Raw genomic sequence first — 116405 nt, forward strand, 5'->3', positions numbered from 1 at the left:
CGAAATGCAGTTCCACCTCAACCTCCTCCAGTACCACAAGTGCCCCCACAGCCAGCTTTATATGGGGACGACACAATAGCTTTGATCAGAGAGTTCAAGAAAATGAAGCCACCGAGATTCCAAGGGGGTACAGAGCCGATGAAAGCCGAAGCATGGGTTTTGGAAATGGAGAAGCTGTTCGAGATCTTTCCCAGCACCGACACCCAGAAGGTGACATTAGCAGCCTTTACACTAGATGACGACGCTCGCAGATGGTGGATGATGGTTCGAGAAGGCAATCCAGACTTGACCTGGACCCGATTTTTGGAGTTATTTTACACCAAGCACTTTCCCCTAAGTGTTCGAGATCGCAAGACTACCGAATTTCAGACTTTGACACAAGGCAATAGAACAGTAGCTGAATATGACCGTGCCTTTACCGAGTTGGCGAAGTATGCACCCTACATGGTCAATGATGAATATATGAAGGCTAGGAAGTTCGAAAGTGGGCTTCGTGGACCGATACAAGACCGGGTTAACATGCTCAACATGCCAACTTACGCCGGAGTATTGAAAAAAGCCATTCTGGCTGAAGCTAACTTGAACAGATACCAGAACTCAGGAGAAAGCCAGAGGAAGAGACAGAATTATGACAATCGCCGAGCACAATTTGGTACCAAAAAGAAAGCGAATGTTGGCAGTTCGAGCAACCTAAGGCAGGAAAGTGGTACTAAGCCAACATGTTCAAGTTGTGGGAAGCCACATTTCGGGGTCTGTCGTCGGGCGTTTGGAGCTTGCTATGAATGTGGAGAAATAGGTCATTTTGTGAGGGACTGTCCTAAAACAAGGGCTGACGATAGTAAGAAGGATGAGAATACCTCGGGTTCCGTACAGAAAAGTAACATTGGGAAAGGACAGATGAGACAAGGCAGAGTTTTTGCACTAGTACCAGGAGACACTCAGAATGCTGAGACAGTGGTGTCAGGTATACTCCCAATTTGCTCTCAAAATGCATATATATTGATTGATTCGGGTTCTACGCTTTCATTCATTTCTGCTAAGTTTCCCGAGAAGATTAATAGGAAACTAGAACCCCTTGATTATGTGTTATCTGTATCTACTCCATCTGGGAGATCTATGAATGTTGCATCCATCTATTGAGCATGTGTTGTTGTGATTGGGAATGTTGAATTGTTAGCTGATTTAATGCCATTGGACATAACTCATTTTGATGTTATATTGGAGATGGATTGGTTAGTGGCAAATCACGCATCCATAAATTGTGTTTCTAAAAGTGTCACGTTAAAACCCCCAAACCTAGCCGAGGTCACGTTTCAGGGTAAAGGAGTAGTATCCCCACTTTACTTAGGCGCTGTTTGGGAAGCCCAAAATGAGGCTATTATAGCCTATTTTGAGAAATTAGCCCAAAAGCAACACTGTTGGAACCTTTTTCAAAAAAAAAAAAATTATTCTGCACAGCCTACACTTTCAGCTACAACACTTGTTCCATCAATAAATAAATTACCATTTTACCCCTTGATATCAATTTAAAAAAAAATATTTTTAGGGATAAATTTGTCATTTTAAATTTAAACATCATTTCAACACACTTTCCAATACAACAACTCAACTAAAAATTCATCCCATCTTCCCAAACACAAAACTAAAATAGCATACTAAAATAGCCAAAAAGCCAAATAGCCTACTAAAATAGCCACTTCCCAAACGAGGCCTTAATTTCATCTATGAAAGCCTATAGGTTGATCCAAAAAGGGGTGTCAAGGTTATTTGTGTAGTGTACTAAGTAATTTGAATGGAAGTGTTGAGTTAGCCGACGTCCCAGTTGTTAATGAGTTCCTCGACGTCTTTCCAAATGATTTGCCGGGTCACTTAGTTGATAGAGAGGTAGAGTTTACTGTTGACATCATGTCGGGAACCCAGCCCATCTCTAAAACACCCTATAGGATGGCCCCCGCCGAGCTTAAGGAATTGAAACTCCAGCTACAAGAGTTGCTAGATAAGGGTTTTGTTAGGTTGAGCAGTTCACCTTGGGGAGCACCCGTCTTGTTTGTTAAGAAGAAGGATGGTACACTTCGTCTTTGTATTGATTACCGGGAACTAAATAAAGTAACCATTAAGAATAAGTACCCGTTACCGAGGATAGATGATTTGTTTGATCAGTTGCAAGGAGCACGAGTCTTTTCCAAAATTGACCTTAGGTCGGGCTACCATCAGCTTAAAGTCAAAGCCGAGGATGTTGAGAAGACCGCTTTTCAGACGAGGTATGGCCACTACGAGTTTTTAGTAATGCCTTTTGGAGTGACCAATGCCCCTGCAGCATTTATGGATTTGATGAACAGAGTCTTTAAGCCATATCTAGATGAGTTTGTGGTTGTCTTCATCGATGATATATTGATCTACTCTAAGAGTAAAGCTGAACACGAGGATCATTTGAGACTTACCTTACGGACTTTGAGGGATCGGAAATTGTATGCTAAGTTTAACAAGTGTGAGTTTTGGCTTTCCACTATTTCATTTTTGGGTCATGTAATTGATGAAGATGGTATTTCGGTCGATCCTAGTAAAATTGATGCCGTTGTGAATTGGCCGAGGCCGACTAATGTGTCCAAGGTTCGTAGTTTTCTGGGATTGGTAGGTTATTACAGAAAGTTCGTGAAGGATTTCTCAAGGATTGCAATTCCGTTGACACAACTGACTAAGAAGGGAGCGGCTTACGAATGGACTAAGGATAGGGAAGCAGCCTTCCAAGAGTTGAAGGCGAGGTTAGTCGCAGCACTAGTTCTTGTACTACCATCAGGTAATGAAGAGTTTCATGTTTATAGTGACGCTTCGCATAAGGGTCTGGGTTGTGTATTAATGCAAAAAGGTAAGGTCATAGCATATGCCTCTCGTCAATTGAAGCCACATGAAAAGAACTATCACACCCATGATTTAGAACTAGCAGTCGTGGTATTTGCTTTAAAGATTTGGCGTCACTACTTGTATGGAGCTTCTTGTCAGGTTTTTACAGACTATAAGAGTCTGAAGTACTTGTTCACTCAGAAAGAATTGAATATGAGACAGAGAAGATGGCTGGAGTTGTTGAAAGACTACGACATGCAAATTCAATATCACCCAGGTAAAACTAACACCCTAGCCGACGTTTTGAGCAGAAAGATGGTTGGAAATTTGGCAAGTCTAACCACGATCTCAGTGGAGCCGACTATTGTTGAGGAAGTAAGGACAAGACAGATGGAGGATGAATTCTTCAAGAAGGTAGCCGATGAGATTATCACAAAGCCGAGATCAGGGTACACCATAGAAAATCAAGTGCTCAAGTTTGAAGGAAGATTGTGTGTGGCCGACATCCCAGAGTTGAAAAGAAAAATTTTGCAGGAAGCTCATGGTTCCAAGTTTGCTGTTCACCCAGGGAACACCAAGATGTATCAGGATGTAAAGCAGACGTTTTGGTGGCCGAATATGAAAGGAGAAATAGCCGAGTTCGTGTCCCAGTGTCTGTATTGTCAACAAGTGAAAGCAGAACACCAAAGGCCAGTAGGACTTATTCAACCTTTACCGATTCCTGAGTGAAAATGGGAGCACATCTCCATGGACTTTGTGGTTGGTTTGCCGAAGACACAAAAGGGTATGGATTCGATTTGGGTTATCGTGGATAGACTAACTAAGTCAGCGCACTTCTTACCTGTTAAGACCACCTTCAACGCCGATAAACTTGCTTTCTTGTATGTGAATGAGATGTTAGACTTCATGGAGTGCTGATGTCAATTGTGTCGGACCGAGATCCGAAGTTGGTTTCCAGATTTTGGCAGAGCCTACAAAGAGCTTTCGGGGCCGAGTTGAGGTTTAGCACAGCTTTTCATCCCCAGACTGATGGGCAAACAGAGAGGACGATTCAGACACTTGAAGATATGCTTAGGCTATGTGTATTGGACCTCCAAGGAAGTTGGCGAGTACATTTGCCATTGGTGGAATTTACCTACAATAACAGTTATCAAGCTAGCATCGGCATGGCGCCGTATGAAGCGTTGTATGGAAAGAAGTGCAGGTCGCCGATATGTTGGACCGAGGTAGGAGACAAAGCTCTGCTTGGTCCCGAGTTAATTCAAGTAACAACCGAGAAGATTAAGCTCGTTCAGCAAAGAATCAAAACCGCACAAAGTCGACAGAAGAGTTATGCCGACCAGAGAAGAAGAGAGTTGGAATTTGAAGTCGGGGACCATGTGTTCCTAAAGATTTCGCCGATGAAAGGAGTTACAAGATTTGGGAAGAAGGGTAAGTTAGCACCCCGTTACATCGGGCCTTTTGAAGTTCTTGAGAAGGTTAACCTCGCTGCCTACAGACTTGCTTTGCCGCCAGGATTGAGCCAAGTCCATAATGTGTTTCACATTTCGATGTTGAGGAAGTATATTCGAGATCCACTACATGTGATCGACTATTGCGGAATTATAGTTAATGAAGATTTAGGCTACGAAGAGAAGCCGATACGGATTATTGATAGGCAAGTGAGACAATTGAGGAATAAGTCGATACCAATGGTGAAAGTTGAATGGAAAGAGCATTACGGTGAGGATGCTACATAGGAAATGGAAGAGGAAATGAAAGTCCGACATCCAAAATTGTTTTTGGAACAAGGTAACTCAAGTTTATGGACCAAACTTCTTTAAAGGGGGTAGGATGTAACAACCCTCACTTCAACTTAGTCATACTTTCATACATTTATGTATGATTTTGTTTTGTTATCTGCATCTGCAAATCCTGTATTGTTTTGCTTGGGTGTTGCTTGCATGTTTTGTTCTTGCCTGGTGTGTTGCCGGGGTCATCTTAAGCCTAGACACCTTGGAACCTTTCCACACTTAGAACTATCTTGGAACCACTTCGGTTGACCTCCACCTTCACCCTGGCATATTGGCCGAGATGTCATCATCTAGGCCGAGGTGTGCGTCACCTAGGCCGAGATGTGCATCATCTAGGCCGAGATGTTATTATCTAGGCGTTCTAGATCCTTGATCCTTGCACTTAGTGATTTTGTTCCTAGAATGGTATGACCTAGACCAAGGTGTGGCACATCTAGGCCAATGTGTGGCACAGCTTAGTCAAGTGTTGTCCTTCCGAGCTGATGTCGTCGCCACCCTGCTTACCGAAGCTTTGCCCTTAGCCGAGATCATCACTTGCCGGAGTGCTCTTTCCGTCTAGCTTGTTGAACACACTTTGTCATGGTCTTGTCTTGTCAGTCAGTCACCTTTTTTAGTAGAGCCAATCAGCCGATGCCACGTGTCCCAGCAGAGGGTTAAGTCAGTGACTGTCGAGAAAAACATATCATTTTGTATCAAGTCTTGTCTTTTAGAGAGAGAGGCTCTAGGAAGGAGAAGGAGAAGTTTTGAGTGAGAGAGTAGACTTCCAAGCTTGATCGTTGGAGTTTGAACCGTTAGATCCCAGTTTTGAGGTTAGAATCTTAATCTACTCTTGTTGTTCTTATTGATCATTTAGCTGCATTGCACGATCGAATCTGTTTTGCATGCCATGCATTGATTTAAAGTCGGTTTTAGTAAGAGAAAATAGTGTTCTTGTGTTCTTGAAGAAAAGTCTTGTTTTGATCTGAAAGTTTGCATCTAGAACCGTGTTTTTGTGTTTGTTCTCACAAGATCTTTGAATATGGGTGCCCAGGTCCATGTTTTCAAACTCATAGCACGAAATCTCAGACCTTGTAATAACAAGTTATGATTTTAGCATGCATGTTCTTCATCTTCTCCATCTTCATGTTCTTCATGTTTCTCTAAGGGAAAACCTATATTTTCCCGACTTCGCTTTTGTGTATGGCCGTCGAGACCGCACCTCAACGAGATGGTGTGACCTCGGCCAAGACTTGGTTGGTGCCCAGCACGTTCTCCCGAGATGAGAAACAGTGTTTTGTTTTGATTTAACTAGTTTTGATGAATGTCGAGATCATCCGTTTACATGTGAATCTTGTTTGAAAGTACGTTCAATAGACTTTGTCATGTGTTTGTAGGACTCGGACTTTTGCCTTGACTCCGACGTTGAAGAACTAAGTGAGTGGTATTTTTAATAAAGTTATGTTATCATGTTTTGATAAGCTCTACTTTACCTTGTTTTGAAAAGTATTTGATCAAGCATGAATGATTATCCCTATTTTGTATATCAAGTATTATCTTGTTTTGATGACATTCTCGGAAAGTCCGTACGTGCCAGGGGACTATAAGCACTTGTGGTACAAGTCGTTAGTGCCAGGGGACTATAATGCAACTGCACATCTTGTTTTGAAAGTCCGTACGCGCCAGGGGACTATAAGCACTTGTGGCACAAGTCCTTAGTGCCAGGGGACTATAATGCAACTGCACATCTTGTTTTGAAAGTCCATACGTGCCAGGGGACTATAAGCACTTGTGGCACAAGTCCTTAGTGCCAGGGGACTATAATGCAACTGCACATCTTGTTTGAGATATCTCCCTTGGTTTGTCTTATTTTGCCACTGACGGTTTACCGCGTGGGTTTGTTTATCCGGAATGTCATTGTTTGTAATATGTTGATGTTAGTAAGCATCCCTTGAAGCTTTAAAGATTTGCTAGATGGACGAGGTCCATCCCTTGTTATATAAAGTTTTGATATGTATCGTTTTGAAAAGACTTCGGCTATTGTTCATGCAAACCCTTTATTATTTATATCATTCACTGAGTATCCAAGTTCACCTATATATATGTAGGTGATGAGCAAGAAGGCGATGACGCATAGATGCGATTCGCGAGCTTGTTTTGGATTTTTGTTATGTCGGCTTGACTTGTATTTACGTTGGCAGTCTTGAAAATTATGCTTCTCGACTTGTAATACTTGTATTTTGCACATGTCAGCTTGAGAAGCCTCTTGATCAAGATGTAATAAATACTTTACTTCATTTGTACTAAGTTGTAACCCATGTGTAGATGTTTGCCATTTCATTTGACTTACGCACAGCTCTTATGGACTAATGTGATTTGTATGCATTGCTTCCGTACTTGTGAGCCCCATATATTTATACTCTGTTGTGTGTGGATTTTGAAAATTGGCCTTCGGTAATCTCGGATTACTGGCCATCACGGCACCATCCTACTAGGGGCAGTTTGGGGTCGTGACACAGAATATTTTTGGTACCTTCATTGTATTTAATTTTCTGTGTTTTCAAAGTAATATTCTGGTTGGAAAAACAAATAGTCATTTATGCTATTTGACAGATAGTAGTAATATACTCTCTCTTTTCTTTGACAACTAGTAGTAACATACTGGTATCATTAACAATTGCAGAATATTATTTGGTGTTACAGAAAATTATCCTGGAATTTTATTTTTCTAGTTTTAGTAACAAGGAAAATAAAATTACTTTGTTATTATCATTTATTTTCTGATTTTAGTAATTAGAATTTATTTTCTGGTTTTCGTAACCAGAAAATTGTTTTGTGTTTTTTCTGATTTTTGTAATCAGATATTATTTCGGTATTTTATTTTTCTAGTTTTAGTAACAAGAAAAATAAAATTATTTTATTTTCTAATTTTAGTAACAAGAAAAATAAAATTATTTTGTGTTATAATTTATTTTCTGGTTTTAGTAACTAGAAAATTAATTTGTGGTATTTTATTTTCTAGTTTTAGTAACATAGAAAATAAAATTATTTTGTATTACTCCCTCCGTCCCAAAATATTGGTCCTTTTTGGGGAATCCAACTTTTTTTGGTAGTACACTTATTGCATTTGAAAAAAGTTGATTTTCCAAAATTACCCTTTTGATAGTACATTTTTTGAGAATATCAATGTCATAATTGTACTTTTTAAATTGTTTATTAATTTAAAAGAAGGGCAAAATAGGAAATTTACATTATTTTTGTACTTGATTTATAAAGAGGGACTAATATTTTGGGACAATGAAAAATGGAATAAGGGACTAATATTTTGGGACGGAGGGAGTATAATTTATTTTTTGGTTTTAGTAACTAGAAAATTAATTTTGTTAATCAATCATGTAACTTTGTGTATCGGTCACAATTTGTAAATTTTGTACGTGACTTACGATTTCGTTTATAAGATCACTTAATTTTGAACCTTTTGTGAAAATGTGTTAATTCTTTTGACTTTATCATAGTTCATTATGAGTATACATGGTAGAATTTGTTTCTAGAATAAAATATTAGTTTTACAAATTAATTTCATTTTTATTACGAAGAAACCTTTGTGGCAAGATTATTTTCTTTATTTTTCTGAATCATTCTTTATTTTCTGTGTGTGGATCCGTAGTCGTGAATAGTTTCTGCACATGAGTCGGAAAATATATATATTCACAAGAACATTTGAATGCATATTTAATTAGTTTATTTATGTACAAATCAAACTGATTAAATGAAGGTATGTTTTGTAATTTTGGAGTTTAAAATTCAAAACGCATTGAATTTTATTTATGAGTCGAGAATCTTTTTATTTCATGATGCAAGTTTTGGGATCATGCATGCTTAATTTATTTTGTTAATTCATTTTTTTTAGTTGATGCGTTTGATATGCATGTATGACATCAACTCAAGTTATTTCTTAATAATAATTTCATGTGATTTGGAATGACAAACTAATATGTAGACCTTATACACAAGCGGATTAATTTGAGTTTTTCCAATAAATTTTTGATGGGTGTTTAAACACTAGAGAAATTTAAACATGAAGATGCATGTAGTTATATCATTCCATTTAATTAGGAAGTAAATTTAAGAAATCTTTTATGTTGATTTTTGTTTATTTTGAATTATGTGACATGAGATGTCATTAATAATTATTTTACTTGCGTAGTAGAATTTGTTAAACCATGAACCATTTTATTAATATGGGGGTGTATCTCTTGCATTAGTTGAGATAATTTAATTTTCTTCTGTCACAAATATTTTTATGACAGTGGCATTTATTTGTTATTAAGTTGCAAGAATATATACGAACAAATGGGTTTTTGAATTGTTTGATTCTTAGGCAAAATTTTTTATGAGGATATGATTTTGTCAAAACTTTAATTCTAATTTGAGTAGTCATAATTATTTTGGATTTTTCATTTGAAATTTATGAATCATGATTTGAAATTTCTGAATCCAGCACATCATAGACAATAAATGATGAATGCCATGTTACTAAATTAAAGCTTACCACAGAACTTGTGAGGGGAAGCAATATTGTCTGCTAATTTTGTTCTTCACAGAATACCCCATAAGGAAACCAACAGCACTCCTTATGAATTATGGAAAGGTTGACCGCCTTCCTACAAATACTTAAAAGTGTGGGGGTGTTTGGCAAAAGTTGAAGTTCCTGTTCCTAAAAAGACTAAGATTGGACCAAAAACGGTAGATTGTGTGTTTATTGGTTATGCTCAGAATAGTAGTGCATATCGGTTTCTGACTTATAAATCAGAAATACCTGATATAAATGTGAACACGATTATAGAGTCAAGGAATGCTGTGTTTTTTGAACATGTCTTTCCTTACAAGAAATGACAAGAATTAAGTTCACAGAAAAGAACTTATGATTGTACACAAAGTCAAGAGACTAATGACAATCAAACACAAGAGACTAGTAATGGTCTCGACCAACAGGATTTAACTGATGATGAACTAAGACGAAGTAAGAGAGCGAGAACATCAAAATCCTTTAGTCCAGATTTTCTGACATACTTGTTAGAAAATGAACCTCAAAGCTTTAAGGCAGCAATAATAAGTCCTGAAGCACCTTTGTGGAAAGAGGCTGTTAATAATGAAATTGAATCCATTATGCAAAATCATACTTGGGAATTGATAAATCTTCCACCAGGTTCTAAACCTCTTGGATATAAATGGATATTCAAGAGAAAAATGAAAACAGATGATTCAATTGACAAGTATAAAGCAAGACTTGTAGTTAAAGGTTACAGACAAAAGGAAGGTCTGGATTATTTTGACATATATTCCCCTGTGACAAGAATAACATCCATTCGCATGCTTATTTCTATAGCAGTGTTATTTAATTTAGAAATACATCAAATGGATGTTAAGATAGCTTTCTTAAACGGTGATCTAAATGAAGAGATCTATATGGAGCAACCCGAAGGGTTTGTAGTATCGGGGCAAGAAAAGAAAGTTTGTCGACTTATAAAATCCCTTTATGGATTAAAACAAGCACCTAAGCAATGGCATGAAAAATTTGATCATGCAATGCATACTAATGGGTTTAAGATAAACGAATGTGATAAATGCGTCTATGTTACAAACACAGACCAATGATATGTCATAGTTTGTCTTTATGTGGATGACATGCTTATCATTGGAAGCAGTCAAAACATGATCAAATCAACTAAACAGATGCTTAACAAAAGATTTGATATGAAAGATATGGGGGTCGCAGATGTTATATTAGGAATGAAAATTACTAAAACATCTGACGGATATGCATTATCTCAATCACATTATATTGAGAAAATTCTTGGTAAATTTATCAAGGATGATATGAATTTAGCTAGAACACCTGTAGACGTCAACCTTTATTTATCGAAAAATAAAGGTGATGCAGTGTCTCAGTTAAAATACTCCCAAATTATTGGAAGCCTAATGTACCTAATGAATTGTACTCGTCCTGATATAGCTTATGCTATCAGTAAATTGAGTAGTGTCACGACCCAAACCCGGCCCTATGGGTTTAGCACCGTAACCGGCCAGTAATCCGAGATTACCGAAGGCCTGCTTAACAATAGTACAGTAAAACAGAGTACAGGGCCTGGCGGAAGCCAATACAGTAATGAAACAATGCCCAATGAGCTGTGACAGTCTGTATGCACAAAGACTTTTCAAACATTTATACATAAACGGTACAGAATAGTATGCACAATATTTACAATCATTCAGACTAGGGACTTAATCCCTGCATAACAGTACGATAAACATTCAGTCTATACAGAACAGTAAGACAGTACAGAAGGGGAAAATCTAAAACACCCCATAAGCCTTAACAGATAGGCTCGGAACCTCGCAATGAGGCACGTAGGCTGGCTTGACAAAACTGGAGTAACCCTGACGCTCCTAGCCGCGGTCTGGTGCCTGTACACCTACATATATATATGAGCAGTGAGCTAAAGCCCAGTGAATAACATAGTGCGTAAAGAGGTTAAGAATGAATGTCCTTACAGTATGAAAACAGTTCATTTCAATCAGTCTTTCAGTTAATCAGTACAGTAAACAGTCCTATGTGGTACATCCGTTAGCAGAACAGTAAACAGTAGGTCTAGAAGACCGAACAGTAATGATGGCCATCAGTCAGTAAACAGTAGTGGTTCCAACAAGGGAACCAACAGATATTTCTGCCACAGTAACAATAAACAGTGGGTGCTAAGGATGCCACAATACAGTTCAGAATATAGGACATACATTCGTTCAGTTAGCAGTAATCAGTTCAGAAACAGTACAGTTCAATTGTTCAGAAGATAATCATTTTTGAACATATCTTTACACAGTCGTTATTCACAGAGTTTGGGCTACAGTATGCTAGAGCGTGCCTCTCCAGTCGCCAACCCTACACAGTTAACAGATTGAACACACACTAAGCTACACAACTGGGAAAGATAATAACTTAATCCCTAAGTTGCCTCGATGTGTTCTACATCTACATCCTCAATAAATTGTCTTAAACTACGCCTAAGAATGCCTAGAATGGGATGAGGATGCAAAGATGTACTCGAAAAGCAGTTTCAGAAAAACAGAGTCCCGCTCGAGCAGGTTTCCCCGCTCGAGCGGACATGCAACAAAGGTACATGCTCGAGCGTCAACTTTCCCGCTCGAGCGTACTGTAAAAGTACTGGATGGGTGAAATCTCCGCTCGACTCCCGCTCGACTCCCGCTCGAGCTTGAGACACAAGACTCCGCTCGAGCGCCCAGTCCTCCGCTCGAGCGGATTGTAAAACAGTGCAGAGATGCTGGATGCTCGAATTCCCCGCTCGAGCGCCACTTCCCCCCGCTCGAGCGGGAGTGCAAAATCTGGAAATCCCAGATTGCACCTCCAAGCTCAAACTCAAGTTTTAACAACTCAAAACTCGACCTCTTGGGCTGAATTTCCAGAAAACATTTGTAAACACATAGTTAAACATGATTCAAAGCTCAATTTGAGAAATCAAAGCCCAAGGGTGTTTAATTCAAACCCAATTTCAAACCATTTTCATGAACATGGAGAACATGCAAACATGCATGAATTCAAATCAATTCAAAGCTTCAATTTGATGCTCTAAGGAGCCAATTGTTTCCAAAACATGATGAAATCATGGACTACACTTCAGGACATGAACATGCATGTGACAATTTGCCATGAAAACAACTCAAACTTCTACATTACAAACATGCATGCATGAATTATGCTCTATATCAACATGTATAAGCTAAAACATGACTTAGTTCTACAATGAAACATGAATCATGCAAGAACTAGCTCAATGGCAACAATAAGAAGATGAGTTTCCTACCTTAGTCTTGTATTCAAGATTTAGAAGCTTAAATTAACAATCTACACTTCAACTAGCAAGCAATTCTCCAAGTTCCAAGCAATTCACAAGGTAGAGCTCAATTTCTCTCCCTCTCCCTCTCCCTCTCTTGGTCGGTTAAGCACAAGAATTGAGCTGATGAAATGTTTTGATTGGAGTGTATACAAGGCTCAACATGTGTGAAGTAGTGGCCACTAAGTGGTCTAATGGTAATTAAGTCCAAAACTTGCAATTAACTCATTTTAATCTAATTTAATCATACCTAATCAGTTTTCAGATAAATATACCATAAAATCGCATTAATTATGACGATCATAAAACATTAATCAATTCCGGATTCGGCCGCCGATAAGGCCTTCAATTAGCAGTTTAAACACTAAAATACGAACAGATCAAATAAACAATCAACAGATAGAATGCAACTCAAACGTACATACTCAGTCAATTCAGTTCTAGTTTTCAGTCAGTCAGTTCAGTATTTTTTATCAGGTCAATTATCAGTCATAATCAATTCAGTTTAACAGTAATCGATGGTTATCGGTAATCAATCAGTCATTAATCGATAAACAGTATGAGGGTTGTTACAGTCTCCCCTCCTTATAAAGAGTTTAGTCCTCTAAACTCGAGTTACCTTCATTCTGGAAGAAAACAGGGTTCAGTGGAAACAATTCAGGATATCTTTTAGCCATGTCATCTTCCTTTTCCCAAGTGGCATACACACCACCATGGTTCTGCCAGTCGACTTTCACCAATGGGATCTCTTTATTTCTCAACTTCTTGATCCGTCTGTTTACAATCTGTATGGGCCGTTCCTCGTAAGTGTAGTCATCACTCAGCACTACACGAGTAGGCTCTATTACATGGAAAGGATCCCGGAGATAATCTCTTAACATCGAAATGTGGAAAACATTATGCATGTGCTCCATTTCAGGAGGAAGCGCAACTTGATACGCCACCGGATTAATTTTCTCAATAATCTCATATGGTCCGACGTATCTTGGTGCTAACTTGCCTTTGACTCCAAAACGAGTCTGGCCTTTCATCGGTGTCACCTTCACAAAAACGTGATCACCCACTTCATACTCTCTGTCTCGTCTTCTGACATCTGCATAACTTTTCTGTCTGCTCTGTGCAGTTTTCAATCTCTGTTGTATCAATTTCACTTTCTCAGTTGTTTCATAAACAATCTCGGGCCCAAGCAAAGGCCCATCTCCAACTTCTGCCCAGCAGATCGGAGATCTACATTTTCTGCCATACAATGCCTCGAAAGACGCCATACCAATACTCGAATGGTAGTTGTTGTTGTAGGCGAATTCAGCCAAAGGTAAATGGCTTTCCCAGTTTCCCTGAAAATCAAGGACACACATTCTCAGTAAATCCTCCAGAGTTTGGATGGTCCTTTCTGACTGTCCATCTGTCTGAGGATGATAGGCACTACTCAGCCTCAATTCAGTACCCAATGCAGTCTGTAGGCTTTGCCAAAACCTCGATGTAAACTTCGAATCCCTGTCAGAAACAATAGACACAGGCACTCCATGCAGTCTCACAATTTCATCAATATAGAGTATAGCCAATTTGTCCGCATTATAGATTGTCTTAACAGGTAAGAAGTGAGCAGATTTAGTCAGTCTATCAACAATAACCCAAATCGAGTCCATACCTTTATTGGAGCGAGGCAATCCCACTATAAAATCCATGGTGATATGCTCCCACTTCCATTCCGGTATTAGTAAGGGCTGTAACAAGCCTGCGGGTCGTTGATGTTCGGCTTTAACTCGTTGGCAATGAAGACATTTTGATACAAAATCGGCAATTTCTTTCTTCATTCCCGGCCACCAGAAATTCTGTTTCAGATCTTGATACATTTTCGTATTCCCCGGGTGGATAGAAAATTTTGAGTTGTGGCCCTCTTGCAGAACTCTTCTTTTCAGTTCTGTGTCATTCGGTACACACAGTCTTTCATGAAATTTCAGTACATTGTTCTCAAATTTGAATCCCGGTCTCGGTTTAGATTCTCTTTCTTCGATGATCTTCTTCAAGAAATCATCCAGTTGCTGTTTCTCTTTAATCTCTTCAATTAGTGCCGGTTGAGCAGAAATAGCAGCTAAGGTTCCACCTTGTTCTCGCAAAACAACTTCAATTTCAGATTTTTCAAGGTCACAAAGCAGCTCTTTCTGTCCGGTAAGCAAACATGCTACGTTTCCAATCGATTTCCGGCTCAATGCATCGGCAACGGTATTGGCTTTTCCGGGATGGTACAATATCTGTAGGTCATAGTCTTTAATCAGTTCTAGCCACCTCCGCTGTCTCATGTTCAGTTCTTTCTGTGTGAAGAAATATTTCAAACTCTTGTGGTCGGTATATACTTCACATGTCACCCCATACAGATAGTGACGCCAAATTTTCAGTGCAAATACTACTGCAGCAAGTTCCAGATCATGGGTCGGGTAGTTCTTTTCATGTGGTCTCAACTGTCGGGAAGCATAAGCAATGACTCTCCCATTCTGCATTAAAACACATCCCAAACCCTTATGAGAAGCATCACTAAATACGGTATAACCATCCGTACCTGAAAGTAAGGTAAGAACTGGTGCAGTCACTAATCGAGTTTTCAACTCCTGGAAGGCAGATTCCCTTTGGTCAGTCCAGTCAAATGATGTCCCCTTCTGAGTCAATTGAGTCAATGGTAAAGCAATTTTGGAGAAATCTCTGACAAATCTTCTGTAATATCCAGCCAAACCCAAAAAGCTTCGGACTTCAGTCACACTTGTCGGTTTAGGCCAGTTCACTACAGCTTCAATTTTCTGCGGATCAACAGAAATTCCATCTTTGCTAACAACATGCCCCAAAAACATAACATGGTCAAGCCAAAATTCACATTTAGATATTTTAGCATACAGTTTCTGTTCTCTTAAGGTTTGTAGGGCAAGTCTCAGATGATGTTCATGTTCTTCTATACTCCTGGAGTAAATCAATATGTCATCAATAAATACTACAATGAAATTGTCAAGGTACGGTTTAAAGATTCTGTTCATAAGGTCCATAAATGCAGCTGGTGCGTTCATGACTCCAAAAGGCATAACTAAAAATTCATAATGGCCATACCTCGTTCTAAAAGCAGTTTTATCAATGTCTTCCGGTTTAACCTTCAGTTGATGATACCCCGATCTGAGGTCAATCTTGGAAAACACTTGTGCACCCTGTAACTGATCAAATAAATCATCAATACGCGGTAATGGGTATTTATTCTCTACAGTTACCTTATTCAATTCACGGTAATCAATGCACAGTCTCAGCGAGCCATCTTTCTTCTTTACAAACAAAACCGGTGCGCCCCACGGCGAAGTACTGGGTCTGATAAACTTCTTGTCTAACAATTCTTGCAATTGCACTTTCAACTCCTTCAGTTCAGTTGGGGCCATTCTGTACGGAGCTTTCGATATCGGCTGTGTACCCGGAATCACATCAACGGTAAATTCAATCTCCCTGTCAATCAAATCCCCTGGCAAATCATCTGGAAATATATCTGGGAATTCCCTGACTATAGGAATACAATTCACATCAGTTTTAACACTATCATCAGTAGACACAGTCAGCACAGAACACAGATATCCTTTACACCCCTTTCTAATTAATTTAACAGCTTTCACTGACGAAATCAGATACGGGGGAGGTACTACTCCAACCCCATTAAATACAAATTCAGGTAGACCAGGTGGATGGAAAACTACTTGTTTCGTTACACAGTCTATGGTGGCATGATATTTCGTTAACCAGTCCATCCCCAATATTACATCAAAATGGTCAATGTTCAATGGCAGTAAATCGATAAACAGATGTGCATCTCCAACAATGATTTCACAAGCAGGGTACATGTATGCACAGGTCATAGATCCCCCAACGGGTGATGATACAGCTAACAGATAATTCATAGGTTCTAAGGGTCTATTCAATTTACGCGAAAAAGCATGCGATACATAAGAATGTGTAGACCCCGAATCAATCAATACATATGCGTTTTGTGTACAAATAGAGAGGATACCTGACACAACGGTTTCAGTATTTTGCACGTCTCCCGGTACTAGGGCGAACACTCGGCCTTGCCTCATGGGCTCTTTCCCGGTAGCTTTGGGGTTAGGCTTTGGTGCTACAGTTGACGCTGCTGCGCTTGGTGCAGCTTTACTACTGGCTTGTGGAGCAGAAGGGCAGTCTTTAACCATGTGGCCCACTTTGCCACACCTATAACAGACTCCTGATATCTTGTAGCAGACCCCTTTGTGCTTCTTGCCACACTCAGAACAGGGTGGTATAAACCCACTCCCTTGGCTGGGGCTAGTTGTCGACCCCGTATTCTGTTTCTTGTTGGCCGGGTTGTGCTTGCCTTTCTTGAATTTAAAGCCCTGCCTTTTACCACGCCATTCAGACAATGGCGTTTCAGTTTTCAATGCTTCAATGTTTGATTCAGCCATCAAGGCTCTGTCAAGAACATTTACATAATTCTGTAGTTTCAGAACATTTATTCGGTCAAGAATTGCAACATTAAGGCCGCCTTCAAACTTCCTGGCCTTCTTATACTCAGTATCCACCATATGCGGTGCATATCTAGCAAGCTCGGTGAATTTCGTCTCTTATTCAGCCACAGACATTGCTCCTTGTCTCAGCTGTTCAAACTCAGTTACTTTTCTGTCCCTAACACACTGAGGGAAATACTTTTCAAAGAAGGCTCCTTTGAATTGAGCCCAAGTCAGAACGGTATTTTGATCACGGATGAGCATCCACCACCTTCTAGCTTCTTCTTGCAATGTAAAGGTGGCTAACAGTACTTTGTGTGCTTCAGAGCATGGGAAAACTTCAAACAATTTTTCAGTCTCCAGAACCCACGCTTCAGCTTTCAACGGTTCTAGGCCTCCCTGAAAGGACGGCGGTTTCATTTTGCTGAACTTATGGGTCAATACAATTATGTCCCCATCATTTACATTCACATTTTGTACATTCACATTCATATTTTGTTCCGGTACAGCCGGAGGAGGTAGGGGCTGTTGATTCAGTTGTTGGTCCAGTCTAGCAGTTATCAGTTCCATCATTCTTTCCATTCTTTCCATTCTTGCCTCGGTAGATGAGGATTCAGGTTCATTTGCAGTGTTTGCGTTATCCATTTCACTATAAGCAGTTATAACAGTTTTAAACATAAGCAGTCATTTGTTTAACAGTTTAACACGTTAGCATATATTCAGTCATGACATAACCACACACTTATCATGCTCATGAGATGCCCTAATTACTTTCTAGGACACCCTATAGCTCATTTGGACACGTGTGTGCGGTATAACTCGTGGTTAAGTATCGCTCTGATACCACTCTGTCACGACCCAAACCCGGCCCTATGGGTTTAGCACCGTAACCGGCCAGTAATCCGAGATTACCGAAGGCCTGCTTAACAATAGTACAGTAAAACAGAGTATAGGGCCTGGCGGAAGCCAATACAGTAATGAAGCAATGCCCAATGAGCTGTGACAGTCTGTATGCACAAAGACTTTTCAAACATTTATACATAAACGGTACAGAATAGTATGCACAATATTTACAATCATTCAGACTAGGGACTTAATCCCTGCATAACAGTACGATAAACATTCAGTCTATACAGAACAGTAAAACAGTACAGAAGGGGAAAATCTAAAACCCCCCATAAGCCTTAACAGATAGGCTCGGAACCTCGCAATGAGGCACGTAGGCTGGCTTGACAAAACTGGAGTAACCCTGACGCTCCTAGCCGCGGTCTGGTGCCTGTACACCTACATATATATATGAGCAGTGAGCTAAAGCCCAGTGAATAACATAGTGCGTAAAGAGGTTAAGAATGAATGTCCTTACAGTATGAAAACAGTTCATTTCAATCAGTCTTTCAGTTATTCAGTACAGTAAACAGTCCTATGTGGTACATCCGTTAGCAGAACAGTAAACAGTAGGTCTAGAAGACCGAACAGTAATGATGGCCATCAGTCAGTAAACAGTAGTGGTTCCAACAAGGGAACCGACAGATATTTCTGCCACAGTAACAGTAAACAGTGGGTGCTAAGGATGCCACAATACAGTTCAGAATATAGGACATACATTCGTTCAGTTAACAGTAATCAGTTCAGAAACAGTACAGTTCAATTGTTCAGAAGATAATCATTTTTGAACATATCTTTATACAGTCGTTACTCACAGAGTTTGGGCTACAGTATGCTAGAGCGTGCCTCTCCAGTCGCCAACCCTACACAGTTAACAGATTGAACACACACTAAGCTACACAACTGGGAAAGATAATAACTTAATCCCTAAGTTGCCTCGATGTGTTCTACATCTACATCCTCAATAAAATGTCTTAAACTAGGCCTAAGAATGCCTAGAATGGGATGAGGATGCAAAGATGTACTCGAAAAGCAGTTTCAGAAAAACAGAGTCCCGCTCGAGCGCAGGTTTCCCCGCTCGAGCGGACATGCAACAAAGGTACACGCTCGAGCGTCAACTTTCCCGCTCGAGCGTACTGTAAAAGTACTGGATGGGTGAAATCTCCGCTCGACTCCCGCTAATAGAGAGGAAAATGAAATCTTTGACTTTTTGGTATAAGTTGTTGATTTTTTGATTTTTTTAGTGACTTTTTGACTTTTTGACTAAAATCACCACTTGCCAAACGAGACCTTAGTCTATGTAGGGATGCATATTCAGTATGCGTAGGGTGTGCAAGTCAAATCTGTGTAGTAGTGCAAGTCTAGTCTGTGTTGGCGTTTATGTTGAATCTGTGTGGAGGTGAAAGTTTAGTTAGTGTGAAGTGCAAGTTTAATTTGTGAGGGGTGCAAGTTGAATTTGTGTAGGGATGCAAGTCTAATCTATGTAGGACACGAGTTTAATCTATGTAGAGTGTGGGGTGTAAGTCTAATATGCGTAGGGATACAAGTCTAGTCTATGTGAAGTGTAAGTTTAGTTTGTGTGGGTGTAAGTCTTACTTTGTGTGTGGGATCAAACATAGCCACTATTTTTTTTATTATATTATTATTTTGGTTTGAGTTATTATTTGCGTGGTTTGAATTAATATATTTTTATTTACAATTGTATTATTCTAAACGTTTTCTCCTACCAATATATATATATATATATATTAATTAGAAAAGTAATTTATTATTTATATTAACTTAAGTCATACAAATTATTTTAATTCTATAAATTTTTATATATTTTAGATTATTAATTTAAATTTTTATGAAATATGTGAAATATTAGTTGCATTTTAAAATTTTAAATATATTTTTAGAACAATATCAATTTTATAAAAATAGAATTTGTATATTAAATATTAGATATATTTTAATAAAATAAAATAAATTTAAAAATATAAAGATAATTTTTTTTTTTTATTAAAAGAATGAAGTGAGTGTATGAGTGCTGGGATAGAACTAGGAGAAGATTATGAGGGGTCATGACCCTTCTGTCTCTGTGAAAATTTTATTTTCCGTAGTACTTCTAAATATATATATATATATATATATGTATGTATTATTTTATAAATAAAATAGCATCTTAGTATAAAAGATATATACTTCATTCCTTTCTCATCTTTTATTCTCTGTTATTTTTCTAGAAAAAAATTTATTCATTCTATTAGAGATTGTTTATATGATATTTAAATTTTTTTATGTGTATACATATAATTTATATATCATATTACACATATATGTGTATTTGTCTATACGGTAAAAAAATATTATTTATCTTTTAACCCCTGTAGTAATAAAATCCTAATTTCATCTCTGTATGAGAGAGAGAGAGAGAGAGAGAGAGAGAGAGAGAGAGAGAGAGAGAGAGAGAGAGAGAGAGAGAGAGAGAGAGTACGTGCAAGGCATATTAGTGAGTGTAAGAGTTAAGGGTAAAATCCGTTTAGTTTAATTTTATAATTATGATTTAAATGTGAAATTGTGATTTTAAGTGTGGAGTTGTGAGTTCAGTTTTTAAAAAATAAAAATTTATTTGATTATGAGTTTTGAAAATATTTTTGAGTTTTTGAATTTTGAATTTTGAAAAGAATTTTGAGTTCTGAAAAGAGTTTTAAGTTGTATTTTTGAGTTTTAAATTTTTGAATTTTGAGTTGTATTTTGAAATTTTTCGAATTTATTTCTTTTAAATATTTAAAAACGTTTAAGAAAAATTTATTTTTCATTTTAAATATTTTATTTCATTTTTGTAAATTTTTTAAATTCAAAACACAACTCCACACTCAAATCATAAGCAAACACATAACTCCAAATTCAATTCAAAAACTATTTTTAAAACTCATAACCAAATATATAACTCAAAACTAAAAACTCAATTCAAAAACTTTTTAATCAAAATATATTTTTTTATTTTTTTATTTTATTGAAAAATATTTTTTGTTATTTTTTGGGCAAATTACAAACACCCCCCTCGAGGTTTGGTGAAAATACAGATTCTCCCTAAGGTTTGAGAAATTACAAATTGCTCCCTGAAGGTCAAATTTGCATATCAAATTAGGGAGAAATTTGTATGAAAATAAAAACCTCAGGGGGCAATTTGTTATGGAAATATAAACTTCAGGAGGCAGGATGTAATTTCTCAAACCTCAGGGAGAATCTGTATTTTCACCAAACCTCGAGAGGGCGTTTGTAATTTGCCCTTATTTTTTTAAGTATTGGCCAAATAATTTGTTATGGTTTAGATATATATGGCCATCCAATTTTTTTTTGAAATTAAAAAAAAATTAAATATTTTAAAAAATAAAATCATTATCTTAAAACATAAAATAAAAAAATATTTTTTAAAATTTTTCTTTAAATAAAATTTTAAAAAGAGTTTAGTTACGAGAGTTTTGAAAAGAACTTTAAATTAAATTTTAAGTTGTGTGTTTGGTTACACATTTAAAAAAGAATTTTGATTTTTGATTTTTTTTTTATTAGAATTACAATTTCAAAAGAATTTGGTTATGAGGGTTTTTATTAGAATTTTGAGGTGGGTGTTTGGTCCCCAACAACGGCTATATCTTTTTATGCTCCTCTCTCCTCATTTGCGATTAAGCTCACATGTGAAAAGTTTTGGTTAGGGTTTCTCTCTCTCTCTCTCTCTAGAATGGACAGTCGTCCTCCTCCTCCTCCACTTTCTTCACATTCCCAACCAATCCGCCTCCATCCCTCGCCTTCTTCGGCAACGGAACCCCCAATTCAACGTCCTCTCCGTTCTCTTCTCCCAACGATAGATCCAGCATCGTCCCCCGTCAAATTATGTGAATTCACCATGTCTCTCACTCCATAAACGTTGAAGATTCCCAAAACGGCTTCGAAGAAAGAGAGATTTGAAGAGAAACCTGCACAGAGAAGAGAGGTGAGAAGCCATGGGAGGGCAGGGAAACCCTAGATGTCGTCTGCGCTGATTCGACGGCTGGGGATTGGGAGGTCACGGGGGATTTCAAGAACACGTCCATTTTCGCCACAATTGACAGGGTTAGTAATTTTACAAACATAATATGTGCTATATATTTACATATATACATATTAATTGTGCCAAATTTAGTTGTTTGAATTCTCAACTTGTATCTGTAGAATTTGTGTGAAATTCTCGTAGAACATTCTGGTAATCTCGTAAATTCCCTACTCTGAAATTGATTGCACTGTGGTTTCCTTTTCATTGACTTTTTTTTTTTTTTTTTCTTTGTTTCTTTGTGTCTGAAATTGATTGCAGTTTGCAAGTATCTTTTTCACCTTTGTTTTGAATCCTGCAATCCCAAATCACATTGTTGTTAACCTAAGATAACATGGACATAATAAAAACGGAATAAAAACGATAGTTCATATATATACCGGAAATCTTGAATTACACTTGTTGTTGGTGCCATTGACTGCTCAAAGTTTGACAGGTTCAGCCCTTTGATCCCCACGCTGCTGTGTCTTTCTGAGAGTAGATTAACAAATTAATACACCATGGTTTTGTTTTTCCATATCAAATTCTGATAATATTCATCTTTTCAATGACAAAGCCCCAAAGGGTAATCTATCAACAATAGAAAATTTTCTGTGTTTTACATCCAATTTTTGTTTACATGATGGAAACAATCAAATCACACTAAGTTAGGTAAGCTACCAAATATCATACAAACCAAGCAGATAATAAAGATTTTAGTCTTTCAGTTTAATGGGTGCGTGGCTTGCACCCATTACACAAAGATTCAATTAGAAAACTGGCCCACCAATAAATATTATATCTATATTATGTTGTGGTTTGGCAAAAAAAATTTTAATTGGCTTTTTAGAGTTGAGATTTTTTTTAGTTGGGATTAAAAAGTTTGTTTGGGTTGATTATTTTAGTTTAATGGGCTTGGGGTATAGGCTTTTGAGAATCTAAAATGCTTTTGGTTTACTATGATTATCTCTTTTGTGACTTGAGGAAAAGTTGCAGACTTCAAGGATTGCATTAGGGGGACCAACCTTTCATAATTTGATTTTGGGGAATCCATTTCCTTGAAACCCTAATCTCAACCTTATGTACTTAGTACTAGTTTCCATAAATCCTAATCTCAACATTATGGCCTTTTGTTACATTATTTATTTATACAGCCGGATCTATTTAAAAATAAAAATTAAATCATGTTTCAAAAAAAAATGTATCAAAACTTGACATGGCACGATAATCAAACTTGCTCACCCTAATAATGGAAAATTTCGGTGGATACATATGTAAATATAAGTTGGTGTTAATTTTGCAATTTGATGTTGATGGCAGTAGTTTAATAGGCCCCCATCCTTATCAATAAATATGTGCTATATATTTACATATATACATATTAATTGACACAATTGACGGGGTTAGTAATTTTACATACATAATATGTGCTATATATTTACATATATACATATTAATTGTGCCAAATTTAGTTGTTTGAATTCTCAACTTGTATCTGTAGAATTTGTGTGAAATTCTCGTAGAACATTCTAGTAATCTCGTAAATTCCCGACTCTGAAATTGATTGCACTGTGGTTTCCTTTTCATCGAATTTTTTCTTTCTTTCTTTCTTTCTTTGTGTCTGAAGGCAGTTTGCAAGTATCTTTTATCTATGTCTTGGCTGTTTAATTATCAGTGTTAAGTATTTAAGAGCTTGTTTAGTACATGATGTACATCGAATTCTGTTCTTTTATTTTTTTAGCAAGAGAAAAAAAGCTCGAGATATATATATATATATATATTGCATGAGAAGAAGAACATGTTTTGTCCTCTTTTTGATAACCAAGTCTATTTATTTCATCCATGAAAGCCATTGACTTCCATTCTTAAATGAATGATCAAGTTATGTTGGCTTTTATTAGTGGGAGTTTTCAGAGGCCAACTGTTAATGGTGGACTGTGGAAGCGTATGTGCCTTTGTTACTGATCTGTCTGACGTAACTCATGCTGTATTTCCATTTGCATATGAAGTTGGCAACTAAGATGTAGTGATTTGTGACTCCTCCCTCATCCTTGTGTTGTTTCGTAAATAATCCCACATTTGGTACTGCAAAAGTTGCTCAGAATAGCTAATCCCACGTGACCCCTTTACCTACATATGAGGTATTATTTTGTCCTAGGGGTGGGACAGTTAAACCGGGGATAACTCTTTTGCATGTGAATGACTAAAATGCCTTTGCCTGGCTTACACATTCGGGGGTATCTTATCTGCCTAATCCAAACCGAAATCAAACATAGCCGGTGTAAAGTGGTGACTGTGCTCCTTTTTTTGGCACCTTTCTAATATATTTACTTGTCAAAAAAAAAAGGGAAGAAGAAAGAAATGGGCCGGAGTCTTTAGTGATTTGTTTTTGGTGATGCATCTAGGAGCACAACAGGAGAATCTTTAATGGAGGTGTAGTTTTTATTTTGGAGTCGAAACATTTGATATTGAGCCCTTTTTTGGATTACTATTGTGTTATGTCTTGATATTTTGGAAATTTCCTGTGTCGGCATGTTCGTATCATGCGTAGCTTATGGGCAATAACATGATCTTTACTGGTTTAGATAGTCTAGTTCCTTGAGTTGTTGGAGCTTCTGTATAATGGTGGCCCTAATTTTGTAGGCATCTCTTTTGAAAATGAGACTTTAAACAGTATGGTTTCAAAGCTTGGTCATATATGGCAATAGTGGACCAGAGTGATGGTCTCTATATTCATTTTAGCAGGGGAATTAGACAACGCATTTGACATCAAAGTTTCTTTGAATCTATTTTATCTGTACAGAAATGAAAATTCTCTTTGCATGGAATTAGCTGAATGTCTTTTCTTTCTAGTACAATAAAGCTTGGTTGCAAAACCAAAATGCTGATATTCATAAAAATAAACTTTTCATAAAAAACTGAAAACTGCTCGTAAAATGTTTGGGATGGTTATTATTATTATTATTTTGAATTTATTGTCGACAGCAATATAGTCTAAAAAGAACAAAAGGTTATTATTCTTTTAGCCTTATTGTTGAGTTTTTAGAACCCAAAAGCACATGCATAAAAAATTCTCGAATTTCTTTGAGAATAAGTAGATAAGGAGAAGAGGTGAACCAATATCAGAATAACTGGAAGATCTTTTGGAATATTAGTTTCTAATTGCTATGACCTTTATTTTGAATTGTTTTACTTGTGTTAAAATGTTGAGTTCATATGACAACGTTATATTTTGTCTATGATTATTTTATAGTACAAAAGAATATCAGCTTTGAAACTGTTCTAAGTGTGCTTTTGCTGTAATAGCGCTGTTGGAAATTATTTTGATATGCATTAATAAATCTTCTTCTGTGCTTCTAGTGTTCACCTGTCTTTCAAAGTTTTTTTTGCTATTTCCATTGCATTTGTGGCATGTTTACTAGATATTCCTTTTTCGGAGTCTTTTTAAATGTCATGCTGCAACAAAATTTTGATCCTTGTGCATGATATTGCATTAGAAAGCATTGCAATTTTAGGCTATTTACCTTTGTGGAGATGTTTTTCTTCTTATTTTTGTGTCAATTTTTAATTAAGAATTTGGATTATCTTCTTTATTTTTATTTTGTATATTCTTTTCAATGATGACCAAAATTCTTTCAAACCTGATAGTCTCTTGTACAAACTTTATGAGAAAACAGGATTTTATAACAATGGAAAAAGGAAATGACAATTGCAATTTCATTTTTAACATACGGTTCCCACCATACTTATAAAAGTAGCATGTGCAACCCTCTTCAAATTCTTTTGTCGACAGAATGTTCATTTTTTTGGATGTTGTACCAGTCTCAGTTACCATCCTTGTGCTATGTCTTGATAGTCTTTTTTTTTAATCTTCTTTCCAAGAGGATGAAATAATGAATAAGCTGCGCATCTTTTGATTTGTCCTTTGAACTTTTTTTTGATAAATAATTTATCCTTTGAACTTTTCATCCTTGAGATCCCACTTATCTGCTAACTGGGGGTTGAAAAGTTGCATGGCCCATGGTTAGCCAAATTCTCCCCATGATTATTCTTAGATGGATGACGGTGGCATGAATATGCAAGTGGTTATTGGATTAGGAGTAGTTTTTGGATTTTATTTTTTGTTTTGTGGAGATGCATTTTCTTTCTGTGTTTTCTTACTTGTAGAGGATGCCTCATCCTTGCCTCTTTTTTGATCTATTCAATAAATTCTGTTTTTGCTGATCAAAAAAAAAAAAAAAAAAAAAGTTTTGTCATTTGAATTCGGAGGTGGTTGATTGGTTTTGAATGGTATAATTTCTTCTTTTCCTGATGTTTATTGTTTTTTACTGTCCGAGGTGCATTCTTTACAGAAAGCTGTGTAGGGTACAAGCTTCAGTTCACAAGTCAAGCTCACTTATAAATGGTGTAGAATTCAATTTATTTGATGAGCTTGCTAAGGCTTGGTTTGGCTTAGTAAGCCATGATTGCTTTGATGGTTTTATTTATATATTTAAGTCTTTATGTGGAATTTTATTTGTACCATTTAAGTAGGAAAAGATTGATGCTACTTTTTGCAGTGAAGCATTGTTGGAGGATAATTTAAGAGCAACCCACCACTTGCCTTGATGAGTTTGGATCATTGAATATTAAGCAAGCTGAGTCAGTTTATTATGATAACTTGTGCTAGATGAAGGTGAAGGTTCCCACTTCATCTAGACTGTAAATGAGATGAAGCCGGCCAAGTACAAGGAGGTTGAGCTTGGTTCAGTAGCATAGGAGCTAGGCTCAATCTCAGCTTAGACTTGTTTTGACAAGTAAAATTCATACAAAGCCGGTTTTTGGAGATAAGCCACTACTAATTCGATATTTCCTGGAGACGTTTCTTTGATTGACTAGAGTGCAGTTTTTGATTCTCTCTTCTTCTTCTTCTTCTTCTTCTTCTTTTTTTTTTTTTTTCACTTTTTATTTATTTTCTTACAAGATGTAGTTAAGAAGTGTAGCTTTTCTCTGCTTCTCTTTCTTTGGCTTCTTGCTTTGCACTTCAACTTTTCAATGAGAATCTTGAGGGTCCATTTGATTAAGTAAAAAATATGATGGAAAACAAAAGTGATAGATAGTGAAGTGAAAGAAAAGGTGAAAGGAAAATTTATTTTCTCATTTGCATTTGGTTTAATTTTTTGTGAGAAAGTTACAATAGTTGACTACTTTAATGAGAGAAAAAAGTGACTGTATTTTTTTGTAAGAATCTAGAAGCAAAGTTGCCATTCTGGTGTGGGTTGTATAAGATATTTAACTTTGTTGTATTTTCCACCCTTCTCCTGCTAAACAAATACATGAAATTAAATAGTTGAATTTTTGTTCTCTTTCCCCATCTTCATCCTGTTCAAACTCAGTCTGAGTGATTGTTGTTTCTTCAGCAGTCACTTGCTTTGCTGACATCAACTGTTCGTTTGAAATTATTTTGCAGTTGTATCCTCCTAATGATTGGCTAGTGGGGTCATCCTTGCCCCCTAAATTCAGCCCAACCATTATTGAATCAACACTCAATGAGCTTACCCCAAACAATGTTAGGTGAGTTCATTGCTGCTCCGAGAAGCTCTAACTTACTATATTACGGATACATATGTTATGATTGACACTTCCTTCCCTTTATATATTTGTTTTGTCCAGGACGTACACTTAGTATCGATGATGCAAAATGTCCTTAATTTTGGCATTAGTAAACAGGCTAATGAAGTATCTGTTCAAAAACATGCTAATGAAGCATTTAGACTTCAGTTTACACAGAGCATACAAGATCACTCTGTGCATGCCTGCAATACTTGTTATACATTGCATGTTTGTTTTAGTTATTATTAGAGAGGTCCATTACATGCTATGAACAAATAACAGAGACGGGAGTTCGCAGCTCAGATAAATAAATGATTGCATGTTGTTCTTATATACCTACTTTATTGAAAAGACACATGGAAAATGCTTCATCTTCAGTTGGATCAGAAACTATCCAGAGAGTAACGTGACTAATAAAGTTTCTGATAGAATTGTTGTCTTTGCGAGTTAAATATCGTAAGTGTCAATATAGTCAATAATAAGACAATTTGCATGTCGCTGTGCATACAGGATCCAAATGCCATTGTTTCAAGTATACTCATAACATGTGGTTTGGCTGGCATAATATGAAAGCATGTTTAAGGTGAATGTTCATTTATTTCATCTAGAAATTTAGGATGCTAGGAACTATCCAGAAAGGATGGGAAAACTGAAATTTAGGCAATCAACAATGTCTTGCCTTGCTACTTGAAGGTTTGATTTCAGTAGAATATTCAAAAACTTGATTAACGTCTGCTAATTTGTCATTGGATTTTACAGTAATTATGGGTATTGTGAGTGCTCAATTCATCTTTCCCTCCTCTCCGTTTAGTACATAGCTAGTGTATTTACTGGTAAAACTTCATTAGTACACTTGCCCAAATGGAAGGTAATGATATTGAGGACATTTCTTTCACTTGGCAATTTTGATGTTGAATAGATGTTTAGACAATAATGAATACTTGTTGACTATGCTCCTATGTCCATTCTTGCCCAACAATTGTTGGGACACTTGCAAAAGTGTTCACCTTTATTGACTCAAGTACGTGCAGTAGTCCAAGGGCATTACTCCTCCTTGTCAAAGAATTTTTATATGGTTATTATTTTAGGTTAAGTATGCTATATAAGTGAATTCACTTTCATTATTGTACATCACATTCCATCCCACATTGTCTAGGTAGGAGAAGTTCCTGGGCTATATAAATGAGTTCATATTCCTTCCAAGTAACAACATGCTTTAAACCCTTGAGGGCCTAGCTCAAAGTGAACAATTGTTATGATTTGAGATGGGTGTTATAGTAGCAGAAGCTGTTAGAATATTTCCTTATTTAGATTAGATTGTGATTGTGATTGATTGATTGTGATTCCTTAATCAGTCAGTCAATCAATCAATATAAAAGGTGATTCCTTAATCATTGCCTTAGGGCTTCCTTTTGTAATAGTTGATTGATTAATATAAAAGGTGATGATTTCATAATCATCACTCAAGCTTTGTATTCTCTTAAATTATATGGTAGCCAAAACCCTAAAAACCGTCACTCACACAGCCGCTACCACCAACCAGCCATCACCTATCACCACCCATCCTGTATCGTTGGTCCCTGAGTCTCTGTCGGAACCAACCAAGGTCCCATATAGCTGTTTCGACTTCAGCCGAATGCCCCTCTGGCCTAGTTGACCCTCGTGAGGGTTGTCCTAGCCTCTCTTTATGTATTTTGGCTCCTGTAGATGAGTGTTTGTGGGTTGCCCATCTTTTGTTGCCTCTGAGTCTCTGTGGGAACCAGCCAAGGTCCCACAGAGCTGTTTCGACTTCAGCCGAAGGCTCCTCTGGCCTAGTCGACCCTTGTGAGGGTTGTCCTAGCCTCTCTTTATGTATTTCGGCTCCTGTGGATGAGTGTTTGTGGGTTGCCCATCTTCTGTTGCCTCAAGTTTCTTTCCCTCTACCTATGTTACACGGATTCTTTGGAATTTCGAAGGTACCTGTGTCGAGACAACACGGGTACGGGTGCGGGATACGGCTTCTTAGAAACGGATACGGCAGAAGAATCGAAAGAGAAGAGAGCAAGGGGAGAACCTGGCCTTCGACTTCAATCGGTTGCAGATCATCGATCGATCTGCGAAGCTTGATCTGCGAAGTCGATGTACTGTGATTCGTCGTCTTCCCCTTTGATCTCGATCTCGGACTCTCTTCGTCGTCTTCCCCTTCCGTCGTCTCTGCGAAGTCATTGCTCTACCAACCAATTTTCTAGGTCTTCCCCTTCCGTCGTCTCTGCGAAGCTAACACAATTTTTATTTCTATAGGTCTCTGACTTTTCTTTTTAATATAATTTGAATTATATATAATATAAATTATATTAATATAATATTATTCATATTATATAATATTATTTATTCAAAAAAATATTATATAATATAATATATCATAAATAACATAACTTCTATGTCTAAAATTAAAATAATTTATTTTATCATATATAATATAATTTATTTTATGTCTAAAATAATGTTTATAATTTTTATTCATTATTTATTTGTTATTTTTTTTAATAAAATTTGTTATTCCTTAAACTTTTTAAACTCATCTTCATATAATAAATATATTTAAAAATAACTATTTAACGTATCTCCGTATCCGTATCCGTATCCTAATTTGGATCCGTATCCACGTATTTTTAATTTTTAATTTTAAAGTGTCCGACCCTTAGATGCACACCCGTACCCGATATCCGCACTCGAGTCCGTATAACGTAGATTACTGTTAGGAATCTCTCTCTCTCTCTCTCTCTCTCTCTCTCTCTCTCTCTCTCTTTTGATAAATACTATTAGGAATCTCTTTCTTTTGTTTCTTGATTGATTTGCCGGAAGAATTTAGCTTATGGGTTGATGTATAGTTTGGCCTTTTTCCCTCTTATGTAATTTTTGCCCGGGATTTCTCCTTGTGTCTCGTTCTGGATTTTATCTACCGGGAAGAGGAAAATTCTCCTTCATTATTCCCCCTTGAGATACAACATGAACAAAATAAAGTTGGTTGTCTTAAGGCTGGTCATGTTGAATTCTCAGACTATTTAATCTTGGATTAGAAAACTTAGGCTGTCATTGATTTAGTAGTATTGGAGGGCCAACATCAATCATTATATTCTCCTATGTGTTGGAGGGCTAACAAGAATTTGAATCAAATGGAAATTGATTGGATGGGATTTTGGTGTGCTGAGAAGTTGATGTATAAATGCATAGGAGGACTAGCTCCAACCTTCAAAATCACAATTGAAGAAATAATACCTATTGGGAGCAAATATCAATCATTTTATTCCTCCTTTGTGTCTGCTTAGCAAAATCATAGAAGAAATAATAATACATATTGGGAGCAACTAGAATGGAAAGAACCCTCCTTGTGTGACTTGACTGCTTAGCAAAATCATAGAAGAAAAAATACATATGAAAGCAAGTCAAATCCAAACAAAAGTATAAAGAAAACAATATATCCAATTTTTTATAGGAAAACTTTTGACTTGAAGGATAGCTAAGGGACAAGCTTGAAAGAAAAAATCTTCCATTGTATGAAAATTGTGAGTTTTCAATCAACTTTGTTTCCATCTATTAAAAAACTGAGATCTCAAGTGGAAGCAGACACCCAATCTATTAAAAAACTGAGATCTCAAGTGGAAGCAGACACCCAATCTCTAGGGATTTTCATGGCTCGAGCAGTGGCCAACGATTTTGCAAAGTCTAAGGTGGTTTTAACTTGGATTTTGGATGGGATTGGTCTTCAAGTCATCTCATTTATAAATACTCGTTCCATCCCCAGCTGTTTGTCAATTTTCAGCATTCATGCCTTTTAGTAGGGTCAATAAATAATGTATTTTTTTCCCTACAAATTGAAAGAAAGAATAAATAAAAAAACATAGATGATTTTTTTGGGATGTTTGGAATAGTTAAAATGGACCAGCAATTTCGTATGGGAGGAGAATTAAACTAGTTGTAACCAAAATAAATTTGTCAAATAAGAGAAGCATCCATATTCGCTTGCACTATCAATAGATTAATATGCGTTTTACATCACTTTAATACATTTCAAGTTTGTTTTGGTGATTTCCTAGTCAATGGTGGATCGCGTTTAATTTGTGGTGAATTCACAGAGTATCATGGATGCTTGATACTCTACCAACCATTCAGGAACAAACATCACCGATTTCTAGTGGTATAAGAAACACGCTAACAAGTTTTAGGATTCAACACCTCGGGCATATGAACTGGGTTAGGGTTGGGTTGTTTCTTTTTTTTTTTTTTTTTCCCTTACTAATGGTGAATTGGTTGGCTACGGGGTCCTGTGGTTTTTGTCCATTTTGATTTTCAACAGGAAGAAGCAAAAAAGAAAAGAAAAAGGGAATCCTTTTGTGTGTCTAATTGATTATTATATTGATTGCAGAATTGATTGGCATAAAGCAAATTTGTACTGGTTTAATTGAATAAAATGAACAATTCATAATCTTTGTCATGTTATGTTATCAATCCTAAGCAAATTCTTTTTCATTTTGAGGGCTAAATCTCCTCTAGACCTTTTTCAAGTGCCAAACAACATTTTAAGTGTGAAGCATTAGCACTTTATCTGAATCACTAGATCTTTAGCATTGTCAAATTAATTTTTTATTTGAAATGTTACTGCAATAGTCGTTTGACCAAAAGATGTGAAATAAAACCCTGTTTATAGATGAGGGCTTATTAGGGTTATATTTTAAGCCTGGCTAAGAAAGATTTATACAAGTCAACTAAAATTTGGGATATACGTAGATCATGGGATATACGTAGATTTTGATCCCTAGGAATGGCACTGGATAGTTACCAAAAAGCATGACATTTTGCATTTCAACTGCAGTAAACTTTCACCAGAGTAAATGTTCCCATAGAGTGGCTGCGATGATTTTTTCCACGGCGAAGCATGGTTGGTATTAAGGGCGATACATGTTAGATTAGCACAATGTAAGAATGGAGTGTCCGTGTCGTGTCCGTGTCCGTGCTACATTTTGCCTCTGTCAGATGGCGTGTTTTATGCCAAAGTTTGTGTTAAGAGTTGTTGGACTCCAGTTGCTGGTCTAGAGTGAGCAAGTGAGGATGTAGTTTAAGAAGTGTGTCCTTAATGCCTCTTTTGTTGTCTATGGAAGGAGAGGTATAGGACTTCATTTCAAGGAGTGAGGTGTTTGTGACCATGGAAGCATTTTTTTCCCTTCTTTTAAGCAATTTATTTGTGTGGCCTATAGGGGTTTGCTGCAATCATTGGACTTTTTTGGTCAATTCTAAAGATATTTTTTGTGTGTCATTTTTGCTTCTCTGCATGTACTCCGGTTTGCACCCTGTTGAAGCTCTTTTGGATTTTTCTTATTTACAAAACTATGTATATTTTTTGTTGGCTCTTCATGAGACTCATTGCCTTTTACGATTTTCAATAAAAAATGATCTTCTTAAAGTTGTAGATTGCTGTTTATTCTTCCATCCTTGGTCCATGCAAGGTAATACGGGACATTGGGACGTATATCACCTAAGTATGCATCTCTAAAAGTTCCCAACATGGTTTATTCAACAGGGAATGATCTCACAAGGTTGGATCTTCCTGTTTAAATTAAACTACGTAAAAATGTTTTTACTTCTCTTGTCACCCTGTTCAAACTGCGTAAAAATGTTTTTACTACTCTTATCACTCCTTTCGTTTTTGAGAGACACAACTAGTTGTTTTCTGAAAGTCAACATTGTAGATCCATTATAATTTGAATTGAGATTTTTTGGCATGGCAGTAAATGCAGTAGTTTTGACTATTAAGTTTCATACATTGTCAGTCTTGTACTCTTGTTATGTTCTTTCGAGGCTGGCTATTATTTGGGATCAAATATTTATGCATCAAGTGGCATACCATGTCCATTGAAGGTATGCAAGGAACTAGTTATGTCCTAAGGCATAAACATTTTTTCATTAAAAGGAAGGCCATAAACATAAGATTAGTGCGAATGTTGCTGCTAACTATAACATGTGTTTTGATTCATTCCAATATAGGAAGTGAATGCTTGGTAATAATGTATAAACTTGTTTCTAGATGATAGAATTTCCTGATCATTATCTTTGTTAGTAATTGATGCATATCTACTTATTTTTCATTTTACGTTAGAATTGCAAGCTGGATTCATATGTTCGTTATTAATCTGTTATCCAATTATTTATTTTGCAGAAAGCAATCTGCAAGGACCCAACTGATTCAAAGGTTAGTATTGAACTACTCCTCTTCATGTATCATTCGTTAATGTGTTAATTTTTTTAGAACTTTTTTTTTTTGAGTCTATAATCTATATTTTCTTTCTGAAGGCACTAGGGGAAGAAAAGGAGATAAAATATTGAATTTTATTTAATATATATCTATATTTATTTATTTTCTAAAAAATGGAGAGTTGTTTCAACAATGACGTAATAGTCATATAAGCACTGTTGACTGGAAGTTGTTTTCTCAGACGTCAATAATATGAATCTTATGATTCCAACGTTTATTGTAATCCTTTTCCTACATCCTATGTTTGAGTTGTTAGTTGGATGATATGTGGTTGTGCTCATTAATTGGGAGGGTCATGTCCTGTTGGAGTTCATGTTGCTGTAGTTGTGCAGACTGAAAGGCTAGCATTGTGTTTCATTCTTCAGGGAAAACAAATTTTTTTGCAATATGGTGTTTGTATTGGACATGAATGCCATTTTTCTTCTTCGTCTTCTTCTTTTATCAAGGTGGTTGTGTTCAACACCATTTTGTAATGGATATTGACATGCCATTGTATCCTTGATATGTGTTTCACGTTGCAGTATTTATCGCATTCTAACATCTCACGTACGTAGATGCCTAAACCTGAGGCCTAGGTTTAATTATAGACCAATAGGCATAGTCAAAATTTCATATGTGGTGGTGTAGTATGTTTGTTCCTTAGGATTGATTGACATTTGTCATAGATTGGATATATTGATGATTCTAGTTTCCTACAATCTATAATACACTATGCTGAATGTTTTCTTTTCTTCTGCTTTTCTTATATATCTGATGTAGGAAGTTCCACCGCTCGATGTACCAGAACTTTTGGCATTGTTAGTTAGGCAATCTGGGCCATTCTTGGATCAATTTGGTGTTAGAAGAGGTAAGCAATTCTCTTGAGTTTTGATTTTGATTTTATAATGAAGTGATCAATAATATTTTGAACTTTATATTGATAAAATAAAGGTATATATATATATTTATATATAGAAATACACATAGTTTAGTTCCTATTAATGGGGGTTCTAGGCACAGAGCTGACCTTTAATCATTATGTACAAAGTAGCTGCCTTGTATTCACACTCACTACTTCAAGGTTATTAGGCCTGAATTTAAAACCACTAAACCAATCGTCCCCTTTAAAGTACACCCACTTCAGTCCCAATTAATGGAATATGTATATATGTTTGTCACGATAATTTGTATTGAGGATGATTGATGTAGTTTCATATATGTCATGTGACAAAATCTTTGCTTCACAACTTTAGATGGTCCTTTAGATAAGCTTTACTACACCAATTGAAACTAGTTTGCAATTCTTAGGCAGAAGTAAAATTCAGGACTGCAGCCTTATGTAATACAGATGCCTTACAATTGAAGTTATCAGAAATGTGCTACAAATTTAAACACCAGAACTACATTACAAAATGGTTTTTTTCTTTATCAATGTATGATTGTCTGCTTTTTGCTATATTCTAGAACTATCTGATGCTTTAAGAAAATTAACGATGTGGATTTGGTATATAGAAAGATTCAGGGGAATAACTGACCTGTTGGTTCCCCTTATTTAGATGGTTGGGTTATGTGAGTTCATAGGTATTAGATAAGCAGGCAACAAGTATCAAAACTTGAATTTTTTTATCTAGAATTGTCTTTGAGGGTCCGTTTGGGGTTTGCTAGACCTATTTGAAGGTGCTTATTTAGGTACACTGACAAAATCAGCTGGGAATGTGTTAGGCAAAGGTTGTTTAAAAAGTGCTACAATTGGGTCACATATAGAATTATAACTTTTGCCAGGGGCCAAGTTTTAAAGTTAATATACTACAATGCAAGTTTTTTTTTTAATTTTTTTTTGTTGATAAATTCTTTTTTTGTTGTTGATAAATTCAATGCAAGTATCAGTGGGCCCAAAACAACCAATAAGCTAAGAGGCATGATTGGATGTTTTTCTGAAAAAAGCTAACTTTTTGTTTAATTTGAAGTAGATCCACTTTAACCAAATGCCACAAATGGAGTTATCTTGGTTCTAGTGTGGTTTGACTTGGAAAATTTTAAATTGTTCCAATTTTAAATTGTTCCACATGCTATTTGTAATATTTGGTTTATTTTCAAGGAATAGTTCCATGGTTTATAGCATATAATCTCTATCACTTAATTATTGACAAAAATGTTAGGACAACTAACAAGCGTACCAACTAGACAAAATATTTGGTGAATCCCATACCAAGTGGTGGGACCTATGTACAAGCGCTCTGTTGGTATTTTTTTTTTTTAAAGTATTTCTAGCATTTTGGTATTATTGATAGTTCAGATGTTTCTTATACTCCAATGTACTGAACTCAGACTAATCATGGTTACTTGGCAACATGGTTCCTCTTGCGTATGGTTGTTCTTAGTGTACACACACACACACACATATATATATATATATATACATATATATTTTTTTCAATTTTAGAATAACTATGTCCTTTCTCATGGTCTCAATTCTCATTTTTTTTTTTTTTTTTTTTGTGGGTGTTTTTCTTCTGTCTTTGAGGCACCTATAACTTAGTTTCTGTTATTCCTTCTTGACAATATTTTTTGCCTTCGTTGCTACTCTTAAACCATCCTGTGCTCCTTCACCTCATATTGTCTATGCTTCATGCTACTTGTAGCTCTAGAGAAATGTAGCACCTCATATTGTCTATGCTTCGTGCTACTTGTAGCTTTAGAGAAATGTAGTCATTTCTTATTGTTGTGCCCCCCTCCTGTCTGTGTCTGTGTCTGTGTCTATATCCTCATTTTTACATTTGCCTTTTATTGTCATCCAACATTTTGTACGGTATACCATATGCCATGCAGCCGTCTTATGGAGATTTTCCAGGGAATACCTCAAACACCTTGCGAAGGACCAATAGAAGTTGTGAAAACTTACGGAACTAGCACGGGACTCCCGGTTTGAAAACTAAGACAAAAAAGACACCTTTTTCACACTAAAGCTTGAAAATAGTCCATTAGGGGCCAAAATCGTGTAACAGTTACGAGAAGGCCCAGGGAATATCTCAAACACCTTGGGAAGGACCAATGTAAGTTGTGGAAACTTATGGAACTGGCACGAGATTCCGGTTTGAAAACTTAGTCAAAAAATGCAATTTTTTCACACTTAAGGTTGAAAATAGGCCATCGGAGGCTAAAATCGTGTAACAGTCATGAGAAGGCCCGGGGAACACCTCAAAGGAACTAGCACGGGACTCCCGATTTGAAAAATAAGTCCAAAAAGGCAATTTTCTCAAACTTAATTGTGAAAATAGGCCATCGCGGGCCAAAATCGTGTAACAGTCACGACAAGGCCCAAGGAACACATCAAACAACTCGGGAGGCACCAATGTAAGTTGTGGAAACTTATGGAACTAGCACGAGACTTCCGGTTTGAAAACTAAGTCGAAAAAGACACTTTTGTCATACTTAAGCTTGAAAATAGGCCATCGGGTGCCAAAATCGTGTAACAGTCATGAGAAGGCCCATTGAACGCCTTGAACACCTTGGGAGGGACCAATGTAAGTTGTGAAAACTTACAGAACTAGCACGGGACTTCCGGTTTGAAAACAATGCAGCAATCACGAGAATGTCCAAGGAATACCTCAAACACCACAGGAGAGACCATTGTAAGTTGTGGAAACTTACGGAACTTCAACGGGACTCCCGACTTGAAAACGAAGCCAAAAAAAGCACTTTTTTTCACACTTAATCCTGAAAATAGGCCACCGAGGGCCAAAATTGTGTAAAAGTCACGAGAAGGCCCGGGGAACACCTCACACCTCGAGAGCGACCAATGTAAGTTGTGGGAACTCACCGAACTAGCATAGGGCTCCCGGTTTGAAAACTATGTCGGAAAAGTCACTTTTTTCACACTTAAGCTTAAAAATAGGACATGGAGAGCCAAAATCGTGTAACAGTCACGGGAAGGCCCAAGAAACGCATCAAACACCTCGGGAAGGACCAATAGAAGTTGTGGAAACTTACGGAACTAGCACGGGACTTCCGGTTTGAAATCTAAGTAAAAAAAATGCACTTTTTTTCACACTTAGGCTTGAAAATAGACCATCAGTGGCCAAATTCGTGTAACAGTCACGAGAAGGCCCAAGCAACACCTCAAACACCTCGGGGGGGACCAATGCAGGTTGTGAAAATTTACGGAACTTGCACGGGACTCCTCGTTTCAAAACTAAGTCAAAAATTATGATTTTTTCACACTTAATCTTGAAAATAGGCCATCAGGGGCCAAAATTGTGTAACAGTCACGAGAACCCTAGCGAAACCCCTCAAACACCTCAAGAGGGACGAATATAAGTGGTAGAAATTTACAGAACCAGCACGGGAGTCCCGGTTTGAAAACTAAGTGGAAAAATACACTTTTTTCATACTTAAGTTCGAAAATAGGCCATCAGGGGGCCAAAATCGCGTAACGGTCACGAGAAGGCGTGGGGAACACGTCAAACACCTCGGTAGGGACCAATGTAAGTTGTGCAAACTTACGGAACTAGTACAGGACTCCCGGTTTGAAAACTAAGTCAAAAAATGCATTTTTTTCACACTTAAGGTTAAAAATAAGCCATCGGGGGCCAAAATCGTGTAGCATTCAGTAGAACACGCGGGGAACACCTTGGGAGGGATCAATGTATGTTATTGAAACTTACAGAACTAGCACGGGACTGCCGGTTTGAAAACTAAGCCGAAAAGGGCACGTTTCTCACACTTAAGCTTGAAAATTGGCCATCAGGGGGCCAAAATCATGTAATAGTCACGAGAAGGCCCATGGAACACATCAAACAACTTGGGAGGGACCAATGTAAGTTGTGGAAACTTACGGAACTAGCACGGGACTTCCGGTTTGAAAACTAATTTGAAAAAGACATTTTTATCACACTTAAGCTACAAAATAGGCCATCGGTGACCAAAATCGTGTAACAGTCACGAGTAGGCCCGTGGAACTCCTCAAACACCTCGGGAGGAACCGATGTAAGTTGAGAAAACTTACGGAACTAGTACGAGACTCTTGGTTTGAAAACTATATCAAAAAATGCACTTTTTTCACATTTAAACTTGTAAATAGGCCATCGGGGGCCAAAAACGGGTAACTATCACGAGAAAGCCTGGGGAATACCGCAAACACCTCGAGGTGGACTAATGCAAGTTGTAAAAACTTACGGAACTTGCACGGGACTCCTGGTTTGAAAATTAAGTCAAAAAATGCACTGTTTCCCACTTAATCATGAAAATAGGCCATTAGGCGCCAAAGTTGTGTAACAATCACGAGAAAGCCCAGAGAATACCTTGAACACCTCCAGGGGGATCAATGTAAGTTGTGGAAACTTACAGAACTAGCATAGGACTACCGGTTTGAAAACTAAGCCGAAAAAGGCACTTTTTTCACACTTAAGCTTGAAAATAGGCATCGGGGGCCAAAATCGTGTAACAGTCACGAGATGGCCCAGGGAACACATCAAACACCTTAGGATGAACCAATGTAAGTTGTGGAAATTTACGAAGCTAGCACGACACTTCCAGTTTGAAAACTAAGTCGAAAAAGCCACTTTTTTCACACTTAAGCTTGAAAATAGGCCATCGGGGGCCAAAATCGTATAACAGGCGCGAAACTTTTCGGGGAACACCTCAAACACCTCTTGAGGGACCAATGTAAGTTGTGGAAAGTTACATAACAAGCATGGGACTCCCAGTTTGAAAACTAAGTCAAAAAATGCATGTTTTTCACTTAAAGCTTGAAAATAGGCCATCAGGGGCCAAATTTTTGCAACAGTCACGAGAAAGCCCGGGGAACACCTCAGACGTCTCGAAAGGGACTAATGTAAGTTTTGAAAACTTACAGAACAGGTGCAGGACTCCCGGTTTGAAAACTGAGTCGAAAAAGACACTTTTTTTCACACTTAACCTTAAAAATAGGCCCACGGGGAACGAAATCGATTAATAGTCAGGAGAAGTCCCGGGGAACACCTCAAACACCTCGGGAGGGACCAATGTAAGTTGTGGAAACTTATGAAACTGCCACGGGACTCCCCGATTTGAAAACTAAACGAAAACAAGCACTTTTTTCACACTTGAGGTTGAAAATAGGCCATCGATGGCCAAAATCGACTAACAGTCACGAGAAGGCTCGGGGAACAACTCAAACACCTCGGAGGGACCAATATAAGTTTTGGAAACTTACGGAATTACCCCGGAACTTCCGGTTTGAAAACTAAATCCATAAAGCCACTTTTCTCTCATTTAAGTTTGAAAATTGGCCATCAGGGGCCAACATCATGTAACAGTCATGAGAAGGCACAGGAAACACATCAAACACCTCGGAAGGGACAAATATAAGTTGTGGAAACTTACGAAACTAGCACGGGACTCCCGGTTTCAAAACTAAGTCAAAAGATGCATTTTTTTCACACTTAAGCTTGAGAATAGGCCATCGGGAGCCAAAATCATGTAACAGTCTCGAGTAGGTGTGGGGAACACCTCAAATACCTCAAGAGGGACCAATGTAAGTTGTGAAAACTTACAGAACTAGCACGGGACTCCCGGTTTGAAAACTAAGACAAAAAAGACACCTTTTTCACACTTAAGCTTGAAAATAGTCCATTAGGGGCCAAAATCGTGTGACAGTGACGAGAAGGCTCAGGGAATACCTGAAACACCTTGGGAAGGACCAATGTAAGTTGTGGAAACTTATGGAACTGGCACGAGATTCCGGTTTGAAAACTAAGTCAAAAAATGCAATTTTTTCACACTTAAGGTTGAAAATAGGCCATCGGAGGCTAAAATCGTGTAACAGTCATGAGAAGGCCCGGGGAACACCTCAAAGGAACTAGCACGGGACTCCCGATTTGAAAAATAAGTCCAAAAAGGCAATTTTCTGAAACTTAATTGTGAAAATAGGCCATCGCGGGCCAAAATCGTGTAACAGTCACGACAAGGCCCAAGGAACACATCAAACAACTCGGGAGGCACCAATGTAAGTTGTGGAAACTTATGGAACTAGCACGAGACTTCCGGTTTGAAAACTAAGTCGAGAAAGACACTTTTTTCGTACTTAAGTTTGAAAATAGGCCATCGGGTGCCAAAATCGTGTAACAGTCACAAGAAGACCCAATGAACGCCTTGAACACCTTGGGAGGGACCAATGTAAGTTGTGCAAACTTACAGAACTAGCCCGGGACTTCCGGTTTGAAAACAATGCAGCAATCACGAGAATGTCCGAGGAATACCTCAAACACCTCAGGAGAGACCATTGTAAGTTGTGGAAATTTACGCAACTTCAACGGGACTCCCGACTTGAAAACGAAGCCAAAAAATGAACTTTTTTTCACACTTAATCCTGAAAATAGGCTATCGAGGGCCAAAATTGTGTAACAGTCACGAGAAGGCCCGCGGAACACCTCACACCTCGAGAGCGACCAATGTAAGTTGTGGGAACTCACCGAACTAGCATGGGGCTCCCGGTTTGAAAACTATGTCGGAAAAGTCACTTTTTTCACACGTAAGCTTAAAAATAGGACATGGGGAGCCAAAATCGTGTAACAGTCACGGGAAGGCCTAGGAAACGCATCAAACACCTCGGGAAGGACCAATAGAAGTTGTGGAAACTTTCGGAACTAGCACGGGACTTCCGGTTTGAAATCTAAGTCAAAAAAATGCATTTTTTTTCACACTTAGGCTTGAAAATAGACCATCAATAGCCAAATTCGTGTAACAGTCACGAGAAGGCCCAAGCAACACCTCAAACACCTCGGGGGGGACCAATGCAGGTTGTGAAAATTTACGGAACTTGCACGGGACTCGCCGTTTCAAAACGAAGTCAAAAATTGCGCTTTTTTCACACTTAATCTTGAAAATAGGCCATCAGGATCCAAAATTGTGTAACAGTCACGAGAACCCTAGCGAAACCCCTCAAACACCTCAAGAGGGACGAATATAAGTGGTAGAAATTTACAGAACCAGCACGGGAGTCCCTGTTTGAAAACTAAGTGGAAAAAGCCACTTTTTTCAAACTTAAGTTCGAAAATAGGCCATCAGGGGGCCAAAATCGCGTAACGGTCACGAGAAGGTGTGTGGAACACGTCAAACACCTCGGTAGGGACCAATGTAAGTTGTGCAAACTTAAGGAACTGGCACAGGACTCCCGGTTTGAAAACTAGGTCAAAAAATGCACTTTTTTCACACTTAAGGTTAAAAATAAGCCATCGGGGGCCAAAATCGTGTAGCATTCAGTAGAACACGCGGGGAACACCTTGGGAGGGATCAATGTATGTTATTGAAACTTACAGAACTAGCACGGGACTGCCGGCTTGAAAATTAAGCCGAAAAAGGCACGTTTCTCACACTTAAGCTTGAAAATTGGCCATTAGGGGGCCAAAATCGTGTAATAGTCACGAGAAGGCCCATGGAACACGTCAAACAACTTGGGAGGGACCAATGTAAGTTGTGGAAACTTACGGAACTAGCACGGGACTTCCGGTTTGAAAACTAATTTGAAAAAGACATTTTTCTCACACTTAAGCTACAAAATAGGCCATTGGGGACCAAAATCGTGTAACAGTCACGAGTAGGCTCGTGGAACACCTCAAACACCTCGGGAGGGACCGATGTAAGTTGAGAAAACTTACGGAACTAGTACGGGACTCCTGGTTTGAAAACTATATCAAAAAATGCACTTTTTTTCACATTTAAGCTTGTAAATAGGCCATCGGGGGCCAAAATCGAGTAACTATCACGAGAAGGCCGGGGAACACCGCAAACACCTCGGGATGGACTAATGCAAGGTGTGAAAGCTTATGGAACTTGCACGGGACTCCTGGTTTGAAAATTAAGTCAAAAAATGCACTGTTTCCCACTTAATCATGAAAATAGGCCATTGGGCGCCAAAGTTGTGTAACAATCACGAGAAAGCCCAGAGAATACCTTGAACACCTCCAGGGGGACCAATGTACGTTGTGGAAACTTACAGAACTAGCACAGGACTACCGATTTGAAAACTAAGTCGAAAAAGGCACTTTTTTCACACTTAAGCTTGAAAATAGGCATCGGGGGCCAAAATCGTGTAACAGTCACGAGATGGCCCAGGGAACACATCAAACACCTTAGGACGAATCAATGTAAGTTGTGGAAATTTACGGAACTAGCACGACACTTCCGGTTTGAAAACTAAGTCGAAAAAGCCACTTTTTTCACACTTAAGCTTGAAAATAGGCCATCGGGGGCCAAAATCGTATAACAGGCGCGAGACTTTCCGGGGAACACCTTAAACACCTCTAGAGGGACCAATGTAAGTTGTGGAATGTTACAGAACAAACATGGGACTCCTAGTTTGAAAACTAAGTCAAAAAAAGCATGTTTTTCACTTAAAACTTGAAAATAGGCCATCGGGGGCCAAATTTTTGTAACAGTCACGAGAAGGCCCGGGGAACACCTCAGACGCCTCGAGAGGGACTAATGTAAGTTTTGGAAACTTACAGAACAGGCGCTGGACTCCCGGTTTGAAAACTGAGTCGAAAAAGACACTTTTTTTCACACTTAACCTTGAAAATAGGCCATCGGGGAACGAAATCGATTAACAGCCAGGAGAAGTCCCGGGGAACACCTCAAACACCTCGGGAGAGACCAATGTAAGTTATCGAAACTTATGAAACTGCCACGGGACTCCCCGATTTGAAAACTAAACGAAAACAAGCACTTTTTTCACACTTAAGGTTGAAAATAGGCCATCGATGGCCAAAATCGACTAACAGTCACGAGAAGGCGTAGGGAACACGTCAAAACCCTCGGTAGGGACCAATGTAAGTTGTGCAAACTTACGGTACTGGCACAGGACTCCCGGTTTGAAAACTAAGTCAAAAAATGCACTTTTTTCACACTTAAGGTTAAAAATAAGCCCAACACCTCAAACACCTCGGGAGGGACCAGTCTAAGTTTTGGGAACTTACAGAATTACCCCAGAACTTCCGGTTTGAAAACTAAGTCCAAAAAGTCACTTTTCTCGCATTTAAGCTTGAAAATTGGCCATCAGGGGCCAACATCATGTAACAGTCATGAGAAGGCACAGGAAACACATCAAACACCTCAGAAGGGACCAATGTAAGTTGTGGAAATTTACGAAACTAGCACGGGACTCCTGGTTTCAAAACTAAGTCAAAAGATGCATTTTTTTCACACTTAAGCTTGAGAATAGGCCATCGGGAGCCAAAATCGTGTAACAGTCTCGAGTAGGTGTGGGGAACACCTCAAATACCTCAAGAGGGACCAATGTAAGTTGTGGAAACTTACAGAACTAGCACGGGACTCCCGGTTTGAAAACTAAGACAAAAAAGACACATTTTTCACACTTAAGCTTGGAAATAGTCCATTAGGGGCCAAAATCGTGTAACAGTCACGAGAAGGCCCAGGGAATACCTCAAACACCTTGGGAAGGACCAATGTAAGTTGTGGAAACTTATGGAACTGGCACGAGATTCCGGTTTGAAAACTAAGTCAAAAAATGCAATTTTTTCACACTTAAGTTTGAAAATAGGCCATCGGAGGCTAAAATCGTGTAACAGTCATGAGAAGGCCCGGGGAACACCTCAAAGGAACTAGCGTGGGACTCCCGATTTGAAAAATAAGTCCAAAATGGCAATTTTCTCAACCTTAATTGTGAAAATAGGCCATCGCGGGCCAAAATCGTGTAACAGTCACGACAAGGCCCAGGGAACACATCAAACAACTCGGGAGGCACCGATGTAAGTTGTGGAAACTTATGGAACTAGCACGAGACTTCCGGTTTGAAAACTAAGTCGAGAAAGACACTTTTTTCATACTTGAGCTTGAAAATATGCCATCGGGTGCCAAAATCGTGTAACAGTCACGAGAAGGCCCAATGAACGCCTTGAACACCTTGGGAGGGACCAATGTAAGTTGTGAAAACTTACAAAACTAGCGCGGGACTTCCAGTTTGAAAACAATGTGGCAATCACGAGAATGTCCGAGGAATACCTCAAACACCTCAGGAGAGACCATTGTAAGTTGTGGAAACTTACGGAACTTCAACGGGACTCCCGACTTGAAAACGAAGCCAAAAAATGCACTTTTTTTCACACTTAATCCTGAAAGTAGGCTATCGAGGGCCAAAATTGTGTAACAGTCACGAGAAGGCCCGCGGAACACCTCACACCTCGAGAGCGACCAATGTAAGTTGTGGGAACTCACCGAACTAGCATGGGGCTCCCGGTTTGAAAACTATGTCGGAAAGTCACTTTTTTCACACTTAAGCTTAAAAATAGGACATCGGGAGCCAAAATCGTGTAACAGTCACGGGAAGGCCCAGGAAACGCATCAAACACCTCAGGAAGGACCAATAGAAGTTGTGGAAACTTACGGAACTAGCACGGGACTTCCGGTTTGAAATCTAAGTCAAAAAAATGCACTTTTTTTCACACTTAGGCTTGAAAATAGACCATCAGTGGCCAAATTCGTGTAACAGTCACGAGAAGGCCCAAGCAACACCTCAAACACCTCGGGGGGGACCAATGCAGGTTGTGAAAATTTACGGAACTTGCACGGGACTCCTCGTTTCAAAACTAAGTCAAAAATTGCACTTTTTTCACACTTAATCTTGAAAATAGGCCATCAGGGGCCAAAATTGTGTAACAGTCACGAGAACCCTAGCGAAACCCCTCAAACACCTCAAGAGGGACGAATATAAGTGGTAGAAATTTACAGAACTAGCACGGGAGTCCCGGTTTGAAAACTAAGTGGAAAAAGACACTTTTTTCAAACTTAAGTTCGAAAATAGGCCATCAGGGGGCCAAAATCGCGTAACGGTCACGAGAAGGCGTGGGGAACACGTCAAACACCTCGGTAGGGACCAATGTAAGTTGTGCAAACTTACGGAACTGGCAGAGGACTCTCGGTTTGAAAACTAAGTCAAAAAATGCACTTTTTTCACACTTAAGGTTAAAAATAAGCCATCGGGGGCCAAAATCGTGTAGCATTCAGTAGAACACCCGGGGAACACCTTGGGAGGGATTAATTTATGTTATTGAAACTTACAGAACTAGCACGGGACTGCCAGTTTGAAAACTAAGCCGAAAAAGGCACGTTTCTCACACTTAAGCTTGGAAATTGGCCATCAGGGGGCCAAAATCGTGTAATAGTCACGAGAAGGCCCATGGAACACATCAAACAACTTGGGAGGGACCAATGTAAGTTGTGGAAACTTACGGAACTAGCACGGGACTTCCGGTTTGAAAACTAATTTGAAAAAGACATTTTTCTCACACTTAAGCTACAAAATAGGCCATCGGGGACCAAAATCGTGTAACAGTCACGAGTAGGCCCGTGGAACACCTCAAACACCTCGGGAGGGAGCGATGTAAGTTGAGAAAACTTACGGAACTAGTACGGGACTCCTGGTTTGAAAACTATATCAAAAAATGCACTTTTTTCCACATTTAAGCTTGTAAATAGGCCATCGGGGGCCAAAATCGGGTAGCTATCACGAGAAGGCCCGGGGAACACCGCAAACACCTCGGGATGGACTAATGCAAGTTGTGAAAACTTACGGAACTTGCACAGGACTCCTGGTTTGAAAATTAAGTCAAAAAATGCACTGTTTCCCACTTAATCATGAAAATAGGCCATTGGGCGCCAAAGTTGTGTAACAATCACGAGAAAGCCCAGAGAATACCTTGAACACCTCCAGGGGGACCAATGTACGTTGTGGAAACTTACAGAACTAGCACAGGACTACCGGTTTGAAAACTAAGTCGAAAAAGGCACTTTTTTCACACTTAAGCTTGAAAATAGGCATCGGGGGCCAAAATCGTGTAACAGTCACGAGATGGCCCGGGGAACACATCAAACACCTTAGGACGGACCAATGTAAGTTGTGGAAATTTGCGGAACTAGAAAAACACTTCCGGTTTGAAAACTATGTCGAAAAAGCCACTTTTTTCACACTTAAGCTTGAAAATAGGCCATCGGGGGCCAAAATCGTATAACAGGCGCGAGACTTTCCGGGGAACACCTCAAACACCTCTAGAGGGACCAATGTAAGTTGTGGAAAGTTACAGAACAAGCATGGGACTCCCAGTTTGAAAACTAAGTCAACAAATGCATGTTTTTCACTTAAAGCTTGAAAATAGGCCATCGGGGGCCAAATTTTTGTAACAGTCACGAGAAGGCCCGGGGAACACCTCAGACGCCTCGAGAGGGACTAAAGTAAGTTTTGAAAACTTACAGAACAGGCGCAGGACTCCCTGTTTGAAAACTGAGTCGAAAAAGACACTTTTTTTCACACTTAACCTTGAAAATACGCCATCGGGGAACGAAATCGATTAATAGTCAGGAGAAGTCCCGGGGAACACCTCAAACACCTCGGGAGAGACCAATGTAAGTTGTGGAAACTTATGAAACTGCCACGGGACTCCCCGATTTGAAAACTAAACCAAAACAAGCACTTTTTTCACACTTAAGGTTGAAAATAGGCCATCGATGGCCAAAATCGATTAACAGTCACGAGAAGGCCCAGGGAATACCTCAAACACCTTGGGAAGGACCAATGTAAGTTGTGGAAACTTATGGAACTGGCACGAGATTCCGGTTTGAAAACTAAGTCAATAAATGCAATTTTTTCACACTTAAGTTTGAACATAGGCCATCGGAGGCTAAAATCGTGTAACAGTCATGAGAAGGCCCGGGGAACATCTCAAAGGAACTAGCACGGGACTCCCGATTTGAAAAATAAGTCCAAAAAGGCAATTTTCTCAACCTTAATTGTGAAAATAGGCCATCGCGGGCCAAAATCGTGTAACAGGCACGACAAGGCCCAAGGAACACATCAAACAACTCGGGAGGCACCAATGTAAGTTGTGGAAACTTATGGAACTAGCACGAGACTTCCGGTTCGAAAACTAAGTCGAGAAAGACACTTTTTTCATACTTAAACTTGAAAATAGGCCATCGGGTGCCATAATCGTGTAACAGTCACGAGAAAGCCCAATGAACGCCTTGAACACCTTGGGAGGGACCAATATAAGTTGTGAAAACTTACAGAACTAGCACGGGACTTCCAGTTTGAAAACAATGTAGCAATCACGAGAATGTCCGAGGAATACCTCAAACACCTCAGGAGAGACCATTGTAAGTTGTGGAAACTTACAGAACTTCAACGGGACTCCCGACTTGAAAACGAAGCCAAAAAATGCACTTTTTTCACACTTAATCCTGAAAATAGGCCATCGAGGGCCAAAATTGTGTAACAGTCACGAGAAGGTCCGGGGAACACCTCACACCTCGAGAGCGACCAATGCAAGTTGTGGGAACTTACCGAACTAGCATGGGGCTTCCGGTTTGAAAACTATGTCGGAAAAGTCACTTTTTTCACACTTAAGCTTAAAAATAGGACATCGGGAGCCAAAATCGTGTAACAGTCACGGGAAGGCCCAGGAAATGCATCAAACACCTCAGGAAGGACCAATAGAAGTTGTGGAAACTTACGGAACTAGTACGGGACTTCCGGTTTGAAATCTAAGTCAAAAAAATGCACTTTTTTTCACACTTAGGCTTGAAAATAGACCATCAGTGGCCAAATTCGTGTAACAGTCACGAGAAAGCCCAAGCAACATCTCAAACACCTCGGGGGGGACCAATGCAGGTTGTGAAAATTTACGGAACTTGCACGGGACTCCTCGTTTCAAAACCAAGTCAAAAATTGTACTTTTTTCACACTTAATCTTGAAAATAGGCCATCAGCGGCCAAAATTGTGTAACAGTCACGAGAATCCTAGCGAAACCCCTCAAACACCTCAAGAGGGGCGAATATAAGTGGTAGAAATTTACAGAACTAGCACGGGAGTCTCGGTTTGAAAACTAAGTGGAAAAAGACAGTTTTTTCAAATTTAAGTTTGAAAGTAGGCCATCAGGGGGCCAAAATCGCGTAACGGTCACGAGAAGGCGTGGGGAACACGTCAAACACCTCGGTAGGGACCAATGTAAGTTGTGCAAACTTACGGAACTGGCACAGGACTCCCGGTTTGAAAACTAAGTCAAAAAATGCACTTTTTTCACACTTAAGGTTAAAAATAAGCCATCGGGGGCCAAAATCGTGTAGCATTCAGTAGAACACCCGGGGAACACCTTGGGAGGGATTAATGTATGTTATTGAAACTTACAGAACTAGCACGGGACTGCCGGTTTGAAAACTAAGCCGAAAAAGGCACGTTTCTCACACTTAAGCTTGGAAATTGGCCATCAGGAGGCCAAAATCGTGTAATAGTCACGAGAAGGCCCATGAAACACATCAAACAACTTGGGAGGGACCAATGTAAGTTGTGGAAACTTACGGAACTAGCACGGGACTTCCGGTTTTAAAACTAATTTGAAAAAGACATTTTTCTCACACTTAAGCTACAAAATAGGCCATCGGGGACCAAAATCGTGTAACAGTCACGAGTAGGCCCGTGGAACACCTCAAACACCTCGGGAGGGAGCGATGTAAGTTGAGAAAACTTACGGAACTAGTACGGGACTCCTGGTTTGAAAACTATATCAAAAAATGTATTTCTTTTCACATTTAAGCTTGTAAATAGGCCATCGGGGGCCAAAATCGGGTAGCTATCACGAGAAGGCCCGGGGAACACCGCAAACACCTCGGGATGGACTAATTCAAGTTGTGAAAACTTACGGAACTTGCACAGGACTCCTGGTTTGAAAATTAAGTCAAAAAATGCACTGTTTCCCACTTAATCATGAAAATAAGCCATTGGGCGCCAAAGTTGTGTAACAATCACGAGAAAGCCCAGAGAATACCTTGAACACCTCTAGGGGGACCAATGTACGTTATGGAAACTTACAGAACTAGCACAGGACTAGCGGTTTGAAAACTAAGTCGGAAAATGCATTTTTTTCACACTTAAGCTTGAAAATAGACATCGTGGGCCAAAATCGTGTAACAGTCACGAGATGGCCCGAGGAACACATCAAACACCTTAGGACGGACCAATGTAAGTTGTGGAAATTTACGGAACTAGCACGACACTTCCGGTTTGAAAACTAAGTCAAAAAGCCACTTTTTTCACACTTAAGCTTGAAAATAGGCCATCGGGGGCCAAAATCGTATAACAGGCGCGAGACTTTCCGGGGAACACCTCAAACACCTCTAGAGGGACCAATGTAAGTTGTGGAAAGTTACAGAACAAGCATGGGACTCCCAGTTTGAAAACTAAGTCAAAAAATGCATGTTTTTCACTTAAAGCTTGAAAATAGGCCAACGGGGGCCAAATTTTTGTAACAGTCACGAGAAGGCCCGGGGAACACCTCAGACGCCTCGAGAGGGACTAAAGTAAGTTTTGAAAACTTACAGAATAGGCGCAGGACTCCCTGTTTGAAAACTGAGTCGAAAAAGACACTTTTTTCACACTTAACCTTGAAAATACGCCATCGGGGAACGAAATCGATTAATAGTCAGGAGAAGTCCCGGGGAACACATCAAACACCTCGGGAGAGACCAATGTAAGTTGTGGAAACTTATGAAACTGCCACGGGACTCCCCGATTTGAAAACTAAACCAAAACAAGCACTTTTTTCACACTTAAGGTTGAAAATAGGCCATCGATGGCCAAAATCGATTAACAGTCACGAGAAGGGTCGGGGAACACCTCAAACACCTTGGCAGGGACCAATATAAGTTTTGGGAACTTACGGAATTACCCCGGAACTTCGGTTTAAAAACTAAGTCCAAAAAGCCACTTTTCTCGCATTTAAGCTTGAAAATTGGCCATCAGGGGCCAACATCATGTAACAGTCATGAGAAGGCACAGGAAACACATCAAACACGTCGGAAGGGACCAATGTAAGTTGTGGAAATTTACGAAACTAGCACGGGACTCCCGGTTTCAAAACTAAGTCAAAAGATGCATTTTTTTCACACTTAAGCTTGAGAATAGGCCATCGGGAGCCAAAATCGTGTAACAGTCTCGAGTAGGTGTGGGGAACACCTCAAATACCTCAAGAGGGACCAATGTAAGTTGTGGAAACTTACAGAACTAGCACGGGACTCCCGGTTTGAAAACTAAGACAAAAAAGACACATTTTTCACACTTAAGCTTGGAAATAGTCCATTAGGGGCCAAAATCGTGTAACAGTCACGAGAAGGCCCAGGGAATACCTCAAACACCTTGGGAAGGACCAATGTAAGTTGTGGAAACTTATGGAACTGGCACGAGATTCCGGTTTGAAAACTAAGTCAAAAAATGCAATTTTTTCACACTTAAGTTTGAAAATAGGCCATCGGTGGCTAAAATCGTGTAACAGTCATGAGAAGGCCCGGGGAACACCTCAAAGGAACTAGCGTGGGACTCCCGATTTGAAAAATAAGTCCAAAATGGCAATTTTCTCAACCTTAATTGTGAAAATAGGCCATCGCGGGCCAAAATCGTGTAACAGTCACGACAAGGCCCAGGGAACACATCAAACAACTCGGGAGGCACCGATGTAAGTTGTGGAAACTTATGGAACTAGCACGAGACTTCCGGTTTGAAAACTAAATCGAGAAAGACACTTTTTTCATACTTGAGCTTGAAAATATGCCATCGGGTGCCAAAATCGTGTAACAGTCACGAGAAGGCCCAATGAACGCCTTGAACACCTTGGGAGGGACCAATGTAAGTTGTGAAAACTTACAAAACTAGCGCGGGACTTCCAGTTTGAAAACAATGTGGCAATCACGAGAATGTCCGAGGAATACCTCAAACACCTCAGGAGAGACCATTGTAAGTTGTGGAAACTTACGGAACTTCAACGGGACTCCCGACTTGAAAACGAAGCCAAAAAATGCACTTTTTTTCACACTTAATCCTGAAAGTAGGCTATCGAGGGCCAAAATTGTGTAACAGTCACGAGAAGGCCCGGAGAACACCTCACACCTCGAGAGCGACCAATGTAAGTTGTGGGAACTCACCGAACTAGCATGGGGCTCCCGGTTTGAAAACTATGTCAGAAAGTCACTTTTTTCACACTTAAGCTTAAAAATAGGACATTGGGAGCCAAAATCGTGTAACAGTCACGGGAAGGCCCAGGAAACGCATCAAACACCTCAGGAAGGACCAATAGAAGTTGTGGAAACTTACGGAACTAGCACGGGACTTCCGGTTTGAAATCTAAGTAAAAAAAATGCACTTTTTTTCACACTTAGGCTTGAAAATAGACCATCAGTGGCCAAATTCGTGTAACAGTCACGAGAAGGCCCAAGCAACACCTCAAACACCTCGGGGGGGACCAATGCAGGTTGTGAAAATTTACGGAACTTGCACGGGACTCCTCGTTTCAAAACTAAGTCAAAAATTGCACTTTTTTCACACTTAATCTTGAAAATAGGCCATCAGGGGCCAAAATTGTGTAACAGTCACGAGAACCCTAGCGAAACCCCTCAAACACCTCAAGAGGGACGAATATAAGTGGTAGAAATTTACAGAATTAGCACGGGAGTCCCGGTTTGAAAACTAAGTGGAAAAAGACACTTTTTTCAAACTTAAGTTCGAAAATAGGCCATCAGGGGGCCAAAATCGCGTAACGGTCATGAGAAGGCGTGGGGAACACGTCAAACACCTCAGTAGGGACCAATGTAAGTTGTGCAAACTTACGGAACTGGCACAGGACTCTCGGTTTGAAAACTAGGTCAAAAAATGCACTTTTTTCACACTTAAGGTTAAAAATAAGCCATCGGGGGCCAAAATCGTGTAGCATTCAGTAGAACACCCGGGGAACACCTTGGGAGGGATTAATTTATGTTATTGAAACTTACAGAACTAGCACGGGACTGCCGGTTTGAAAACTAAGCCGAAAAAGGCACGTTTCTCACACTTAAGCTTGGAAATTGGCCATCAGGGGGCCAAAATCGTGTAATAGTCACGAGAAGGCCCATGGAACACATCAAACAACTTGGGAGGGACCAATGTAAGTTGTGGAAACTTACGGAACTAGCACGGGACTTCCGGTTTGAAAACTAATTTGAAAAAGACATTTTTCTCACACTTAAGCTACAAAATAGGCCATCGGGGACCAAAATCGTGTAACAGTCACGAGTAGGCCCGTGGAACACCTCAAACACCTCGGGAGGGAGCGATGTAAGTTGAGAAAACTTACGGAACTAGTACGGGACTCCTGGTTTGAAAACTATATCAAAAAATGCACTTTTTTTCACATTTAAGCTTGTAAATAGGCCATCGGGGGCCAAAATCGGGTAGCTATCACGAGAAGGCCCGGGGAACACCGCAAACACCTCGGGATGGACTAATGCAAGTTGTGAAAACTTACGGAACTTGCACAGGACTCCTGGTTTGAAAATTAAGTCAAAAAATGCACTGTTTCCCACTTAATCATGAAAATAGGCCATTGGGCGCCAAAGTTGTGTAACAATCACGAGAAAGCCCAGAGAATACCTTGAACACCTCCAGGGGGACCAATGTACGTTGTGGAAACTTACAGAACTAGCACAGGACTACCGGTTTGAAAACTAAGTCGAAAAAGGCACTTTTTTCACACTTAAGCTTGAAAATAGGCATCGGGGGCCAAAATCGTGTAACAGTCACGAGATGGCCCGGGGAACACATCAAACACCTTAGGACGGACCAATGTAAGTTGTGGAAATTTACGGAACTAGAAAAACACTTCCGGTTTGAAAACTATGTCGAAAAAGCCACTTTTTTCACACTTAAGCTTGAAAATAGGCCATCGGGGGCCAAAATCGTATAACAGGCGCGAGACTTTCCGGGGAACACCTCAAACACCTCTAGAGGGACCAATGTAAGTTGTGGAAAGTTACAGAACAAGCATGGGACTCCCAGTTTGAAAACTAAGTCAAAAAATGCATGTTTTTCACTTAAAGCTTGAAAATAGGCCATCGGGGGCCAAATTTTTGTAACAGTCACGAGAAGGCCCGGGGAACACCTCAGACGCCTCGAGAGGGACTAAAGTAAGTTTTGAAAACTTACAGAACAGGCGCAGGACTCCCTGTTTGAAAACTGAGTCGAAAAAGACACTTTTTTTCACACTTAACCTTGAAAATAGGCCATCGGGGAACGAAATCGATTAATAGTCAGGAGAAGTCCCGGGGAACACCTCAAACACCTCGGGAGAGACCAATGTAAGTTGTGGAAACTTATGAAACTGCCACGGGACTCCCCGATTTGAAAACTAAACCAAAACAAGCACTTTTTTCACACTTAAGGTTGAAAATAGGCCATCGATGGCCAAAATCGATTAACAGTCACGAGAAGGCCCAAGGAATACCTCAAACACCTTGGGAAGGACCAATGTAAGTTGTGGAAACTTACGGAATTACCCCGGAACTTCCGGTTTGAAAACTAAGTCCAAAAAGCCACTTTTCTCGCATTTAAGCTTGAAAATTGGCCATCAGGGGCCAACATCATGTAACAGTCATGAGAAGGCACAGGAAACACATCAAACACGTCGGAAGGGACCAATGTAAGTTGTGGAAATTTACGAAACTAGCACGGGACTCCCGGTTTCAAAACTAAGTCAAAAGATGCATTTTTTTCACACTTAAGCTTGAGAATAGGCCATCGGGAGCCAAAATCGTGTAACAGTCTCGAGTTAGGTGTGGGGAACACCTCAAATACCTCAAGAGGGACCAATGTAAGTTGTGGAAACTTACAGAACTAGCACGGGACTCCCGGTTGAAAACTAAGACAAAAAAGACACATTTTTCACACTTAAGCTTGGAAATAGTCCATTAGGGGCCAAAATCGTGAGACAGTCACGAGAAGGCCCAGTGAATACCTCAAACACCTTGGGAAGGACCAATGTAAGTTGTGGAAACTTATGGAACTGGCACGAGATTCCGGTTTGAAAACTAAGTCAATAAATGCAATTTTTTCACACTTAAGTTTGAACATAGGCCATCGGAGGCTAAAAATCGTGTAACAGTCATGAGAAGGCCCGGGGAACACCTCAAAGGAACTAGCACGGGACTCCCGATTTGAAAATTAAGTCCAAAAAGGCAATTTTCTCAACCTTAATTGTGAAAATAGGCCATCGCGGGCCAGAATCGTGTAACAGTCACGACAAGGCCCAAGGAACACATCAAACAACTCGGGAGGCACCAATGTAAAGTTGTGGAAACTTATGGAACTAGCACGAGACTTCCGGTTTGAAAACTAATTCGAGAAAGACACTTTTTTCATACTTAAGCTTGAAAATAGGCCATCGGGTGCCAAAATCGTGTAACAGTCACGAGAAGGCCCAATGACGCCTTGAACACCTTGGGAGGGACCAATGTAAGCTGTGAAAACTTACAGAACTAGCACGGGACTTCCAGTTTGAAAACAATGTAGCAATCACGAGAATGTCCGAGGAATACCTCAAACACCTCAGGAGAGACCATTGTAAGTTGTGGAAACTTACGGAACTTCAACGGGACTCCCGACTTGAAACGAAGCCAAAAATGCACTTTTTTTCACACTTAATCCTGAAAATAGGCCATCGAGGGCCAAAATTGTGTAACAGTCACGAGAAGGCCCGGGGAACACCTCACACCTCGAGAGCGACCAATGTAAGTTGTGGGAACTCACCGAACTAGCATGGGGCTCCCGGTTTGAATACTATGTCGGAAAAGTCACTTTTTTCACACTTAAGCTTAGAAATAGGACATCGGGAGCCAAAATCGTGTAACAGTCACGGGAAGGCCCAGAAACGCATCAACCACCTCAGGAAGGACCAATAGAAGTTGTGGAAACTTACGGAACTAGCACGGGACTTCCGGTTTGGAAATCTAAGTCAAAAAAATGCACTTTTTTTCACACTTAGGCTTGAAAATAGACCATCAGTGGCCAAATTCGTGTAACAGTCACGAGAAGGCCCAAGCAACACCTCAAACACCTCGGGGGGGACCAATGCAGGTTGTGAAAATTTACGGAACTTGCACGGGACTCCTCGTTTCAAAACCAAGTCAAAAATTGCACTTTTTTCACACTTAATCTTGAAAATAGGCCATCAGGGGCCAAAATTGTGTAACAGTCACGAGAACCCTAGCGAAACCCCTCAAACACCTCAAGAGGGACGAATATAAGTGGAAGAAATTTACAGAACTAGCACGGGAGTCCCGGTTTGAAAACTAAGTGGAAAAAGACACTTTTTTCAAACTTAAGTTCGAAAATAGGCCATCAGGGGGCCAAATCGCGTAACGGTCACGAGAAGGCGTGGGGAACACATCAAACACCTCGGTAGGGACCAATGTAAGTTGTGCAAACTTACGGAACTGGCACAGGACTCCCGGTTTGAAAACTAGGTCAAAAAATGCACTTTTTTCACACTTAAGGTTAAAAATAAGCCATCGGGGGCCAAAATCGTGTAGCATTCAGTAGAACACCCGGGGAACACCTTGGGAGGGATCAATGTATGTTATTGAAACTTACAGAACTAGCACGGGACTGCCGGTTTGAAAACTAAGCCGAAAAAGGCACGTTTCTCACACTTAAGCTTGGAAATTGGCCATCATGGGGCCAAAATCGTGTAATAGTTACGAGAAGGCCCATGGAAGGGACCAATGTAAGTTGTGGAAACTTACGGAACTAGCACGGGACTTCCGGTTTGAAAACTAATTTGAAAAAGACATTTTTCTCACACTTAAGCTACAAAATAGGCCATCGGGGACCAAAATCGTGTAACAGTCGCGAGTAGGCCCGTGGAACACCTCAAACACCTCGGGAGGGACCGATGTAAGTTGAGAAAATTACGGAACTAGTACGGGACTCCTGGTTTGAAAACTATATCAAAAAATACACTTTTTTCACATTTAAGCTTGTAAATAGGCCATCGGGGGCCAAAATCGGGTAGCTATCACGAGAAGGCCCGGGGAACACGCAAACACCTCGGGATGGACTAATGCAAGTTGTGAAAACTTACGGAACTTGCACGGGACTCCTGGTTTGAAAATTAAGTCAAAAAATCCACTGTTTCCCACTTAATCATGAAAATAGGCCATTGGGCCCCAAAGTTGTGTAACAATCACGAGAAAGCCCAGAGAATACCTTGAACACCTCCAGGGGGACCAATGTACGTTGTGGAAACTTACAGAACTAGCACAGGACTACCGGTTTGAAAACTAAGTCGAAAAAGGCACTTTTTTCACACTTAAGCTTGAAAATAGGCATCGGGGGCCAAAATCGTGTAACAGTCACGAGATGGCCCGGGAAACACATCAAACACCTTAGGACGGACCAATGTAAGTTGTGGAAATTTACGGAACTAGCACGACACTTCCGGTTTGAAAACTAAGTCGAAAAAGCCACTTTTTTCACACTTAAGCTTGAAAATAGGCCATCGGGGGCCAAAATCGTATAACAGGCGCGAGACTTTCCGGGGAACACCTCAAACACCTCTAGAGGGCCCAATGTAAGTTGTGGAAAGTTACAGAACAAGCGTGGGACTCCCAGTTTGAAAACTAAGTCAAAAAATGCATGTTTTTCACTTAAAGCTTGAAAATAGGCCATCGGGGGCCAAATTTTTGTAACAGTCACGAGAAGGCCCGAGGAACACCTCAGACGCCTCGAGAGGGACTAAAGTAAGTTTTGAAAACTTACAGAACAGGCGCAGGACTCCCGGTTTGAAAACTGAGTCGAAAAAGACACTTTTTTTCACACTTAACCTTGAAAATAGGCCATCGGGGAGCGAAATCGATTAACAGTCAGGAGAAGTCCCGGGGAACACCTCAAACACCTCGGGAGAGACCAATGTAAGTTGTGAAAACTTATGAAACTGCCACGGGACTCTCCGATTTGAAAACTAAACCAAAACAAGCACTTTTTTCACACTTAAGGTTGAAAATAGGCCATCGATGGCCAAAATCGACTAACAGTCACGAGAAAGGTCGGGGAACACCTCAAACACCTCGGGAGGGACCAATATAAGTCTTGGAAACTTACGGAATTACCCCGGAACTTCCGGTTTGAAAACTAAGTCCAAAAAGCCACTTTTCTCGCATTTAAGCTTGAAAATTGGCCATCAGGGGCCAACATCATGTAACAGTCATGAGAAGGCACAGGAAACACATCAAACACGTCGGAAGGGACCAATGTAAGTTGTGGAAATTTACGAAACTAGCACGGGACTCCCGGTTTCAAAACTAAGTCAAAAGATGCATTTTTTTCACACTTAAGCTTGAGAATAGGCCATCGGGAGCCAAAATCGTGTAACAGTCTCGAGTAGGTGTGGGGAACACCTCAAATACCTCAAGAGGGACCAATGTAAGTTGTGGAAACTTACAGAACTAGCACGGGACTCCCGGTTTGAAAACTAAGACAAAAAAGACACATTTTTCACACTTAAGCTTGGAAATAGTCCATTAGGGGCCAAAATCGTGAGACAGTCACGAGAAGGCCCAGTGAATACCTCAAACACCTTGGGAAGGACCAATGTAAGTTGTGGAAACTTATGGAACTGGCACGAGATTCCGGTTTGAAAACTAAGTCAATAAATGCAATTTTTTCACACTTAAGTTTGAACATAGGCCATCGGAGGCTAAAATCGTGTAACAGTCATGAGAAGGCCCGGGGAACACCTCAAAGGAACTAGCACGGGACTCCCGATTTGAAAATTAAGTCCAAAAAGGCAATTTTCTCAACCTTAATTGTGAAAATAGGCCATCGCGGGCCAGAATCGTGTAACAGTCACGACAAGGCCCAAGGAACACATCAAACAACTCGGGAGGCACCAATGTAAGTTGTGGAAACTTATGGAACTAGCACGAGACTTCCGGTTTGAAAACTAATTCGAGAAAGACACTTTTTTCATACTTAAGCTTGAAAATAGGCCATCGGGTGCCAAAATCGTGTAACAGTCACGAGAAGGCCCAATGAACGCCTTGAACACCTTGGGAGGGACCAATGTAAGCTGTGAAAACTTACAGAACTAGCACGGGACTTCCAGTTTGAAAACAATGTAGCAATCACGAGAATGTCCGAGGAATACCTCAAACACCTCAGGAGAGACCATTGTAAGTTGTGGAAACTTACGGAACTTCAACGGGACTCCCGACTTGAAAACGAAGCCAAAAAATGCACTTTTTTTCACACTTAATCCTGAAAATAGGCCATCGAGGGCCAAAATTGTGTAACAGTCACGAGAAGGCCCGGGGAACACCTCACACCTCGAGAGCGACCAATGTAAGTTGTGGGAACTCACCGAACTAGCATGGGGCTCCCGGTTTGAATACTATGTCGGAAAAGTCACTTTTTTCACACTTAAGCTTAGAAATAGGACATCGGGAGCCAAAATCGTGTAACAGTCACGGGAAGGCCCAGGAAACGCATCAACCACCTCAGGAAGGACCAATAGAAGTTGTGGAAACTTACGGAACTAGCACGGGACTTCCGGTTTGAAATCTAAGTCAAAAAAATGCACTTTTTTTCACACTTAGGCTTGAAAATAGACCATCAGTGGCCAAATTCGTGTAACAGTCACGAGAAGGCCCAAGCAACACCTCAAACACCTCGGGGGGGACCAATGCAGGTTGTGAAAATTTACGGAACTTGCACGGGACTCCTCGTTTCAAAACCAAGTCAAAAATTGCACTTTTTTCACACTTAATCTTGAAAATAGGCCATCAGGGGCCAAAATTGTGTAACAGTCACGAGAACCCTAGCGAAACCCCTCAAACACCTCAAGAGGGACGAATATAAGTGGAAGAAATTTACAGAACTAGCACGGGAGTCCCGGTTTGAAAACTAAGTGGAAAAAGACACTTTTTTCAAACTTAAGTTCGAAAATAGGCCATCAGGGGGCCAAAATCGCGTAACGGTCACGAGAAGGCGTGGGGAACACATCAAACACCTCGGTAGGGACCAATGTAAGTTGTGCAAACTTACGGAACTGGCACAGGACTCCCGGTTTGAAAACTAGGTCAAAAAATGCACTTTTTTCACACTTAAGGTTAAAAATAAGCCATCGGGGGCCAAAATCGTGTAGCATTCAGTAGAACACCCGGGGAACACCTTGGGAGGGATCAATGTATGTTATTGAAACTTACAGAACTAGCACGGGACTGCCGGTTTGAAAACTAAGCCGAAAAAGGCACGTTTCTCACACTTAAGCTTGGAAATTGGCCATCATGGGGCCAAAATCGTGTAATAGTTACGAGAAGGCCCATGGAAGGGACCAATGTAAGTTGTGGAAACTTACGGAACTAGCACGGGACTTCCGGTTTGAAAACTAATTTGAAAAAGACATTTTTCTCACACTTAAGCTACAAAATAGGCCATCGGGGACCAAAATCGTGTAACAGTCGCGAGTAGGCCCGTGGAACACCTCAAACACCTCGGGAGGGACCGATGTAAGTTGAGAAAAATTACGGAACTAGTACGGGACTCCTGGTTTGAAAACTATATCAAAAAATACACTTTTTTTCACATTTAAGCTTGTAAATAGGCCATCGGGGGCCAAAATCGGGTAGCTATCACGAGAAGGCCCGGGGAACACCGCAAACACCTCGGGATGGACTAATGCAAGTTGTGAAAACTTACGGAACTTGCACGGGACTCCTGGTTTGAAAATTAAGTCAAAAAATCCACTGTTTCCCACTTAATCATGAAAATAGGCCATTGGGCCCCAAAGTTGTGTAACAATCACGAGAAAGCCCAGAGAATACCTTGAACACCTCCAGGGGGACCAATGTACGTTGTGGAAACTTACAGAACTAGCACAGGACTACCGGTTTGAAAACTAAGTCGAAAAAGGCACTTTTTTCACACTTAAGCTTGAAAATAGGCATCGGGGGCCAAAATCGTGTAACAGTCACGAGATGGCCCGGGAAACACATCAAACACCTTAGGACGGACCAATGTAAGTTGTGGAAATTTACGGAACTAGCACGACACTTCCGGTTTGAAAACTAAGTCGAAAAAGCCACTTTTTTCACACTTAAGCTTGAAAATAGGCCATCGGGGGCCAAAATCGTATAACAGGCGCGAGACTTTCCGGGGAACACCTCAAACACCTCTAGAGGGCCCAATGTAAGTTGTGGAAAGTTACAGAACAAGCGTGGGACTCCCAGTTTGAAAACTAAGTCAAAAAATGCATGTTTTTCACTTAAAGCTTGAAAATAGGCCATCGGGGGCCAAATTTTTGTAACAGTCACGAGAAGGCCCGAGGAACACCTCAGACGCCTCGAGAGGGACTAAAGTAAGTTTTGAAAACTTACAGAACAGGCGCAGGACTCCCGGTTTGAAAACTGAGTCGAAAAAGACACTTTTTTTCACACTTAACCTTGAAAATAGGCCATCGGGGAGCGAAATCGATTAACAGTCAGGAGAAGTCCCGGGGAACACCTCAAACACCTCGGGAGAGACCAATGTAAGTTGTGAAAACTTATGAAACTGCCACGGGACTCTCCGATTTGAAAACTAAACCAAAACAAGCACTTTTTTCACACTTAAGGTTGAAAATAGGCCATCGATGGCCAAAATCGACTAACAGTCACGAGAAAGGTCGGGGAACACCTCAAACACCTCGGGAGGGACCAATATAAGTCTTGGAAACTTACGGAATTACCCCGGAACTTCCGGTTTGAAAACTAAGTCCAAAAAGCCACTTTTCTCGCATTTAAGCTTGAAAATTGGCCATCAGGGGCCAACATCATGTAACAGTCATGAGAAGGCACAGGAAACACATCAAACACGTCGGAAGGGACCAATGTAAGTTGTGGAAATTTACGAAACTAGCACGGGACTCCCGGTTTCAAAACTAAGTCAAAAGATGCATTTTTTTCACACTTAAGCTTGAGAATAGGCCATCGGGAGCCAAAATCGTGTAACAGTCTCGAGTAGGTGTGGGGAACACCTCAAATACCTCAAGAGGGACCAATGTAAGTTGTGGAAACTTACAGAACTAGCACGGGACTCCCGGTTTGAAAACTAAGACAAAAAAGACACATTTTTCACACTTAAGCTTGGAAATAGTCCATTAGGGGCCAAAATCGTGAGACAGTCACGAGAAGGCCCAGTGAATACCTCAAACACCTTGGGAAGGACCAATGTAAGTTGTGGAAACTTATGGAACTGGCACGAGATTCCGGTTTGAAAACTAAGTCAATAAATGCAATTTTTTCACACTTAAGTTTGAACATAGGCCATCGGAGGCTAAAATCGTGTAACAGTCATGAGAAGGCCCGGGGAACACCTCAAAGGAACTAGCACGGGACTCCCGATTTGAAAATTAAGTCCAAAAAGGCAATTTTCTCAACCTTAATTGTGAAAATAGGCCATCGCGGGCCAGAATCGTGTAACAGTCACGACAAGGCCCAAGGAACACATCAAACAACTCGGGAGGCACCAATGTAAGTTGTGGAAACTTATGGAACTAGCACGAGACTTCCGGTTTGAAAACTAATTCGAGAAAGACACTTTTTTCATACTTAAGCTTGAAAATAGGCCATCGGGTGCCAAAATCGTGTAACAGTCACGAGAAGGCCCAATGAACGCCTTGAACACCTTGGGAGGGACCAATGTAAGCTGTGAAAACTTACAGAACTAGCACGGGACTTCCAGTTTGAAAACAATGTAGCAATCACGAGAATGTCCGAGGAATACCTCAAACACCTCAGGAGAGACCATTGTAAGTTGTGGAAACTTACGGAACTTCAACGGGACTCCCGACTTGAAAACGAAGCCAAAAAATGCACTTTTTTTCACACTTAATCCTGAAAATAGGCCATCGAGGGCCAAAATTGTGTAACAGTCACGAGAAGGCCCGGGGAACACCTCACACCTCGAGAGCGACCAATGTAAGTTGTGGGAACTCACCGAACTAGCATGGGGCTCCCGGTTTGAATACTATGTCGGAAAAGTCACTTTTTTCACACTTAAGCTTAGAAATAGGACATCGGGAGCCAAAATCGTGTAACAGTCACGGGAAGGCCCAGGAAACGCATCAACCACCTCAGGAAGGACCAATAGAAGTTGTGGAAACTTACGGAACTAGCACGGGACTTCCGGTTTGAAATCTAAGTCAAAAAAATGCACTTTTTTTCACACTTAGGCTTGAAAATAGACCATCAGTGGCCAAATTCGTGTAACAGTCACGAGAAGGCCCAAGCAACACCTCAAACACCTCGGGGGGGACCAATGCAGGTTGTGAAAATTTACGGAACTTGCACGGGACTCCTCGTTTCAAAACCAAGTCAAAAATTGCACTTTTTTCACACTTAATCTTGAAAATAGGCCATCAGGGGCCAAAATTGTGTAACAGTCACGAGAACCCTAGCGAAACCCCTCAAACACCTCAAGAGGGACGAATATAAGTGGAAGAAATTTACAGAACTAGCACGGGAGTCCCGGTTTGAAAACTAAGTGGAAAAAGACACTTTTTTCAAACTTAAGTTCGAAAATAGGCCATCAGGGGGCCAAAATCGCGTAACGGTCACGAGAAGGCGTGGGGAACACATCAAACACCTCGGTAGGGACCAATGTAAGTTGTGCAAACTTACGGAACTGGCACAGGACTCCCGGTTTGAAAACTAGGTCAAAAAATGCACTTTTTTCACACTTAAGGTTAAAAATAAGCCATCGGGGGCCAAAATCGTGTAGCATTCAGTAGAACACCCGGGGAACACCTTGGGAGGGATCAATGTATGTTATTGAAACTTACAGAACTAGCACGGGACTGCCGGTTTGAAAACTAAGCCGAAAAAGGCACGTTTCTCACACTTAAGCTTGGAAATTGGCCATCATGGGGCCAAAATCGTGTAATAGTTACGAGAAGGCCCATGGAAGGGACCAATGTAAGTTGTGGAAACTTACGGAACTAGCACGGGACTTCCGGTTTGAAAACTAATTTGAAAAAGACATTTTTCTCACACTTAAGCTACAAAATAGGCCATCGGGGACCAAAATCGTGTAACAGTCGCGAGTAGGCCCGTGGAACACCTCAAACACCTCGGGAGGGACCGATGTAAGTTGAGAAAAATTACGGAACTAGTACGGGACTCCTGGTTTGAAAACTATATCAAAAAATACACTTTTTTTCACATTTAAGCTTGTAAATAGGCCATCGGGGGCCAAAATCGGGTAGCTATCACGAGAAGGCCCGGGGAACACCGCAAACACCTCGGGATGGACTAATGCAAGTTGTGAAAACTTACGGAACTTGCACGGGACTCCTGGTTTGAAAATTAAGTCAAAAAATCCACTGTTTCCCACTTAATCATGAAAATAGGCCATTGGGCCCCAAAGTTGTGTAACAATCACGAGAAAGCCCAGAGAATACCTTGAACACCTCCAGGGGGACCAATGTACGTTGTGGAAACTTACAGAACTAGCACAGGACTACCGGTTTGAAAACTAAGTCGAAAAAGGCACTTTTTTCACACTTAAGCTTGAAAATAGGCATCGGGGGCCAAAATCGTGTAACAGTCACGAGATGGCCCGGGAAACACATCAAACACCTTAGGACGGACCAATGTAAGTTGTGGAAATTTACGGAACTAGCACGACACTTCCGGTTTGAAAACTAAGTCGAAAAAGCCACTTTTTTCACACTTAAGCTTGAAAATAGGCCATCGGGGGCCAAAATCGTATAACAGGCGCGAGACTTTCCGGGGAACACCTCAAACACCTCTAGAGGGCCCAATGTAAGTTGTGGAAAGTTACAGAACAAGCGTGGGACTCCCAGTTTGAAAACTAAGTCAAAAAATGCATGTTTTTCACTTAAAGCTTGAAAATAGGCCATCGGGGGCCAAATTTTTGTAACAGTCACGAGAAGGCCCGAGGAACACCTCAGACGCCTCGAGAGGGACTAAAGTAAGTTTTGAAAACTTACAGAACAGGCGCAGGACTCCCGGTTTGAAAACTGAGTCGAAAAAGACACTTTTTTTCACACTTAACCTTGAAAATAGGCCATCGGGGAGCGAAATCGATTAACAGTCAGGAGAAGTCCCGGGGAACACCTCAAACACCTCGGGAGAGACCAATGTAAGTTGTGAAAACTTATGAAACTGCCACGGGACTCTCCGATTTGAAAACTAAACCAAAACAAGCACTTTTTTCACACTTAAGGTTGAAAATAGGCCATCGATGGCCAAAATCGACTAACAGTCACGAGAAAGGTCGGGGAACACCTCAAACACCTCGGGAGGGACCAATATAAGTCTTGGAAACTTACGGAATTACCCCGGAACTTCCGGTTTGAAAACTAAGTCCAAAAAGCCACTTTTCTCGCATTTAAGCTTGAAAATTGGCCATCAGGGGCCAACATCATGTAACAGTCATGAGAAGGCACAGGAAACACATCAAACACGTCGGAAGGGACCAATGTAAGTTGTGGAAATTTACGAAACTAGCACGGGACTCCCGGTTTCAAAATTAAGTCAAAAGATGCATTTTTTTCACACTTAAGCTTGAGAATAGGCCATCGGGAGCCAAAATCGTGTAACAGTCTCGAGTAGGTGTGGGGAACACCTCAAATACCTCAAGAGGGACCAATGTAAGTTGTGGAAACTTACAGAACTAGCACGGGACTCCCGGTTTGAAAACTAAGACAAAAAAGACACATTTTTCACACTTAAGCTTGGAAATAGTCCATTAGGGGCCAAAATCGTGAGACAGTCACGAGAAGGCCCAGTGAATACCTCAAACACCTTGGGAAGGACCAATGTAAGTTGTGGAAACTTATGGAACTGGCACGAGATTCCGGTTTGAAAACTAAGTCAATAAATGCAATTTTTTCACACTTAAGTTTGAACATAGGCCATCGGAGGCTAAAATCGTGTAACAGTCATGAGAAGGCCCGGGGAACACCTCAAAGGAACTAGCACGGGACTCCCGATTTGAAAATTAAGTCCAAAAAGGCAATTTTCTCAACCTTAATTGTGAAAATAGGCCATCGCGGGCCAGAATCGTGTAACAGTCACGACAAGGCCCAAGGAACACATCAAACAACTCGGGAGGCACCAATGTAAGTTGTGGAAACTTATGGAACTAGCACGAGACTTCCGGTTTGAAAACTAATTCGAGAAAGACACTTTTTTCATACTTAAGCTTGAAAATAGGCCATCGGGTGCCAAAATCGTGTAACAGTCACGAGAAGGCCCAATGAACGCCTTGAACACCTTGGGAGGGACCAATGTAAGCTGTGAAAACTTACAGAACTAGCACGGGACTTCCAGTTTGAAAACAATGTAGCAATCACGAGAATGTCCGAGGAATACCTCAAACACCTCAGGAGAGACCATTGTAAGTTGTGGAAACTTACGGAACTTCAACGGGACTCCCGACTTGAAAACGAAGCCAAAAAATGCACTTTTTTTCACACTTAATCCTGAAAATAGGCCATCGAGGGCCAAAATTGTGTAACAGTCACGAGAAGGCCCGGGGAACACCTCACACCTCGAGAGCGACCAATGTAAGTTGTGGGAACTCACCGAACTAGCATGGGGCTCCCGGTTTGAATACTATGTCGGAAAAGTCACTTTTTTCACACTTAAGCTTAGAAATAGGACATCGGGAGCCAAAATCGTGTAACAGTCACGGGAAGGCCCAGGAAACGCATCAACCACCTCAGGAAGGACCAATAGAAGTTGTGGAAACTTACGGAACTAGCACGGGACTTCCGGTTTGAAATCTAAGTCAAAAAAATGCACTTTTTTTCACACTTAGGCTTGAAAATAGACCATCAGTGGCCAAATTCGTGTAACAGTCACGAGAAGGCCCAAGCAACACCTCAAACACCTCGGGGGAGACCAATGCAGGTTGTGAAAATTTACGGAACTTGCACGGGACTCCTCGTTTCAAAACCAAGTCAAAAATTGCACTTTTTTCACACTTAATCTTGAAAATAGGCCATCAGGGGCCAAAATTGTGTAACAGTCACGAGAACCCTAGCGAAACCCCTCAAACACCTCAAGAGGGACGAATATAAGTGGAAGAAATTTACAGAACTAGCACGGGAGTCCCGGTTTGAAAACTAAGTGGAAAAAGACACTTTTTTCAAACTTAAGTTCGAAAATAGGCCATCAGGGGGCCAAAATCGCGTAACGGTCACGAGAAGGCGTGGGGAACACATCAAACACCTCGGTAGGGACCAATGTAAGTTGTGCAAACTTACGGAACTGGCACAGGACTCCCGGTTTGAAAACTAGGTCAAAAAATGCACTTTTTTCACACTTAAGGTTAAAAATAAGCCATCGGGGGCCAAAATCGTGTAGCATTCAGTAGAACACCCGGGGAACACCTTGGGAGGGATCAATGTATGTTATTGAAACTTACAGAACTAGCACGGGACTGCCGGTTTGAAAACTAAGCCGAAAAAGGCACGTTTCTCACACTTAAGCTTGGAAATTGGCCATCATGGGGCCAAAATCGTGTAATAGTTACGAGAAGGCCCATGGAAGGGACCAATGTAAGTTGTGGAAACTTACGGAACTAGCACGGGACTTCCGGTTTGAAAACTAATTTGAAAAAGACATTTTTCTCACACTTAAGCTACAAAATAGGCCATCGGGGACCAAAATCGTGTAACAGTCGCGAGTAGGCCCGTGGAACACCTCAAACACCTCGGGAGGGACCGATGTAAGTTGAGAAAAATTACGGAACTAGTACGGGACTCCTGGTTTGAAAACTATATCAAAAAATACACTTTTTTTCACATTTAAGCTTGTAAATAGGCCATCGGGGGCCAAAATCGGGTAGCTATCACGAGAAGGCCCGGGGAACACCGCAAACACCTCGGGATGGACTAATGCAAGTTGTGAAAACTTACGGAACTTGCACGGGACTCCTGGTTTGAAAATTAAGTCAAAAAATCCACTGTTTCCCACTTAATCATGAAAATAGGCCATTGGGCCCCAAAGTTGTGTAACAATCACGAGAAAGCCCAGAGAATACCTTGAACACCTCCAGGGGGACCAATGTACGTTGTGGAAACTTACAGAACTAGCACAGGACTACCGGTTTGAAAACTAAGTCGAAAAAGGCACTTTTTTCACACTTAAGCTTGAAAATAGGCATCGGGGGCCAAAATCGTGTAACAGTCACGAGATGGCCCGGGAAACACATCAAACACCTTAGGACGGACCAATGTAAGTTGTGGAAATTTACGGAACTAGCACGACACTTCCGGTTTGAAAACTAAGTCGAAAAAGCCACTTTTTTCACACTTAAGCTTGAAAATAGGCCATCGGGGGCCAAAATCGTATAACAGGCGCGAGACTTTCCGGGGAACACCTCAAACACCTCTAGAGGGCCCAATGTAAGTTGTGGAAAGTTACAGAACAAGCGTGGGACTCCCAGTTTGAAAACTAAGTCAAAAAATGCATGTTTTTCACTTAAAGCTTGAAAATAGGCCATCGGGGGCCAAATTTTTGTAACAGTCACGAGAAGGCCCGAGGAACACCTCAGGCGCCTCGAGAGGGACTAAAGTAAGTTTTGAAAACTTACAGAACAGGCGCAGGACTCCCGGTTTGAAAACTGAGTCGAAAAAGACACTTTTTTTCACACTTAACCTTGAAAATAGGCCATCGGGGAGCGAAATCGATTAACAGTCAGGAGAAGTCCCGGGGAACACCTCAAACACCTCGGGAGAGACCAATGTAAGTTGTGAAAACTTATGAAACTGCCACGGGACTCTCCGATTTGAAAACTAAACCAAAACAAGCACTTTTTTCACACTTAAGGTTGAAAATAGGCCATCGATGGCCAAAATCGACTAACAGTCACGAGAAAGGTCGGGGAACACCTCAAACACCTCGGGAGGGACCAATATAAGTCTTGGAAACTTACGGAATTACCCCGGAACTTCCGGTTTGAAAACTAAGTCCAAAAAGCCACTTTTCTCGCATTTAAGCTTGAAAATTGGCCATCAGGGGCCAACATCATGTAACAGTCATGAGAAGGCACAGGAAACACATCAAACACGTCGGAAGGGACCAATGTAAGTTGTGGAAATTTACGAAACTAGCACGGGACTCCCGGTTTCAAAACTAAGTCAAAAGATGCATTTTTTTCACACTTAAGCTTGAGAATAGGCCATCGGGAGCCAAAATCGTGTAACAGTCTCGAGTAGGTGTGGGGAACACCTCAAATACCTCAAGAGGGACCAATGTAAGTTGTGGAAACTTACAGAACTAGCACGGGACTCCCGGTTTGAAAACTAAGACAAAAAAGACACATTTTTCACACTTAAGCTTGGAAATAGTCCATTAGGGGCCAAAATCGTGAGACAGTCACGAGAAGGCCCAGTGAATACCTCAAACACCTTGGGAAGGACCAATGTAAGTTGTGGAAACTTATGGAACTGGCACGAGATTCCGGTTTGAAAACTAAGTCAATAAATGCAATTTTTTCACACTTAAGTTTGAACATAGGCCATCGGAGGCTAAAATCGTGTAACAGTCATGAGAAGGCCCGGGGAACACCTCAAAGGAACTAGCACGGGACTCCCGATTTGAAAATTAAGTCCAAAAAGGCAATTTTCTCAACCTTAATTGTGAAAATAGGCCATCGCGGGCCAGAATCGTGTAACAGTCACGACAAGGCCCAAGGAACACATCAAACAACTCGGGAGGCACCAATGTAAGTTGTGGAAACTTATGGAACTAGCACGAGACTTCCGGTTTGAAAACTAATTCGAGAAAGACACTTTTTTCATACTTAAGCTTGAAAATAGGCCATCGGGTGCCAAAATCGTGTAACAGTCACGAGAAGGCCCAATGAACGCCTTGAACACCTTGGGAGGGACCAATGTAAGCTGTGAAAACTTACAGAACTAGCACGGGACTTCCAGTTTGAAAACAATGTAGCAATCACGAGAATGTTCGAGGAATACCTCAAACACCTCAGGAGAGACCATTGTAAGTTGTGGAAACTTACGGAACTTCAACGGGACTCCCGACTTGAAAACGAAGCCAAAAAATGCACTTTTTTTCACACTTAATCCTGAAAATAGGCCATCGAGGGCCAAAATTGTGTAACAGTCACGAGAAGGCCCGGGGAACACCTCACACCTCGAGAGCGACCAATGTAAGTTGTGGGAACTCACCGAACTAGCATGGGGCTCCCGGTTTGAATACTATGTCGGAAAAGTCACTTTTTTCACACTTAAGCTTAGAAATAGGACATCGGGAGCCAAAATCGTGTAACAGTCACGGGAAGGCCCAGGAAACGCATCAACCACCTCAGGAAGGACCAATAGAAGTTGTGGAAACTTACGGAACTAGCACGGGACTTCCGGTTTGAAATCTAAGTCAAAAAAATGCACTTTTTTTCACACTTAGGCTTGAAAATAGACCATCAGTGGCCAAATTCGTGTAACAGTCACGAGAAGGCCCAAGCAACACCTCAAACACCTCGGGGGGGACCAATGCAGGTTGTGAAAATTTACGGAACTTGCACGGGACTCCTCGTTTCAAAACCAAGTCAAAAATTGCACTTTTTTCACACTTAATCTTGAAAATAGGCCATCAGGGGCCAAAATTGTGTAACAGTCACGAGAACCCTAGCGAAACCCCTCAAACACCTCAAGAGGGACGAATATAAGTGGAAGAAATTTACAGAACTAGCACGGGAGTCCCGGTTTGAAAACTAAGTGGAAAAAGACACTTTTTTCAAACTTAAGTTCGAAAATAGGCCATCAGGGGGCCAAAATCGCGTAACGGTCACGAGAAGGCGTGGGGAACACATCAAACACCTCGGTAGGGACCAATGTAAGTTGTGCAAACTTACGGAACTGGCACAGGACTCCCGGTTTGAAAACTAGGTCAAAAAATGCACTTTTTTCACACTTAAGGTTAAAAATAAGCCATCGGGGGCCAAAATCGTGTAGCATTCAGTAGAACACCCGGGGAACACCTTGGGAGGGATCAATGTATGTTATTGAAACTTACAGAACTAGCACGGGACTGCCGGTTTGAAAACTAAGCCGAAAAAGGCACGTTTCTCACACTTAAGCTTGGAAATTGGCCATCATGGGGCCAAAATCGTGTAATAGTTACGAGAAGGCCCATGGAAGGGACCAATGTAAGTTGTGGAAACTTACGGAACTAGTACGGGACTTCCGGTTTGAAAACTAATTTGAAAAAGACATTTTTCTCACACTTAAGCTACAAAATAGGCCATCGGGGACCAAAATCGTGTAACAGTCGCGAGTAGGCCCGTGGAACACCTCAAACACCTCGGGAGGGACCGATGTAAGTTGAGAAAAATTACGGAACTAGTACGGGACTCCTGGTTTGAAAACTATATCAAAAAATACACTTTTTTTCACATTTAAGCTTGTAAATAGGCCATCGGGGGCCAAAATCGGGTAGCTATCACGAGAAGGCCCGAGGAACACCGCAAACACCTCGGGATGGACTAATGCAAGTTGTGAAAACTTACGGAACTTGCACGGGACTCCTGGTTTGAAAATTAAGTCAAAAAATCCACTGTTTCCCACTTAATCATGAAAATAGGCCATTGGGCCCCAAAGTTGTGTAACAATCACGAGAAAGCCCAGAGAATACCTTGAACACCTCCAGGGGGACCAATGTACGTTGTGGAAACTTACAGAACTAGCACAGGACTACCGGTTTGAAAACTAAGTCGAAAAAGGCACTTTTTTCACACTTAAGCTTGAAAATAGGCATCGGGGGCCAAAATCGTGTAACAGTCACGAGATGGCCCGGGAAACACATCAAACACCTTAGGACGGACCAATGTAAGTTGTGGAAATTTACGGAACTAGCACGACACTTCCGGTTTGAAAACTAAGTCGAAAAAGCCACTTTTTTCACACTTAAGCTTGAAAATAGGCCATCGGGGGCCAAAATCGTATAACAGGCGCGAGACTTTCCGGGGAACACCTCAAACACCTCTAGAGGGCCCAATGTAAGTTGTGGAAAGTTACAGAACAAGCGTGGGACTCCCAGTTTGAAAACTAAGTCAAAAAATGCATGTTTTTCACTTAAAGCTTGAAAATAGGCCATCGGGGGCCAAATTTTTGTAACAGTCACGAGAAGGCCCGAGGAACACCTCAGGCGCCTCGAGAGGGACTAAAGTAAGTTTTGAAAACTTACAGAACAGGCGCAGGACTCCCGGTTTGAAAACTGAGTCGAAAAAGACACTTTTTTTCACACTTAACCTTGAAAATAGGCCATCGGGGAGCGAAATCGATTAACAGTCAGGAGAAGTCCCGGGGAACACCTCAAACACCTCGGGAGAGACCAATGTAAGTTGTGAAAACTTATGAAACTGCCACGGGACTCTCCGATTTGAAAACTAAACCAAAACAAGCACTTTTTTCACACTTAAGGTTGAAAATAGGCCATCGATGGCCAAAATCGACTAACAGTCACGAGAAAGGTCGGGGAACACCTCAAACACCTCGGGAGGGACCAATATAAGTCTTGGAAACTTACGGAATTACCCCGGAACTTCCGGTTTGAAAACTAAGTCCAAAAAGCCACTTTTCTCGCATTTAAGCTTGAAAATTGGCCATCAGGGGCCAACATCATGTAACAGTCATGAGAAGGCACAGGAAACACATCAAACACGTCGGAAGGGACCAATGTAAGTTGTGGAAATTTACGAAACTAGCACGGGACTCCCGGTTTCAAAACTAAGTCAAAAGATGCATTTTTTTCACACTTAAGCTTGAGAATAGGCCATCGGGAGCCAAAATCGTGTAACAGTCTCGAGTAGGTGTGGGGAACACCTCAAATACCTCAAGAGGGACCAATGTAAGTTGTGGAAACTTACAGAACTAGCACGGGACTCCCGGTTTGAAAACTAAGACAAAAAAGACACATTTTTCACACTTAAGCTTGGAAATAGTCCATTAGGGGCCAAAATCGTGAGACAGTCACGAGAAGGCCCAGTGAATACCTCAAACACCTTGGGAAGGACCAATGTAAGTTGTGGAAACTTATGGAACTGGCACGAGATTCCGGTTTGAAAACTAAGTCAATAAATGCAATTTTTTCACACTTAAGTTTGAACATAGGCCATCGGAGGCTAAAATCGTGTAACAGTCATGAGAAGGCCCGGGGAACACCTCAAAGGAACTAGCACGGGACTCCCGATTTGAAAATTAAGTCCAAAAAGGCAATTTTCTCAACCTTAATTGTGAAAATAGGCCATCGCGGGCCAGAATCGTGTAACAGTCACGACAAGGCCCAAGGAACACATCAAACAACTCGGGAGGCACCAATGTAAGTTGTGAAAACTTATGGAACTAGCACGAGACTTCCGGTTTGAAAACTAATTCGAGAAAGACACTTTTTTCATACTTAAGCTTGAAAATAGGCCATCGGGTGCCAAAATCGTGTAACAGTCACGAGAAGGCCCAATGAACGCCTTGAACACCTTGGGAGGGACCAATGTAAGCTGTGAAAACTTACAGAACTAGCACGGGACTTCCAGTTTGAAAACAATGTAGCAATCACGAGAATGTCCGAGGAATACCTCAAACACCTCAGGAGAGACCATTGTAAGTTGTGGAAACTTACGGAACTTCAACGGGACTCCCGACTTGAAAACGAAGCCAAAAAATGCACTTTTTTTCACACTTAATCCTGAAAATAGGCCATCGAGGGCCAAAATTGTGTAACAGTCACGAGAAGGCCCGGGGAACACCTCACACCTCGAGAGCGACCAATGTAAGTTGTGGGAACTCACCGAACTAGCATGGGGCTCCCGGTTTGAATACTATGTCGGAAAAGTCACTTTTTTCACACTTAAGCTTAGAAATAGGACATCGGGAGCCAAAATCGTGTAACAGTCACGGGAAGGCCCAGGAAACGCATCAACCACCTCAGGAAGGACCAATAGAAGTTGTGGAAACTTACGGAACTAGCACGGGACTTCCGGTTTGAAATCTAAGTCAAAAAAATGCACTTTTTTTCACACTTAGGCTTGAAAATAGACCATCAGTGGCCAAATTCGTGTAACAGTCACGAGAAGGCCCAAGCAACACCTCAAACACCTCGGGGGGGACCAATGCAGGTTGTGAAAATTTACGGAACTTGCACGGGACTCCTCGTTTCAAAACCAAGTCAAAAATTGCACTTTTTTCACACTTAATCTTGAAAATAGGCCATCAGGGGCCAAAATTGTGTAACAGTCACGAGAACCCTAGCGAAACCCCTCAAACACCTCAAGAGGGACGAATATAAGTGGAAGAAATTTACAGAACTAGCACGGGAGTCCCGGTTTGAAAACTAAGTGGAAAAAGACACTTTTTTCAAACTTAAGTTCGAAAATAGGCCATCAGGGGGCCAAAATCGCGTAACGGTCACGAGAAGGCGTGGGGAACACATCAAACACCTCGGTAGGGACCAATGTAAGTTGTGCAAACTTACGGAACTGGCACAGGACTCCCGGTTTGAAAACTAGGTCAAAAAATGCACTTTTTTCACACTTAAGGTTAAAAATAAGCCATCGGGGGCCAAAATCGTGTAGCATTCAGTAGAACACCCGGGGAACACCTTGGGAGGGATCAATGTATGTTATTGAAACTTACAGAACTAGCACGGGACTGCCGGTTTGAAAACTAAGCCGAAAAAGGCACGTTTCTCACACTTAAGCTTGGAAATTGGCCATCATGGGGCCAAAATCGTGTAATAGTTACGAGAAGGCCCATGGAAGGGACCAATGTAAGTTGTGGAAACTTACGGAACTAGCACGGGACTTCCGGTTTGAAAACTAATTTGAAAAAGACATTTTTCTCACACTTAAGCTACAAAATAGGCCATCGGGGACCAAAATCGTGTAACAGTCGCGAGTAGGCCCGTGGAACACCTCAAACACCTCGGGAGGGACCGATGTAAGTTGAGAAAAATTACGGAACTAGTACGGGACTCCTGGTTTGAAAACTATATCAAAAAATACACTTTTTTTCACATTTAAGCTTGTAAATAGGCCATCGGGGGCCAAAATCGGGTAGCTATCACGAGAAGGCCCGGGGAACACCGCAAACACCTCGGGATGGACTAATGCAAGTTGTGAAAACTTACGGAACTTGCACGGGACTCCTGGTTTGAAAATTAAGTCAAAAAATCCACTGTTTCCCACTTAATCATGAAAATAGGCCATTGGGCCCCAAAGTTGTGTAACAATCACGAGAAAGCCCAGAGAATACCTTGAACACCTCCAGGGGGACCAATGTACGTTGTGGAAACTTACAGAACTAGCACAGGACTACCGGTTTGAAAACTAAGTCGAAAAAGGCACTTTTTTCACACTTAAGCTTGAAAATAGGCATCGGGGGCCAAAATCGTGTAACAGTCACGAGATGGCCCGGGAAACACATCAAACACCTTAGGACGGACCAATGTAAGTTGTGGAAATTTACGGAACTAGCACGACACTTCCGGTTTGAAAACTAAGTCGAAAAAGCCACTTTTTTCACACTTAAGCTTGAAAATAGGCCATCGGGGGCCAAAATCGTATAACAGGCGCGAGACTTTCCGGGGAACACCTCAAACACCTCTAGAGGGCCCAATGTAAGTTGTGGAAAGTTACAGAACAAGCGTGGGACTCCCAGTTTGAAAACTAAGTCAAAAAATGCATGTTTTTCACTTAAAGCTTGAAAATAGGCCATCGGGGGCCAAATTTTTGTAACAGTCACGAGAAGGCCCGAGGAACACCTCAGGCGCCTCGAGAGGGACTAAAGTAAGTTTTGAAAACTTACAGAACAGGCGCAGGACTCCCGGTTTGAAAACTGAGTCGAAAAAGACACTTTTTTTCACACTTAACCTTGAAAATAGGCCATCGGGGAGCGAAATCGATTAACAGTCAGGAGAAGTCCCGGGGAACACCTCAAACACCTCGGGAGAGACCAATGTAAGTTGTGAAAACTTATGAAACTGCCACGGGACTCTCCGATTTGAAAACTAAACCAAAACAAGCACTTTTTTCACACTTAAGGTTGAAAATAGGCCATCGATGGCCAAAATCGACTAACAGTCACGAGAAAGGTCGGGGAACACCTCAAACACCTCGGGAGGGACCAATATAAGTCTTGGAAACTTACGGAATTACCCCGGAACTTCCGGTTTGAAAACTAAGTCCAAAAAGCCACTTTTCTCGCATTTAAGCTTGAAAATTGGCCATCAGGGGCCAACATCATGTAACAGTCATGAGAAGGCACAGGAAACACATCAAACACGTCGGAAGGGACCAATGTAAGTTGTGGAAATTTACGAAACTAGCACGGGACTCCCGGTTTCAAAACTAAGTCAAAAGATGCATTTTTTTCACACTTAAGCTTGAGAATAGGCCATCGGGAGCCAAAATCGTGTAACAGTCTCGAGTAGGTGTGGGGAACACCTCAAATACCTCAAGAGGGACCAATGTAAGTTGTGGAAACTTACAGAACTAGCACGGGACTCCCGGTTTGAAAACTAAGACAAAAAAGACACATTTTTCACACTTAAGCTTGGAAATAGTCCATTAGGGGCCAAAATCGTGAGACAGTCACGAGAAGGCCCAGTGAATACCTCAAACACCTTGGGAAGGACCAATGTAAGTTGTGGAAACTTATGGAACTGGCACGAGATTCCGGTTTGAAAACTAAGTCAATAAATGCAATTTTTTCACACTTAAGTTTGAACATAGGCCATCGGAGGCTAAAATCGTGTAACAGTCATGAGAAGGCCCGGGGAACACCTCAAAGGAACTAGCACGGGACTCCCGATTTGAAAATTAAGTCCAAAAAGGCAATTTTCTCAACCTTAATTGTGAAAATAGGCCATCGCGGGCCAGAATCGTGTAACAGTCACGACAAGGCCCAAGGAACACATCAAACAACTCAGGAGGCACCAATGTAAGTTGTGGAAACTTATGGAACTAGCACGAGACTTCCGGTTTGAAAACTAATTCGAGAAAGACACTTTTTTCATACTTAAGCTTGAAAATAGGCCATCGGGTGCCAAAATCGTGTAACAGTCACGAGAAGGCCCAATGAACGCCTTGAACACCTTGGGAGGGACCAATGTAAGCTGTGAAAACTTACAGAACTAGCACGGGACTTCCAGTTTGAAAACAATGTAGCAATCACGAGAATGTCCGAGGAATACCTCAAACACCTCAGGAGAGACCATTGTAAGTTGTGGAAACTTACGGAACTTCAACGGGACTCCCGACTTGAAAACGAAGCCAAAAAATGCACTTTTTTTCACACTTAATCCTGAAAATAGGCCATCGAGGGCCAAAATTGTGTAACAGTCACGAGAAGGCCCGGGGAACACCTCACACCTCGAGAGCGACCAATGTAAGTTGTGGGAACTCACCGAACTAGCATGGGGCTCCCGGTTTGAATACTATGTCGGAAAAGTCACTTTTTTCACACTTAAGCTTAAAAATAGGACATCGGGAGCCAAAATCGTGTAACAGTCACGGGAAGGCCCAGGAAACGCATCAACCACCTCAGGAAGGACCAATAGAAGTTGTGGAAACTTACGGAACTAGCACGGGACTTCCGGTTTGAAATCTAAGTCAAAAAAATGCACTTTTTTTCACACTTAGGCTTGAAAATAGACCATCAGTGGCCAAATTCGTGTAACAGTCACGAGAAGGCCCAAGCAACACCTCAAACACCTCGGGGGGGACCAATGCAGGTTGTGAAAATTTACGGAACTTGCACGGGACTCCTCGTTTCAAAACCAAGTCAAAAATTGCACTTTTTTCACACTTAATCTTGAAAATAGGCCATCAGGGGCCAAAATTGTGTAACAGTCACGAGAACCCTAGCGAAACCCCTCAAACACCTCAAGAGGGACGAATATAAGTGGAAGAAATTTACAGAACTAGCACGGGAGTCCCGGTTTGAAAACTAAGTGGAAAAAGACACTTTTTTCAAACTTAAGTTCGAAAATAGGCCATCAGGGGGCCAAAATCGCGTAACGGTCACGAGAAGGCGTGGGGAACACATCAAACACCTCGGTAGGGACCAATGTAAGTTGTGCAAACTTACGGAACTGGCACAGGACTCCCGGTTTGAAAACTAGGTCAAAAAATGCACTTTTTTCACACTTAAGGTTAAAAATAAGCCATCGGGGGCCAAAATCGTGTAGCATTCAGTAGAACACCCGGGGAACACCTTGGGAGGGATCAATGTATGTTATTGAAACTTACAGAACTAGCACGGGACTGCCGGTTTGAAAACTAAGCCGAAAAAGGCACGTTTCTCACACTTAAGCTTGGAAATTGGCCATCATGGGGCCAAAATCGTGTAATAGTTACGAGAAGGCCCATGGAAGGGACCAATGTAAGTTGTGGAAACTTACGGAACTAGCACGGGACTTCCGGTTTGAAAACTAATTTGAAAAAGACATTTTTCTCACACTTAAGCTACAAAATAGGCCATCGGGGACCAAAATCGTGTAACAGTCGCGAGTAGGCCCGTGGAACACCTCAAACACCTCGGGAGGGACCGATGTAAGTTGAGAAAAATTACGGAACTAGTACGGGACTCCTGGTTTGAAAACTATATCAAAAAATACACTTTTTTTCACATTTAAGCTTGTAAATAGGCCATCGGGGGCCAAAATCGGGTAGCTATCACGAGAAGGCCCGGGGAACACCGCAAACACCTCGGGATGGACTAATGCAAGTTGTGAAAACTTACGGAACTTGCACGGGACTCCTGGTTTGAAAATTAAGTCAAAAAATCCACTGTTTCCCACTTAATCATGAAAATAGGCCATTGGGCCCCAAAGTTGTGTAACAATCACGAGAAAGCCCAGAGAATACCTTGAACACCTCCAGGGGGACCAATGTACGTTGTGGAAACTTACAGAACTAGCACAGGACTACCGGTTTGAAAACTAAGTCGAAAAAGGCACTTTTTTCACACTTAAGCTTGAAAATAGGCATCGGGGGCCAAAATCGTGTAACAGTCACGAGATGGCCCGGGAAACACATCAAACACCTTAGGACGGACCAATGTAAGTTGTGGAAATTTACGGAACTAGCACGACACTTCCGGTTTGAAAACTAAGTCGAAAAAGCCACTTTTTTCACACTTAAGCTTGAAAATAGGCCATCGGGGGCCAAAATCGTATAACAGGCGCGAGACTTTCCGGGGAACACCTCAAACACCTCTAGAGGGCCCAATGTAAGTTGTGGAAAGTCACAGAACAAGCGTGGGACTCCCAGTTTGAAAACTAAGTCAAAAAATGCATGTTTTTCACTTAAAGCTTGAAAATAGGCCATCGGGGGCCAAATTTTTGTAACAGTCACGAGAAGGCCCGAGGAACACCTCAGGCGCCTCGAGAGGGACTAAAGTAAGTTTTGAAAACTTACAGAACAGGCGCAGGACTCCCGGTTTGAAAACTAAGTCGAAAAAGACACTTTTTTTCACACTTAACCTTGAAAATAGGCCATCGGGGAGCGAAATCGATTAACAGTCAGGAGAAGTCCCGGGGAACACCTCAAACACCTCGGGAGAGACCAATGTAAGTTGTGAAAACTTATGAAACTGCCACGGGACTCTCCGATTTGAAAACTAAACCAAAACAAGCACTTTTTTCACACTTAAGGTTGAAAATAGGCCATCGATGGCCAAAATCGACTAACAGTCACGAGAAAGGTCGGGGAACACCTCAAACACCTCGGGAGGGACCAATATAAGTCTTGGAAACTTACGGAATTACCCCGGAACTTCCGGTTTGAAAACTAAGTCCAAAAAGCCACTTTTCTCGCATTTAAGCTTGAAAATTGGCCATCAGGGGCCAACATCATGTAACAGTCATGAGAAGGCACAGGAAACACATCAAACACGTCGGAAGGGACCAATGTAAGTTGTGGAAATTTACGAAACTAGCACGGGACTCCCGGTTTCAAAACTAAGTCAAAAGATGCATTTTTTTCACACTTAAGCTTGAGAATAGGCCATCGGGAGCCAAAATCGTGTAACAGTCTCGAGTAGGTGTGGGGAACACCTCAAATACCTCAAGAGGGACCAATGTAAGTTGTGGAAACTTACAGAACTAGCACGGGACTCCCGGTTTGAAAACTAAGACAAAAAAGACACATTTTTCACACTTAAGCTTGGAAATAGTCCATTAGGGGCCAAAATCGTGAGACAGTCACGAGAAGGCCCAGTGAATACCTCAAACACCTTGGGAAGGACCAATGTAAGTTGTGGAAACTTATGGAACTGGCACGAGATTCCGGTTTGAAAACTAAGTCAATAAATGCAATTTTTTCACACTTAAGTTTGAACATAGGCCATCGGAGGCTAAAATCGTGTAACAGTCATGAGAAGGCCCGGGGAACACCTCAAAGGAACTAGCACGGGACTCCCGATTTGAAAATTAAGTCCAAAAAGGCAATTTTCTCAACCTTAATTGTGAAAATAGGCCATCGCGGGCCAGAATCGTGTAACAGTCACGACAAGGCCCAAGGAACACATCAAACAACTCGGGAGGCACCAATGTAAGTTGTGGAAACTTATGGAACTAGCACGAGACTTCCGGTTTGAAAACTAATTCGAGAAAGACACTTTTTTCATACTTAAGCTTGAAAATAGGCCATCGGGTGCCAAAATCGTGTAACAGTCACGAGAAGGCCCAATGAACGCCTTGAACACCTTGGGAGGGACCAATGTAAGCTGTGAAAACTTACAGAACTAGCACGGGACTTCCAGTTTGAAAACAATGTAGCAATCACGAGAATGTCCGAGGAATACCTCAAACACCTCAGGAGAGACCATTGTAAGTTGTGGAAACTTACGGAACTTCAACGGGACTCCCGACTTGAAAACGAAGCCAAAAAATGCACTTTTTTTCACACTTAATCCTGAAAATAGGCCATCGAGGGCCAAAATTGTGTAACAGTCACGAGAAGGCCCGGGGAACACCTCACACCTCGAGAGCGACCAATGTAAGTTGTGGGAACTCACCGAACTAGCATGGGGCTCCCGGTTTGAATACTATGTCGGAAAAGTCACTTTTTTCACACTTAAGCTTAAAAATAGGACATCGGGAGCCAAAATCGTGTAACAGTCACGGGAAGGCCCAGGAAACGCATCAACCACCTCAGGAAGGACCAATAGAAGTTGTGGAAACTTACGGAACTAGCACGGGACTTCCGGTTTGAAATCTAAGTCAAAAAAATGCACTTTTTTTCACACTTAGGCTTGAAAATAGACCATCAGTGGCCAAATTCGTGTAACAGTCACGAGAAGGCCCAAGCAACACCTCAAACACCTCGGGGGGGACCAATGCAGGTTGTGAAAATTTACGGAACTTGCACGGGACTCCTCGTTTCAAAACCAAGTCAAAAATTGCACTTTTTTCACACTTAATCTTGAAAATAGGCCATCAGGGGCCAAAATTGTGTAACAGTCACGAGAACCCTAGCGAAACCCCTCAAACACCTCAAGAGGGACGAATATAAGTGGAAGAAATTTACAGAACTAGCACGGGAGTCCCGGTTTGAAAACTAAGTGGAAAAAGACACTTTTTTCAAACTTAAGTTCGAAAATAGGCCATCAGGGGGCCAAAATCGCGTAACGGTCACGAGAAGGCGTGGGGAACACATCAAACACCTCGGTAGGGACCAATGTAAGTTGTGCAAACTTACGGAACTGGCACAGGACTCCCGGTTTGAAAACTAGGTCAAAAAATGCACTTTTTTCACACTTAAGGTTAAAAATAAGCCATCGGGGGCCAAAATCGTGTAGCATTCAGTAGAACACCCGGGGAACACCTTGGGAGGGATCAATGTATGTTATTGAAACTTACAGAACTAGCACGGGACTGCCGGTTTGAAAACTAAGCCGAAAAAGGCACGTTTCTCACACTTAAGCTTGGAAATTGGCCATCATGGGGCCAAAATCGTGTAATAGTTACGAGAAGGCCCATGGAAGGGACCAATGTAAGTTGTGGAAACTTACGGAACTAGCACGGGACTTCCGGTTTGAAAACTAATTTGAAAAAGACATTTTTCTCACACTTAAGCTACAAAATAGGCCATCGGGGACCAAAATCGTGTAACAGTCGCGAGTAGGCCCGTGGAACACCTCAAACACCTCGGGAGGGACCGATGTAAGTTGAGAAAAATTACGGAACTAGTACGGGACTCCTGGTTTGAAAACTATATCAAAAAATACACTTTTTTTCACATTTAAGCTTGTAAATAGGCCATCGGGGGCCAAAATCGGGTAGCTATCACGAGAAGGCCCGGGGAACACCGCAAACACCTCGGGATGGACTAATGCAAGTTGTGAAAACTTACGGAACTTGCACGGGACTCCTGGTTTGAAAATTAAGTCAAAAAATCCACTGTTTCCCACTTAATCATGAAAATAGGCCATTGGGCCCCAAAGTTGTGTAACAATCACGAGAAAGCCCAGAGAATACCTTGAACACCTCCAGGGGGACCAATGTACGTTGTGGAAACTTACAGAACTAGCACAGGACTACCGGTTTGAAAACTAAGTCGAAAAAGGCACTTTTTTCACACTTAAGCTTGAAAATAGGCATCGGGGGCCAAAATCGTGTAACAGTCACGAGATGGCCCGGGAAACACATCAAACACCTTAGGACGGACCAATGTAAGTTGTGGAAATTTACGGAACTAGCACGACACTTCCGGTTTGAAAACTAAGTCGAAAAAGCCACTTTTTTCACACTTAAGCTTGAAAATAGGCCATCGGGGGCCAAAATCGTATAACAGGCGCGAGACTTTCCGGGGAACACCTCAAACACCTCTAGAGGGCCCAATGTAAGTTGTGGAAAGTTACAGAACAAGCGTGGGACTCCCAGTTTGAAAACTAAGTCAAAAAATGCATGTTTTTCACTTAAAGCTTGAAAATAGGCCATCGGGGGCCAAATTTTTGTAACAGTCACGAGAAGGCCCGAGGAACACCTCAGACGCCTCGAGAGGGACTAAAGTAAGTTTTGAAAACTTACAGAACAGGCGCAGGACTCCCGGTTTGAAAACTGAGTCGAAAAAGACACTTTTTTTCACACTTAACCTTGAAAATAGGCCATCGGGGAGCGAAATCGATTAACAGTCAGGAGAAGTCCCGGGGAACACCTCAAACACCTCGGGAGAGACCAATGTAAGTTGTGAAAACTTATGAAACTGCCACGGGACTCTCCGATTTGAAAACTAAACCAAAACAAGCACTTTTTTCACACTTAAGGTTGAAAATAGGCCATCGATGGCCAAAATCGACTAACAGTCACGAGAAAGGTCGGGGAACACCTCAAACACCTCGGGAGGGACCAATATAAGTCTTGGAAACTTACGGAATTACCCCGGAACTTCCGGTTTGAAAACTAAGTCCAAAAAGCCACTTTTCTCGCATTTAAGCTTGAAAATTGGCCATCAGGGGCCAACATCATGTAACAGTCATGAGAAGGCACAGGAAACACATCAAACACGTCGGAAGGGACCAATGTAAGTTGTGGAAATTTACGAAACTAGCACGGGACTCCCGGTTTCAAAACTAAGTCAAAAGATGCATTTTTTTCACACTTAAGCTTGAGAATAGGCCATCGGGAGCCAAAATCGTGTAACAGTCTCGAGTAGGTGTGGGGAACACCTCAAATACCTCAAGAGGGACCAATGTAAGTTGTGGAAACTTACAGAACTAGCACGGGACTCCCGGTTTGAAAACTAAGACAAAAAAGACACATTTTTCACACTTAAGCTTGGAAATAGTCCATTAGGGGCCAAAATCGTGAGACAGTCACGAGAAGGCCCAGTGAATACCTCAAACACCTTGGGAAGGACCAATGTAAGTTGTGGAAACTTATGGAACTGGCACGAGATTCCGGTTTGAAAACTAAGTCAATAAATGCAATTTTTTCACACTTAAGTTTGAACATAGGCCATCGGAGGCTAAAATCGTGTAACAGTCATGAGAAGGCCCGGGGAACACCTCAAAGGAACTAGCACGGGACTCCCGATTTGAAAATTAAGTCCAAAAAGGCAATTTTCTCAACCTTAATTGTGAAAATAGGCCATCGCGGGCCAGAATCGTGTAACAGTCACGACAAGGCCCAAGGAACACATCAAACAACTCGGGAGGCACCAATGTAAGTTGTGGAAACTTATGGAACTAGCACGAGACTTCCGGTTTGAAAACTAATTCGAGAAAGACACTTTTTTCATACTTAAGCTTGAAAATAGGCCATCGGGTGCCAAAATCGTGTAACAGTCACGAGAAGGCCCAATGAACGCCTTGAACACCTTGGGAGGGACCAATGTAAGCTGTGAAAACTTACAGAACTAGCACGGGACTTCCAGTTTGAAAACAATGTAGCAATCACGAGAATGTCCGAGGAATACCTCAAACACCTCAGGAGAGACCATTGTAAGTTGTGGAAACTTACGGAACTTCAACGGGACTCCCGACTTGAAAACGAAGCCAAAAAATGCACTTTTTTTCACACTTAATCCTGAAAATAGGCCATCGAGGGCCAAAATTGTGTAACAGTCACGAGAAGGCCCGGGGAACACCTCACACCTCGAGAGCGACCAATGTAAGTTGTGGGAACTCACCGAACTAGCATGGGGCTCCCGGTTTGAATACTATGTCGGAAAAGTCACTTTTTTCACACTTAAGCTTAGAAATAGGACATCGGGAGCCAAAATCGTGTAACAGTCACGGGAAGGCCCAGGAAACGCATCAACCACCTCAGGAAGGACCAATAGAAGTTGTGGAAACTTACGGAACTAGCACGGGACTTCCGGTTTGAAATCTAAGTCAAAAAAATGCACTTTTTTTCACACTTAGGCTTGAAAATAGACCATCAGTGGCCAAATTCGTGTAACAGTCACGAGAAGGCCCAAGCAACACCTCAAACACCTCGGGGGGGACCAATGCAGGTTGTGAAAATTTACGGAACTTGCACGGGACTCCTCGTTTCAAAACCAAGTCAAAAATTGCACTTTTTTCACACTTAATCTTGAAAATAGGCCATCAGGGGCCAAAATTGTGTAACAGTCACGAGAACCCTAGCGAAACCCCTCAAACACCTCAAGAGGGACGAATATAAGTGGAAGAAATTTACAGAACTAGCACGGGAGTCCCGGTTTGAAAACTAAGTGGAAAAAGACACTTTTTTCAAACTTAAGTTCGAAAATAGGCCATCAGGGGGCCAAAATCGCGTAACGGTCACGAGAAGGCGTGGGGAACACATCAAACACCTCGGTAGGGACCAATGTAAGTTGTGCAAACTTACGGAACTGGCACAGGACTCCCGGTTTGAAAACTAGGTCAAAAAATGCACTTTTTTCACACTTAAGGTTAAAAATAAGCCATCGGGGGCCAAAATCGTGTAGCATTCAGTAGAACACCCGGGGAACACCTTGGGAGGGATCAATGTATGTTATTGAAACTTACAGAACTAGCACGGGACTGCCGGTTTGAAAACTAAGCCGAAAAAGGCACGTTTCTCACACTTAAGCTTGGAAATTGGCCATCATGGGGCCAAAATCGTGTAATAGTTACGAGAAGGCCCATGGAAGGGACCAATGTAAGTTGTGGAAACTTACGGAACTAGCACGGGACTTCCGGTTTGAAAACTAATTTGAAAAAGACATTTTTCTCACACTTAAGCTACAAAATAGGCCATCGGGGACCAAAATCGTGTAACAGTCGCGAGTAGGCCCGTGGAACACCTCAAACACCTCGGGAGGGACCGATGTAAGTTGAGAAAAATTACGGAACTAGTACGGGACTCCTGGTTTGAAAACTATATCAAAAAATACACTTTTTTTCACATTTAAGCTTGTAAATAGGCCATCGGGGGCCAAAATCGGGTAGCTATCACGAGAAGGCCCGGGGAACACCGCAAACACCTCGGGATGGACTAATGCAAGTTGTGAAAACTTACGGAACTTGCACGGGACTCCTGGTTTGAAAATTAAGTCAAAAAATCCACTGTTTCCCACTTAATCATGAAAATAGGCCATTGGGCCCCAAAGTTGTGTAACAATCACGAGAAAGCCCAGAGAATACCTTGAACACCTCCAGGGGGACCAATGTACGTTGTGGAAACTTACAGAACTAGCACAGGACTACCGGTTTGAAAACTAAGTCGAAAAAGGCACTTTTTTCACACTTAAGCTTGAAAATAGGCATCGGGGGCCAAAATCGTGTAACAGTCACGAGATGGCCCGGGAAACACATCAAACACCTTAGGACGGACCAATGTAAGTTGTGGAAATTTACGGAACTAGCACGACACTTCCGGTTTGAAAACTAAGTCGAAAAAGCCACTTTTTTCACACTTAAGCTTGAAAATAGGCCATCGGGGGCCAAAATCGTATAACAGGCGCGAGACTTTCCGGGGAACACCTCAAACACCTCTAGAGGGCCCAATGTAAGTTGTGGAAAGTTACAGAACAAGCGTGGGACTCCCAGTTTGAAAACTAAGTCAAAAAATGCATGTTTTTCACTTAAAGCTTGAAAATAGGCCATCGGGGGCCAAATTTTTGTAACAGTCACGAGAAGGCCCGAGGAACACCTCAGGCGCCTCGAGAGGGACTAAAGTAAGTTTTGAAAACTTACAGAACAGGCGCAGGACTCCCGGTTTGAAAACTGAGTCGAAAAAGACACTTTTTTTCACACTTAACCTTGAAAATAGGCCATCGGGGAGCGAAATCGATTAACAGTCAGGAGAAGTCCCGGGGAACACCTCAAACACCTCGGGAGAGACCAATGTAAGTTGTGAAAACTTATGAAACTGCCACGGGACTCTCCGATTTGAAAACTAAACCAAAACAAGCACTTTTTTCACACTTAAGGTTGAAAATAGGCCATCGATGGCCAAAATCGACTAACAGTCACGAGAAAGGTCGGGGAACACCTCAAACACCTCGGGAGGGACCAATATAAGTCTTGGAAACTTACGGAATTACCCCGGAACTTCCGGTTTGAAAACTAAGTCCAAAAAGCCACTTTTCTCGCATTTAAGCTTGAAAATTGGCCATCAGGGGCCAACATCATGTAACAGTCATGAGAAGGCACAGGAAACACATCAAACACGTCGGAAGGGACCAATGTAAGTTGTGGAAATTTACGAAACTAGCACGGGACTCCCGGTTTCAAAACTAAGTCAAAAGATGCATTTTTTTCACACTTAAGCTTGAGAATAGGCCATCGGGAGCCAAAATCGTGTAACAGTCTCGAGTAGGTGTGGGGAACACCTCAAATACCTCAAGAGGGACCAATGTAAGTTGTGGAAACTTACAGAACTAGCACGGGACTCCCGGTTTGAAAACTAAGACAAAAAAGACACATTTTTCACACTTAAGCTTGGAAATAGTCCATTAGGGGCCAAAATCGTGAGACAGTCACGAGAAGGCCCAGTGAATACCTCAAACACCTTGGGAAGGACCAATGTAAGTTGTGGAAACTTATGGAACTGGCACGAGATTCCGGTTTGAAAACTAAGTCAATAAATGCAATTTTTTCACACTTAAGTTTGAACATAGGCCATCGGAGGCTAAAATCGTGTAACAGTCATGAGAAGGCCCGGGGAACACCTCAAAGGAACTAGCACGGGACTCCCGATTTGAAAATTAAGTCCGAAAAGGCAATTTTCTCAACCTTAATTGTGAAAATAGGCCATCGCGGGCCAGAATCGTGTAACAGTCACGACAAGGCCCAAGGAACACATCAAACAACTCGGGAGGCACCAATGTAAGTTGTGGAAACTTATGGAACTAGCACGAGACTTCCGGTTTGAAAACTAATTCGAGAAAGACACTTTTTTCATACTTAAGCTTGAAAATAGGCCATCGGGTGCCAAAATCGTGTAACAGTCACGAGAAGGCCCAATGAACGCCTTGAACACCTTGGGAGGGACCAATGTAAGCTGTGAAAACTTACAGAACTAGCACGGGACTTCCAGTTTGAAAACAATGTAGCAATCACGAGAATGTCCGAGGAATACCTCAAACACCTCAGGAGAGACCATTGTAAGTTGTGGAAACTTACGGAACTTCAACGGGACTCCCGACTTGAAAACGAAGCCAAAAAATGCACTTTTTTTCACACTTAATCCTGAAAATAGGCCATCGAGGGCCAAAATTGTGTAACAGTCACGAGAAGGCCCGGGGAACACCTCACACCTCGAGAGCGACCAATGTAAGTTGTGGGAACTCACCGAACTAGCATGGGGCTCCCGGTTTGAATACTATGTCGGAAAAGTCACTTTTTTCACACTTAAGCTTAGAAATAGGACATCGGGAGCCAAAATCGTGTAACAGTCACGGGAAGGCCCAGGAAACGCATCAACCACCTCAGGAAGGACCAATAGAAGTTGTGGAAACTTACGGAACTAGCACGGGACTTCCGGTTTGAAATCTAAGTCAAAAAAATGCACTTTTTTTCACACTTAGGCTTGAAAATAGACCATCAGTGGCCAAATTCGTGTAACAGTCACGAGAAGGCCCAAGCAACACCTCAAACACCTCGGGGGGGACCAATGCAGGTTGTGAAAATTTACGGAACTTGCACGGGACTCCTCGTTTCAAAACCAAGTCAAAAATTGCACTTTTTTCACACTTAATCTTGAAAATAGGCCATCAGGGGCCAAAATTGTGTAACAGTCACGAGAACCCTAGCGAAACCCCTCAAACACCTCAAGAGGGACGAATATAAGTGGAAGAAATTTACAGAACTAGCACGGGAGTCCCGGTTTGAAAACTAAGTGGAAAAAGACACTTTTTTCAAACTTAAGTTCGAAAATAGGCCATCAGGGGGCCAAAATCGCGTAACGGTCACGAGAAGGCGTGGGGAACACATCAAACACCTCGGTAGGGACCAATGTAAGTTGTGCAAACTTACGGAACTGGCACAGGACTCCCGGTTTGAAAACTAGGTCAAAAAATGCACTTTTTTCACACTTAAGGTTAAAAATAAGCCATCGGGGGCCAAAATCGTGTAGCATTCAGTAGAACACCCGGGGAACACCTTGGGAGGGATCAATGTATGTTATTGAAACTTACAGAACTAGCACGGGACTGCCGGTTTGAAAACTAAGCCGAAAAAGGCACGTTTCTCACACTTAAGCTTGGAAATTGGCCATCATGGGGCCAAAATCGTGTAATAGTTACGAGAAGGCCCATGGAAGGGACCAATGTAAGTTGTGGAAACTTACGGAACTAGCACGGGACTTCCGGTTTGAAAACTAATTTGAAAAAGACATTTTTCTCACACTTAAGCTACAAAATAGGCCATCGGGGACCAAAATCGTGTAACAGTCGCGAGTAGGCCCGTGGAACACCTCAAACACCTCGGGAGGGACCGATGTAAGTTGAGAAAAATTACGGAACTAGTACGGGACTCCTGGTTTGAAAACTATATCAAAAAATACACTTTTTTTCACATTTAAGCTTGTAAATAGGCCATCGGGGGCCAAAATCGGTAGCTATCACGAGAAGGCCCGGGGAACACCGCAAACACCTCGGGATGGACTAATGCAAGTTGTGAAAACTTACGGAACTTGCACGGGACTCCTGGTTTGAAAATTAAGTCAAAAAATCCACTGTTTCCCACTTAATCATGAAAATAGGCCATTGGGCCCCAAAGTTGTGTAACAATCACGAGAAAGCCCAGAGAATACCTTGAACACCTCCAGGGGGACCAATGTACATTGTGGAAACTTACAGAACTAGCACAGGACTACCGGTTTGAAAACTAAGTCGAAAAAGGCACTTTTTTCACACTTAAGCTTGAAAATAGGCATCGGGGGCCAAAATCGTGTAACAGTCACGAGATGGCCCGGGAAACACATCAAACACCTTAGGACGGACCAATGTAAGTTGTGGAAATTTACGGAACTAGCACGACACTTCTGGTTTGAAAACTAAGTCGAAAAAGCCACTTTTTTCACACTTAAGCTTGAAAATAGGCCATCGGGGGCCAAAATCGTATAACAGGCGCGAGACTTTCCGGGGAACACCTCAAACACCTCTAGAGGGCCCAATGTAAGTTGTGGAAAGTTACAGAACAAGCGTGGGACTCCCAGTTTGAAAACTAAGTCAAAAAATGCATGTTTTTCACTTAAAGCTTGAAAATAGGCCATCGGGGGCCAAATTTTTGTAACAGTCACGAGAAGGCCCGAGGAACACCTCAGACGCCTCGAGAGGGACTAAAGTAAGTTTTGAAAACTTACAGAACAGGCGCAGGACTCCCGGTTTGAAAACTGAGTCGAAAAAGACACTTTTTTTCACACTTAACCTTGAAAATAGGCCATCGGGGAGCGAAATCGATTAACAGTCAGGAGAAGTCCCGGGGAACACCTCAAACACCTCGGGAGAGACCAATGTAAGTTGTGGAAACTTATGAAACTGCCACGGGACTCCCCGATTTGAAAACTAAACCAAAACAAGCACTTTTTTCACACTTAAGGTTGAAAATAGGCCATCGATGGCCAAAATCGACTAACAGTCACGAGAAAGGTCGGGGAACACCTCAAACACCTCGGGAGGGACCAATATAAGTCTTGGAAACTTACGGAATTACCCCGGAACTTCCGGTTTGAAAACTAAGTCCAAAAAGCCACTTTTCTCGCATTTAAGCTTGAAAATTGGCCATCAGGGGCCAACATCATGTAACAGTCATGAGAAGGCACAGGAAACACATCAAACACCTCGGAAGGGACCAATGTAAGTTGTGGAAACTTACGAAACTAGCACGGGACTCCCGGTTTCAAAACTAAGTCAAAAGTTGCATTTTTTTCACACTTAAGCTTGAAAATAGGCCATCGGGAGCCAAAATCGTGTAACAGTCTCGAGTAGGTGTGGGGAACACCTCAAATACCTCAAGAGGGACCAATGTAAGTTGTGGAAACTTACAGAACTAGCACGGGACTCCCGGTTTGAAAATTAAGACAAAAAAGACACCTTTTTCACGCTTAAGCTTGGAAATAGTCCATTAGGGGCCAAAATCGTGAGACAGTCACGAGAAGGCCCAGTGAATACCTCAAACACCTTGGGAAGGACCAATGTAAGTTGTGGAAACTTATGGAACTGGCACGAGATTCCGGTTTGAAAACTAAGTCAAAAAATGTAATTTTTTCACACTTAAGGTTGAAAATAGGCCATCGGAGGCTAAAATCGTGTAACAGTCATGAGAAGGCCCGGGGAACACCTCAAAGGAACTAGCACGGGACTCCCGATTTGAAAAATAAGTCCAAAAGGCAATTTTCACAAACTTAATTGTGAAAATAGGCCATCGCGGGCCAAAATCGTGTAACAGTCACGACAAGGCCCAAGGAACACATCAAACAACTCGGGAGGCACCAATGTAAGTTGTGGAAACTTATGGAACTAGTACGAGACTTCCGGTTTGAAAACTAAGTCGAGAAAGACACTTTTTTCATACTTAAGCTTGAAAATAGGCCATCGAGTGCCAAAATCGTGTAACAGTCACGAGAAGGCCCATGAACGCCTTGAACACCTTGGGAGGGACCAATGTAAGTTGTGAAAACTTACAGAACTAGCACGGGACTTCCGATTTGAAAACAATGCAGCAATTACGAGAATGTCCGAGGAATACCTCAAACACCACAGGAGAGACCATTGTAAGTTGTGGAAACTTACGGAACTTCAACGGGACTCCCGACTTGAAAACGAAGCCAAAAAATGCACTTTTTTTCACACTTAATCCTGAAAATAGGCCATCGAGGGCCAAAATTGTGTAACAGTCACGAGAAGGTCCGGGGAACACCTCACACCTCGAGAGCGACCAATGCAAGTTGTGGGCACTCACCGAACTAGCATAGGGCTTCCGGTTTGAAAACTATGTCGGAAAAGTCACTTTTTTCACACTTAAGCTTAAAAATAGGACATCGGGAGCCAAAATCGTGTAACAGTCACGGGAAGGCCCAGGAAACACATCAAACACCTCAGGAAGGACCAATAGAAGTTGTGGAAACTTACGGAACTAGCACGGGACTTCCGGTTTGAAATCTAAGTCAAAAAAATGCACTTTTTTTCACACTTAGGCTTGAAAATAGACCATCAGTGGCCAAATTCGTGTAACAGTCACGAAAAGGCCCAAGCAACACCTCAAACACCTCGGGAGGGACCAATGCAGGTTGTGAAAATTTACGGAACTTGCACGGGACTCCTCGTTTCAAAACCAAGTCAAAAATTGCACTTTTTTCACACTTAATCTTGAAAATAGGCCATCAGGGGCCAAAATTGTGTAACAGTCACAAGAACCCTAGCGAAACCCCGGAAACACCTCAAGAGGGACGAATATAAGTGGTAGAAATTTACAGAACTAGCACGGGAGTCCCGGTTTGAAAACTAAGTGGAAAAAGACACTTTTTTCAAACTTAAGTTCGAAAATAGGCCATCAGGGGTCCAAAATCGCGTAACGGTCACGAGAAGGCGTGGGGAACACGTCAAACACCTAAGTAGGGACCAATGTAAGTTGTGCAAACTTACGGAACTGGCTTACGGAACTGGCACAAGACTCCCGGTTTGAAAACTAAGTCAAAAAATGCACTTTTTTCACACTTAAGGTTAAAAATAAGCCATCGAGGGTCAAAATCGTGTGGCATTCAGTAGAACACGCAGGGAACACCTTGGGAGGGATCAATGTATGTTATTAAAACTTACAGAACTAGCACGGGACTGCCGGCTTGAAAACTAAGCCGAAAAAGGCACGTTTCTCACACTTAAGCTTGAAAATTGGCCATCAGGGGGCCAAAATCGTGTAATAGTCACGAGAAGGCCCATGGAACACATCAAACAACTTGGAAGGGACCAATGTAAATTGTGGAAACTTACGGAACTAGCACGGGACTTCCGGTTTGAAAACTAATTTGAAAAAGACATTTTTCTCACACTTAAGCTACAAAATAGGCCATCGGGGACCAAAATCGTGTAACAGTTACGAGTAGGCCCATGGAACACCTCAAACACCTCGGGAGGGACCGATGTAAGTTGAGAAAACTTACGGAACTAGTACGGGACTCCTGGTTTGAAAACTATATCAAAAAGTTCAATTTTTTCACATTTAAGCTTGTAAATAGGCCATCGAGGGCCAAAATCGTGTAACTATCACGAGAAGGCCCGGGGAACACCGCAAACACCTCGGGATGGACTAATGCAAGTTGTGAAAGCTTACGGAACTTGCACGGGACTCCTAGTTTGAAAATTAAGTTAAAAAATGCACTGTTTCCCACTTAATCATGAAAATAGGCCATTGGGCGCCAAAGTTGTGTAACAATCACGAGAAAGCGCAGAGAACACCTTGAACACCTTCAGGGGGACCAATGTACGTTGTGGAAACTTACAGAACTAGCACAGGACTATCGGTTTGAAAACTAAGTCGAAAAAGGCACTTTTTTCACACTTAAGCTTGAAAATAGGCATCGGGGGCCAAAATCGTGTAACAGTCGCGAGATGGCCCGGGAAACACATCAAACACCTTAGGACGGACCAATGTAAGTTGTGGAAATTTACGGAACTAGCACGACACTTCCGGTTTGAAAACTAAGTCGAAAAAGCCAATTTTTTCACACTTAAGCTTGAAAATAGGCCATCGGGGGCCAAAATCGTATAACAGGTGCGAGACTTTCCGGGGAACACCTCAAACACCTCTAGAGGGATCAATGTAAATTGTGGAGAGTTACAGAACAAGCATGGGACTCCCAGTTTGAAAACTAAGTCAAAAAATGCATGTTTTTCACTTAAAGCTTGAAAATAGGCCATCAGGGGCCAAATTTTTGTAACAGTCACGAGAAGGCCCGGGGAACACCTAACACCTCTAGAGCGACCAATGTAAGTTGTGGGAACTCACCGAACTAGCATGGGGCTCCCGGTTTGAAAACTATGTTGGAAAAGTCACTTTTTTCACACTTAAGCTTAAAAATAGGACATCGGGAGTCAAAATCGTGTAACAGTCACGGGAAGGCCCAGGAAACGCATCAAACACCTCGGGAAGGACCAATAGAAGTTGTGGAAACTTACGGAACTAGCACGGGATTTCCGGTTTGAAATCTAAGTCAAAAAATGCACTTTTTTTCACACTTAGGCTTGAAAATAGACCATCAGTGGCCAAATTCGTGTAACAGTCACGAGAAGGCCCAAGCAACACCTCAAACACCTCGGGGGGACCAATGCAGGTTGTGAAAATTTACAGAACTTGCACGGGACTCGCCGTTTCAAAACGAAGTCAAAAATTGCACTTTTTTCACACTTAATCTTGAAAATAGGCCATCAGGGGCCAAAATTGTGTAACAGTCACGAGAACCCTATCGAAACCCCTCAAACACCTCGAGAGGGACCAATGTAAGTTGTGAAAACTTACGGAACTAGCACGGGACTCCCGGCTTGAAAACTAAGTCAAAAAATGCACTTTTCAAACACTTAGGCTTGAAAATAGGCTATCAGGAGCTAAAACCGTGTAACAGTCACGAGAACCCCCGCGGAACACCCCAAATATCTCGAGATGGACCAATGTAAGTTTTGGAAACTTACAGAACTAGCACGGGAGTCCCGTTTTGAAAACTAGGTCAAAAAAGGCACTTTTTCACACTTAAGCTAGAAAATAGGCCATCGGGGCCAATATCGTGTAACAGTCAGGTGAAGGCCTGGGGAACACGTCAAACACCTCGGGAGGGACCAATGTAAGTTGTTGAAACTTACGGAACTAGCACGGGACTCCCGGTTTGTAAACTAAGTCAAAAAATACACTTTTCTCACACCTATGGTTGAAAGTAGGCTATCGGGGGCAAAAAACGTGTAACAGTCACGAGAAGGCCCGTGGAACACCTCAAACAGCTCGGAAGGGACCAATGTAAGTTGTGAAAACTTACGAAAGTAGCACGGGGCTCCCGGTTTGAAATCTAAGTCCAAAAAGGCACATCTCTTTACTTAAGATTGGAAATAGGCCATCGGGGCCAAAATCGTGTTACCACGAGAATGACCAGGGAAATCATCAAACACCTCGAGAGGGATCAATGTAAGTTGTGGAAACTTATAAAACTAGCACGGGACTTCCGGTTTCAAGACTATGTCGAAAAAGACACTTTCTCCACACTTCAGCTTGAAAATAGGCCATCGGTGTCCAAAATCCTGTTGTAACAATCACGAGAAGGCTCCTGGAACAACTCAAACACCTCGGGAGGGACCAATGTAAGTTGTGGAAACTTACGGAACTTGCACGGGACTCCCAATTTGAAAACTATGTCAATAAATGTACTTTTTTCACACTTAAGCTTGAAAATAGGCCATTGAGGGCCAAAATCTTGTAACAGTCCCGAGAAGGCCCGGGGAACACCTCAAACACCTCAGGAGGGAACAATGCAAGTTGTGGAAACTTACAGAATTAGTACGGGACTCCCGGTTTGAAAACTAAGTTGAAAAAGGAACTTTTCGAGAGAGACCAATGTAAGTTTTGGGAACTTGTCGAACTGGCACGGGACTCCCGGTTTGAAAACTAAGTCAAAAAAGGCACTTTTATCACACTTAAGCTTCAAAATAAGCCATCAGAGCCAAAATCGTGTAACAGTGATGAGAAGGCCTGGAGAACACCTCCAACACCTCGGGAGGGACTATTGTAAGTTGTGAAAACTTACGGAACTGGCACGGGACTCCCGATTTCAAAACTAGGTCAAAACATGCACGTTTCTAATAGTTAAAAAATGCACGAGATTCCGGTTTGAAAACTAAGTCAAAAAATGCACTTTTTTCACACTTAAGGTTGAAAATAGGCCATCGGAGGCCAAAATCGTGTAACAGTCAAGAGAAGGCCTGGGGAACACCTCAAAAAATAAACATCAGGAGTGACCAATGTAAGTTGTGAAAACTTACGGAACTAGCACGAGACTTCCGATTTGAAAACTAAGTCCAAAAAGGCAATTTTCTCACACTTAAGCTTCAAAATAGGTCATCAGGGGCTAAAATCGTGTAACAGTCGCGAAAAGGCCCAGGGAACACAACAAACAACTCGGGAGGCACCAATGTAAGTTGTGAAAACTTACGGAACTAGCACGAGACTTCTGGTTTGAAAACTAAGTCGAGAAATGCACTTTTTTCACACTTAAGCTTGAAAATAGGTCATCGGGTGCCAAAATCGTGAAACAATCACGGGAAGGCCCAAAGAACACCTCGAACACCTCGGGAGGGACCAATGTAATTTGTGAAAACTTATACAACTAGCACGGGACTCCCGGTTTGAAAACAATGTCAAAAAATGCACTTTTTCACACTTAAGCCTGTAAATAGGTTATCGGTGGCCAAAATCGTGTAGCAGTAACCAGAATCTCCGGGGAACACCTCAAACACCTCAAGAGTGACCAATGTAAGTTGTGGAAACTTACAGAACTTCAACGGGACTCCCGGTTTGAAAATTAAGTCAAAAAATCAACTTTTTCCACACTTAATCGTGAAAATAGGCCATTGGGGGCCAAAGTATTGTAACAGTCGTGAGAAGGCCGGGGGAACAACTCAAACACCTCGAGAACGACCAATGTAAGTTGTGGCAACTTACCGAACTTGCACGAGACTCCCAGTTTGAAAACTATGTCGAAAAAGTCGCTTTTCTCACACTTAAGCTTAAAAATAGGATATTGGGGGCCAAAATCGTGTATTTTTCGACATAGTTTTTAAATCGGGAGTCCCGTGCCTTTTCGTTAAGTTTTCACAACTCAAATTGGTCCCTCCTAAGATGTTCGAGGTGTTCCCCGGGCCTTCTCGTGATTGTTACACGAGGAGGCTCCTTGTGTCCTGCATCGGCTGATAGTTGTATGGAGGGTTCATCAGTTGTCACCATGAAGAGGAACATTATGCAAGTTGGGCTGAAAGCATTCGATGTGGTTGTTGACGAGGTTGATCGCAAGAAGATGTGGGTCGCGAAAAAGGGTAGATCTCTGCAAAGATCCCTGATGTTGGGATTTGAAGTTCCTTTGTTGGCTCAAAAGAAGCTTCTTAATTCCTGAAGAGAGGTCTTTTGGGCAGTCTCAACCTCTCAGAGGGCGCATAGGCTTTTGGAGGTCTAGAGACTGGTGAATAGGAGTGGTTGCTCCTTGAGGTTAGCATTTTTGGGGCAAATCAGTGGCAGGTTGTCACACCCCACCCCAATTTCATATTAGAAATCTAAGGCATGATGGTTTAAGGCTAGTTAAGATTATTAAGTTAAAATAGTGAGATCTTCTATTGTAAGTTCATATTAGATTATTCACCCAAAAAAAAAAGTTCATATTAGATGTGGACTGATTCAAAAGAGTAGGGTGATTGATGTATGTTTTAAAGCCTAATTTAGTGTTCAAGGGTTCAACAACAAAAATGGAAACGAATAGCAAAGCAAATGATTTAGATTTCAATAACTAGACTTGCTTCATATTGTGTGTGTTTATAATCCTAGTGTATAAAAGTAGCACACACCGAACTCTCTTTCCTCCCTACTCAAATCCCATTACATTACACAAAAGAAATAGTACAGGTACAACTTTCAGGTATATACATTACACTTTACAATCAGCTCACAACAGTACAGTAAAAAAATAGGGTAAATTACATTAAACCCCCCTCAACTATGACCTATTTTTGAGTTGCCCCCTTAATGTTTTAAAGGCAACACTTACCCCCCTTGAAGTACATGAATTGCAAAAGTCATTAACACTGTTAACAGAAATTATTAAGTTACCCTTTTACCCTTCAATTGTATTGCTACAACCACTACCTAATTTCTTCCAAACCCTAATCAAATCAATTCAATCCCAAATCCTTAATTCCACAGTGTCTCCATAATTCCGATTAACAAACACAACAAATTCATTTGACAAAGGGAGTAAAGTCAGCCACTGTGAATCACCACAACAATCCCATATTTTTGTAGGACCTAATGATCAACAAAGGGAGTGAAGTTTGGGGGTGGCAATGGAGATGAGGGTGTTGTTTAAGGGCTTGGGGTTTTGAACTCATTGAAGAGAGAGAGAGAGAGATGAGGGGTTGCCTACAACAGCTTACGGCAATGGCAATGGCAATGGCAACAACAGTGGTTGAAGACAATGGCCCACCTCTCTTCATCTCACTTGCCACATGCAACCCCTCTTCCAGCCTACACCAACTCCTTTTTTTTTCTTTCTTTAACCAATGGCATCTCCTTCATTGTTCCTCCCTCCTCCCATCTCTGCACCACCACCTTATTTCCCCCACCACTCACCACCTCCCCTTTCGATTCCCACCAAGCCGAAACCCCTTCCCCACAGCCTCCCTCCCACTGATCAAACACCCCAATACACTAAAAGCCCTATATTAATTCAACATATGTCCACTAAAATCCCCCCACCTAATCAACGTATCACCATCAAAACCCTCAATTCTTTTGCTGTGGAACTTTTTTATCAAATCATAATGGCTTGGCTAATAAGGGTTCTCTAGTTGGTATTAGCCATGAGAGTTTCTGGTTATGGCTTGGCATTTCTGGCCATGTAGAGTTGCTGGTTGTGTGTATATATACGATGTATGTATATATAATAAGGCTTTTTTAGTCATAAATTTTTAATTACAATATGATACATTTATGCCAAATGACTACCGTTGTGATGACAGAAGAGGTGTGATGACAGAAGAGGTTTAGAGTTACAAAACAAAACTATAAGCGGGTTGAGTGTTGAATTTTTAAACATTGATTTTTAACTTGACAATGGGTCATAGTTGAGGGGGGTTTACTGTAATTTACCCTAAAAATATATATATTGTTAGAATAGGAAATTGATAGAATGGGAAATTGATCAGAATTATCAATATAAAAGGGAATGAAATCTAACTCATTCCCTAACTGTTTCTTTTCTCTAAACCTACATGTGTATATATATGTATGTATGTATATATATTAATATGATTTACCCTAAAACATTGATTTTAGTTCTCTGTGTGGTGTAGCTAAAATTAAATACAACAATAGGTTGAGTATAGGAAGATTCATAGTTCTCAACCAAACTTGCTAGCATGTCCACCAACAAAGCACACCTACAGTAGGCAAACATTTTTTCTTTAATTTGTTAAAGTTATATATTCCTTTATTTTTATTTTCCCTTCATGTCTTGGGAGGGCCTGAACCTTGCACCTTATCTTTTTGGGTATTAATAGCACTGAGCTAATAGCTGATATTTTATTTATTTTATTTTTTAAATTCTAAATAATGAATTAGAAACAAAAGGTTGGTTTCTATTTAATGAGGTTTCTGTAAACTAGATTTTAAAAATAAAGAAACAGGAACACATGGTCCCTGCCCGGCCCCACTCTTTGCCCGTGCTTCCAGTATTCAACATGATGTGAAAGCAATAATCAATAATTTGTGGTTGAATTTGAAGTTTATTAATCACATATTTTTTACTGGTTACGCGGTCTATTGGTGACGATGATATGAAGCCTGTTGTAATTGCAGAACCTGAGATAACTGAGACCATATTGTATGTAGAAGATGAATACTTGGTAAGGTCCTTTGATCTAATAATCTTCTGTTATCTGGGGTTTGTTATTTGTGTGCTACGACAAACTAATAAATGGATTTGTGGCTTCTAAATAGACTTTTATGTACAGTTTCTAGGGAAATCAGAAATTTTCAATAACTGCAGTTGCATCTGCTTTAATCACTTTAAAAGCATTTGTTCTATATGCCATTACCAAACACAATTTTCTGTAGTGCCTGGATGATCATAGCACAATTCATGTTCTTGCAATTTGAAATTTGTAGGCCCCCAATTTAGGAGGTCCCGTACGTGGAAATGTTATTAGCAAGACAATAGAATAATCGTGAGATATATTATTGAAGTTTGAAATCTGTAGCCTTACAGAACAAGATTTTCTCCAAGTGTTTCCCACAAACACTCCATTAATACCAATAGTTTACGAATGGTGTGGAAAAGAAGTAACACAAGGTTTTAGAACAATAAACTCTTAAGGAGTTGTATTTAAACAACAAAGCTCAAATGCAAAAGAATATGGAAGTTGAAGCTCAAAACTTGAAAGATCTTGATGGGTATTACATTTAATCCTTCATCCCATGTTTGTAGACATGTAAAAATCTTGTTTTTATTGCCCTTCATCTCATTTCGGTCCAGTGCAGTAAATGCGTCTCTAGCAATTGAAACGAAGTAGCTGTTGCATATTTTAGAATTTAAATTTTGCGAAGGAGTCAACTTATTTTGAATCTAGGTGAAATCTGAAGCTCTCAGAACTTTTCTTAAGGGATTCAATTTATTTTGTCAAGGAGTTGACTAATCCTTTTATCTGCACGACAATTGGAGTTCAGGGTCGACTCAAGACCTTCAATGTTTTTAAGATTTTCACGTGTTAAGCATCTCAAACTCATCCAAAACCCTTTCTAACTCCAAAATAATTTAGATAATGAACATTTAATCATAAAACAAATATCAAAGACTTATTTTGGAGCTTTTTAATCTCAATCATTACAGCAGGAAAAATGTAAAACTTTTAAAACACTTGTACTCCTTTTGTAATGAATTATTCATCAAATACTAATGACAAAATCATGTTACATTCTCATATTTCATTAAGCTATCCAATACTTACACCAAAGGATATTGACAATTCAAAGTACAAATTTATCATTTGCTAGCCACTCACTAATTTTGTATTGTGAAATATCAAACATATATCACTGTAAAACATAACCAACAAAAGCATCATAGACAATATCAAAACTAAACCATAGGTCTAATTTCTCTTTCATTTGAAGCATTTTGAGGCTTCTTGAATTCAACCTTTATTCTTTTGTTATGTTTACAGTTAAAAATAGAATACAAGTATCTTGGCAGACTAACCCCAAGGGGTTGGCCTAGTGGTCAAGACCTGAGCCTAGGGTGTGCTCCCTTCAAAATCTACTAAGTGCAAACAATTTCTCGAGACCAGTTCATATGGGACTTTGCCCGACCCCCCACTAGTGGATGGTGAGATTGGTCTTCCGGAGTAGTCGGTCTAATGGGCCACATGCTGAGTTATCCAAAAAAAAAAAAAAATTATCTTGGCAGACTTGTAATTATTCTAATTTGTATTATGCTTTTCGTTTGTTAGTGCATAACACAGGTAGGCACTCAGATCAAACTTATTCAAAAGAGATCGTATACCACAATTTGAACGATTATGGTTTATGCCTTTGTTTTTCGGTTCTAAAAATAAAAAAATTCTAGCGACCTTGCCCTATCTCTTCCCTCCCCATTCACACCTCATGGTTTCAAAGCATTGAAATAAGACAAAACAAGGAGGGTGTGGAGTAAGCCTAGAATGAGAGAGTGTTCTGACGATTGAACTTCCATAGAACTACATGTAAAGTGATACAGTCCATACCTAATATTAGGAAGATAACCTCTCTAGTATATTTGGGACTGGTTAAGTTTGAGATAATATTATAGTGTTAAAGATATCAGAATATATGAAGATCCATAATTGAAGGGATTTGATTGTATCTCCCACTATATATATGGTGTACCATGTAATCAAGAGGATTAACTAGTGTGAATAAAAGATGTAGCCCATAGGGCTTTGTATGTGTGGACGTAGGCCAAGATTGACTGAACCACATTAACTTTTTGTGTTCTTTCTTCACTCTTTTCTATTTTTATTATCTCTTCATATTCAACCTTCTTGTCATATTACCAATATCAACTGTTAACACCTCCCTTCACATGCTTCTCATATTTCTGAACTTGGAGTTATATTATTTAGTTTAGTGATCTCTAAAAAATGATCTTTTGAAAAAAATTACAGTGGCTGAAAAGGGGGGGGTGGGAAGTAAAACCCTAGATAATTTTGCGACCTTTATGCTTTTCCCAATAATTCTTATTTAATTCAAATGCTTATGATGTATGTTTCATTTGTAATCAGACCATTTTCAAAATTTTGCTTTATTTATGACGGATGGTTGTGACTTGTTAGCATATCACATTTTTATAGAGAGAGTAACAATATGTGTTCGACTGTCAGGTTATGGCTAGCGATGGCTCTGGGATGTTATGAGCAACGCAGAGATTGTTTGCATAATAAAGGACACAGTGAAAGAGTCTGGGATGTGCTCAAAGAGATTGGCAACCGAGGCTGCTGAACGTGGAAGCAAAGATAATATAACTGTTATTGTCGTTTTCCTGCATCCTGTATCTACTTCAGAGAGGATTTACTAGGTTTGATGGTATTCTTATACAAATTGTTTTGTATGTATGAAATTAAATTTAGTGAGACATGGAAATGAACCAGAGGTGGTAGGAAAAGGTTCACCTCCTCGTCTTGTGGAAATTGTATGCGTACATTTTTTAGTGGGAAACTACACAAAGCATATGCTTGTATTATTGGATTTCAATGTGCATATATGGAATAATAGCTAACAGATGTTTAATGTGTTCATAGTGCGCGCGCGCGCGCACACACACTCTCTCTCTCCCCAAAAAGGCATGAACACTTCATTAAAATTAAACTGCACTACATGATTAAGGCAGGAATTTTTGATATGATAATACGATTCAAATCTACATGAATATGTATATGGCACAACTCGTTAGCACGAATATTAAATAGGTTGGATTACTGTCAAATTTGTATAGAACAAAGCTGACACGAATAATTGCTATAATGAAAAATTAGTTACATATTTAATATTATTTCTATTAAAGGGTGTTATGACATTTTTTAATCTCTTATATAACTCCCATCTAACTAAGAAAAAAGCATGTAAAATAGGATTTTAAAGCTAATAAAGGTTTTGTTTTTGTTTTCAATTGAAAATTTATTTGTCTACTGTTTGAGTTAATTTAGTAAATATATATATATATATATAAGATTTTGTTTTTGTAAATTAAGAAAATCAAATTGAATTGAAATCAAATATTCTTATGAATAATTTCATTCAATATAGATTAGTTTCATAAAAATTAAATTGTGAAGATTTTTTTTTTTATATTTTTTGTACACTCGATATTTTTAGCTTATGGTAAAATATTTTTACATGACACATTAATACTATACAAATCGGATACAAATTAGAAATGACATGACACAATAACACGAAATAATACATGAGTTAGGTTATTATTAAGATAATTTTGACACATTCAAAATATCACGACACGAACACGACCCCGAAAGCATGCGAAGAAAGCAAGAAAACCTATATAACTATATTAGTAAAGCGTAAAGAGATTTTCTCTTCTTATTATCTTAGTATTGACCCTGAAACATGTGTACTAACCCAAATCCGGTTCATCCCTCTTTTGATTTATTAACTAGAGTTTCAGGCTTGTTGATATTATTATGGCCGTGAAAGGCCTCAAATGAGAGATTTTTCTTGCTTCACTCCCAGCATTGAAAATAGGCAGCCTTATGTCAATATGAGCTCGTCTGAAGATCGTGATTTAGCTGTTGCGAACTCCTCAGCTTTCCGCTAGACCCACCCTCTAGCTGTAAAAATTAATGTCCGCCATTTATTTGTTTCATAACCATCACTACTATATCATAATCTAGGATCACAAAATTTCTAAACCAAGACAACTACTATACACGATTCTAAAAACAAAAAAACAAAAAATAACAACCACCACTATTCGTGATAATCAAACACAACTATAAATCATTAACCAAACATTCCTAATATTATTTTGGTTAATAAATTTGGTTGGAGATTTAGCAAATGAAAGGGAAAAAGTATGTAAAATACGAATAAAATATAGTTACATTTTATCGACATTTCACACAACTTTTTCTTTTTCTTTTCAAATCCTTACTAAAATTTATCAACCGAATACAACCTAAATATTTGGGGGAAATCAAAACAGTACACTTTTGGGATATTCTAAATAAATGCACTTTTTGACTTTTTATAAAATACGAGTTGGGTATGGGTTGGGTTTGGAGTGATGTGATAGAGAGGTGATATGACTTAAATAAGATGATATGACTTAAATAAAATAGTAACTTTTTGACTTTTTAATTTTTTTAGAGGATGACAAACAAGGACGGCAAGATTTTTCTTTACTCTAACCAGGGGCACGGCTATAGATTTTCTTGTAATTTTATTGTGCATAGCTTTAAACTATAAACGAACGAAATGATATTTGCAATGCTTTGTGATCGGGGAGAAGTTTGGTATTAAAATAGTTAAAAAACTTATTCAAAAATCAAAAAGCTTAAAACTCATATAAAAAACAAAAACTCATTTTTTATTTTTTTGCATATTTTCCATAAAAAATAAAATAAAAATTAGAGTCATTTACAAACACTTTCATTTTTCACTTCATATTTTAATCAAAAATTTACTAAAAATAAATCACTTCCCAAAAGAAAATTAAAAGATGGGAAGACGAATAATGGTATTTGATTGTATTTGTACCAATGTAGTCACTATGTTAAACCACTTGCGTGGCTAGTCCTCTGGTCACTAAGTCTCTCTTAAGGAGAAATTTTGAGTTACACTCTTAGGAGTATAATTGGAGGCAAGACTTTAGTGTTTGTTAGGAGAAGGTGTGAGTTCAACTCCCTTAGATGTTAATCTAATAACTAATTACTAATTTTTGCTAATTAGAAAATAAAAAATAAAAGCAGAAAAACAATGAAAAAAGAAGGGTTGAAGATGGAAGAAAAAGTAAAAGGTGTGAGTTCAACTCCCTTAGATGTTAATCTAATAACTAATTACTAATTTTTGCTAATAAGAAAATAAAAAATAAAAGCAGAAAAACAATGAAAAAAGAAGGGTTGAAGATGGAAGAAAAAGTAAAATAAATGAGAAGAGAGGGGAAGGAAATAGCGAAAATATTGTACGTAAATATATTAAAATATACATTTTTATAATTATAAAAAAAAATTAAAAAAAGAATATCATTAAATATGCAATAATTTTCCCAATCAATATTAAAATAGATGTATATTTGCAAAACAAAAAATAGAAAAGAAAATAATATTATATAGATACTTTTTTCATATTATAGAACAAGTAGTGCTATATAAAAAATAAAAATAAAAAATTGTACGCAAATATTGCAATAAAAACAAAATAAGTAATGCTATATGGGTGTAATTTTTATCATTGTTACATCATTTTGAGAGTAAATTTTATATAAAAATTATGGCGACATATCATTTTTCTTGTAAAAACATTATGTTAATTTGGACCTAAACATCTAAAAATTCAAGAAATGACTAGTGTACACACCCTTTAAAAAAAAATAATCACACCATAAGAATCTCTAATTCGGACCCTTAAATATTTGAAAATTAATGTGTCCATTTATGTGTTTCACAACTATCACCACTATATCATAATCTAGCATCACTAAATTTAAAAACAAAGACGACCACTACACTCAAATAAAAAAATAAAATAAAAAAAAGGCAACCAATACACGTGATAATCAAACACCACTATAAATCATTAACAAAACATTCTTATGTATTTGGGGAAGAAAAAAAGATTGGGAACTCTAAATTAAGAGTTTTAATAGTTTTAATTGGTGTGTAGGTCTCATGTGATGTGATGTTTTGATTTTGCTTCTTTTTTTTTTTCTTTTTTTTTTTTTTTATTTCTCGCATTATTAGTGCTCTTTTAGAACTCCCAAATTAAAGGGATGTATCATTACTGATTTGGGAAAAACCAAATCTGTACATTTAATAATGTATAATTTTCTTTACTCTAGCAGGGCCCACAACTATAAATTTTCTTGTAATTTTATTGTGCATAGCTTTTAACTATAAATCAGCCAAATCATGTTTGCAATGCTTTTGTGATTGAAAAGAAATTGTTTTGTGTTAAAATAGTTAAAAACATATTTAAAAAAATAAAAAAGTTAAAAAATCATATAAAAAAATTTAAAATTCTTTTTCATTTCTTTTACACATTTATTCTAAAAAAAAAAAATTGAAGTGCTTTAATTTTCCAAATACTTTAATTTTTTCACATCATATTTTAACTTAAAATATCACTTGACAAAAGAAAATTGAAAGATGGGAAGATAAGATTAATGGTATTTGGTTGTATTTATACCAAGTCATTGGTTAAACCATTAATCTAATCAAGGAGAGGGTGTGAGTTCTCCATGGTGTTAATCTAACAATTAATCACTAACTTTTGCAAATAAATAAATAAAAGCAAAAAAAAACAATTAAAAATTAAAATTAAAGCAAAAGTAAAATAAATAAGGAGAGGGGGAAGGGAATGAGTGTAAAAATGGTCTGCCGGCCCGATATTCGACACAACCCGACCTCCCAGTCTAGGGCTTGGTCCATGCTTTTTTGGGCTTGACCTAGCCTGAACAGCCCAACCTGAGGCCCAAACTGTCTGACGCCCAACATCACTTGCAAGCCACCAGGTCCAAACCCTGGCCCGAGGTCTGATTAACCCTAGGATTGGACTTGGGCCTAGGCCTAAATTTTTTGGAACTGGACTGGCCCCGGTTTGACCCTAATTTTTGGCAAGAGCCCGAGCAGGACCAAGCTAGACGGGCCAAGCCAGGCCGATTTTACACCCCTAGCAAAGGGTCGTTATCTGTATATCTATTTCTAAGAAGCTTTTGATTACATCATATAAATATCTCTTTCAATTTATACATAAAAGTCATTCTTTATAAGGTACAACTATGTAATGTATAAAAAAAATTAACTATCATCGTCTTTTTTTTATTGAAATAACGCAATAGTGAAATATATATATATTAATCCACGATATCTCATGTTAGTTGTCCACTTCTAAATTCTCTTCTTTCTCTTTATCTTTTCTACATGACGGTCTGAAAGGGCTATGAATAACAAGAGACATCACATGCAAATGCTGTTAGGGTAATGCTAAAATATGTAGACCATATGCGCTTTTGTTCTATATTTTTGTGATATATATATTACATATTTTTATGACAAATATTATATATTTTTTGCCTCAAAGTGGCCAAAAATAAAATGGGGTTTAAAAAGCACCAAATGGGCTTAAAGAGCACCAAAGCCATACTGTTTGGCCCCATAACAAATTCGATTGTGCTCAGTAGGTACCCCTTCTTCCTAAAAGTTTGGGAGATTCTATTCTATGAGGTATACACCCATGAAAAGCAGAACTAATGGGAGCTCCATGGAGAAGAAGTGCGGGTGTTGATCATTTTTCATTTCCAAACCCTCTGGCTTCCAATGACACTGCCAACACCATCCCAACAGCTAGTCTTGTTTATCATCCATGTATCATATATAATATATACACATACATACTATATATATTGCAAAAAAATGCATGCCTGCCTGAGACCCAACCCGACCAGGCTCAAGGCCTAACCCCCCCAGGCTAGGGCTTGGGCCATGTTTTTTCTAGCCCTACTTAGCCCGAAGCCCGAGCTGCTTGACACCCAATGACAGCTGGAAGCTATTTTGGTGAAAATAACTAAATAAATAAATCAGGCCGAACACAAGCCTATGCCCAGGCCTGAAGCCCGATTACACCTGGGCATGGGATTTGACCTAGGCCTAGATTTTTACGAACTAGACCGACTCAATCTGGCCTAATTTTTTGCAAGAGCCCAAGCAGGGCCAGGTCAAATGGGCCTGGCTGGGATGATTTTAAACCCCTACTAAAGGGTCCTTATTTGTATATCTATTTCTAAGGAGCCTTTGATTACATCATGTAAATATCTATTTACATTTCAACAGTGCTAGAGACCCCTACATGGGGGTGACCCTATCACCTCCACATACACGTGGGGGTCAAAGAGTGGAGAACAAAAAATAAAAAATAATTTTTTTTTGAGCCAATCAAAAATCAGTGGGGGTGGTGGGGGTCACCCCCACCGGAGGTCTAAGTCATTTTTTATTTACATTTATATATAAAATCCTTTCTTTATAATGTACAACTATGATAATGTATGAAGAAAATAAAAATTTAACTATCATAGCCTCTCTTTATTATTGAAATGACATAATAGTAAAATATATATACATATATATTAACCCACAATATTTCATGTCAGTTACCTACTACTAAATTCTATTTCTCCTCTTTATCTTTTCTACATAATAGTCTAAAAAGGTTATGAATTGACTGAGACATCACATGCAAAAGTTGTTAGGGTAAATGCTAAAAGGTGTGTACCATATACGTTTTTGTCATGTATTTTTGCGAAATATAATATTTATTTTTATAGTAAATGTTACGTATTTTTAGCCCAAAGCGGCCAAAAATCCAAATAAATAAATAAATAAATATCTTGAAAAGTACACCAAAGCATCACTGTTTGGCCCGATAGCAAATCTTGCTATACTCACAGGTACCCGTCCTCCCTATAAAGGTTGGGTGATTCTATTCTATGAGGCTCACAACCCATGAAAAGTAGAAGTAGTGAGAGCTCCATGGAGAAGAAGCGTGGGTGTTGGTCATTTTTCACTTGCAAAACCCTTTGACTTCAAAAGACACTTCCAACAGTATCCCAATAGTCAGTCTTGTTTATGATCTAGGTATAGTATATATTTATATTGCAAAACTGGCCTGACTAGGCCCGAGGCCCAGTCCAGCCCAACCCTTTCGGACTAAAGCTTGGACCATGTTTTTCTGACTCAACCCTCCCCGAAGCCTAGGCCCAATGACACCTACAAGCTATTTTGGTGAAAGAAATTAAAAAATTAAAAAAATCAAGCTCGAACGAGAAATGACCAAAGCCTGTGCCCAGGCCCAAGCTGAGACCCGAAGCCTGATTATCCCTGAGCCTGGGCTTTGGCATGGGACTAGATTTTTAAGAACTAGACCTAGAAATGACCAAAGCCTGTGCCCAGGCCCAAGCTGAGACTCGAAGCCTGATTATCCTTTGGCATGGGACTAGATTTTTAAGAACTAGACCTATTCGGTTCAACCCGATTTTTTGCATGAGCCCAAGCAAGGCCAAGCTGTGATGATTTTATACTCCTAGGAACAGGTTGTTACCTATATATCTATTTTCTAGGGAGTCTTTGGTTACACCATATAAATATCTATTTTCATTTATATATAAAAGCTTTTCTTCATAATGTACAACTATGATAATGTATAAAAATAAATAAATAAATAACTATTATAAAAAAATGACTTGTTAAATTTATTTAATTTTCTCCTTATGAAATATAACATAATTTTTACAAAGTTTAAGTAAGAAATTATATTCGATTAATCATATACTAAAACTAATTCAATTTTTTTTATCCACACCCTGGCCCTCTAGACATAATTTTTTATTCTGCCCCTACTAACATCTACCTTAATAGCTCATGTTAACAAACTTCATAAATCGAATGCTAGTCAATAATGGAATGCTAAGAAAAAGAAATGGAAAATTCACATAGAATTTGTTCAATTAAATACATATGGAGACCATGGACTTTTTGTAGAGAGTGATTAGACTAACAAAAAAAATTTGACATAGAATTTGTTCAATTGGATACATATAGAGACCACAGACCTTTGTATACAGTAATTCGATTAACAAAAGAATTTGTTCAATTAAATATCTATGGAGACCATGAACCTTTGTAGATGGTAATTTGACTAATAAGAAACTCACATACAATTTATTCAATTAAATACATGAGGAGACCAGTGACCTTTATGGACACTAATTTGACTAACAAAAAAATTGAAATAGAATTTGTTCAATTAAATACATATGGAGACCATAGATCTTTATAGATAGTAATTTGACTAACAAAAGAATTGGCATAGAATTCGTTCAATTAAGTACATATGAAGAACATGAACCTTTGTAGACAGTAATTAGACTAACAAAAAAAATTGGCATAAAATTTGTTTAATTTTAGACGGTAATTTGACCAACAAAAAAAAATTGACATAAAATTTGTTCAACTAAATACATATGGAGACCATAGATCTTTATAGACGGTAATTTGATTGACAGAAAAATTGACATAGAATTTGTTCAATTAAATACATATGGAGACCACAAACCTTTCTAGACGATAATTTTTTATGCGACCTACAAAATATTGATATGGAATTGTTCAATTAGATGTATGCTATTAAGTATTAACCTATGTAACCCTTAGCTTGTTTATGGTTTGATTATCTATAAGGAATATGTGTAAATTTAAAGGTAATAAAAAGTTATATAATCTATCATAAGTGAAAATATTATGAGGGAAAGACTTTAACTAGGTTGCAAACGAGTAATAGTTTGTTCAACATTGGTTTGAAAACCTGTTCATTTTCAAAGCATATTCAAACTTGGTATATTTAAGTAACAAGTTTATCTCAAACAAATTTTTAACAAGTCAAATACGAGTTGAGCTCGAGTAACTTATTTGTTTTTATAGTGCACAAATATTTAACAACGATCAAACTTGGCTTATTTACATAACAAGTTAATCTTGAACAAATTTTTAACAAGTAGTAGAACAAGAGTCAAGCTCGAGCAGTTTTTTTTAATAGTGCATAGTCGATAATAGGTTGTTTAAGATTGATTTGAAAACTTAATAAGATTTAAAATGTGTTTATAATTGGCTTGATTACATAAGGAGTTCTCGAATGAACTTTTAACGAGTCAAATACTAGTCGAGCACAAACAACTTTCTTTGTTTTACAATCCTAACTTTAATTAATATGTAACAAAAAAAAAAATAGTTTAATTTGTTAAATCTAACTGGGGACTTTTACTTCCCTTTGGACTTGCCACTCTCTGAAACAAAAAGAGAAAGACAACTTATTTAATTTTTTAACTAAGTCCACGAAGAAGGAAAGTTACTACACCCACATAGAAAAGAAGGTGCAGAGAATACATTATAAGAATCCTAAATCTGCGAGAAAACTAAGAGCTAGTCGGAAGGAAAGAAAAGATATCCATTTGAATCCTTACTTGTGTACTCGTTGACAAAGTAGAATGATAACAAAAATAATACATGTAATTGACCTTACTTAATTGAGACACAACTAAGATTAATTTGGTTAAGATGTAAATTTATTTTCTTTATTGTAATATAAGTGATAAATAAGTTATAAATAAATTGGTAGATAGTACTAGCTTACCCATTACAACCCAACATTAAACATGCTACACATGTCAAATTAACCCAACACAATTTATTTATTAATTAATTAATTAGTTAAGTTGCTATTGAACTATTTTGTGTAATATATTTGTAAGTCAACATGACCCTACAGACCAGTTAATCGAACAGGCTTGACATTCTTAGACTATTCCAAATGAATCAAATAATTAAATAAATTACATATATGAAGAGTATTTTTTAAAGATACAAATTAATATTTGGTTTGAAGTATTTATTTCAAGGGAAAAGGTGTTTTGAGGTTATGCTCAGACACGTGGCATGGTATGCTGCACTTAGATGTATGAATATGGTCCAAATAGGCTTTAAGTGATCTGGCATATGAGGGCGGACTCAAGAAATTAAATCAGAAAGACACTTATTAATTATTACATTAAAAACTTTTACAAAAATATTTCACATAAATTTTTACGATTGACTTCAAGAAAAATAAAAAATAAAAAAAATAATGTTATTTGTAACTAGTTTATCATAGACCAAAAAAAAAAAAAAAATCGTGGATATAAGTTTTAAGATAAATTATATAATGATAAAGTAATTTTTATACCAAATATGAGTAAAAATTCAATATAATAGTAATATTGCGTCATCATTGACATGTGATATCACCAATCAATAGTAAAGAAATACATGGAGGATGAACAACACATGTCAAAATGCAACTAACAATCCAATAAATTCCATATCTTTATTGAGATTAATTATTTTTCATGTCAATTATAATAGACATCACCACTATATTGAAATTTTCATAAACAATAATAAGACTTATTGTAGTCTCTTTATTTTCAATCAAAATAACCATTATTGTTATCATAATTTAAAAAATGTCATTGACATTTCACTCTAAATAATATTTTTATAATTTTTTTATTTAAAGTATTTTTTTATGTTTGTAAAAAAAAAAATCCAAAACTCAAGGGGGCACGTGACCCTTAGACCCTCTTTGCCTCCACCGCTGACAACTACTGACAACTACCGATGTGGTTGGGCTTGTGGAGCTTACTACTGGAGGTCATTGAGATGGTACTAAAAGGCTAATCTAGCATATCAAATTATATGTGGTTAGTTGATCCTTCTTAAGCAGAGTGTACAAATATCGTTAGAGTTGTTAGACAGTGTTCAGGAAGCTTGAAAGGCTAGCCAAAATGCCTTTGGAAGGTTCCTAAATTACTGCTGAAGAAACACCTTTGGGTTCAGATGGAGTTGAGCACGATTCTTATGATGTTAGAGAGGCATGTTTAACCCCTACCATCCTCTATTTTCATCTACGAAAGTGTACAAGTGGTCTTACGCCTCAAAGAATGTGAATAATGCAGTTATTTAGGCTAAATATAACATAATATTAACAGAATTAGCAGAAAAATAGCTGGTATAGTGTATTGTTAAGAACATATGTATAGAATATGTTACTGTTGAAAACTATAATGTAGTAGCAGAGATTTAGCTGTAAAACTCTCGTAGGAACAAGGAGACTAAGTTCAAAGATTAATTCAGATATAAAACATATGCAAAAAATGGTAAAAGGCTTTGTTTTGCTCAAAAAGAACTCTTAAAGCTAAATTTGTGAAGAACTGGAGCTTCTACTACGGAGATTTTCAAGAGAAAGAGCTTCCCCAATAAAGAAGAAGAAGAACCCCTTATTTATAGAGAAATAAGGCTTCTAAGATTTAGACAAATTTATAGACCAATAATTGCATATAGATACAAATATGATATATGCAAAGTTTATTTCCATAATAGGAAAAGAAATTAATCTTGCCATATATAGGAAATTTCAGGAGTAATAGTTGTCTGCCACTGCTACTAAACAAATTGAAAGATGGTTGAGATTACCTAATTAGACCTCCATCAATGAGAAAGTGACACTTAAGAGGTGTCTGCTTTTTGACCGACCCTAATACTTGAGCGCTTTCTTTTGATTACCCGATGATAAAAATAGGAATGTATTTCTCGCATAATTCTCAGTAAGAAATATAGAATTTATGTTTTAGTTCCAACCCTAAGTCTATTTTGGCCTAAGTGTTTAAGTCTTGTTCAAAACTCTCATTCGAAACCTTCTTTCCGCTCTTTGTTCCGAATATTTTCGTAGTATTTCGAGGCTCACTTTTAAACTTCAAAATGAAACTTTTTTATGAGGAAAACGAGTAAAGAACAGTGTAGAAATAGGAGGAAATGATGATAACTCTGTTGAAAAATCTTGTTTCGTGCAAAATAGTCAACCACAGCTAACTTTTTTGGCCGGCCAGCCAATTAATCGGCCAACCAGCCAATTAGTTTGCTAGCTAGCCAAGGTTTTTTGGCCGATCGGCTAATTTGCCCAGGAGTAGGGCAATTTCGACAAAATTCTTGTTGAAAGGGTATAGGTCATGCCATTTTAGATCTTTTGTTGATACATTCATGCACGATGTACACACCCACTCCCTCTATTATCCTCATTTGGCCTCTATTGTCAAAGGGTGATTGTCTTCTTCCCAAAAGAGAGCATCCAATACAACCACCCTTGTCACCCCATTATACTTGTCTCTCACCTTGTCTCCCACTTCCTTGACTTGGCCTTCCATCATTGGCTATATGGAGGAACAAAGGAATGAATGAAAGGGAAGAGGAATGAATTAAGAGAAAAAGAGAGATATATAGAGAGAAAGAGAGAAGTCTTCAACATTTGAGCTATAAGCTTCCATACACTAATATACCATCTTCCATATATCAAAACTAGCCCAGAAATTCTGTAAGAGACATATTCTTGAGCATTAATCGAAAAGAGAGTGAGTGTTGTTGAAATTGAGAAAAACAGAAAGTTATATAACTCCCCACACACACACACTGTTAAACAACCCAAAAATACCATTCTAACTAGAATTTCAAATTTTCGAACTGAGAATTGAGAACACACTTCGTAAACTTGAAAAGGAAGTTTGGAAATCAAATTCTTCTTTGGAAGGTAAATTTTACATAATTTTCATTTTCTTTACTTTCTTGCATTCTCTTTCTTATATTGCTTTTCTTGCTTCAATTTCATGTTATAAACCTGTTGTAAGTTAACTGGAAGTGGTTAGTTGAGCCACTTGCATATTTTTCATTTGTTTTTCTGGTGTTTGAACAAAATAGAGTTTTTGTCCTGATTTGATTGGCCGGCCGGCTAACTTTTGGTCGGCTAGCCACCTCTTCTAGACAAAACCCAACAGCCTCCCGATGTCAAGAAAAACAGTCTCCGATGGTCTCAGAGGCCCCCTGAAGCTCCTATTTTTCTTTTATTTTAGTTAGAGAGAGTTGTGAGGATATTTTGTTGTAACATTTTTGTTGCTCTTCCCCCCAAATCTTATTTGTAATATTCAAAGCGTTGTAATAATTCCCTACTCCCACTTCTTTCTATCACGTTCTTTTATTTGCTTTCCCTATTTGTACATATGTAGTATATCAAGCTTGTTATCATATCCATGCTTTGCATCCATGTTTTATACCTTAAGATCTGGCTAAATTTGCATATATGAGTTTAATCTTATTATGTGATTTTGTGCGCTATCTCATGTCTTGAGATGATTCATATGTCATATATTTTAGAAGTCGGATTTTTAGTTGAATTTCATGAATGAATTGCATTAGGATCTTGTATATAAGATCTTGTATATAGGTTCATGCATGTTTTATTAATTTTATTTTATAATTATTTGCAGGATGTCGGTAAATATGCAAGTTTTTGTGCTTTAGCATCCCGCTTGTGTATTTTTCTTACTATGTTTAGTTAGTTGTGAAGGTGAAAGTTTAGTTAGTGTGAAGTGCAAGTTTAATTTGTGAGGGGTGCAAGTTGAATCTGTGTAGGGATGCAAGTCTAATCTATGTAAGACACGAGATTAATGTATGTAGGGTGTGGGGTGCAAGTCTAATATGTATAGGGATACAAGTCTAGTCTATGTGAAGTGTAAGTTTAGTTTGTGTGGGGACAAATCTTACTTTGTGTGTGAGATCAAACATGGCCACTATTTTTTTTTTTATATTTTTATTTCGGTTTGAGTTATTATTTGCGTGGTTTGAATTAATATATTTTTATTTACAATTGTATTATTCTAAACGTTTTCTCCTACCAATATATATATATATATATATTAATTAGAAAAGTAATTTATTATTTATATTAACTTAAGTCATACAAATTATTTTAATTCTATAAATTTTTATATATTTTAGATTATTAATTTAAATTTTTATTAAATATGTGAAATATTAGTTGCATTTTAAAATTTTAAATATATTTTTAGAACAATATCAATTTTATAAAAATAGAATTTGTATATTAAATATTAAATATATTTTAATAAAATAAAATAAATTTAAAAATATAAAGATAATTTTTATTTTTATTTTTATTTTTATTTTTATTCAAAGAATGAGGTGAGTGTACGTGTGCTGGGATAGAACTAGGAGAAGATTATGAGGGGTCATGACCTTCTGTCTCTGTGAAAATTTTATTTTCCATAGTACTTCTAAATATATATATATATATATATGTATTATTTTATAAATAAAATAGCATCTTAGTATAAAAGATATATACTTCATTCTTTTCTCATCTTTTATTCTCTATTATTTTTCTAGAAAAAAATTTATTCATTCTATTAGAGATTGTTTATATGATATTTAAATTTTTTTATGTGTATATGTATAATTTATACATAATATTGTACATATATGTGTATTTGTCTATACGGTAAAAAAATATTATTTATCTTTTAACCCCTGTAGTAATAAAATCCTAATTTCATCTCTGTATGAGAGAGAGAGAGAGAGAGAGAGAGAGTACGTGCAAGGCATATTAGTGAGTGTAAGAGTTAAGGGTAAAATCCATTTAGTTTAATTTTATAATTATGATTTAAGTGTGAAATTGTGATTTTAAGTGTGGAGTTGTGAGTTCAGTTTAAAAAAAATAAAAATTTATTTAGTTATGAGTTTTGAAAATATTTTTGATTTTTTGAATTTTGAATTTTGAAAAGAATTTTGAGTTTTGAAAAGAGTTTTAAGTTGTATTTTGAGTTTTAAATTTTTGAATTTTGAGTTGTATTTTGAAATTTTTTGAATTTATTTCTTTTAAATATTTAAAAACGTTTTAAGAAAAATTTATTTTTCATTTTAAAAATTTTATTTCATTTTTGTAAAATTTTTAAATTCAAAACACAACTCCACACTCAAATCATAAGCAAACACATAACTCTAAACTCAATTCAAAAACTATTTTTAAAACTCATAACCAGACATATAACTCAAAACTCAATTCAAAAACTTTTTAATCAAAATATTTTTTTTTTATTTTTATATTTTATTGAAAAATATTTTTTGTTATTTTTTGGGCAAATTACAAACACCCCTCGAGATTCGGTGAAAATATAGATTCCCCTAAGGTTTGAGAAATTATAAATTGCCCCTTGAAGGTCAAATTTGCATAACAAATTAAGAGGAAATTTGTATGAAAATAAAAACCTCAGGAGGTAATTTGTTATGGAAATATAAATCTCAGGGGGCGGTATGTAATTTCTCAAACCTCAGGGGGAATCTGTATTTTCACCAAACCTCGAGGGGGTGTTTGTAATTTGCC

At 39.7% G+C, this 116405-nt stretch overlaps 1 protein-coding gene across 1 annotated transcript; it reads left to right on the forward strand.

Moving 5' to 3' along the window:
• The first annotated feature begins 519 nt into the window (after nt 1-519).
• Nucleotides 520-102104, forward strand: LOC145821833 (uncharacterized). The gene is made up of 6 exons (XM_082918405.1): nt 520-706; nt 21863-22002; nt 27408-27511; nt 33744-33776; nt 34599-34686; nt 101741-102104. The coding sequence occupies exons 1-5, from the start codon at nt 520-522 to the stop codon at nt 34639-34641; spliced, it is 507 nt and encodes a 168-aa protein (XP_082774531.1). The 3' UTR covers nt 34642-34686; nt 101741-102104.
• Nucleotides 102105-116405: the final 14301 nt, after the last annotated feature.

This window comes from Camellia sinensis, chromosome 3, assembly GCF_055761805.1.
Source record: "Camellia sinensis isolate YWXY chromosome 3, ASM5576180v1, whole genome shotgun sequence".
Classification (NCBI taxonomy): Eukaryota; Viridiplantae; Streptophyta; class Magnoliopsida; order Ericales; family Theaceae; genus Camellia; species Camellia sinensis.

What these genes read in the sequence shown, in the direction of transcription:
- LOC145821833 (XM_082918405.1), top strand. Translation starts at nt 520, where the DNA reads ATGCTCAACATGCCAACTTACGCCGGAGTATTGAAAAAAGCCATTCTG. An exon ending in TTTTCGCCACAATTGACAGG is followed by an intron (nt 22,003 to 27,407) that starts GTTAGTAATTTT and finishes ATTATTTTGCAG; the next exon opens with TTGTATCCTCCTAATGATTG. An exon ending in CTTACCCCAAACAATGTTAG is followed by an intron (nt 27,512 to 33,743) that starts GTGAGTTCATTG and finishes TTTATTTTGCAG; the next exon opens with AAAGCAATCTGCAAGGACCC.